Source organism: Leucopleurus acutus (assembly GCF_964270905.1).
Source record: "Leucopleurus acutus genome assembly, chromosome: X".
NCBI lineage: Eukaryota > Metazoa > Chordata > Mammalia > Artiodactyla > Delphinidae > Leucopleurus > Leucopleurus acutus.
In genome coordinates this window covers 23,346,782-23,490,960 of record NC_139148.1, presented here as the reverse complement: position 1 = coordinate 23,490,960, position 144,179 = coordinate 23,346,782, and the positions used below count along the sequence as shown (strand labels likewise).

At 36.4% G+C, this 144,179-nt stretch overlaps 1 pseudogene across 1 annotated transcript; it reads right to left on the bottom strand.

Annotated features, from left to right (window-relative positions):
- Nucleotides 1-73,691: 73,691 nt before the first annotated feature.
- LOC309978527 (dynein light chain 1, cytoplasmic-like) lies at nt 73,692-74,708 on the bottom strand (annotated as a pseudogene). Its single transcript has 2 exons — nt 74,671-74,708; nt 73,692-74,029 (listed from the first exon to the last, which is right to left on the bottom strand). The product of its transcript is annotated as a dynein light chain 1, cytoplasmic-like (transcript).
- Between the last annotated feature and the right edge of the window lie 69,471 nt (nt 74,709-144,179).

Below are 144,179 nucleotides of genomic sequence, written 5' to 3'. Positions count from 1 at the left end.
AATGACTGTCACCAAGTAGGTATATAATCGATATTAGCTAAAGACATAAAGAAAGGGACTACGTAATATTTGATCTTAAGTAGGACTGTGAATTAGTCTGGAAAAAGAAAGGGTTGTTAAGAACTGATTCAGATTAAGAGGAGAGTCAGAGGTCATGAGAACTGATAAGAGAGAAAATGATTGCTTAGCTGCCCCTGAGAAAATTTATTATGGAGAGGGGGAATGCAGAAGAATGCCCTAAGGCGAACTGAAACATGATAATAGAGGGTGGCCTCTGGTCTATGTTGTGATATATAAGTTACCAAGCTTTGGTTAGACTGAATAGGGTACACAAGCAGAGGGTAGTGCTATATTGATTTAGATAGTACAGAATCACTAAGATGGGCTGCTAACTCATTCCTCTTGTTCTTTTCAAAGATAACTACATTATTGATGGAAAGGACATTTGCATTTGCAGTATTTTATTTTTTAACAAATGTTCTGATTTATATATTTTATATATATATATATATTTACTTTGTTTATCTTATGTATTTACACTTAAAAGATTAACTTATTTCTTATTGTGAGCAATTTTATAATATACTTTAGAAGTATTCCTAGATATTTATATATTAACATTAAATTTAGTTCACTTATAATAATTTTAAATTACAAGTTACATTATTCTCTCTGTAAAACTAGCCAGGTGTATGTGTGTGTGCATGTGTGTTTATTCAGTGGCATTTAAAATGCAGTGTATGATCTTTACTTTTACAATTTCCAACCACATATTGGGCTCATCTAGACCTTTATAAAACATAAAATCTGAAAATAAAAAGTTAAAACATAAATATATTACCTTTTTAAAATGCTACATCTCTAGTTGGTGGGTCAAATTTATTATTTATAATTATTGCAAATAAATCTGTTCTTGGTTGGAGAAAAACAAAATTTTCAATCCTATCTGCTATTAACTCTTAGTGTAGTCTCCATTTGGCGATTGCTGATCTGAGCCTTTATCTTAATACTTAAGTCATTTGAAGTATTTTAGAAGGGGAATGCATCCCTTAGACAGTTTGCACATCCTTTGGAAATGAGCTTAGTATTTGATTTTGTTTTCCTGCATTTTACAAATTTAACTGTCACTAGGGATGAATCTTGAAGGGCTACTGAAAGATTCAGCTAAAGATTCGGACTTGATCTGTGAAGTTTGTCTTTTTGGATGAAGTCTTCCATCCTACAATTAGCATGTGCTACAATTTATTATCATGTCTCTTATTTTTTTTTAATATAGAATTGCAAACATGGAATCTGAATGCAATATTTGATTTGAATCCTGTAAAAACATTAATATTTTATTTCTTTTCCTTAATAGTTACTTAGTGTTAAATATGTTTAGATATGCAAGGTATTAATCCATTTTCTCAGAAACAGCGTGTATACACTTATTTATTTCCAAGACAGTTTCTTCTGGCTGAAATAATACTTGTTTCTCTCCCATTCTAAAGTGTATGTGAGATGGATTAATTTAAAATAGAAATATACCGAGAATATGCAAGCCAATCAACTGTATTTAGTTAAAAATCAGGCAACTATCTATCATGTTAATAAGCATGAATATAGTTGTGTTATTTGGAGAATCCATTGTGTAGCAGTGAAGAACTCAACATGCTTAGATTTTTTGTATTTTAAAAAGTGAATTAACAAAATGGGTTTTTATAACCTGCTTTTATGTTGCCTGATGAATTTAATATATTCCAGGAAAGTTAGTAGACAGTAACCCACTGAATTATACTGCAATTACAGCTGGAGTAAAAAAATTTTTTTCCTTGTTCTTCCTAGCAGAAAATTAAACAATTTCTGTATTCCAAACTGTTACAAATTCAGTTTCCCAGTGGTTTATCCCAGTCTTCAGTGATGTGTGAAATAAACAAGGAACATTGTTCCTCACAAAGAGGTAGAGGCAATCATTAATAGAACATTTTTGTCTTATATTTGGGAAACATGTAAATCCTGTAATACCAAATTATCTAACAAAAATTTTTCCACATGTAACTATACGATTCAAAATAAAGTAGAAAAATAAATTTAAACTATTATTTAAAGTGTACTTCAAATGTAGAGAGCAGGAAGATACTCCTATTGATCATTTTTAACATTAAAAGATTTTTGAATAGGTAAGATGTGTACATGATTCAAAAATCAAAAGAATATAAAATACATGTTCAGAAGTCTTCTTACTATCCCAACCCTCCATTCCATTCCACTCCACTTTACTGATAAATATTTTTATTAGATTTTCTTATTTTCTCAGTATTTTATGCAAATATATGCAAATATGAAGATACATTCACTAGCTTCATGTCATAGAAAATAGGTAGCATATACAGTATTTCATCTTGTTTTTTTTTTTTTGATTGTTAATTTCTGTACTTTTTTTTTTTTAACATCTTTATTGGAGTATAATTGCTTTACAATGGTATGTTAGTTTCAGCTTCACAACAAAATGAATCAGTTATATATATACATATATTCCCATATCTCTTCCCGCTTGCGTCTCCCTCCCTCCCACCCTCCCTATCCCACCCCTCCAGGCGGTCACAAAGCACCGAGCTGATCTCCCTATGCTATGCGGCTGCTTCCCACTAGCTATCTACCTTACGTTTGGTAGTGTATATATGTCCATGCCTCTTTATCGCTTTGTCACCGTTTACCCTTCTCCCTCCCCATAGCCTCAAGTCCATTCTCTAGTAAGTCTGTGTCTTTATTCCTGTTTCACCCCTAGGTTTTTCATGACATTTTTTTTTTTTTTAAATTCCATATATATGTGTTAGCATACAGTATTTGTCTCTCTCTTTCTGACTTACTTCACACTGTATGACAGACTCTAGGTCTATCCACCTCATTACAAATAGCTCAATTTCATCTCTTTTTATGGCTGAGTAATATTCCATTGTATATATGTGCCACATCTTCTTCATCCATTCATCCGATGATGGACACTTAGGTTGTTTCCATCTCTGGGCTATTGTAAATAGAGCTGCAATGAACATTTTGGTACATGACTCTTTTTGAATTATGGTTTTCTCAGGGTATATGCCCAGTAGTGGGATTGCTGGGTCATATGGTAGTTCTATTTGTAGCTTTTTAAGGAACCTCCATACTGTTCTCCTCAGTGGCTGTATCAATTTACATTCCCACCAACAGTGTAAGAGGGTTCCCTTTTCTCCACACCCTCTCCAGCATTTATTGTTTCTAGATTTTTTGATGATGGCCATTCTGACTGGTGTGAGATGATATCTCATTGTAGTTTTGATTTGCATTTCTCTCATGATTAGTGATGTTGAGCATTCTTTCATGTGTTTGTTGGCAGTCTGTATATCTTCTTTGGAGAAATGTCTATTTAGGTCTTCTGCCCATTTTTGGATTGGGTGGTTTGTTTTTTTGTTATTAAGCTGCATGAGCTGCTTATAAATTTTGGAGATCAATCCTTTGTCAGTTGCTTCATTTGCAAATATTTTCTCCCATTCTGAGGGTTGTCTTTTGGTCTTCTTTATGGTTTCCTTTGCTGCGCAAAAGCTTTTAAGTTTCATTAGGTCCCATTTGTTTACTCTTGTTTTTATTTCCATTTCTCTAGGAGGTGGGTCAAAAAGGACCTTGCTGTGATTTATGTCATAGAGTGTTCTGCCTATGTTTTCCTCTAAGAGTTTGATAGTTTCTGGCCTTACATTTAGGTCTTTAATCCATTTTGAGCTTATTTTCATCTTGTTTTTTTTTTTTACTTTAAACTTTTATTGGAGATCACTCTATCTTGCTCATAAAGACTATACTCATTCTTTTTATAGATGTATAATATTCCATTGTATAGATGTAGCCTGGGTTATTTAATCAATTTCCCATCAATATACACACAGTTTGTTTCCAGTTGTTTACTGTTACACTGCCTTGATGAGTAACCTCATTCATATATCATTTTAGAATGCATTTTTGTAGGACAAATACCCAAAAGTGGATATCATGGGTCAAAGGATAATTGTAGTCATATTTTGGTAAATAATCTCAGTTTCCCTGAATAGGAATTACACCATTTATCACTCTCACCAGCAATGTATTAGAATGTTTTCCCAAAGCCTCACCAACCACGTTTTTTAAACGATTTTGGGATATGATAAGTGAGAAAAAGCAACTCTGTAGTGTGTGTTTTCATTTCTTTTACTATAAGTGAAAAATCAGAAAACCATTTTCTTTGTTTAAAGCCCATTTATATTTGTCTTCTGAGAATTGCCATTTCATGTTCCTTGCTAATTTTTCTATTGAATTGTTTGTCTTATTATCCTTGATTTCTAGAAGATTTTTATATCTTAAGGAGGTTGGTCTTTTGTCTGTGGTATAAACTGTAAAGATGTTTCAGTATTTTTCATTTGTCTTTTGACTTTGCTTATGATTTTTAAAATAATTTAGTAAAATTTCTTATTACTCTTTTCATTTATGCCTTCTGGATTTTGACTTTTTTGTTAGAAAGTACTACCCAACTACAGACTTATAAAAAATGCACCTATATTTACTTCTGATACTTCTGGGGTTTCTTTTTCCCTGCTTAAATCTGTAATACAATTGGAGTTAATTCTGGTGTATTTTGTGAGATATAGAACTAAAGATTATCTTTTCCCCTCTAATTGGCTCCCAGTTGTCCAAACAAGATATATTTTAAAAATTCACTTTTACCAACTGATTTTTTAGATGCCACCTTTATCATATACTAATTTCCATATTTATTCCAGTCTATTTCTGAACTTTTCATCCTATTCCATTGCTTTCTTTATTTATATACAAATATAACATGGTTTTAATTATTAAAATCTTATGATATACTTTAATTTAATAAGGCTAGTATCCCTTAATTGATTTTTAACAATGTTTTACTATCCATTTTTGCCTACTTCTTTTCTCAAATAAACTTTTAACCATAGTTGCTTAATTTTAGAAAACAAAACAAACATAGCAACAAAACTGTTAGTACTAGAGATTACATTAATTTGTTATTTATAAATGTTATACAAATTCACTTTAAGAGGAATAGACATCTTTTTTTTGTTGAATCTTCCTAGCTAAAGCATGGTATATATTTTTCCATTTGTTCAACTCAATTTCAGTCCTTCAGAAAACATCTGAGTTTCATTTTAGATTTATTTCTCTATATATTCTTTTTGCTGTTGCTGTTTTATAGAGTCTTTTTATTTGATTTTTACATGGATTTTGTTTATGTAGAAGATGTATATTGATTTTTTTTGTCTTTTTTTAACATCTTTATTAGAGTATAATTGCTTTACAATGGTGTGTTAATTTCTGCTTTATAACAAAGTGAATCAGTTATACATACACATATGTCCCCATATCTCTTCCCTCTTGCATCTCCCTCCCTATCCCACCCCTCTATGTGGTCACAAAGCACCGAGGTGATTTCCCTGTGCTATACGGCCGCTTCCCACTAGCTATATCTATTTTACATTTGGTAGTGTATATATGTCCATGCCACTCTCTCACTTTGTCCCAGCTTACCCTTCCCCCTCCCCATATCCTCAAGTCCGTTCTCTAGTAGGTCTGTGTCTTTGTTCCCATATTGCCCCTAGGTTCTTCATGACCTTTTTTTTTTTTTAGATTCCATATATATGTGTTAGCATACGGTATTTGTTTTTCTCTTTCTGACTTACTTCACTCTGTATGACAGACTCTAGGTCCATCCACCTCACTACAAATAACTCAGTTTCATTCCTTTTTATGGCTGAGTAATATTCCATTGTATATATGAGCCACATCTTCTTTATCTATTCATCTGTTGATGGGCACTTAGGTTGCTTCCATGTCTGGCTATTGTAAATTGAGCTGCAATGAACATTGTGGTACATGACTCGTTTTGAATTGTGGTTTTCTCAGGGTATATGCATCTGTACTCTTAACCATTGAGTTAAAGTGCCTTGACGCTTTATTACATTTTACAAATTCTACTCCCGATATCAAGAGTAGATCTGACATTAGTTGCTTATGACTCCCATTTCCCCCCATATATGTTATTTTCTTAGGAATTACGGAGCATCATGCCTTGTGGAGGTAAAAATATATTGTTGCCACAGTAAAAGCATTTTAAGTCCCCAGTATGCAGGTGAGGAGGTATTTTCAGAAAACTGCCTCTACCCAGAAATATATGCCTTTGAAGTTTTTTTTTCTATTTTATCTTTGTTTTTCTACTTTAAACATGTTTTATAAGGTGGCTGAAGGCTTTTTATCCATGAGACTGAGGTAATATGGCCTCAAACCCAATAGAATCCAGGGCACCAACATTTGCAATTACTTCAAAATTTCGAGTAGGGAAGATGGGCCGGTTGGAAAGCACTTGTCAATATATTCCATCTCTCAGAAAACATGATTTTCTCAACTATCTGCACCCTCACTGCTATTACTTTTGCAATCTCCATAGTTTACAGCACCTTCTGTAATAATGTTGGCTGCCAAAAAAGTACTCCTTCAACAAAATAAAATGCTTTCTAAATCTTAGTGATGTTGAAATACAGTCATTTTATACAATAGAAATAAACAGTTCCCTACTAAACTGAGCATACATAGAGAAAACTTCTTTGGAATTGAAAACAAATGGCTAGGAAAGGAATTGCTAAGCATGCTCCTTTGTCTTCTTATGATATGTAAATTTAGGAGAAAGAAGTGGTAGGCTTACTTTAAAACAGTCTCAAGGGGGGGAAAAGCAATGGATTAGCATATATTTAGAATCTGCTTTGTACAATAAAGGGTTAAAAATAATTCCAACAGCTTGATTTCTTAGACCAATGTATCTTTTAAAATACTTAATGAATAAGGTTATGGGAGAACCCATTAAAAGGCATCATTTTCATTTTCCTTTCTTTCCCTTAGCATAAAATGAATTTGCTTTCCAGGAGAAAACAAACTCTGGAAAAGTATAGTTTTAACACATTTATTGCATTAAATACCATCACTGGATTACCATCGATGTTTCCCTTTGACTACTCAGGCATTTAATAGTTTTCCAGGCCAGAGATGGCCCAAATCACTGTGTCGTTTCACTGAAATACAAATAAATGTCAATATCAAAGTAGATGTAGATTCCTTTAATCAATTAAAATTAGCATATGCATCAATTAGCATGTGTGAAGCGTATGCCAAAAAAAAATCAGCTGATATCAGCTAACATTACATACAGGGGTCACAGGACCCAAGCAAGAAATATGCATGCTCCATCACCATGCCTCAGGATAAACCGCTTATCTCCAGCCTTGACTTCTTTTTGAGGTAGGAAGAAAGAGGCATTAATTTTTTAAAACACTTTCTGTAATGATGATATAAGTCAGATGTACCTGCCACTGACCATGTTTGCCACTAGTTATTCCCTGCTTAACATTGAAACTAATACAGAGGAAATTTGAGCATAGATGTGGAGAAAAGGGTAGAATGACCTGCAGGTATTCATTTATCATTTTGATAAAGCCATATTCATGATTAACAGCCTTATAGGTAGAGAAAAGACATTTTCAAGGAGAAAATAGTAGTTCTGTTAATGGTAGCAGGGGGTGTGATTGGGGTAGATAAAGGTGAAGATGTTCAATTCAGAGACATTTGATAATTAAGGTCAGGTGGATGATTTAACATTTCCTAACATGGGAAAATAGAAACAATCAGAAGAGTTCTATACATGCTTCTACAACCATGATCTTCCATTCTATCCTCATCAAAACCCATATTTCACTTTACATGCTATTAGTATGAATGAATTTTCTCTTTTTTTTAAATTAATTAATTAATTTTTATTTCTTTTTGGCTGCATTGGGTCTTTGCACACGGGCTTTTTTCTCTAGTTGCGGCGAGTGGGGGCTACTCTTTGTTGCGGTGCATGGGCTTCTCATTGCGGTGGCTTCTCTTGTTGCAGAGCACGGGCTCAAGAGCGCAGGCTCAGTAGTTGTGGCACACAGGCTTAGTTGCCCCACGGCAGGTGGAATCTTCCTGGACCAGGGCTCGAACCCATGTCCTTTGCACTGGCAGGCGGATTCTTAACCACTGTGCTACCAGGGAAGTCCTCTCTGTGTTTATCCAATGGTAGTCTATATACTTGAACACTGGATCCCGTCAAGGCTTGCCTACACAAGAACTTAATTTTTTATATTATCCTTTTTCTCCTGTATCAGGTGCCAGTAAGCTATGACCTGCAATCCAAATTCTGCCTTTCATCTGTTAGTTAATAAAGTTTTATTGGAACACAGCTATGACCACTCATATATTATCTATGACTACTTTTGTGCTATAATGACAGAACTTAGTCTCTGTGAAAGAGACCATATGGCCCAGAAATTCTAAAATATTTAGTATCTGGTTCTTTAGAGAAAATGTTTTCCAACTGATGTCTGACATCCTCAATATTTTTTTCCTCTTGGTTAAATTATTCCAATTAGCAAATAAACATTCTGTAATATATTTCTCATTAAAAGTGATAAATCTCCTGACTCTCTTTTACTCCTTTAATTACTGTCCCGTTTCTCTACTTCCCTTTACAGAAAATGTCCTCAAAAAGCTTGTACCTATCCTAATTGTTTCCACCTTTTCTTGTCCATTTTTTCTTGAATCCACTGAAGAGTTTGTTTCAACCATTTTATACAAACTGCTCTTTTTTTTTTTTTTTTTTTTTTTTTGCGGTACGTGGGCCTCTCACTGTTGTGGCCTCTCCCGTTGCGGAGCACAGGCTCCGGACACACAGGCTCAGCGGCCATGACTCATGGGCCCAGCCGCTCCGTGGCATGTGGTGTGGGATCTTCCCGGACCGGGGCACAAACCCGTGTCCCCTGCATTGGCAGGCGGACTCTCAACCACTGCGCCACCAGGGAAGCCCTACAAACTGCTCTTTTAAGGTCATCAATAATGTACATGATTCCAGTTTCACTGGCCAGTTTTTAGTCCTCATCTTATTTCATTCATTAGCAACCTTTGGCATATCTTTTAATCCAATTTTCTTGGAACATTTATTTGATTCTCCTAATACCTGACAGGCCAGTTATTCTATACTCAGTCACCTTTCCTGGTTCCTCCTTATTTTTATGACTCCTCAACTCGGAAGTGTACTCCAAGATTCAGTCCTCAGACCTTTATCTACAATTATTTCCTTCATAATTTCATCCAGGATCATGAATTTAAATACCATATATTCTATGCACTGATGATTCTAAAAATTATATTTCCAACTCAGACTTCCTCCTCCAATTTCTGACACCTATCTAACTGCCTCAGCATATCTCCTTGGATCATAAATAGGCATCTCACTGTTAATTTGTCCAAGACAGAACTCTTTATGCACATATTCTGATGGCTCCACCTTGCTGGGGCCTATATCTTCACTCAATTCCAAGTGAATGCAGTCTGCCTTTATAGAAACAGATAATTATCTATTTTAAAGCTTCCACTAGAGGTTTCTGTTTCTGGTATGGAGGCGTAAGAGACTAATATGCTGATCATTCCATAAACTCAGCTATGAATTTTAGACAAAAGGAAACAAACAAATAAATCAAAATACCTGGAGCCCTGGAAACTGCACAACTACAAACAGATTTGTAAAGGGGAATCAAAACTTGGACCAAATGACCAGCACAGAGTGAATTCCCTGTTTTCTACAGCTTTGTCTGAGAGTAATACTAGTCATGGCACATTGGAGCAGCTAAAACTCCTATAGTAAATCTGAAGATTTTCTGGTAGGAGAGTCGGCAAGGAACCCTGGAAAGGAGAGATCCAGAGAAGGGAAACCTTAAATTTTGTGTTTAAATTCAGCCCAAACCTGTAAAACATGCATGGATAGGGCAAACTAGAAACAGTTTTCACCTTAGGCTAAAAGAATAGAATTGAAACCTGAGCCACTTTTCCCTTCAGCCAGGGCACTTTTCACTTTGGGTCTAGCCAAGTAAACTACCTACTAAAAGAAAAAAAAAAACATATCACTACTCTTCAGAGTAATAGAATCCGGAGTGTCCAAAATCTGATTTTCGTAATGGCCATGATATAATCCAAAATTATTTGACATATGAAGAGCCAGGAAGTTTAGATCCAACTTTAAAGGAAAAGGCTATCGACAGATGCCAATCCTGAGATGGGCCAAATGATAGAAATATGTTAATTAGATAAATATTCCAAGTAAAAGCATATATTATTTGATTGGACAAAAAGCAAGACCCAGCTATACACTCTTTGTAAGAAATACACCTTAAATATAAATAAAAGATAGATTTTAAATAAATAAAAAGGAAAAGATATATCATGCAGAGTAAATCTAAGATGCCTGGAACTGTAATATTAATATTAGATAAAATAGGCTTTGAAACAAAGCTTGTTCCCAGAAGCAAAAAGGGATATTTCATAAAGATATAATGATCAATTTATCAGGAAGACATAACAGTTATAAATGTGTATGTGCCTAATTACAGAGCCTCAAAATAAATAAAATAAAAATTGAGAACACTAAGGAGAAAAAAAAGATACTTCCATGTAAGGAGGTTTTAACTCGTTTTCTCAAAAAAAAACCCCACAGAATAACTAGTCAAAATTTAGTTAAATTATGGATATTTGGAACAATACTATAAGCCACTGTGACTTAATTTATATTTATAGAACACTATACCAGACTACTGCAGGATATACAATTTTTTTTCAAATGCATAATGTAAATTCACAAAGATAAACCATATGCTGAGCCATAAAAAGAGCCTCAAAACTTAAATATATTGAAATCATACAGAGTATATTCTTTAACAACATAATTAAATTAGAAATCAATAAGAAGACATCTAGGTAACCCGCACCACACACACACACACGCACACGCACACACACACCCCCGAAAGAGTGCTAAGAGGAAATTTAATAGCTTGAAACACATTTTTTAGTAAAGAAGTGAGGTCTAAATTCCTTGAACTAAGATTCCATCTCAAGAAAGTAGAAAAACAAGAAAAACTCAGCCCCAAACCATTAGAAAAATGAAAATAGTAAAGGTGTGTGTAGCAATCAAAAGATTATAAAGCATTAAATAATAGAGGTAATAAAGTCAAAATCTGGTTTTGGGGAAAGATGAACGAAATTCACAACTTCTAGCTATACTGATCAAGAATTTAAAAAGATAGGATGCAAATCACCAGCATCATGAATGGAAAAATGGATATCACTGCAGATCCTACAGACATTAAAAGAATAATAAGAGAATATCATGAACAACTTTATGCAAACAAATTATAAAACTGAGATGAAATGGACAAATTTCTTGAAAGATTCAAGCTACCAAACTCAGTCAAGAATACATAGATAACCTGAATAATGCTATATCTATGTATCATTGAATTTGAATTTATAGTTAACAATCTTCTCAGTAAGAAAACTCCAGGCTCTGATGGTTTCATTGTTGAATCATAATGAACATTTAAGAAAGCAATTATACCAATCACAAAACCTTAAAGAAGATAGAGGGTGAGGGAACACTTCCATACTCATTTTATGAGGCCAGCATTACCTTCATGCCACAGCCACACAACAATATTAGAGGAAAACTATGGCTCAATATCCCTTACAAATTTAGATGCAAAATCCTCAGAATATCAGTACATCTAACCCAGCAATATATAAAAAGATAACAAATCATGGCTAAATAGGGTTTATCTCCAGAATGTAAGTTTTGTTTACTATTAAGATAATCAATTAATGTAATTCAAAAGCATATTAAGAGAACAAAGGAGAAAATTTCATTGCAAGAGAGGCAGAAAAATTATTTTACAAAGACGAATATCTATTCATGATAAAAATACTCATCAGACTATAAGTAGAAGACTACTTTCTCAATTTGATAAAGGGCATCTATAAAAACTGAAAAACCTGCAGTTAACATCATACTTTTTTATTTTTTATTTTATATTGGAGTACAGTTGATTAACAATGCTGTATTAGTTTTAGGTGTACAGCAAAGTGATTCAGCTATACATATACATATATATATTCTTTTTCAAATTATTTTTCCATTTAGGTTATTACAGAAAGTTGTAATAACCTAAATGGAAAGTTTCCTGTGCTATACAGTAGGTCCTTGTTGATTATCTATTTTAAATATAGTAGTGTGTAGATGTTAATCCCAAACTCCTAATTTATCCCTCCCCCCCACCTTTCCCCTTTGGTAACCATAAGTTTGTTTTCTAAGTCTGTGAGTCTGTTTCTGTTTTGTAAATAAGTTTATTTGTATCATTTTTTTTAGATTCCGCATATAAGCGATATCATATGATATTTGTCTTTGTCTCACTTCACTTAGTATAATAATCTCTAGGTCCAACCTAGCAATCTGTAGGTTGCTGCAAATAGCATTATTTCATTCTTTTTTATGGCTGAGTAATATTCCATTGTATGTATATACCACATCTTCTTTATCCATTCATTTGTCTATGAACATTTAGGTTGGTTCCATGTCTTCACTATTGTAAATAGTGCTGCTATGAACATAGGGGGGCATGTATTTTTTAAAATTATGGTTTTATCCGGATATATGCCCAGTAGCAGGATTGCTGGGTCATATGCTAGTTCTATTTTTAGTTTTTTAAGGAACCTCCATACTGTTCTCCATAGTGGCTGTACCAATTTACATTCCCACTAACAGTGTAGGAAGGTTCCCTTTTCTCCACACCCTCTCCAGCATTTATTGTTTGTAAACTTTTTGATGATGGCCATTCTGACTGGTGTCAGGTGATATCTCATTATAGTTTTGATATGCATTTTTGTAATAATTAGTGGCTCACATCATACTTAATGGTGAAAGGACGAGTGCTTTTCCATAATTCAGAAATAGAACAACAACATTCCCTTTCACCACTTGTCTTAAACTTTGTGTTGGAGGAAACTTTGTGTTGGAGGCCCTAGCCATAGCAAAGAAATGAGTCATAAAGATGTTAAAGGGAAAATAAACTGTGCCCATATGCAGATGACATCATTGTCTGATAGAAGAATCCTGAGCAATCTTCAAATGACTACTAGAAAACAAGTCAGAGAATTTAGCAAGGTCACAGGGTAGAAAGTTAATATACAAAGAACAATAAAATTTAAAATATTGCATTTACAATAGTGCCCCAAATCACCATATACTTAGGAATGAATTGAACAAAAGATATGTAAAACACAGCAATTAAAACTAGAGAACACTGACAAGGAAATTAGAGAATAGTTAAATGAATTAAGAAATATACTATGATTCTGGATTGGAAGACTCAAAACAGGTAATATACCAATTAGCTCAAATTTATCTATACTCTGTATTCAACAAAATGCCTGTATTCAGCAGATATTTTTTTGGTAAAAATTGACAACTTGATAGCTAACTTTTAATTGTGGTTAGTAAAGGATAAAAAAAATCAGAATAATTGATAGACTAGCTTTAAAATTTATGTTACTGGTTTGTTTCAGTTCAACTGTTTTATAGTTTCTGAAAAATATTACAATCCACCAACTCTGCATTTAGTATACAAATTTAACTGAGCACTGAGAACACTTAAAGTATATAGAATATGTGTGCATCTCTTTTTATCATACATTATTGGACATTATTGTCATTTTCTCAGCCCAAAAAGCCACCAGGAAACATAAAGATTGTACATATCCAGACCTCTGGTTTTGAGGGAGAGGATTGTGTAAATGGTGAAAAAATGCTATACAATACAAATATTGAAGTTGACATAAGTAGATTTGCTTTAGCATTTATTTAATAACTCAACCACTGCATATTTTTTATCACCTCTATTAAGTTTGTTCGGGGCCGTTTCCCTGTCAATCAGACTAGTGCAAAATTGTGACCTCAGTTTATTTTGCTGGAAATTTTTACCTCAAAAGAAGTGCCAGTCAGCTTTTAACTGGGTATTAGGGGTTAGGTCAGGTTAAGAGAATATTGTATACATTTTTTAAAAGAAAATATTTTCAAACTTTTCATACCACATGAGTTGGTGCCCTCAACCCCTTTTGACCCGATAAACTGATAATGGCAAATTAAGCATCCCAATTTAGTTGTGGAAATCTCCTTTTTTGGGATAGTATTAATACTATACTAAAAAAAAAAATGCTACTACTTCTAACAGATGAGAGGCTTTCCAACTTGACTCTAAATGTCTCCCTGCCATTGTGTTCTTTGTCAGGACTGCCCTATAGAGTCTATTTAAAGAGAGATTAAAGAATCAAACCCACAGATGGTTTCTCAGAAGGATTTGCTATTGCACTTGACAGGAAGTGGCTTATCAATCTTCTGGAGGCCTTTTGTTTAGAAAACTAGTGTTTAGGATGAAAAGTAAAGCAAATCTTGAGGGCCATTTGCTCATAACTTGTCCATGTTTATATGCCTTAAAGTATTTGTTCTTGTTAAACTATATAGATTTCGGCAAACTACACCATTCCTTAAATAGTAACTATGAGGACTAGTTATGATAGAATTGAAACAGAAAGTGGCGTGTTTAGATATCCAGCTGAAATCCTCTTTCATTGAAAAACACAGCTGAACAAAGTGAAGCATCTTGTTCAAGGCCCCACAGCTAGCTAAAGTCAGTCTTGGCTGTATTCTTTCTAGTATGCCACCCAATGCCCTACATTTTAATTTTTGATAGCAATCCTGGTCTACTTATACTGAATTGTAAAAATTTACATTAACATGCAAATTCAAATGTAAATTTTAAAATGTAATATTTGAATCATAGTTCCTGGTACTCTGAAAATAAGCTAGAGAGCTTTATAAATCTTACAAGTAGGCATTAAAATATCTGTGTTAATCAGGACATAAATGTTGATTGCTGTCTTAATTATAGAGAGTGTTATAACATTTATAACTGTTATTCACTATGATTACATTATCTGCCAGGCACTATGCTAGACTGTACATATATTTGATCTTGAAAAGTAGGTACTGTTATACACATATTTTAGGTGAGTAAATTGACACTCAAAAAGTCAAAGGGCATCTCAAGGACACCTAGTTAATTAATGACAAAGGACTGATCTCATTTCGGAGCTGTTTGATTTCAAAGCCTAAGCTCTTATGCATTTTGATAACTCCAAAATGCCATTCTCTGTAGCCCATGCCAATAGTGAATCAAACCTATTTTTCTTCTGGTTTAATTTAAAATTTGTTTATATAATTTTGTTTTTTATTGGCAGCTAAAGTTGCTCTGCATAAATTTCTATACATTACTATAAATCCAACCTGCAAAAATAAATGTAACCTTCATAAAAAGTGATCCTTAGGGCACCCCTTAGTCATCACTTAACTAAACATAGGAAGATCCTTAGAGTTTACCAGATATAAACCAACAATTTTAGAAGGGGAAACTGAGACCTACTAATGTGATCATGAAGCCAATTAAGTTTCAGAAGGGTGTGAACTCTCGGAGAGCCAGGTATGAAAAGCAAATCAAACTCTTCTCTCTGCTCTGTATGCTGTGCAAACTGGTGTGGTTGAGGTAGGAAAGGAGAAAAAAAAGAGCAATTTACAACACATTATGTAGGCAGAATTCAACTCTATGAGGTTGTCCTTCCAGAATAAAAATGTCCTACAGTGTAGTTGGAGTGTTATTATACTAGGCATGTTTACATTTCAAGTACAGTCATGTTTCTATTGTCATAATAATGAGAAACAAGGCTGGCATGGGGTGCTTAAAACCTCATAAATACATGAAAAGAAATAATGTATGTGACCATCTGTAATCTAGTTGATATCTTTGAATACCTGAAAAGTATGTATAGAATATTACTTTAAAATTTGGGTTTGTTTTCTGTTAATTATTCATAGAATTAAAAAAGGAAAAAAATATAAATCTAAGTCTTAGGTAGACAGAAAGATGATCTTTTCAAATAAACTTTCAATGTTAATTTGGCAGAAGCTATTACTTGACATGTTTTTTTTTTTTTTGCGGTACGCGGGCCTCTCACTATTGTGGCCTCTCCCGTTGCGGAGCACAGGTTCCGGACGCGCAGGCTCGGTGGCCATGGTTCACGGGCCCAGCCGCTCCGCGGCATGTGGGATCTTCCCAGACCGGGGCATGAACCCGCGTCACCTGCATCGGCAGGCGGACTCTCAACCACTGCGCCACCAGGGAAGCCCACTTGACATGTTTTAAAGAAACAACAGTGGGCTTCCCTGGTGGTGCAGTGGTTAAGAATCCACCTGCCAATGCAGGGGACATGGGTTCGAGCCCTGGTCCGGGAAGATCCCACATACCGTGGAGCACCTAAGCCAGTGCGCCACAACTACTGAGCCTGCGCTCTAGAGCCCATGAGCCACAACTACTGAGCCTGTGTGCCACAACTACTGAAGCCTGTGCGCCTAGAGCCCGTGCTCTGCAACAAGAGAAGCCACCGTAATGAGAAGCCCGCACACCACAACGAAGAGTAGCTCCCACTCACCGCAACTAGAGAAAGCCCGCGCACAGCAACAAAGACCCAATGCAGCCAAAAATAAATAAATAAAATAAATAAATTTATTTAAAAAAAAAGAAACAACAGTAACATCATCTTTCAAACATGCATTAATCTTGAATTGTGTACTTGATAAGTAACATTGCTTATCTGATTTATTTAAGAAAGATTAGTTTCATAGAAATGTTAATGTTTTAAAAGTTTTCAAATAAATTTAAGCATAGTTCAATGGAGATCTTTAAACAAAAATAAATGAAATTATTAAAAATATAGTGATAAAAGTGTAAAGCAGATTTTTATGTGAACAGGAACATAACAAAGGAAAATAATTATTTTAAAAATACATTATTTAACTAGGGCAGAATAGAAAGGAATAGAGGTTATATATCAGGTAGAAATCTAAATGATTCTAATATGAAGACTAGTAAAAGAAATGAATATGATGACTATAGTTAATACTGCTGTATAATATATAGGAAAGTTGTTAAGAAAGTTGATCCTAAGAGTTCTCATCACAAGGAGAAAGTTTTTCTTTTCTTTTTATTGTATCCGTATGAGATGATGGATGTTAACTAAACCTATTATGGTAAATCATTTTGCAATATATATAAATCAAACCACCATACTGTACACCTTAAACTTATGCAGTGATGGATGTCAATTATTTCTCAGTAAAATGGGGGAAAAAAGAAAAAAAAAAGAAATGAATAACTTATGGAGAGATGGCTTTCCTTTATTCCCAACATTTAATTTTTAGTTAATTCAGACACTCACAGACATGCGGTAGTAGCTACACTTGATAAATTTATTGATTTATAGAGCTAAGTTTCTGTAGTTCCACAGTTTTACTGACGAAACAAAGCATCCGGGGGGTTAATTTCCATATATTTTAAACAGCTTCAAAAAGATCCTGTCAAATATCTGTATTTTTTTTTTAAATGAGACAATCATCTGATGTCAGAAAATTCTAGTAAAATGATAGGCTCATAATACAAATCACACTTGAAATATATCCATCAACGATCTGGTTAAAATAGTTGTTTCCTACACTGGCACATAAGTTGCATAACAAAATATTGCAGTCTGTGTCTTTTATATTATCCTAGGACCCAACATACGTTAAGGCAAGGTGTCTCAACCTCAGCACTACTGACACTTGGGGTTGGATAACTCTTTGTTGTTGGAGTCTATCCTGTGCTCTGTAGGATGTTTACCAGCCTACTAGTGTCTACCCAATTGATGTTGATAGAACACCCTCCCCTTCTTCCCAATGTCCTAACAATTGAAAGTGCCTGCAGATACTTGGCAAATGTCCCTTGGAGGACATAATTGCTCCCAGTATAAAATATATCGCCAAAGTAAAGAAACTGTTTTCTCTAAGCCTCTGATTCTTCACCGTTTAGAGTCACGGATCCATCTGAGAATCTAACTAACACTGCTCAGAAAAATTCTGTGCAGAAACAACATTTTCCTTATTACCCTTTGCAGCCATCAATACTCTTTTGTTTAAAATAACTACTCTGGGCGATATTTCTAAATAATTATTTGAATGAAAATAAAGAACAAATTGTGAAAATGAGAGAAAATATATATTCTTTAGCCACTTCACACATTAAATCCTTTTACAACATTGGTCCCCAACCTTTTTGGCACCAGGAATCGTTTCACGGAAGACAATTTTTCCGCGGAGGGGGGAGGGGGGAGGGGGTGGGGTTGGTTCAGGCAGTAATGCGAACCATGGGGAGCAGCAGATGAAGTTTCTCTTGCTTGCCTGCCGCTCACCTCCTGCTGTGCGGCCCCGTTCTAAACAGGACGCAGCCCGGTACCAGTCCGTGGACCGGGGGTTGGGGATCCCTGTTTTACAAAACCCCTTGGTACCTCAAGGATTCATTTTAACTGCCAATCAAGTCCCATTCTGCATGTCTAGGTAAGTCAGTCCTGTCTCTCTCTCACAATACTATGGAAAGTCCAGGTCAGGCTGTTATTTCTTTCCCTTGACATTCATATTAAGTTAAGGTTCAACTTTAAGTATATATTTCTCAAAAACCAGAAATCTGAATGTAACACCTCCAGTGACAAGCAATTTTATAGGTAACCTAGGCATGTTCATACAAATAAAGCAAAGAGGAGCACTATGCTATTTGGAAGGTATTTGGAATAAGTCAGTCCTTAACCTACACCATGCCCTCCCCTTGGAATGATATTCTAAATCAATACTTCTATATTTCCAGCTACTTGCAAAATATCTTCAACTATGTCAGTTATATTAACCGTACCTTCAACAGAAGCACATTACAATCAACATGTTGATAATGGGATTAACACTTCCCCAAATGTCTCTTCTTCTGATAGTCATATTTCCAGTATTTACAGTTCCATATTTTAATCTCCTAGGTTTCATATCTAAAAAGAGTATTTCACTTACTTTCTCTCACCATCTACCCTTGTTCACTCTGCTCACATAGTAGCATGGCTTTTAGATTTTGATAATGTGAGTGTGAATTCAGTCTCTGCCATTTGTTGGCATGAAAGTTCTGGCACATTATGGACACAGCTTTCTGAGCCATTCCTTACTTGTAAAATAAACATAATAGTACCTATATTATAAGCGTGTTTCATGAAAATTCCTTGGATATTCCATTGCCCAATATCTTAATAACATTTATACTTATAATGAAAACAGGACAAAGAAACAGAAATCAAAGTCTCAGTGAAGATTAGCTATCATTATTTATTCATTTAAAAATATTTTTATTACATATATCTTTCCATTCTTACAATCGGTACTGTAGTCTTGACATATATTAATGATTTATGTATAAATTTAAAACTTTATTTTTTTCCTTAATGAATTGCAATTGTATCTATTTTTTTTTCCTTCCTGACATGGATTTAAATTCACTCTATAAGTGTTTAGGAAACCTGGAATATCATACCCTTATTTCTCTTAAAACAACTTTCTAGAAATAAAGCAAAAAAATCACATCTATTTAATATAAAAATAATTAATAGTATAAAATCAGATATTTTATGAAGAGCTATAACCTTGTTAGATTCATAAAGTTAATGAATTGCTACAATTTGATTTGGATCTTGAATGTGGTATTTTGTTAGCTGTTTTCCTTAATACATTAAATGTCATTCTCATAGAATGATAAATGTGCATAATCTAAAGAAGTTTGAGGTAAATGTGCAAAGAAATATAGAAAAATTGCTTGGCACAGGGAAATGCGTTTTTGTCCTTCATTTAAAAAACTTATTTCAGTGGTACTTGATGACACATGGGAATATTAATAGACGTGAGCCTTTATGCTCTTAATTTGTAGTTTCCGTCTAGGTCAAGAAAAACTTCAAAGTAGTTATATTTTAGGGATATTAGTTGTTCTAAATAGAATGACTTTTTTTTTTTTGCGGTACGCGGGCCTCTCACTGTTGTGGCCTCTCCCGTTGCGGAGCACAGGCTCTGGACGCGCAGGCTCAGCGGCCACGGCTCACGGGCCCAGCCGCTCCGCCACATGTGGGATCTTCCCGGACCGGGGCACGAACCCGTGTCCCCTGCATCGGCAGGCGGACTCTCAACCACTGCGCCACCAGGGAAGCCCAAAGCTACTGCTTTCTGAGCAGTTATTATTGATGGTCATCATGCTAAATGCTCTCCAAGTATTTATTTTATATTCATAGTTGTCCTTTTAAGTTATGCATTATTTCCATGGTACAAATGAAAAACAAACAAAACAAACTAATGCATAAAAGTTTTAAATAGCTTATCCAAGGCCACAGACCTAGCCTAGAACTTGAGAACTGTGAGCTCCAGTCCTAGTTTTGCCATTGACTTGTTGAGGTGATTTAAACAATTTAATTTTCTGTGTCTGTATTTCTTGGTCTGAAAAAAGAAAAAGAAAGATCAGGTGGTAATATGCTACCTTGAAGTTCTAGTATTTGTGAAAGTAATTGCTGAAAAAGCTTTTCTAAACCTCATCATAATGAGGCCATTCTGCTCTTTATCAATTAGATAATTGACCAGTTATTCTTCGTGTGTGATTGAGATCTTTCCTCTATTTCATGTAAGCCCATTTCCATTTATTTGATCCTCTGAAGACAAAACAATAGTCCACTCAAAAACAACACTTAATACATTCTTTTTATGCAATTTTCTGAGTAGGCAAAAACTTTATTTAGCATTTTAATACAACTAGATTTCTCCCTTTCAGTGTTTAAAAATATTCTTGGGCTTCCCTGGTGGTGCAGTGGTCAAGAATCTGCCTGCCAATGCAGGGGCACAGGTTCGATCCCTGGTTCAGGAATATCCCACATGCCGCGGAGCAACTAAGCCCCTGCGCCACAACTACAGAGGCTGCGCTCTAGAGCCCGTGAGCCACAACTACTGAAGCCCGCATGCCTAGAGCCTGTGCTTCACAACAAGAGAAGCCAACGCAGTGAGAAGCCCGCGCATCGCAATGAAGAGTAGCCCCCGCTCGCCACAACTAGAGAAAGCCCGCGTGCAGCAATGAAGACCCAACACAGCCAAAAATAAATAAATAAATTTTAAAAAATTCTTTGTCATACACTTCAATTTCTTCATATCCTTTATTAAAATAGAGACTCAAATCAAACGTAATACTCGAATAATAGAGTTTTAACTAGGGAACTAAAGCCAAACACCTTTATGAAGGAAGAGTGATTTCTTAACGCTTTAATATCATTGTATTTTTAACATGTTTTTGACTTACGTGAATTTCATTCTTATCATTATATTGCTGGTATAGTTTAGAGATGACTCTGTTATCTCTTTGATTTAAAAATCTTTTTATAGCTAGTGGGAAGCAGCCACATAGCACAGGGAGATCAGCTCAGTGCTTTGTGTCCACCTAGAGGGGTGGGATAGGGAGGGTGGGAGGGAGACGCAAGAGGGAGGAGTTATGGGGATATATGTATATGTAGCTGATTCACTTTGTTATACAGCAGAAACTAACACACCATCGTAAAGCAATTATACTCCAATAAAGATTTAAAAAAAAAAACAACTAATGCTGGCATAGCAGGCAACACAGTTACTCTTTTGATTTTCAGAATTGTGTGCAACTATAGTAATAAATTTTGTCACAAAATAAATAAAATAAAAATAAATAAATAAAATAAAAATTTAAAAATAAAATAAAAATATTTTAGGTATTTATATCTCGTTATTTTTCTCTTGCTATCTTACTTTGAGGTTAAGAATATCTCTGGGTTTTTTATTCATTCGATTTTATTAATTCTTGAACAAGTTTTTCCCCCAAATACATTTTATTCTAACAATGAGGATGTGGTCAAGAAGTTTGATAATTATATTTTATTTCCCTTATATATGTATTTAATATAGTCATAGAATGAAATTGTACTATTGGACAAAGTCTTGTCATACACAAATTATTTATTCCTTCACCCAAAATTATTGTCAAACTTTTGACAGATATTTTTTTGGTGTGGTCTTTCCCTAGTGTTTTGCTTACTTAGAAATGGTAGAGGCAATACCAAACTTCTTTATCTAGTCACTTTGTTTTTCCCAACTAGATTAATTTTACATATTATTTTCAGTTAGAAATTGGAAAACAAAAATTATTCTTGATTTATTCATGAGGGATCATTTGCAAAGCATGAAGTTTCTTTATAATGCCCTCAGTAGCAGAGAAAATACCACAACATATAAATTCAGTACACAGTGCTGATGATATATTTCATCCTGTTCTAAAACTGGTCAGTTACATTGATTTCAGAGAAGAGTGATCAAAAGGGTCTCATCATAAAAAGGATGTTAAAGTAAGCATGAGTTTGTAATTTAGGAAGAGAAAATTAAAGAGGAATCCAGTTGTTACCTCCCAGTACTTTAAGTAGGATTATCAGATGAAAGTTACAATGTTTGTAATTGAGCAGGCCTGCAAATGATCACTAATCTCATGAGTGAGTGAGCTTTGTTATCACTAAAACGCTGAAAGAAAGTCTGTAGAATCAAGTGTAAGAACTCTTATATTTGTGTAGATGGCTATGTTGGATTAGATGACCTATATAATTCTATATATTTAATTCATATCAAAGGTGTGCTACCAGGTAGAACATTGTATTAGGTGGAATCATATGAAATTGATTACCTTTTTCTTCTTTCTTTTTTTAACATTTTTTACTTATATTAACGATGCATAGTTTCACCTAATATAGTAGGATTTGCTATTAAATTCTGAATGTCCTGCGTGCAGCATATTTATGTCTCTGCCCTTAGAGGTATTTTATTTGCTATCAGTCTCTAGACTAGTCTTTCAACCTTTCTTTTTATTGTCCACCTGTGCACTTCACTCATTTTTGCCATTTTAACTGGGCATAAGCCAGTCTTTGCAATCTAAGTCTGCAACTATTTATTGAGTTTAAAGATATGGAAAATTCTTCTTTAGCCTCTTCTGATGTTAAAAGATGCTGGGATAGAGATAAGCCCACGCACATATGGTCACCTTATCTTTGATAAAGGAGGCAGGAATGTACCATGGAGAAAGGACAGCCTCTTCAGTAAGTGGTACTGGGAAAACTGGACAGGTACACTTAAAAGTATGAGATTAGATCATTCCCTAACACCATACACAAAAATAAGCTCAAAATGGATTAAAGACCTAAATGTAAGGCCAGAAACTATCAAACTCTTACAGGAAAACATAGGCAGAACACTCTATGACATAAATCACAGCAAGATCCTTTTTGACCCACCTCCTAGAGAAATGGAAATAAAAACATATATAAACAAATGGGACCTAATGAAACTTCAAAGCTTTTGCACAGCAAAAGAAACCATAGACAAGACCAAAAGACAACCCTCAGAATGGGAGAAAATATTTGCAAATGAAGCAACTGACAAAGGATTAATCTCCAAAATTTATAAGCAGCTCATGCAGCTCAGTAACAAAAAAACAAAGAACCCAATCCAAAAATGGGCAGAAGACCTAAATAGACATTTCTCCAAAGAAGATATACAGACTGCCAACAAACACATGAAAGAATGCTCAACATCATTAATCATTAGAGAAATGCAAATCAAAACTACAATGAGATATCATCTCACACCAGTCAGAATGGCCATCATCAAAAAAATCTAGAAACAATAAATGCTGGAGAGGGTGTGGAGAAAAGGGAACACTCTTGCACTGCTGGTGGGAATGTGAATTGGTAGAGCCACTATGGAGAACAGTATGGAGGTTCCTTAAAAAACTACAAATTGAACTACCATATGACCCAGCAATCCCACTATTGGGCATATACCCTGAGAAAACCATAATTCAAAAAGAGTCATGTACCAAAATGTTCATTGCAACTCTATTTACAGTAGCCCGGAGATGGAAACAACCTAAGTGTCCATCATCGGATGAATGGATAAAGAAGATGTGGCACATATATACAATGGAATATTACTCAGCCATAAAAAGAAGCAAAATTTAGCTATTTGTAATGAGGTGGATGGACCTAGAGTCTGTCATACAGAGTGAAGTCAGAAAGAGAAAGACAAATAACCGTATGCTAACACATATATATGGAATTTAAGAAAAAAATAATGTCATGAAGAACCTAGGTGTTAAGACAGGAATAAAGACACAGACCTACTAGAGAATGGACTTGAGGAGGAGGGAGAAGGGTAAGCTGTGACAAAGTGAGAGAGTGCTATGGACATAAATACACTACCAAATGTAAAATCAATAGCTAGTGGGAAGCAGCCACATAGCACAGGGAGATCAGCTCAGTGCTTCGTGACCACCTAGAGGGGTGGGATAGGGAGGGTGGGAGGGAAGGAGACGCAAGAGGGAAGAGATACGGGAACATATGTATATGTATAACTGATTCACTTTGTTATAAAGCAGAAACTAACACACCATTGTAAAGCAATTATACTCCAATAAAGATGTAAAAAAAAAAAGATGCTGGGATAAGACTGGAAGTATCTGATGTGTCTCAGACGATGAGATTCTGTGGTTCTGATGCTCAGAAACTGCTCTCCTTCCCATGCTGCTTCCCCTTTTTTTCCCTAATGTCAACCATGCAGATTCTACCTGTGGTCACATTTGCTCTCACTTCTCTTTTGGTTCCAGAGATCATTAGCTCTTTGAAGTAGAGATAATGCCATTGTCTTAATTTTATCTTTCTCACTACCTGTTACAGAGCAGGTATTCCATACAAAGTTCATACAAAGGCAAAGAACAACTCTGATATTCTTAGTGTTGCCACCTGGAGGAGATATTTCGGTAAGACAGTGCGATCTCTACCATAGGTGTGTCTTAAGGTACACATAGACCCTGAGAAGAGGATGTTTGTTAATATAATTTAAGGAAGTGCTCCCAGGGGTGTCCTGTAAGAGATAGTGGAAGCCAAGGAAGGGTGCAATCTAGGGTGAAAGTCCCTCAAGTGTTAGCTTTAGCCTGATTCTGCTGAGGAACTCTGGAGATTATCCCAGGCAAGGGAGCTGCACTTTCATACCACTACACTGTTCAGTCATTGGTTAAGGGCCACCTAGGGGGTGGGCACATTAACTCTCAGGTGCTTCAAAATCTTTGCACCTGTGGGCAAAAGCAGCTCCAGGAGCTTGAGCACAGAAGAGCTGTGTGTTGGCACTGGTGCTTGGTAGGAAAAAGGAAATGGATGGTGCAAAAAAAAAAAAAATGGTAAAAAGAGATTTGAGGGAATCTGGTTGGAGCAGGAACAGTAACAGCCACAGGGTACCTATAAGCTGGCTATTGGGAGGGCTCTGTTGCTACTGCATATGCTGATGTTTGTAGAAACCTAATTAGGAAAGTGAAACTAAAACTAAAGTCATAGTGAACAAATGCTATTCACGTCCCTAAACTGGTTGGCTGGAGGCTTCGAATCCCACAGTTGCCACACACCACTTCTTGCATGCTGAATGAATGATCTGGAGCACAGTGGTGGAGAGCAGGGACTGACAGTGGAAAGGTCATTTGAAGTTCTCAGCACCTGCTACTGGCAAATCAACACAGATAACGTCAATTACTTTTCCTTTTCTTGCGAGTCACAAAAAGAAAAGTTTCCAGTATAAAATCAAAATCTTGGTAAGCCATGCTTAAAGCTAGGAGGAAAAAATATTACAGAAGGACTCAATCCTCAGCTATTAATTAGTCCAATTTAAAGACCTTAGCTTCAAAGAAGTCTCATATGTGATTATAATGATCTTTGGACAAACTCTTATATGTTATGTGTGAGATGGTTCTCATTGTAATAGTTGCCAGTTCCTGGAGACTAAAGCTTTAAAGGTTTGTTCAAATAGAGCGGTGACCCAACTCAGAACATCTCATTCAATATCTTGTGGCTTTAACAGGAACTATTAAATATGTCAGGAAGACAAAGAGTCAGTATAAAGTACATAAAACTTTACAGGATTTTTTTCTTGAGAAATACAGTCTTCTACCCTTAAATAAAGCACTCTGGGAAGACTCTTGGCAGCTTAAACAACAAATAAAAATACTCATTTTGCCAACATTGTGAACTTAAGTTGACCTGAATCACAATGACCCATAATCTTTTGTCATATGGAAATTCAATCGCTATTACAAACAATATAATAACATTACATAAATTAACTTCATTGGTAAATACGAGACGTTTACTCATTAAACAAAGACAGAAAAACCTTTCAAGAAGATTTAAACCTCATATAAAATAAGTTACTGTAAAGTAGAAGGCAATAATCCATCCTTATTGGACACTCTTTAAAACAAATTTTTGTATTTTGCTTTCTCATTTATCCTTTTCAGTACTGGTCTTTCTTCCCTAATTTCATAGGAAATCCCTATATTCAGAGACAATTATTAGAATGCATTTATTAAATATACCAGAAGTTTGACCTTAATAAAATATTTTTAAGTGTCTGATAAGTCTTACTTAAATATTAAAACCAAAAAAAATGTGATGCGGTTTTGTTCTAGTATTCTATGACCAGAAATAATTTTTTTTATTTCTACAATATGTCAGTTATATAGTAAAATTAATTCTGTGGTATAAGCATAGACTCTGGGAACTTCAAATTAGAAAGTATGTAGTATCTGAGCAATCATATAGTTTAGACCACTTATTGTACAGTTAAGAAACCTAGTATCAACAAAGATTCTGAGTAAAGGCTTAAAATGTGAACTATTTCTGAAAGATATTTCAATAGCAAAGTGTTCAAAGAATTGATATACCATTTCAGCTATGACTATATAATTTTAACTATGACTATATAACTTTAATATAACTATATATTTTTATGTGATGAAAGGTTGTACAGTAAATGATTGATCTGATTGAAATTAATGTACTGAAAAAAAATTTTTTGCTTCAGTTTGCTTTAGTTAATGGGATTTAACTTTTTAAACCCAAAATATTTATTAAAGGACTTTAACAGATGAATTCCTAATTTTACTGTGGTAAGCATGACAACCTAGAGGTTCTAGAATTATGCCTATATGATGTAGCCACTAGCCACATGTGACTGTTAAGCACTTGAGATATGGCTGGACTAATGGGATTTAATTTTAGAGTGGACCTCCCAAAGAACATGATGCCATTCAGGGTGGTGCAGCTCTAATGACCTGGTTGTCTTGTCACCCATTCAGGAGAAGAGACCTAGTGTTTCACAATCTAGGGATACATTATGCAAGGACTATTCGCTGTCTCTACTCCTACTTACCGTATCTGCTTTTGCCACTACTCTACCCTCTTTCTACTCTTACCTTTATTGCAAGGTCTATAGTGACTCACTGCTTCTGCTAACTGACATGTGTATGAGTGTGTGTGCACAGGTGCGTGTACATGTGTTTATTTCTTCCTTTGCTATAAACAGCTATATCACTCCCATTCAACCTTATCCAAACAAAGGATTCTTTTATTCACTGCTGAGTACAAGAGCTCCTCCATTAGCCCAGCTCAGGGGCACTAACCAATCTATATATATTTACTTGTAAGACAGGACCCCATCTTTGGGTAATAAACATTGGTCAGAGAAGCTGTTGCTTTTCCTCCAGAAATATCTTGGGTCTAACCTTTAGCAAAGCCATCCCTTACTAACCTCACCTCCCTGTGGTGTTTCTAGATGAGCAAGGAGAATGCAGATATAATCTTCTGGTTCCAGCTATTCAAACACATAAAACTGACTAAATCAAGTTTATTTTCATAGATAAAGAGTTTTCAAATGTATTAACAACTCAGTATATTTCATCTTGCTCGGCAATGCCTAGAATTCCTTCATTATCGGACACAGATTTTCACTTTACAATTGAAAGCATTAAAGTACCAATTCTTGGCTGAGGAGGGAGGTCAATTAACCAATTGCTCAACTACTCTAAATGCTTGAATATTGATACTTCCCTGTTTCAGAGAGGAATTGGACACTAGGAATTGGTTGGGAAAAAGAAATAGAAAAGGGAGTAGATAGCTTGCGATGTGTAAGAAAAAATGTTGAAAAGAAAGACCAAGAATCAGTGAATACAAGGTCCAGTATTTAAGAGACTTTTTTCATTATTATTTACCTCTAACTTTATGCAAAAGGAGAGAAATGATTTTCTGAATGTTAGTGGTTTTCCTCATGCACATTCATACTCATGCTTACTTTAGCACTATTATTAAGACCCTGCATTACTGTTGACAGTAGTCGATGTGTTTTGTGAAGTTTATTTTTTCTAACTCAACCACATTCATTGTAGAACAGTTTTATTATTTTGGGATTTGCAGGGCAGGAGTAAACTTTCACAATCTTGCCATAGAATTATATCCACTCCTAGACTCTGTGCCACTGTTTAGTCCATAGGGACCCTGACTAACTCATGGTTGTGATGAACCTCTATAGTCATGACTTCTTGCAACAGAATCTAGGAAGAAAGAAGTAAACAGCACGTTAAATGCCTGAGTGTGGCGACAGAGATTGACAGGGATGGGTTTTGCCACGTAGGAAAAATTTTTTTTTTTTTTGCAATTGACAAGGAAATTTAGTTATTTCTGAGGTATACATTTTAAAGTAATAACTAAAATTATGACTTATAACATTATACCAGAACATATAAGATTTTTAGAAATTTCATGTAATGTCTGAAACATTTATATTAACATATTTCCATACAAATAACCCAAAGAAAGTTTAGTATTAGTTGTTTTTTTGTTTGTTTGTTTTCTTATACTGCAGGTTCTTATTAATCATCAATTTTTTTTTTTTTTTTTTTTTGTGGTACGTGGGCCTCTCACTGTTGTGGCCTTTCCCATCGCAGAGCACAGGCTCTGGACGCACAGGCTCAGCGGCCATGGCTCACGAGCCTAGCCGCTCCGCGGCATATGGGATCCCCCCGGACTGGGGCATGAACCCGTGTCCCCTGCATTGGCAGGCAGACTCTCAACCACTGCGCCACCAGGGAGGCCCAGTCATCAATTTTATACACATCAGTGTACACATGTCAATCCCAATGGCCCAATTCAGCTCACCACCATCCCCACACCACCGTGGTTTTTCCCCCTTGGTGTCCATACGTTTGTTCTCTACATCTGTGTCTCAACTTCTGCCCTGCAAACCAGTTCATCTGTACCACTTTTCTAGGTTCCACATACATGTGTTAATATACAATATTTGTTTTTCTCTTTCTGACTTACTTCACTCTGTATGACATTCTCTAGGTCCGTCCATGTCTCAACAAATGACTCAATTTTGTTCCTTTTTATGGCTGAGTAATATTCCATTGTATATATGTACCACATCTTCTTTGTCCATTCGTCTGTCAGTGGGCATTTAGGTTGCTTCCATGACCTGGCTATTGTAAATAGTGCTGCAATGAACATTGGGGTACATGTATCTTTTTGAATTATGGTTTTTTCTGGGTATATGCCCAGTAGTGGGATTACTGGATCATATGGTAATTCTATTTTTAGTCTTTTAAAGAACCTCCATATTGTTCTCCATAGTGGCTGTATCAATTTACATTCCCACCAACAGTGCAAGAGGGTTCCCTTTTCTCCACACCCTCTCCAGCATTTGTTGTTTGTAGATTTTCTGATGATGCCCACTCACTGGTGTGAGGTGATACCTCAATGTAGTTTTGATTTGCATTTCTCTAATAATTAGTGGTGTTGAGCAGCTTTTCATGTGCATCTTGGCCATCTGTATGTCTTCTTTGGAGAAATGTCTATTTAGGTCTTCTGCCCATTTTTGGATTGGGTTGTTTGTTTCTTTAATATTGAGCTGCATGAGCTGTTTATATATTTTGGAGATTAATCCTTTGTCCGTTGATTCGTTTGCAAATATTTTCTGCCATTCTGAGGGCTGTCTTTTCGTCTTGTTTATGGTTTCCTTTGCTGTGCAAAAGCTTTTAAGTTTCATTAGGTCCCATTTGTTTATTTTTGTTTTTATTTCCATTACTCTAGGAGGTGGATTAATAAAGATCTTGCTGTGATTTATGTCAAAGAGTGTTCTTCCTATGTTTTCCTCTAAGACTTTTATAGAGTCCAGTCTTACATTTAGGTCTGGAATCCATTTTGAGTTTATTTTTGTGTATGGTATTAGGGAGTGTTCTAATTTCATTCTTTTACATGTAGCTGTCCAGTTTTCCCAGCACCACTTATTGAAGAGACTGTCTTTTCTCCATTGTATATCCTTGCCTCCTTTGTCATAGATTAGTTGACCATAGGTATGTGGGTTTATCTCTGGGCTTTCTATCTTGTTCCATTGATCTATGGTTCTCTCTTTGTGCCAGTACTATATTGTCTTGATTACTGTAGCTTTGTAGTATAGTTTGAAGTCAGGGAGTCTGATTCCTCCAGCTCCGTTTTTCTCCCTCAAGACTGCTATGGCTATTCGGTGTCTCTATACGAATTTTAAGCCTTTTTGTTCTAGTTCCGTAAAAAATGCCATTGGTAATTTGATATGGATTGCGTTGAATCTGTAGATTGCTTTGGGTAGTATAGTCATTTTTGCAATATTGATTTTTCCAATCCAGGAACATGGTATATCTCTCCATCTATTTGTATCATCTTTAATTTCTTTCATCAGTGTCTTATAGTTTTCTGCATACAGGTCTTCTGTCTCCCTAGTTAGGTTTATTCCTAGGTATTTTATTCTTTTTGTTGCAATGGTAAATGGGAGTGTTTCCTTAATTTCTCTTTCAGATTTTTCATCATTAGTATATAGGAATGCAGGAGATTTCTGTGCATTAATTTTGTATCCTGCAACTTTACCAAATTCATTGATTAGCTCTAGTAGTTTTCTGGTGGCATTTTTAGGATTCTGTATGTATAGTATCATGTCATCTGCAGACAGTGACAGTTTTACTTCTTTTCCATTTGTATTCCTCTTATTTCTTTGTCTTCTCTGATTGCCGTGGCTAGGACTTCCAAAACTATGTTGAATAATAGTGGTGAGAGTGGACATCCTTGTCTCCTTCCTGATCTTAGAGGAAATGCTTTCAGTTTTTCACCATTGAGAATGATGTTTGCTGTGGGTTTGTCGTATATGGCCTTTATTATGTTGGGGTAGGTTCCCTCTATGCCCACTTTCTGGAGCATTTTTTTCATAAATGGGTGTTAAATTTTGTCAAAAGCTTTTTCTGCATCTATTGAGATGATCATATGGTTTTTATTCTTCAGTCTGTTAATATGGTATATCACATTGACTGATTTGCATATATTGAAGAATCCTTGCATCCCTGGGATAAATCCCACTTGATCGTGGTGTATGATCCTTTTAATGTGTTGTTGGATTTTGTTTGCTAGTATTTTGTTGAGAATTTTTGCATCTATATTCATCAGTGATATTGGTCTGTAATTTTCTTTTTTTGTAGTGTTTGTCTGGTTTTGGTATCAGGGTAATGATGACCTCATAGAATGAATTTGGGAGTTTTCCTTCCTCTGCAATTTTTGGAAGAGTTTGAGAAGGTTGGGTGTTAGCTCTTCTCTAAATGTTTGATACAATTCATCTGTGAAGCCATCTGGTCCTGGACTTTTGTTTGTTGGAAGATTTTTTTTTTTTTTTTTTTTTTGTGGTACACGGGCCTTTCACTGTTGTGGCCTCTCCTGTTGTGGAGCACAGGCTCTGGACGCACAGGCTCAGCAACCATGGCTCACGAGCCCAGCCGCTCCGTGGCATGTGGGATCTTCCCGGACCGGGGCACGAACCCGTGTCCCCTGCATCTGCAGGCAGACTCTCAACCACTGCGCCACCAGGAAGCCCTGTTGGAAGATTTCTAATCACAGTTTCAATTGCATTACTTGTGATTGGTCTGTTCATATTTTCTGTTTCTTCCTGGTTCAGTCTTGGGAGGTTATACCTTTCCAAGAATTTGTCCATTTCTTCCAGGTTGTCCATTTTATTGGCATAGAGTTGCTTGTAGTAGTCTCTTAGGATTCTTTTTATTTCTGCAGTGTCTGTTGTAACTTCTTTTTCATTTCTAATTTTATTGATTTGAGTCCTCTCCCTCTTTTTCTTGATGAGTCTGGCAAATTGTTTATCAATTTTGTTTATCTTCTCAAAGAACCAGCTTTTAGTTTTATTGATCTTTGCTATTGTTTCCTTCATTTCTTTTTCATTTATTTCTGATCTGATCTTTATGATTTCTTTCCTTCTGCTAACTTTGGGGGTTTTTTTTTTGTTGTTGTTCTTGTTTCTCTAATTGCTTTAGGTGTAAGGTTAGGTTTTTTATTTGAGATGTTTCTTGTTTCTTGAGGTAGGATTGTATTGCTATAAACTTCCCTCTTAGAACTGCTTTTGCTGCATCCCATAGGTTTTGGATCGTCGTGTTTTCATTGTCATTTGTCTCTAGGTATTTTTTGATTTCCTCTTTGATTTCTTCAGTGATCTCTTTGTTATTTAGTAACGTATTGTTTAGCCTCCATGTGTTTGTGTATTTTACGTTTTTTTCCCTGTGATTCATTTCTAATCTCATAGTGTTGTGGTCAGAAAAGATGCCTGATATGATTTCAGTCTTCTTAAATTTACTGAGGCTTGATTTGTGACCAAAGATGTGATCTATCCTGGAGAATATTCCGTGCGCACTTGAGAAGAAAGTGTAATCTACTGTTTTCGGATGGAATGTCCTATAAATATCAATTAAATCAATCTGGTCTATTGTGTCATTTAAAGCTTCTGTTTCCTTATTTATTTTCATTTTGAATGATCTGTCCATTGGTGTAAGTGAGGTGTTAAAGTCTCCCACTATTATTGTGTTACTGTCGATTTCCTGTTTTATAGCTGTTAGCAGTTGCCTTATGTATTGAGGTGCTCCTATGTTGGGTGCATATCTATTTATAATTGTTATATCTTCTTCTTGAATTGATCCCTTGATCATTATGTAGTGTCCTTCCTTGTCTCTTGTAACATTCTTTATTTTAAAGTCTATTTTGTCTGATATGAGTATAGCTACTCCAGCTTTCTTTTGATTTCCATTTGCATGGAATATCTTTTTCCATCCCCTCACTTTCAGTCTCTATGTGTCCCTAGGTCTGAAGTGGGTGTCTTGTAGGCAGCATATATATGGGTCTTGTTTTTGTATCCATTCAACAAGCCTGTGTCTTTTGGTTGGAGCATTTAATCCATTGACGTTTAAGGTAACTATCGATATGTATGTTCCTATGACCATTTTCTTAATTGTTTTGGGTTTGTTTTTGTAGGTCCTTTCCTTCTCTTGTGTTTCCCACTTAGAGAAGTTCCTTTAGCATTTGTTGTAGAGCTGGTTTGGTGGTGCTCAATTCTCTTAGCTTTTGCTTGTCTGTAAAGCTTTTGATTTCTCCATCGAATCTGAATGAGATCCTTGCTGGGTAGAGTAATCTTGGTTGTAGGTTCTTCCGTTTCATCACTTTAGGTATATCATGCCAATCCCTTCTGGCTTGTAGAGTTTCTGCTGAGAAATCAGCTGTTAACCTTATGGGAGTTCCCTTGTATATTATTTGTCGTTTTTCCCTTGCTGCTTTCAATAATTTTTCTTTGTCTTTAATTTTTGCCAATTTGATTACTATGTGTCTCGGCGTGTTTCTCCTTGGGTTTATCCTGTATGGGACTCGCTGCACTTCCTGGACTTGGGTGGCTATTTCCTTTCCCACGTTAGGGAAGTTTTCGACTATAATCTCTTCAAATATTTTCTCAGGTCCTTTCTCTGTCTCTTCTCCTTCTGGGACCCCTATAATGTGAATGTTGTTGCTTTTAATGTTGTCCCAGAGGTCTCTTAGGCTGTCTTCATTTCTTTTCATTCTTATTTCTTTAGTCTTTTCCACAGCAGTGAATTCTACCATTCTGTCTTCCAGGTCACTTATCCGTTCTTCTGCATCAGTTATTCTGCTATTGATTCCTTCTAGTGTAGTTTTCATTTAAGTTATTGTATTGTTCATCTCTGTTTGTTTGTTCTTTAATTCTTCTAGGTCTTTGTTAAACATTTCTTGCATCTTCTCGATTTTTGCCTCCATTCTTTTGTGAGGTCCTGGATCATCTTCACTATCATTATTCTGAATTCTTTTTCTGGAAGGTTGCCTATCTCTACTTCATTTAGTTGTTTTTCTGGGGTTTTATCTTGTTCCTTCATCTGGTACATAGCCCTTTGCCTTTTCATCTTGTCTGTCTTTCTGTGAATGTGGTTTTTGTTCCACAGGCTGCAGGATTGTAGTTCTTCTTGCTTCTGCTGTCTGCCCTCTGGTGGATGAGGCTATCTAAGAGGCTTGTGCAAGTTTCCTGATAGGAGGGACTGGTGGTGGGTAGAGCTGACTGTTTCTCTGGTGGGCAGAGCTCATTAAAACTTTAATCTGCTTGAGTGTTGATCGGTGGGGCTGGGTTCCCTCCCTGTTGATTGTTTGGCCTGAGGCAACCCAACACTGGAGCCTACCTGGGCTCTTTGGTGGGGCTAATGACAGACTATGAGAGGGCTCACGCCAAGGAGTACTTCCCAGAACTTCTGCTGCCAGTGTCCTTGTCCCCATGGTGAAACAGAGCCACCCCCTGCCTCTGCAGGAGACCTTCCAACACTAGCAGGTAGGTCTGGTTCAGTCTCCCCTGGGGTCACTGCTCCTTCCCCTGGGTCCTGAAGCACACACTACTTTGTGTGTGCCCTGCAAGAGTGGAGTCTCTGTTTCCCTCAGTCCTGTCGAAGTCCTGCAATCAATTCCCAGTAGGCTTCAAAGTCTGATTCTCTAGGAATTCCTCCTCCCGTTGCCGGACCCCCAGGTTGGGAAGCCTGACGTGGGGCTTAGAACCTTCACTGCAATGGGTGGACTTCTGAGGTGTAAGTGTTCTCCAGTCTGTGAGTCACCCACCCACCACTTATGGGATTTGATTTTACTATGATTGCACCCCTCCTACCATCTCATTGTGGCTTCTCCTTTGTCTGTGGATGTGGGGTATCTTTTTTGGTGAGTTCCAGTGTCTTCCTGTCGATGACTGTCCAGCAGCTAGTTGTGATTCTGGTGTTCTCGTAAGAGGGAGCGAGAGCACGTCCTTCTACTCTGCCATCTTGGTTCCTGGTCTGTAGGAAAATTTTTGTAATCTCAGTGATTTGGTACAAATAAATAATATGTTTACACATCTTGATGTCCCTACCACTAAACATGCTTGAGTGACCTCTAAAGATATTTGAGAAATATACCACAATACTTTGTTCTAGTTAGATCTATTTACTGGATAAAGCAAAGCCTGTCTGTTTTAGTGGGGCCCTGAGCAAAGACTTTCTAGCTGGTTCAAGGTACAGGACAAGTGACTTTGTCAGCTGGCCCTGATAAAACAGCACATGCTGTGTTGCTTGAATTGTCAAAGGCAGATGTGGATGTTCTATCAAGCCTGTTGTAAACCATGAAAGAAGAATCATGGAGGAAGATCCAAGACTTTGGGGGCAAAGTTATGCCTGCTTTACCAACTATTTTCTTCTTGAGAAGAACCTGTAGATCAATTCACAGTGACTGTATTTCTGGCCCAGGAAACCTTGGGAATACCTGACCCTAGCCACTATCATAAACTGGATACATCTGTTGCACCTAGCCATAAAGTCTGGTATACACAGAAGCTCTTAAATATCAAGTGAAAAGATACATGGACAGCAGTGAGCTTGAGCAAGTTCTAAAAGCATAAGTAATTTGCATAAGTAGCTAACTGATACTTCCAGAGTGCCTTACTCCTACCAAATTACTTCTTCAAACCACATCTGTGGCCTGATGGGGAATTCCCTATGACAAATTAAGTAGTGGGGGGGGAAAGCTCAATTTGGAATTATAGAGAGCTCTGCCTTATAGCAAAAATGAACTCCTACAACATTACAGCCCCAGGAGGAACCTTTAAGATAAGTGAGAAATGGAATCCTACCACCAAGAGGGATTCAAGTCAGGTTGAAACAGTGTTGATCACTGGCTCCTAGAAAGATTCTTTCCCCTTAACTTCTCTGATACTATTCTCTTTCTGTCTTCCTCTCAGATTTCTAGTCAGCCCTTCTCTGTCCCTTTTGAAGACCAATCTTCCTCCATATATAATTAATATTGAGTTTATCACGTTTAGTTATATACTCTCTTTTCTTTCCATGCTACATTCACACTAGGCAATTTTACATGGCTTCAGTTGTTATACGTACCTCAATGAGTCCTTCATTTCCATCTCTAGCCTAGGACTCTCAGCTTTAGATCTACATACTTTTTAAAATTGTCACACAATATACATGACATAAAATTTACTATTTTGACTATTTTAAAGTGTATAATGTAGTAGCACTAAGTACATTCACATTGTTATGCGTCCATCACCACTATCCATCTTCCAAACTTTTTCATCTTCTCAAACTGAAATTCCATACTCATTAAACAATAACTCCCATTACTCACTTCCTTCAGTGCCTGGCAAGCACCATTTTCCTTCCTGTCTCTTTGAATTCGCCTATTCTAGGTACTTCATATAAGTGGAATCATACAATATTTGTTCCTTTGCGTCTGTCTTATTTCACTTAGTATAATATTTTCAAAGTTCATCCATGTTGTAGCATGCATTAGAATTTCATTCATTTTTAAGGTTGAAAAATATTGCATACATATACCACATTTTGTTTATCCGTTTACCCATTGACAAACATTTGTGTTGTTTCTGTTTTTTAGCTGTTGTGAAAAATGCTCCTATGAACATTGGTGTTCAAATATCTGTTTGATGTCTCTGCTTTCAGTTCTTTAGTGTATATACACAGGAGTGGAATGGCTGGATCATACAGTAATTCTATGTTTAATTTTGGGGGGAACTACCATACCATATACTTTCGATACATTTCCCTTTACATTTGAATGTGACACAGACTCTTCAAAATAAATAAAATAAAATAAAATGTTTTGTCTTTTTCCCAAATATTGTCCTTCGTTAGTGTTCTGTTGGAGAATGGCACTGCCAACCAGGCAGGTATATAAACCAGAAAATAAGAAGTCACTCTTAATATAATCCTCTTCCTCACCTTTCATATCATTGTCTTGTCAGTTTTAACTCTGAAATATTTCTTGAATCCACTTATTTGTTTCTATCCTTATCAGCATTTCTGTAGAAAGAATTCTCATTATCATTTTGATTACTGCAATAGCCTTCCTACTGGTTTACTCACATCCTTTCTTACCTGACCTCCTTACAAATACTCCTCTAGAATACAGTCTGAAAGTTCATATTGTAATCATGTCACCCATCTGCTGAAAAATATTCAGTGGTTCAATATTGTTAGAATAAAGAGCATAATTCTTTTGTTTTGTTTTTTTTTTTTTGCAGTATGTGGGCCTCTCACTGCTGTGGCCTCTCCCGTTGCGGAGCACAGGCTCCGGACACGCAGGCTCAGCGGCCATGGCTCACGGGCCCAGCTGCTCCGCGGCATGTGGGATCCTCCCGAACCGGGACACGAACCCGTGCCCCCTGCATCGGCAGGCGGACTCGCAACCACTGTGCCACCGGGGAAGCCCAAGAGCATAATTCTTAATATGGCTGGCAAAGCCCTGCATGATCTGGCCTCCACTTCCTAAGCTTCATCTTTCACAAAGCCTGCCTCTTTCTCTGATCTCCCATCATTCTGAGCTTCCTTGGGTATTTAATGGATCTCCTACCTGGGTTACATGGTTAATGATACTCACTCTAACTAGGAACCTACCCTCTATTCCTCATCATCACCACATGGAAGCTTTCCTTCACCTCTAAGATCAAGTTAACCTCCCTCTCATAGGCTTTCATTAATGCATTTCTCTTTTTCCTAACATCTTACCATAGAAGTATTTCCGAATTTTATTTGTTTAGGTTTTTTATTAAAATCTATCTTACCCAATAAAATAAGTCTCAGGAGGTCATCACCATGTCTATTTTTTCAAACCTCTGTATATCTGACAGATAGAACAGTTCCTAACACAGAGTAACCCTCAGTGCTTGTGGGATAAAAATGTGAATCGATTTATGTCTCTGTGGAATCACCAGAATTCAAGCTCCTTTCTCTGATAAGGGTCTGGTATTGCCTTATTCATGTTGGTATCCCCAGCATCTAGTATGTTTAGGGATCGATCATGTTTACTGAACTGAACACCCTGATTGCAAGTTCAGCAGAGCTTTAAAAATTAGCCATAACCATACCCTTGTCCACAGTTATGTTTCTACCCCTCTCTTTAAGAAAATCCTACAAAGTATGTCCCCTTTCCTTTGCAGGGTGATTGGCTCACTCTTTTGTTTTCCCAAAGGAAAGGGACATTTTTGTTTAGGCCAGGAAATTAAGACAAGCAGGAAAAAAAAAAAGTCTGGGGAGAGTTGCAAAAGAGAGGGAGTCTAGGCAAACTTGCCCCAAGGTGAATGCAAACTATTTCTTTTTTTTTTTTTTAAAGAAGATGTTGCAGGTAGGAGTTTATTAATTAATTAATTTATTTTTGCTGTGTTGCGTCTTTGTTTCTGTGCAAGGTCTTTCTCTAGTTGTGGCAAGCGGGGGCCACTCTTCATTGCGGTGTGCGGGCCTCTCACTATGGCGGCCTCTCCTGTTGTGGAGCACAGGCTCCAGATGCGCAGGCTCAGTAGTTGTGGCTCACGGGCCTAGTTGCTCCGTGGCATGTGGGATCCTCCCAGACCAGGGCTTGAACCCGTGTCCCCTGCATTAGCAGGCAGATTCTCAACCACTGCACCACAAGGGAAGCCCCAAACTCTTTCTAATTGTCTCAATTTGTTGAAATGGAGAAAAATGCATTAACAAAATTAATAGATGAATGCTGAATGCTAAGAACTACACTGATGTCCTCTAGTTAAGAAAACACATCTGCAACAGCAGCTACAGTTGGAGTCATTTCCTCATTAAGGTTATGGTAATCTATTGTCCTTCTCCAAGTCCCATAAACATTCTGTGCTGACCAAAATGAAGTGTTGACAATTACCACTCCTGCTTCTTTTGATTCATTCATGGTGGTTCCAGTCTTTGCCATTCCCCCAGGGATGTTTTATTCACTACTTTGGCTAGGAATAGAAGATTCAAAGAATTCTCCTTGAAACTTCCTAAGGTAACAAAGCACCCCACGTTAATATCCTGTTATTTTATAAGTAGGTGTGCATTTATGCATACACACACATACACAAATATTTATATATACTTATATATCAGACCATACAGACTTAAATTGAAACTTCCTTTGAAATCTGAGCACAAAAATTCCTACTTCAGACTACAGTGACATTTGTGTCTTCAAAATTTAGTGTTAATCAGTACCTTTCACAATTGTACCTGCAATATTTAGATTTCACTTTCTCAGCACTTAGTGACTCGGGATAATCAGTATAAGTCACTTCGGGAAGCCTAAAAAGAGATACAGAGTAATTACTCACTTTTGGTGTTACAAGAGTGACCTCAGTGGTATCGCAGACTCCTCTGGGCTTGGGAACTGACTCAAGAATGGAAATGGAGTGATAAACTGTGACTCTCTTTCATGTTGCCTTAAGGCAGGGCTAAAGTTTTGTTTCATTTTGGGCTGCATTTTATTATGCAAATTAAGTCAGACTTAAGGTATCTTATGATTAATTAGGCATAGCCAGAGATCTTTGCAAGTCAGGGCATCCTTTGACAGCTAATGACCATTCTTCCTCTGTTGCTCGTTGTGTTAAGTATGTCCACTTTGTTTTTGGAGGTTAACTCCATTCTGCAACGTTTTTTTAAAAAATAAATTTATTTATTTATTTATGGCCGCATTGGGTCTTTGTTGCTGCGCACGGGCTTTCTCTAGTTGCGGCGAACAGGGGCTACTCTTCATTGAGGTGTGCAGGCTTCTCATTGCAGTGGCTTCTCTTGTTGCAGAGCATGGGCTCTAGGCACACGGACTTCAGTAGTTGTGGCATGCAGGCTCAGTAGTTGTGGCGCATGGGCTTAGTTGCTCCGTGGCATGTGGGATCTTCCCAGACCAGGGCTTGAACCCATGTCCGCTGCATTGGCAGGCAGATTCTTAACCACTGTGCCACCAGGGAAGTCCCTCTGCAACCTTTTGATCTCATCGAGATTGGGAAGCCAATTAAATTGCATTTCATCGTACCAGCGTTCCTGGCCTAAAGCCAATAAAGCACTCTAAATATTTGTGTGTTGTCATCACCTATGTCTTCCTCAGGACCTTGGTGAAGCAAGACTCTGGGTTTGAGAGTGAATTTGTGGGGCACATGGTGTGAGTACCACACAGCACTCCTATTCCTCAAAGGATTTGACTACCTTCTACACTATATCATTGTCATTTAAAGTGTTTAACATAATAACATTGAAGTTTGCATTAGCCAACCAGAAAACTTAACGCTTCAGCCATTTGCCCGGCTAGCACATTGGATGCATAACCTCTATGAATTAATACATGTAAAATAATCAGTCTGATCTAAAGATGTATTACACCTTCCTTGGTTTAGTCTTTTCACAATTTATTTGCATGATTATTTACCAGATTTGTTGATGTTTTTAATAAACACCCTAAAATATTTTTGCTTGAATGCTTCTTTTCACTATTTTTACTTTATACCTCACTGCATCCCCTTACCAGACCATGTTGAATTTGAATGTTGGTACCCAGGCAGCAACAGTAGGGGGTGAAAAGAATTTGTTAGTGTCCTCCACCAAGAGACAGGGAACTACTTCCCACGGCAAAAGTTACGTAGTGGGATTTTGGAGAGTGTTTTGGATATTTCAAGATCTTCTCTGTCTTCTAAATCTTACCATTACATTTACTAAAATATTACTGTTTTTCAGATCAAGGTCTTAGATTTTACACTTTGAAACTTTGACTTTAAATGGCTATATATATATATATATATATATATATATATATAGTACTTGGAACAAGAAAGAATCACTTGGAATATTCACAAAGGCAATTCCATATTTGTCTTCTTCAGTACCTATAAACCTGCTTGTTGCAGGTGATCCTTTTACCACTGTTTGTTTAAAAGGGCAGGCCCCTTGATTTCTCAGCTCTTAAGAAGCATAAAGCCCTATGGTTACTCCAAGTCAAAAACAAACCTTCAATTCTGTAATTGAAAGCAGCCAGTCCAGAATACTGTTCAATCTTTCCATGTCAGTTTGTAGACAAATCTTTCACCTTTCTACAGCCTAGGGTCTCAACTCCTCCCTCAGCCTCCATAAACTCTGCCCATGTCAAAGCATTGGGAGAGATGAACAGCAGGCAAATAGGGAAGTTCTTTCCTGACTGGCATTATTGCATGATGGCTACAGACTCTCTGAACCTGAACGTGAGGAAGTCACTGTGTGTACTTTTATCAGTTCTTCAGAGGAGCTACTGCTGGGTTCTCTATCTTTCCTTTGGCAGAGGTAATACATTCTATTTCTCCAGCTTCTATTCCCTACCTTAGGCCCTGCTTTTCTAGTATTCCACTCTTTCTAATTTTGTCTAAGGAGAGAAAGCCCATGTAATTAATATTTTTGACTAACATGACTTACATTCTTCCTGGAAATAGACAGAGAGGGCAAAATGAATAAAATAAATACCATCTATTGAAAATAATAAATGCTTGGGAATGGGATGTTACCTAAACACACAAACATATACACCCAAATACATATATTGTTTTCTTTCATTAATCTCTTACATAATGATACATTTGCATTAGAATTTTACAGAAAATTAAATTGTTAAACTAAGGCACAAAGAAGTTAACTTGCCAAATGTCATACAGCATATAAAGTGGGAAAGTATGTCTGACTGAATGTCCATGCTTTTAACTGTTATGTTATCCTAATTCACTAAAAAAATAAGTGAGTCGATTCTAGCAATCATCCATGTTTGGAAAAGTATGGAAATCTGTGCGTTAGGATGGGTGATTCAGCATGTGGTTTCCAGGTGTAGGCTGCCTGGTTTGATATTTAAAGTCTTCTACCTTTTAGCTTTACAATCTTGGACAAGAAATTTAAACACTGTGCCTGAGCTACCTTATCTAAGAAATAGGAATACACAAAGAGGAGTATTATACCTCTTGAAGGGTTGTTATGAAAAATAAATGAGTTAATTACATGTGAAGCATTTAGAAAAATGCTTGACATATAGTAATGATGTAACACATAAAGTGGCTCAAAAATATTTGGCATATAGAAAGGACTCATTAAAATTAATTATTATTGTTATTATTATCATTATTATGATTGCTAGTATTACTCCTACTCTCAAGTGTTATCTAAAGTTCAGGGTGATCTTTGGATTCTTTAGAACTTTCAAGAAAATAAATTATAGTCATATAAATATAACTAATATATATGAGAATAATTCCTAGCTGCTTGTTTTAGGAGTAGCATGTGTATGTATGTGACTGTGTGCCTGTGGCAGAGAAGATGTAGTTACCCAAAACTTCTCAGGAGCTTGTGGGGACTCTGATAGTCCTCAATTATATATTTAAGTCAAGATGTCCTGCGGAGAAATTTCATCTCTCTTCAATCTAAAATAGTATAGAAGCAGTTGCTAGCTTCGTAACTAATTCATATAATATGCAGAGACTTTTTTCTTATCGCTCCAACTGGAAATCCAAATTTGACACATGAAAAGGCAACGTGAGAGATTTTGAGGAAATAACCATGAATTACACTTTATCTGAAATTGAGGGATTTTATTTATCAAGTATAAAGGTTTACCCTGTAGTTGTCTTGGCCTCAAGACTTCAGACTGCATTAGTCAGAAATAACTTTTTGCTAACCACGTTTATTCCTGCTATAGGTGAAGGCCATTTTCTCAAAGTGATTAACTGGCAGTAGTACTCAATCCATTTATCCTTCCTAGGCTCCTCTATTGTAATGCATTGCAATAGTCTCCCTTCTCTGGGAAGCTACAAATAGGCAGTAGCTGTGAAAACTTGAATTTGAAGTTTCTTAAAAATGAAAGTCTTAGACCTAATGAAACTGCTCCAATATAATGTTGGGAATGTTTGAGAAAATGTAGTGTTCTTCATCTTCTTGAGTGGTTTGCTTGGCAGATGTTCTATTTTAACTGATCACAAGCCAGGAAAAATGATGTGAATGTCACTGAATAATTAATTAGGATAGGCTAGAAACCCTAGCCAATGCAGTGTTCAAAAATGATTACCCAAATAACCCAGGACCTATGCTTTGCAATACCTCAGTTCCATGACTACCTGCTGAACTGCACAAATTAGAGCTCTCAAAGAATATTTCACACCTAATAATATTAACAGATTATTTCATAGCAATTCAACGAAAAGCAAATACTCTATTTGACATGGAATCTTTATACATGTTGAACTTATTTTGATATAATGCTTCAGCCTGCTATTGTCTAGGTCATGTCATCCTAACATTGCATACATAATTTCGTTTTCCTTTAGGGAGTTACTTTCATTCTGAAGATTTTAGTCCTATATTAAGATAGACTGTTTATGAACTTAATTTAAACTTCCTTTAGTATAGTATGTAAAATTCAGTACTTCACATACTTCATTCTGGGTTCATTGTTCTAAAAATTGACATGCTGTGAGATTTCGGTGAACTCAATTCATGACTTATTTTGAAAATGATGCTCCCTAAATTTATTAATACTACTGAGTGATTGTATATTTCAGTTAGAATTATTTCAGTTGAAAGTGACAGAAAACAGCCAAAATTAGCCTTAGCAAATAGGAACGTGCAGTCTCAAGAAAATGCAAAGACCAGGTATGGCTTTTCAAGAACTCAGGAATATTTCTGGGCCTTGGAGTTCTTCTGTGTGGATATCATTGAAAGCAGGTTGTCACCCAACTGAAACTATTATCAAGGGAAGAGGGAATAGATGCTGGATAGATAAAAAGTGTTCACTGTGTTTAGAAACGGATTCTTTTTTGTGTATTCAGAAGTGTTACCCTTTTAAGGCTGCAAATTTGGAATATGGGAGAGATGAGAGGCCTAAACTCTGAAGCATCCTAGAAATTCCTCATAGACTATTCTTACTAAAGACTCATGCAGTGTTACTTAATGTTACTTAAGATTTAGTAAGTAAATGGAAAACTCATAGCAGTGTTTGAGGCAGGATGAGGATGACTTAGGTGAAAAAATAAGAGTTGTCAGTAAAAATAGAAGGTTTTTATTTTTTAACAGTTACAAGATTATAGTGAGGTACTCAGAAGTAACCAAATAATAGAGTTTGCCCTGTTATTGTGGTAGACACAAATTAGTATACCACCTGTGTTAGTTTGTCTGGTGGCCATGTCTGAGATTATGACAACATAGCAGAATCATCTGGATTTGTGACTAAGAACATGACCCTCATTGAGCCAATCTCAGAACCTCATCCACCCTCTCCCCAGTGTATTTGACCTAAAGGATGGGCACATGATCCAGGCTGGGCCATGTGGATTCCTTCCCTTGATACTCTTCAAACTGGTGCTGCAAAAGATAAACCAATCCTTTCAGTACCAATCACAGCACTAAAATACTGTAAGCTCAGAAGAGCCTGCAGCAACATACTACTTGATGTGCAGATATTGTTTTGAGAGAATAATTTGCCACATGGAGACAAGCAGAGATGAGAGATGAAAGGGAAAGCCCAGTGGCATTTCATTTACTTATTCCAGTGCTCTCAGGCCAGCTTCCAACTCTACCCTCCCCAGATATTGCAGCCAACAAAGACCACTTAAGAGTTTCAGTTGTATGCTACTTACTCGAAATCGAAGTCCTGACTAAACCAAGCAATTTAGAAACAATCTAAATGGGAAGGAAATCTAGAAAAGAGGGGATATATGTATATGTATAGCTGAATCACTTTGCTGTATAGTAGAAACTAACAACATTGTAAAGCAACTATACTCCAATAAAAATTTTTTAAAAAATAGAAACAATCTAAAATATTAGGGAAGATTTTAAGAAGCATTAGACAAACAAAAAACAAAATAAAACTCAGAAAGTATGGTAGCAACAAAAATTTAAAAACCACTATGAAACAAAGATGGAAGAGTTATGGAATGGAGACTACAGAAACTTGCTTCTGGGTTTCTTTTTAGAAATATTGGAAGCAACTCTAGGTAATTAAGCAACTCTGGGTAATTAAATAATCATTCTCCAAGAAAAAATAAACAGTAAAGTGAATGAAGCTCTTCTTTGAAAGAGAGTTCAACACAGAGGCACCGATAACTTTGGGGATAGGAAGGGCCAAGACCAGGGATAACTTGTTAACAGAAAACATCTGTAGATAAGCAAAATTACATTAAAGAGTAACTGTAGACGTTTCCTGTCATTAATTTGGCAAACACATGAATATTTTTCCATTATTGTTTGACAGTGTCACCTTTTTCTGATCGAGTGAGGCAACACAAATATTATTTTAAAAAATAAGCATTTCTTTGATGATCTTGTTTTGTATAACTGGGAAGGGAAGCCTATTCTGTTTTCTGGTCATATCCTTTGGAGCCCCCTTTACTATTTGTGTGCCCTTGGCTTCCCAGTAAGCTTTCATTCCTATCTACCAGCACTTGCGTTGTCTGAAAACTCCCCTCAGGCTGCAGAACTGATTTACCTGAACAGAGAGAGCCAGAAGTTCCTGGTAGTTTATAATCCCCAAGGTGCAGTGCTTAAGTACTGAAGGCTGGCCAGCTGGTTGCAGGAGTATAAATACTCCAGCTTCTTTGCCCTCTGGTTGAGACCAACTCTAGGTGTGATCTACGCTGTGTCCAGAGAACAGTAACTTTGACATTAATTCAAAGTTACCCTCTGTGGGACTTTACTTGATATATTCACTTTATTTTTTTTCGGCCCTTTGTTTTTCCCTATCCCACTTCTCTATATTCACCGACCTTTTTCTTTTTTCATTATTTATTTGTTTGTTTTTCAACTCAAAAGACTTCCTTATAAATCACTTTCATGCAAATCCTCGTCTTTTTGGAAAACCTGCTTTTGGAAGACCAAACTGAGAAAAGGATGTATCCTATTGGATGACAATATTTTAGCTGGCAGGACATATCCTGGATTGTCCTAGTATTTTGTTACTTATGATAGTATTTCTTGGAGGTTATTTGTTCCGAATAAGGATATTTTTTCCTCATGTCCAGTAATCCTGTGATTTTTATATTGGTAAAAATGCAATGACTGATTATATGGGTGGGGACCTTTTTTTCTGCTTGGGAAGGAGCCTTACTGACTGGAACCACTTCTTTATCTTGAAAGCTCTCAGAGCTACAGCTGACACCTTAAGAAGGAACACTCCAGGCTGATAAAATATGCCTTGCAAATCCATTATTTTTAGTGAAAGAACATCATGGTTTCTATCAATTCAGTTTATAAATTTGAGCACTGATTCATGCCATAGAAGCCTGTATCTTTTATATGTAAAATAACCAAACAGGAATATTTGAAGTGATAAATTAATAGGTTTGGAAATGATTATTTAAGAAAAGAATTCCTGGGAATTCTCTTTCATAACATAAAATGCTCACAGAATAATAAAAATGATTACTTTTTAAGTATTTGGACAAGCAAATATTCTCCTTTATAATCTCCATTGTTACTCAGTATTTTTAAAATCAAACCGTAACTCCAAATAACTACTTACTAGCAAAATATTTGAGTTTGTCAGAATTTGATTTGTTCAAGCTGAACTAGACTTTGCATTTTGTCTTTGCTCTCGTGCTGCGCATACGCTATCTAGTACTGTGTCCTTCTCTGACTGACTCTCCTTTATATTATAAAACAGACCTTTGAAACTACTGTTGGGCTTATTTTTTTTCCTAGAAATAATCTTAGTTTCTGCTTCCTTTTTGCTTAGTACATTTGTTTGTTTATTTATTTATTTTGAGGTTACAAAAACAGATGGTTTACACATTCACTCACTGAAACTTATGTACATCTTAACCTAGTTGTTGCTTACCAGATAAGGATTATTTTACTTAGTCCTAATAATCAAATCATTAAAAAACAAAATAACCAAGCAACTACTCACAGAACAAAAATCACTAGATCAATGTCTGTGCCTGTCAAATGATAGTTTTAACATTTTTTATCAGTTGCCTTGTGTCTTTCCTTTAACTCCCCTCCTCTTCCCACCACCCCTCATCATGGACCTTTTCACCATAGATGCTGGTTATTCAACGTGTAGTGCTTGGATCAGCAGTACCTGAAAGTATCATCAGGAAGCTGATTAGAAATTCAGAATGTTTGGCCCTCCCCAGACTTACTGAATCAAGATCTGCATTTTAACAGGCTTCTTCAGTAGGTTCATATGTACATTAAAGTTTGAGAAGCATTGGTGTAGAGGACCAGCTACAGTGTTAACCGTTGAAACCAATTAGCCCTTTTCATCTCCTATGTGGGTATTGTGTTACAATTAAAAGAAATAGCCTTGGACTTGTATTCTTTTTAAAATGGCATTAGTTTAAGGCATAAATATACTATAGAGATAAAAGATGGTACATGCTGAAAATCATTTTGCTACAAATTGTGTAGGATTTTTGCCTTACATCATAGAAGCATAGAAAACAAAATTATCTTTTAAACCAGAATTCAAAAAAAAATTATAATCTTTCAATTGCCTACATAGCATATTCCACAAAATAGTACTGAAAAACAACTATGCTGTGTTACCGGCAAGGTTTGTCTGTGTTAGAAAGATCTAAATTATTTAGACTATCTTGACACTTTTACACTGTAGAATATTTTCCATCCAAGCAGAAATGTGATATCTGTTAACTGGATAGATATGACCTAAAATCATGTAAGCTGTTTATTTGTAATGTTAAGTAGCTACTTCTTTTACTATTTTATAAAGTAATCATTGTCTCTTAAAGCAACCAAATGTATTCAAATACAATGCTGGTCTTTCCAGAAGAAAGAGTCGTAAAATAACTTCCAGTTTTCTCTGAGGCTTCTTATTAAATACTGTATTTGTTCTTATTGTCTAAAATATTAGCGGCTTTACATAGGTTGCATATACCTTAAGAGAAGATTAGTTCCTATTTTTACTGAATGAATAGTTTTGTAAACATTCACAATTTTAATATTTGTTTTGAAAGGACACATTGAATCAAATCACAATAAAATATAAAATTATTAATGAAAGTGAATATCACTAATTTTTACTATTTATTTAATTAGTTTGAACACACAATGCACGAGTTTTTTTTCTTAATAGTACATATTTTCAGAGAATCCCTACATTTAATGAGTTTTTGTTGTTCTTGTTGTTGCTATATTTGCTTTCATTTCACTACTTCCACCCTATGGTATACCCCTGTGATCTATTGGTAGATTGCTATTATCTGCTGTAATTTATCCTATTCTGTGTCCTGAAGCTTGAGGTGACCAGAATTATTTTCATCTGCCATTTGCTAATATTCCTTCAACAAATATTTGAAATATTTGAATGCCTTTTACATGGAGAATGTACATTTGATATTGTGATGGCAATAGTAAGTAAGACATAGTCTCTACCCACAACAACTCATACTGTAATTGGAGATGAAGGACAAGAAAAAATTTAATTGTTATTGGATACTAGACTCCTTGGATCATCACAGGAAATATGGAAGTATTACTAACCCTTTAGAGTCAGGTCCCAACAAGGGTACCCCTGCCCGGTGTCGGTCTCACCCATAGACAGAGACCGAGTTCAGTTGAGAAGCAAAGAAAAATTTTATTCTTTGATCAAAGAAAAGAGACCTGCGAGCTACATGTTCTCCTTGACAGGTGGTGGGCGGGGCTGCTTTATAGGGATCTCATCAGCGGGGAGGGGGCGGAGCTCTTGCTGGGCAGGCGAAGCCACAGGTGTGCTGCTCAGGCTCCAGATGGCAAGCGTCTCTGAACCTGGCCTGACACCGCCACCGCCATCTTGAATCGCAGTGTCTGGCGTGCTGAGCTGAGATGTCCAGGCATTGGTTCCGCCCTGGGAACTCTAACCCGACGTGTTAGATGCAAGGCCTCTGTACACAGCCCCCTACAGGCAAGTAAAACTAGACTAAAGTTACACCTTATCACCTAGATTCCATCTTATTTTTCCCAGAGACCCCAGTGGACTATTAGGGTGACACACCCCTCCTCTGCCTTTTGTCCTCATTCTCGAGGGGCGCTGGCCTGGTCCATCTTGTATAACCTTACTGCTGAGTGTGGGCATCATCCCAACCACGGGTGGAAGAGCAGAACTTCTCCCAGCTGCTCTTAGTTCTGTTAGCTTGGTCCCAGGCCTTGCCTCTACCTGTTCCTATCCCTTTGCAACCACCATTTGTCTAACGTTTTGGAGACAAAGGACAGCAGACAATTTAAGATACACGGTCCAAATATCAGCAAGAGAACAATGGTTATTAAGGGGCCCAGGAAAGGTAGAAACCGGCGGTGCTGGGGAGGGCTTGTTTTACCCCACTCCACATTTGTTCGGCCGGATGAGGCTGGCTGCCTTTGTCTGCCAAGTTGATGTTTCCAGTAGCCTGTCTGCACTTTCTTCAGTCAGGCCAGTTGCATTGAAATAAAAGCAACATGACATATTGCCCAGGGCACAGACCCCTCCCTGGTCAGCTAACAGATCCTAAAATCTCTACTGCTTGGCAAGGCATATAGGGTTATTTCTTTTTTGCCATTTTCCAGAAAAGAGGTTTTAGGTCACAGAGAGGTTCACAAGAGTAGTCGGGGACGGGGCGAGGGGGGGGGGGGTCCGTTGTCTCTGGTTGTTTCTCTGGAGGTTGGGAATTAAGGGCCTCTTCACTAGAGTGTGATGTCCCCACGGAGTGATCCCTGCAACTTCAGGGCAGAATGGGTGGTTAGGATCACCGAGTGGGGTCCATTCCCCTTAGGAGTGAGTTGGTCTTTCGGGTTTTTAGATTTATCTTTAATTTATCCCTTGGGGCTAACCGCATGCGGAGCAGGGCAATTGGAAACAACTTAATCCAATTTTCTTGAGTTTAATGCTTCTATCCACCCAGAAAACTTGTCTACTAGCACCAAGAGATATCTGAAATTGCTCGGTGCTCTCTGCATGACAGTGAAATCAATCTGCCAACCTTCTCTAGGATATGTCCCTCTGGTTTGAATGGCTGAATCTGGGAGGGCCAGGGCCAGGGCCTGAAGTAATTGCTTTTTCACTTCTTGAAAGGCACGTTCGCATTCTGAATTCCATTCCAAAGGATCATCATCCGTTTCTTTTAACTTTTCATATAGTGACCTAGCTATTAGACCATAGTTACAGATCCAGATGTGGAAAAACTCGGCCATCCCCAGGGAACCCCTAAGCTGTTTCTACGTTTAGGTGTGGTGAGGCTGCAAATGACTTCTTTACTTTCCTGGGGTGGGCTTCTCTGACATTCTGTGAGAGTGAAGCCTAGGTAGGTCATCCTGGTTTGTGATATTTGAGCCTTTTTCTTGGACACCTAATATCCTTTATCGGCTAGGTGGTTCAGAGTAGCTACAGTATTTTTGTCAGAGGATTCCTTAGTAGGGCTGGTTATTAGAATGTTGTCTACATACTGGAGGAGGGTTCCCTCCTCCAGATGTAGATCTTTTAGGTGTTTAGCTAAGTTTTCTCCAAAGATGGTGGTGGAATTTTTGAACCTTTGGGGCAGGACTGTCTAAGGGTCTTTTTGTGTGTTTGGATCCTGCCACTCAAAAGCAAAAATTTTCTTCCCTGATACTCCCATAATTTTACAACTCTTGTGACTGAGTTTGCCTAATCTGGTATTCAGAATTGAGTAAGTGGCACTGGTGTTGACTAAGAATTCAACAGGCTTTCCCCCTGTGTCCAATGTCAGTCGGGTTCCTCAGGGGTCAATTGAAGTGCCAGGTTAGGAACCCCCTGGCCCCCGTCATTCTTTGTCTATTTGGACCATCTGCCTTCGATAGTAGTGGCCGGGATCTGCCATTTCCATCCCCCTTTGGGCATTCTCTCTTCCATCGTCCCTCTTGTTTACATACGGTACACTGATTGGGCCCTAGTTTCCTTGGCTTGCTTGCCATCTCTCAGTGGGGGCCTGAGGTCACTCAGCAGAGTCAAGAGTCTCCATTGGCAGTTAGTCCAGATTCTTGTGCTGACCAGTTGACATTGGAGGGCAACAACCAGTAGGTGGGTCTCTGGGCCTTTTTATCCTCCGACTTTTTCTCCTCTATATTTCAGTTATTAAACACCCAGTAAGCAGCCTTAACCAGGCAAAAGGTAGGGGTATCTGGTTCTATTTCCAGTTTCTGAAGTTTACGCCTAATGTCGGGGGCACTTTGGGAAATGCAATAGGACCTCAGGATTGCCTTCCCTTCTACTAATTCATGGTCGGTGATAGTATAGATTTGGAGACATCCCCTTGAGGCTCTAGGAATGCAGAAGTGTTTTCTGTTGACTCCTGATTGATTTCCTTTATCCACTTGACAGGTTTCTTTCCTGCTGCCTGGATTCCCTTTAGGATCATATTTTTGTAATGGGTCAGCCTCTGTCTTACACCCCCTTCCCCTTTGTCTCAGTGGTCCCAGTTGGGTTCGTTATCTGGGACCCCTTGACTCCCCGGTCTGCAAATAGCATGACCTGTGCTGTTTCTCTTCTCTTTGTCTGCTTCGTCTCAGGCTTTTGAAAAGACGTGGCCTTTTCTTCCCGTTAGGAGTACATTGAGGAGGCTCTAGATGTTAGCCAGGTGGGGTCATGGATCTGAAAGCTTCCCCTAATTAGATTCAGGAACCCTTCCGGATCTTCCCTCAACCCCTTTACTATGAGTTTTCCAGTTATACAGATCAGAAGTGGTAAATGGGATGCGTATACCTGGATGAATCCTTCTCCACTGGGGACCTGCCTCAAAGGGAGTATTTTTCCTGGTGGGTTGTTGGACCCTGGCTGGTAATTAGTTCTGCTTTGTGTACTTGCTGAACTGGGATCTGGGGGGATGGGGCTGGTATGGAGGGGGCCCCTCGGGCCTGTGGCCCAAATCAGGACATATGAAGGAAGGGGGTAGGGAAGGAGCAGTAAAAGGGCTAGGGAGGGGATCAAGGAGGTTCTCAAGGGGAGAGTGAAGGACTGGTATTACGTCAGTGGAAGAGAGCCCACATCCCTTTTGAAGGCTTTTGTTCTGATATAAGGCCATAAAAAACTGGACGTAGGAAATTTCGTCCCATTTCTTTTGTCTCTGGCATAGCAGGTCCAGTTGTAAAATGGTGTTCTAATTAAAAGGCCCACTGATGGGCCAAATTTCCCCATCTTCCAGCCGGTATTGGAGGCAGGCTGTATTACATAGGAAGATTAAATGTTTTCGGTCAAGGGGTGACACCTGAAAAATTCCCATCTGCAGGATGCACCCTAATGGGCTATCCTTAGCTATGGTGGACGTTTGGTTCCCCATACCTTAGATGTTCTGTTTTGGATTTGTTGCCAACTACTGAGGGGGGTGGTTGGAGTGATTTGTTGGCACACAAATGCCACAAGATTTGATCCAAGTAAGATTTCTGGTTTGGGAAATTTGGAACCAGCCCCAAACTGTTGATGGATTCCTCAAGAGAAAAAAACTAGGAGGCATCCAAATAGCATGGACTCTGATATAGCTGGGGGTCCCCCTTGAATGTGTAATGGGCTGTGCTTGGGATAGTTAGTCTCTCCTCAGTCAGAATGTCCCACAGGGGGTTGGACAGGCCTGCCTCTGGGCCAGAGCAGCTTAGCCATGTTAGTTCCTGAACACCTCGGTCCCTTAGGGAATGGCACAGCTGTTTGAGGGAGGACTCTTGTCTTTCCTCCTTTCAGCCGAAAAGGAGTTTTCTGACTTCCCACTAGGTGAGATCTAAAAGCATGAGGGATTCCCACAGGGTAACCAAAACACTGGAGTAGCTGGTATTCTGTGCTGATACCGGGAGGAGAGCCTGTGGAACCTCAGTTGGTAAAGAATCACCCAAGGTTCGCCTCCCAAGCAGAGTGGGGGGGAGAGGTCGGGCAGTGGGTGTTTCCTGTTCTTGCCAGCAGCTCACAGGGCTTCCCAGTAATGGTCTTGTGAGTGGCTCACAGGGCTCCCCAGCCCAGTTCAGAGAAACTAGCACTGACCAGAAGAGGTCAAGTTCCCAGTCGCATACCTACCTTGGGACCCGTTTGCATTTGGGCATCTTCGATGCCTTTTCCTGAACTCAGATCGAGCGTCCTCATTCTGTTTTGTCAGGTGGTCCTTATTACCTGGGCCTTATTCTGGCCTCACCTCTTGGCTCACGGGGCTGCCCACTTTCCTTTACCACACTGAATGTGACTATGGAGAATGCTACTGTTGACCCCTGGAGGTGGGCGAGGAGGGTAAAAAGCCTTGGTGTAACTGCTACTGCCTTGTACAGGGGTCAGGAGGTGAGCACTGCTGGTGAGACAGCGGGCAAGACTGCCGTGGTTCCCTCTAGTCCACAGATCCTCACCATCCCCAGGCATCCGGTACCGAGGGAAGGCCAGCCAGAGGCAGGGGGCAGATAGGCCCTGAGTTTCAGGCTCTGATCCCCAAGGATGCCAGAGTATGATCCCCTCAAGGGTGTGCAGTCCAGATTACTGTGGGGGCTACGCTGTGTGTGCACCCCACCCAGGTATCAGGTTGCTGGGCAGAGTTGCTTTGATTTGGGAAAGGCTGCCAAATCAAAGCAACCCGTCAGAGTGTCCTCAAAGACCAGAGTCAGCCATCCTCACGTGAACCTCCCAAAGCCTCTGCTGTCCTCCCACGGCAGTCTAGTGGATAGATACAGGCGAAAAGGCCATGGTCTGTCGCTTCATGGTCACCGAAATTTGTTACTGACCCTTTCAAGCTGGACCCCAACAAGGGTCCTCCTGCCTGGTGTCACTCGAGCCAGTAGAACAAGACCAGGTTTGGTTCAGAAGCAAAGAAAAGTTTCATTCTTTGATCAAAGAATGGAGAGGTCTGAGCTCATGCTTTAAAGCACACCCTCTCCCTAACAGGCCTGCATTATAGGGTTTTCATCAGTGGCAGAGGGAGGAGTGGAGTCCTTGCAGGTTGGGCACAGTCGTGTTGTTCACAGTGCTCCAGATCAAGGTGCTGGATGCAGCATATCCGCACTCGGTACACTGTCGCCATCTTCAATTGAGATGTCACATGCAGCGCTTTTGCACACGCCCCACCCCCCACCCCCCAGCCCCTGATTGTGGTGTCTGCAGCGTGGTTCTCAGAACTCTAATCCGACATGTTAGGTGCAAGGCCCCACACATGACCCTCCTATAGGCAAGTAAAACTAGACTAGGCACAAAAGAAGAGGTTAGACCGTATCTTCTCATCTAGATTCCCATCTTATTTTTCCTGGGGACCCCAGTGGGCTTTGCCAGTGACAGAAGCACATGAGAAGGACACTGAATTTCTGTGCATCAGATCAATTTTTTCTTATTTTCTGTAACAGTGTTAGGAGTAATCTCTCTTAAAAACTCATATATACTTCAGACAGATTGTAAATTCATATAACCATTTAGTAAGGTATTTGGCCACAGTTTCACAAGTGTTTTGAACTGACAATTTAAATGGCTTATTTTGATCCGGTACTTCCACATCTAGGAATTTCCCTAGATAACAGTTTTGTGCACAAAGAATATTCATTTCGGTACTGCTTATGATTATGAGTCAGTGCCACAACTACATAATACTATGCTGCCTTTAAGATGATGCTGTGGAACATATTTAATGGCAATGAATGTTTTAAATAATATATTAAATGAAAACAATTACAAATTAAAATAGATAACATTATCTCACTTTTGAAAGAAAAGTGTGTGTATGTGTGTAGAAAATGTCATATATGTATATATATACATATATACTGAATATATGTATTTCTTCAGAGTGGTTACCTCTAGATGGTAATATTGAGAAAAAAATTTTAAAAATTATCCATATTTCATTTTATGTGTATATATATATATTCTTCCTGACAATAGACTAATCTTTTTATGTTTTGATATTTTATAAAAGCCATTTTACTTCATATTCATCCATAGAGTTCCTTATAAAAATATTTATACACCTGCTTCCCTACAGAGGCAAATACTGAAACATGTTAAATTAACTTTCTCTCTTTCTCTCCCCCCTCCTCTCCCTCTCTCATTTCTTCACTTTTGGCACCTCTCTTTGGCCTATCATGGTAATAGTCAAAATCCCCAGAATGGGTCATAAAATCTAGCTCCAAGTGTCTTAAGTATTTCTTGCAATTGATTTTGGAGTTACCAAAATTTAAAAATATTCATTCATTCTATTTCTGGTATAATCAAAACATTTCCATGACTGATCTTAATTGCAATTTTATTTTCTCACCTTATCTTAGCTAGAAAACACCCTTGCCAATTTTATTACAGTGTAATAAAAACTGAGTCTCATGTAAGTTTCCAGACATCTCAGGAGGTGGTTTTTTACACAAAACTTACACAGTATTTCTGTGACTCTCTTGCCACACCATAAATGAAACATTTCTCACTGATATTGTCCTCTATTATATGAGAAGTGGTTATTAACATTTCTCTAGATCTAGGACATAGATTTTTTTTCAATGTTAATTGGCTGGTCAGCGAAACTTGGTCATTCTACTTTCCCAGAAGTGAAGCATTTTAAATCTCTTTTTATTATTCTAATTTAATGTATCTAAATATTTTCCTGAATTTTAGTACTAATATGAATTTCAGTAATTATTAATCACCTACAGCAAGATAGCATAATACCAGAAACATTGGGAAAACACAGATAAATAGAAAAAAAATTGTATTAGTTGAAACTGATTATTGCTTCATTCTAGGACATAGCCTCATTAATATCTCCCTCATATGGAGAAACAATCCAACTTACTGGCTCTAAGTCAGTTATCCTTAAACTATTTCAGGGTGCTCACAGACACCTGCCATTTTACTAATGTTATAAACAAAGTCAAATGCACATTTTATCTGGTAAAATATGTTTTCAGCAGATTCTCTGAAGCAGTGGTTCTTAAACCTGAACACATTAGGAATATCTAAGGAATTTTTAGAAATTACCTATGCCAGCAACTCATCCCAGACCAAATAAATTGTGATCTCTGGACATGCTCTAATGGTTCAGATTCAGAAAAATCTTAAAGGTGCCATTCTAGATGATGGAGTCCATATTAATGGTGAGCCATGATATACTAGGTATGCAAAACCCTGTCAACACAGGGTCTTATCTCCCCAAGTACTCCATTCCAAAAGTTGTGATTGGCAGCAAAATATGAATTTCCTCTTCTTATGTATGCTAAAATCCATCCTAAAGGAGAAGACTTGAGAAGGTTGGAGGTGGGGTGTGTATTTGTGTGTGTGTGTGTGTATGAATTCACCTGACCAGGTGCTGCAGTAGCATGATTTCTGTCTCAGATATTGACCCTCCTATTTAGCAAATTGATTTGTAATTGACCTTTAGAGAGAGAGGGGCTACAGGCTGAAGGGCAAGGATGATCCTTCTACTTGTGCATTGAATACATAAGAGCTTCAACTCAATGAGGACCCCAGAGAATGCAATGTCCTTTGGGTTTTCAGAGATGCTGTGACATCAGGTACAAGAAATAGCAAGATAGGGTTCAGTATCAACATTTCCCAGAGGACTGAGTGGCAGCTTCAGCCCACTGGGGAAGAGTTGATTCTCAAGTGCTGTTGCAGGCCATGAGCATCAGTGAAAAGGTCTGAGGTTGAGAAATGGAAGAGGGCTTCTCATGAGCACATTTGAGACCCTCACTGGGGATATCCAAATGTAACATGGAAAGATCTAGCAGGAAGGGACTGAAATTCTGCCTCAGCAGGTGGGGGCCAGAATGATTAAGTTCTGAGTTAATAATAGGATTCCATTTTAATTCATTAGTTAATAAAGGTTGGGGAAATTTGGTTATAAATAAATGTTTTAATTTCCTCCTCTAAACAACTTTATGACATTGGTAGATTTTTATCCCCATTTTTATGGATTAAAAACAAAACTGACCTTTGCAGTGTTAAATAACTTTACTGAGGTCATTCAATTATTAAGAACCCAGTTTTGTTTCAAGTCCAGTGGTGTAAAAGCTCATAATACTGCATTGTTCAGAAATAATAATTGAATATTTATCATATACCATGCACTTTCCTCAGAATAAATGCTCTCAGCTTCCTAGCTTCCAGTCTGCTCTTAGTGAGATTCTGAAATGTTTTTGGTATGAAGTGAAGGAAGTAGACCAAGTGTGAGATTCAGTACAACTATTAATCTTGAATAACATAATAGTGTCTAAGACAAGGGTTCTATATATTAAATATTTCACAAGCTACACATAGACATTCATTTCAATATTTTAGTATTCCAATTTCTATGAATGCTAATCTTACTCCCATATAAAATCTGTCTCTATGTATGGCTTAATCCTTGGGAGAAATCTTGCAGCATGGAGGTTGGATTTATGTCAGAGTCCATCTTATTTAATTTTGCCCTATTTTCATGTTTATTCCAGCAAATTAAGCTCTTTTAACAATTTGTGGTATTTACTAAGCCACACCTTATGCAATGAGGAGCAGTATGAAAACAATATGGAATTATCACTAAGTCCTGTGGTATATGCTGACTTTTTTGATTCAACTAAACCTCTTCAGGTTTCTGAAAACAACTGTTCGACAACAAATGAAAATATGAAAAATCAAGAAACCAGTGTAAATATAAACATATTCTAAGACCATTGTGCTATTGATTGTCAAGAAGACAATTAGAAAATACTTCAATTATGAGTGTACTTACATTTCTACTGGCAGTGGAACAATTACTTTCCATTCAATAAAGCTCTCTGTCATTATTATAGCCATCTGTGGTTTTTGATGAATGATATTTGAATCTATAAAACTATTTGTTTGGTGCACATTTTTTATAAAATAAAATCAGTTATAATTTTTATATGTAGTGTTTGTTGTCAAAGAAGATGGTCTTTCTTGTTCTAAGGAATAGTCATTGATCACAAAAGAACCATAAATGAAAGTTTAATTTATTAATATGCCTGTGGTTCTTCCCTACTGAGGACATTATCCTTATTCTGTCTCATGTATAAATAAATTTGAAGAATGAGATGACTTAGAAATGAATAGTATTATCCCAGTAGAATATTTGTTATGCTGTATCCTTACTCATTATCATTATATTGATGACCGCACATTATGTCCCATATCTTTATAATCTCTGTATTAAATATAGAAATATTCTTTGAAACCAGGTAGGATGGAACATTTGAGAAAAACTGCATAGTGTTTAAGATTTGCTTACATGTCAATCATTGCTTTATCACTTGCTGGCAGTATGGTCCTAAACAAGTTACTTAACCTCTCTGAATCTGTTTGTAAAATAATTATGGCAATAATACACGGGACTACACTGAAGAATCAATGAAATGATATATATAGCATGCTAACAAAGGAGCCTGGGCCATAGTGTGTGTAGTAGATTGCATTATTGGTTTAAAATTTTCACCCCTCTTTTTGTCATGTGACTTTTCAGTCTTTTCCACCAAAGAGATAATGTATATTTTCCTGATGCTTGGCTTTGACTAATAGAATAAAGAGGTAGTGAGTGTTCTGGATCTTATCCTAAGCCTTGAAACCTCATATATTCTGTCTGCACCCTTGTGCCTCTGCTAACACCATGAGTAGAATATTATCTGGTTGGCCTATAGGTCTAAGGAGGAATGAAAAATGGAACAGTCACCCCAAACAACTCATAGATCTGCAGTGCGAAGTAGGGCCACCCTGGCTGCCACAGAACAGAAATTTGAAAAGAAATGTCAAACTGAGGCTACCCCCAGGCAACCCACAGGCACATACGCAGTAATAGTTTATTGCTTTAAGCCACTGATTTTAGAGGCAGTTTTGTTTATGAAGCAAAAATTGACAGATACAGTATGTGATCAATATAGATTAGCTATTGCTGTGGTTATTATTTACTATCATTTGAAATAGAAGCCCAATAAAAATAAATAAAGCAAAGCAGTATGATAATCAGTAAGGTACAGAACTCTGTTTTCTAAACCTGAGGTTGTCTTTAAAAAGATAGTATTTTATCTACTCCTGTTTATTTCTGAAACCACTGTTGGCAGACAGCACCTTCTTCAGGAAAAGGAAATGCAAATGCTCGGGAGAGTTTTGTCTAATCTGCCGCTTCTCCAAGCAAAATAGAATCCTATAATAAACAATCTTGTGATCAAAGATGTATAAATGTAATGCGGATGCTACAAATACATCACACATGCAAACCTCAAATACATATCTCCCTCCTACATACTCTTCCACAAATATTCTGCTGTACCTCATGGAAGGAATTGCATCATTTCGTCCGGAAGCCTCAAGCTGTGACTCTGCAGAAGCCAAGGCAGCAACATCCATTTGAGCTGTGACAAAGGGTGGGGTCAGGAGACAGAGGTTTATACAAGAAATTAAAGGGCAGAGCAGGGAGAAGAATCGAAGGCAAAGGCACTTAACTCTCCGAACTTTTAACTGCTCACAAATTTGAAGCTTTTAAAAGCATATAAAAATAGAATGTCCTTCAGCTGGATGCAGTGTATGACTTGGATGCCTCCTTTTTGGGGTGCATACTGCATAGATATTTAGCATGTAAGCTTGAGTAGTTTGTGGTTTATGGTGTAAAGGAAGACTGCGTGATCAAATCTGGTTTAAAATACAAAAAAAAAAAAAAAAAGTACTGTAATCCTGCACTGATCTGACTAGATATTCTAAGAAATGGGGAATAATCTTGTAGTAAGGAATGAAATAATAATAATAATAATAATAAACTGGTTTTTAAAAACTGTCCACCATTAAGTTAAATTGTGAATTCCAGAGGGAAATTGCTGTTTGTTTCTATATATTGCTTTGCCCTTCAACTCAGCTGTTGGCTCTGCATTAATATTCAGGCAGCATCAGTGCCAGTCCTGGTGATTCATTGAGGTATTATGAATATGCAAATGAGCAGGAGCTTTTTATGTCTATGGTTTGTCTCTCTTAGACGTCTGAAGGAATAATTGGAGCCAATTGGCTGCTGATAACTTGTATATAGATAACTATTGCTCTGGAACCTAAAACCATTTCTTAATTATTCTTATACCAGCCCAGAGGTTTGATTTCAATCAGTCTCTTGAAAATAGAACTCCCAGTATTCTCTTAAATTGATTAACTTAGAGTTTAAAGTGTCATATTATTTTAACTTCTTAGATTATAATGATAGCATTATAAGTGAGCAGTATACAGAGTGGAATTTGTATTAGTCACTCACTTTCTATTTTTCCTTAGGTCTTTATTAGTTTTCCCTGATGAAAAAGCAGGGGTGCAGGAGTTGGTAGAGTGTTCTGAGTAGATGAATCCTAGAGCTTCTGAAGTGTAGAGATAGAATAGACAGAAAGGAGGTTGTAGGAGAGAGAAAAAATAATTTATCATATTCAGCAGTAATTAATGTTTGGTCTTAAAATCACATTAATGTTCTCTTAATGATAAGAATTAAGGAAAAAGAATAAACCTTCACATTTCTTTATAATTCCTTTTAACGCAGACAAATAAGAATAACTTTTACCAAGAAAAATCAAAGTATATAATAAGTGAACTAAGTAAATTTTAATATACATTTTGGTGGCTCATATTACCTCTTGATTAGGGATTTTGTAATACAGTTAATAATTTTAATTTAGTTCTCAATCAGTGTGGCACAGCTAAAAGAACTGTAAGATGATATATAATATTTCTATTATTGTGCCCTACGATTGGCTCAAACATTTGTGGTCATTTTCTTTTGATGTTCTAGCACTGTCTCATTTCTATGAAGATACAACCTTTAAATTGCCACAGCTTGCTGAATGTATACAGAGAACTAGTTTATGAAATAACCAGCATTCTGCTAACATTTAGCCACTTTGATTTAATTGAGAAATTATTTCAGCTACAGAAAATAGTCTTTAAAATAATATTACATAGTTAGGTGATTCCTCTCTACCTAGAAAAAGGAGTTTTCTGTTTTTATTAAAGGGCAAGTACTGGATAGTTCATCTCAGTTATGTTCTGGTTTTCTTGTTGTTATTGCTTACGCTGCTTTTTGTGTTCATTTGTTTTTTCAACCTCAGTTTGAAACAACAAACGTTTATTTCTTGTACATGCTAATGTACCACTCAGGTTGGTAGAGGAGCTCTGTTAATTGTAGGTAGTTAGAGACCTAGGCTGATGGGGTCTCGCAATTCACACGTGCTCCCCTGCTTGTCATGTCAGAGGAGGAGCAGTCCTGGAGGGTCTTGCACTAGCGCTTAAATGCTCACCCCTGAAGTGACATGTGTCATTCTGCCTATGACTCATTGACTGAAATAGTCACATGGCCACACCTACTTTCAAAGGGTGAAGAAGGAAATAGAATGCTCTCATGTGCCTCAAAGACAAGGAGAAAAGGAATATTTATGCACATTAATAATTTCAGCACCATAACATAGCATCCCTGCATTCTAAGTAGAAAGGCCAAATCATTTAAAAAGTCATGTTTCAAATTAAAGAATAAACCCCCATAAGACTCCCACAAATATTCAATAATTGCTAAAATCTGAGGTGTATTATTTTACTTTCTGGAAGAAAAAATGTGTGTGTGTGTGTGTGTGTGTATCTGTATTTTATTATTGTATGCCCCATGACTGACTAAAAAAATACTATACATGCAAAATATATGAATGTTATACATATATATATTTGGAGCTGAATTGAGTTAGGCTAGACATAAAGGTGCTCAGCAGGAAAATCTGTTACAAAGAGAACTAAAATGTCAATGAAAATGTAAAAAATTGGAGAAAATGTATTTTCCAGAACTCCTCTTTGGAAGTATACTGAGTACAATTATAGGCCATATTTTATTTTAGCATCACTTGGGCGAGATAGCTATAAGGGGACAGCAGGCTTTTCTTTCATCTTCCTTCATTTAATATCCTTATTTTTTCCAGCTTTATTGAGGAATGATTGATAAATAAAAATTGTATATATTTAAGGGGTACAATGTAATGTTTTGATATACATTGTGAAATGATTATTACTACAGTGAAGTTAAGTAACATATCCATCACTTCATATAGTTATCATTTTTTTCTGTAGTGAGAACACTTAACATCTACTCACTTAGCAAATTTCAAGTATACAATATATTATTATTAACTGCAGTCACCATACTATACATACTATTTATTAGGTCTCTAGAACTTATTCATCTTACAACTGAGAGTTTGTGCCCTTCGATTAATATCTCCCCTTTTCCCCAGCTCCTCAGCCTCTGGTAATCACCATTCTACTCTGTTACGAGTTCAACATTTTTTTTTTAGATTCCACATGTAAGTGAGATTATGTCATACAGTATTTCTCTTTCTGTGTTTGACTTATTTCATTTAGCATAACATTCCCTGGTTCATCCATATTGTCACAAATGTCAGGATTTCCTTCTTTTTAAAGGCTACATAATATTCCACTGTATATATATGCCACATCTTCTTTACCCATTCATCTCTTGACAGACTTAGTTTGTTTCTGTATCTTGGCTATTGTGACTAATGCTGCTATGAACATGAAAGTGCACATATCACTGCAGATAGTGTTTTTCTTTCCCTTGCATGTATGCTCAGAAGTGGGATTGCTTGATCATATGGTAGTTCTATTTTTAATTTTTTGAGGAACCTTCATACAGTTTTCCATAATTGCTGTATCAATTTACATTCCCACTAATAGTATACAAGGGTTCCTTTTTCTCAACATCCTGTAAGGGACTTTTAAATGTAACAACAGAGGATCGCTGTATTGTTCATTGGTTCTAGTCTCTTAGTAAACGGTGATCTGACTGCTGTTAGTGAGCGCAGCAGGGTAATTTACAGGCAGGGGTTTGTTGTGGGTTTTTTTGGCAAGCAGATTTGCCCTTCTTCTGACCCTTAAACACAACAATAAACTTGTCCTCCAAATAAAAATTGAACAAATATTAAAAGAGTAGTGGTTTGAATAAGCCAAATTGTCAGGGCTGAGACAGAGACATATATTGCCCATTAACCTCCAGAATGTGACTTCACTGATTAGACTCTCTAAATAGCAGCTACCTCCTCCCTCACCACTCCATTCAGTGTATCCCATCAAATATCATGCAGCTGGTCCCAGACAGAGGAATATTACTGTTAAGTCAACAATATTGTGAATTAATGCATTAGGTCTACATTAAAAATATAACTATAGGGCTTCCCTGGTGGTGCAGTGGTTGAAAATCTGCCTGCCAATGCAGGGGACACGGGTTCGAGCCCTGGCCTGGGAAGATCCCACATGCCACGGAACAACTAAGCCCGTGCGCCACAACTACTGAGCCTGCACTCTAGAGCCCGCAAGCCAAAACTACTGAGCCTGGGTGCCCTAGAGTCCACACGCCGCAACTACTGAGTCTGCATGCTGCAAATACTGAAGCCTGCATGCCTAGAGCCCGTGCTCCGCAACAAGAAAAGCCACAACAATGAGAAGCCTGTGCACCGCAACGAAGAGTAGCCCCCACTGGCCACAGCTAGAGAAAGCCTGCGTGCAGCAATGCCAAAAATAAATAAATTTATTTAAAAGAAAATATAACTATATAAAAAGCAAAAAAGAGTTACTATAAAAGAGCTTACTTTTTCTGCCTTTATTCCTTCTTATTTTTCATTTCTTAGGAACTGACTTCATAAGAATAGTAAAAAAAAATTAATGATAATTGTAATTTGCTTAAAAATAATTTCGCATAGACAATTTATGCATCCTAACCAGGAATCTCCACTCCAGGGACAGTGAGATATCACTTTTTCAAAGAGAATATCCTCCCCACTCCAGAGGCAGTGATTACAAACAGATTAGCTATCTTTGTCTTTGATCATATCCAGATATTTTGCTAATCACCATATTTCATGTCAGAAATGGGTTTTCATTAGTTAAATTAGTGGCTAGCTTATTACTTGGCATGGCACCTGTTATAAATGGATGGTAATTAGTGAAACTAAAAGCTTTCATTTTATATGAATTGCCTAAAATAGTATAAAGATGCTCCCCACCCTTGAATAAACAGGACAAAAAAATCCAGCAAGGTTTGCAGCTTCTACTGTTAGGGATGTTGCCAAAGACTAGGTCTGTAAACTATCATGTATCCTGCCTTTGGTTTAGAAGGATTTTGGTTGCTTAATGATGACCATAAGAGTAACTGTGTCCTACTTCTGGGATATTGTCCAGTGTTGAGCCAATATTTCTTGTAAGGGGGGTGGGTCAAACTCCTAGAATAACAGACAGCTGAGACTTCATCAAGCTTATAGAATAAGCCGTAATATGAACCTTTTTTGCCTCTTTGCTAATAAATGTTTCTAGAGCTTGTTCTGAGACTTGATTTCATAATAACCTGGTTACACCGTTTAAGGGAAGTAGCTAGCCCTTATTCATATAAAATATTTTGTTGGCTACTGTTTATTAAAAGTAAACAAACAAAAAAATCCCTGAGTTTTGCATGTTCAATTTGCTTAGGGTCATCCCCAACAGAATTAAATATTAATTAGTGGTATCTCCATTTTTGCTACTCGACATTAGTAGACTCCTTGTAATGATCTTTAAAAAAAATATTGCTTTTGTACAATTTACATTGACTACATAACTTTCATAACTGCTAATCACCATCCTTATATCATAACCTGAGCTTCCATTAAAAAAATCAAAGTAAATCAACAAGTTATATCAGAAATAGCATTATTTTAGATATGAGATTATATACTATTTCATTTTTATTATATAAACCAAATTTATCTTCTGAAAGATCATTTTACATGCAAGAAGCCATTGATTTGGGGTTTTTAATAAATGTTATACAAATAACAAGTGAATAAAGCTTGTAAATAATAATTTAAAATGGCAAAATCTTAGTTAACTAGAGAATGTTAATAGATAACATTCTCCATCTAACGTACCGTATTTAAAAAGCAAGAGACAGACCTGAAATTTTATGTGTGTTAATTAATAGCTCCTCATCTTCCCCTCCCCCTAGCCCCAGGTAACCACCATTCCAGTCTTTGATTTTATGAATTTAAAACTTATAAATTTATTAAATAAATTTATTAAAACCATCTAAATTTATGGTTTAGATGCTTCATATAAGTGGAATCCTGCAGTTACTTGTCTTTCTGTGTTTGGCTTATTTCACTTAGCACCTATAGTCAACAATAATGTACTGTACACTTAAAATTTGTTAAGAGGAGTTTTTTAAAAAGCAAGAAACAAAAACTAGTTATTCTGCTCCATACTATCCCCAGTTAGACCAAGGATCAATTTAACAAGTTACTGTCTGAATAAGTTAATGTTTTCCCAAAGAACCCATGCATCTATTGTGTGGGTATATCTATTTAAAGCATACATACATATATAGACACAGGGGATACTGTAATGAAAAAGACTGGGTCTTGCCCTTAAAGAATTTCTAATCCAGCCAGATACTAGTAGGTAACTATTAATCATTATACAGAACAGTCAAAGCTGTGTTAGAGCCAGTACTGTCTAGAACAAGGTTCCAGTTTTAGTTTTGGTATTTATTTGGTTTTTTGATTTTTTGGGTTTTTTTGTGGTATGCGGGCCTCTCACTGCTGTGGCCTCTCCCGTTGCGGAGCACAGGCTCTGGACGCGCAGGCTCAGCGGCCATGGCTCACGGGCCCAGCCGCTCCGCGGCATGTGGGATCCTCCCAGACCGGGGCACGAACCCGTGTCCCCTGCATCGGCAGGCGGACTCTCAACCACTACGCCACCAGGGAAGCCCTAGTTTTGGTATTTATTAACTGAAAAGCTTTAGGTAAAGTATTTCACCTCACTGAGACTCAGTTTCTTCATTTGTAAAAATGAGAACATAATGCCTGTCCTACAGAGTTCTCATGTTGTCATGAGAATTAAATACACTAATGCTTTTATAATGCTTACCTGAATGCCTGGTATACTTTACAATAATCTCTTAAGCAGTTTTATGTATTGATTCAATGGATTGAGCAATTGTCCTCATTACCTCCATAAAACATACTGGCAGATACTCTCGACACCCTGAATGCTCATGGCTACAAGTCTACTGTCTACTATACCCTCAAATGTTGCCCCCATCAATTGAGTTACTTGCTTATCAAAGAGTCAGTCATACTTTATCCCCTCAAGTTTGTTGTGTCATTTTTACTTGTTTTAATTGTATAATAATTCAATATGAACAAAACAAACAAAAATTTCAAGTGCTGAAATAGATTTTTGTCCATAAAAACTGTCGAATTCTTTTGCTAACACTTGATAAATGTGATCTACTAAAATATGTGGAAGAGATACTTGTAAAAGTTTGGAAAAATCATATTCTAGAAATATTTTTTATACAAAGTGCTTCTTAAGTGTCTTTGGGTTTCGACCTTATTAATTAAAAAATTAGCTAAAACTAGAATGTGTAGATGACGCATATGACTGTGAAACTTACATTCACAAAATCAAAGTCTTGGCACTACATAAAAAAAGTGATAAATAAAATTTACCACTTAATTTTAAGTTAAAATGAAGAGTTGTAAATTAAAATATATTGATATTTATATTAAATGAACATTTTAAAGTATATATACATATATAGATACACATATACCTATAAATATACATATATTTAGTTTTATTTATTTGTTGGTTGTTATTGTTGTTATTTCTTCCGTATTGTACTTTTTTGATTAACTGACCAGTGACTCATTTCTGGCTGCTTCAGAGAAAAGTGTTTCTAGTTGTAAGCAAAAAATCAATGGTGGATATGAGTGTATAAAGGCTAGTTTTGTCTAGGATGAAGGTTAGGGAATTGTTATTCCTGAAGAATCTGACAAATGTAAGCACCGTATGTATTTGTATTATGAGCATTAACTTAAAAACATAGCTATCAAATAGCTTAACCAGAATATTAATTAGATGTTTAAATGTTAAAAATTGCTTTTTTCACTACGAAATATTTTATTAGGATTGTTTTTATAAGATGTTAAGATTATTTGTGTTTGTTAATTCTAGTTAAACTTCTTTTGTATAATATTAATTATATATTTATATATAATTATATGTACAATATAATTATATAATATGCCATACAATTTAGATAATTTCTTCATGTAGCATTTTGCACAGTTGTATTTTTTATCTATATCTGTTTTATTCAGTAAAATTTTTTTGGAGATGGGGACAATGCCTCAACATTTTTGTGCTCATCACATTGTCAGTCTGTGTTTGGGTCGAAATATGTAATCAATACATTCTTCTAGGAACAAATGAATATCTGGAAATTACTGCTTTCCAGCTACTAAAATGAAGATTGACCCTTTTAAATTTTATTTCCAGATTACTCTAAAAAATAAATCATGTTATTTATATGTAAACACAGAGGAGACATAAGTCTCTTAGAATTTGGCTGAATTCTTTGAATAATGCATGATTACTTTGCTTTGTAGACTAATGTATCAATGAATTGATCTCACTCTGCAGAAATGTTACCTAAGATTTTTAAAATATTTTTCTTCAAATTTTGAGGAATAAAAATGTATTAGGGTGAACATTTACTAGCAGATGCTGAAAAAATCCTCATTCATAAATATTTAGATCTTCATTTGATGAGAAAAATATAAGATTACAGTATATGTCACAGTCTTTCCCACCTAAGTGTGTAACTGTATTCATGAATTATTCCTATTGCAGATGGAATGTCTTTCAAAGTATTTTATTACAGCAATGTATTTCCCCTAGGAGGAGTGTTTATAAATATATGAATCAAGGTGATACATTTTGTGTTATTATTTCTTGCCTTCTTCCTGGATTTGCTTCCATGACTTACAAAATATTTTACAACAAAATGAGCCAATAGGAATTGCCATATTGAAGTAGACAAAGGATTCAGTTATCTTGGCAACTATTATATGAATGTGTTTTTTGTTATTGTTCTTAAAACTAGAGAAATGCATATTTGCAACAAAATTATTTCTAAATGATTAGCTTCTCTCCCAAATAATCTAAAATTAAAGCCTATCTGTTTAGAATTCTTCAGATTATGGTCATCTAGAAAAATTTTACACCGTAAGTTAACCATATGCTCAGTCTGCATGCCAGCTTAGTTGTGTCTCTGTTTTCTGACATTAGAGATATGTATACAATTTATATCATTGTCACTTCAGAGTAACTTCGATCAATTTAGATGAACAAAACTAAGTTCTAAAAAAAGTTGTAAGCAATTTGAAAATCTTTTGTCCCTGTGTTTTCTTTTAACCTTTAAATCGGATGAGATTTTTCTCCTTGATTTTGTTTCTTTTACCCAAGGTTTCAATGGTTCTATTTTTTGAATCACTTTACTCTGAAATAATTATAGTATGCCAGGTCCTCATTATTTCATATAACTACATATTCTGTCCTCATCCCTGCTGATGCATGACTGAGTGGTGGAATAATGCAATGCTCTCAGGTTGTTGAAATTGACAAAATGGCCTAGCAACTAATTGGTGGATCTTAGAAGCTAATACCTGTTTCTCTTTTTGATTCATTTGGACATGACTGGACACATCTAATCAAGTTTCTTTGCCTTGAAACTTCAGTTTCTACAGGTCCATGAGAGCAGGGACTTCATCTCTTTTGTTCACAACCGTATATCCAGAGCTCAATAAGTGCCTAGCATATAGTAGGCACTCAATAAATATTATTGAGAGAATTAATGAAATGAATTGTAGTAATTAGGTAATTAGTGAATCAATGAATCTATGCTTACATTACATAGCTAGATTGCAAAACCAACTTAAAAGTGTTCATATATCAAAATGGTTAGACTCAGGAGATTCAGAGTCGTGCTGTGTGATCTCATGTAAGTTATTTAGTCTGAGTCTATTTTTTCTTATTTGTAAAGGCAAATAATTATAATATCATAAAGATTAAATGGGATAATACATATTCAGTGGTTATGTCTGTCACATCATAATCAATACATAAAGTTATTTTTATTATGGACAGGAATTTAATTTGGGAATTCACTCTCAGAAACTAGTATTAGAACAGGGCATTTTATAAACTTCATCTAACTGTTAAAAAATATTAGACATTAAAGAGCAAAGCATTTGGTAAAGGATTATGAAGGGGCTTGGAAATAGGAGAAAAGAAAAAAATAGGAGCTAATAGACATTTTAATTTTTTAAAAAGTATCCAACACTACTGTCAAAATTAGGTTCTTAGAACACCATACTTCTAGAATTTCTGAAATTAAAATAACTATCTGATATTAAAATGTCTACTTTTAGTCCTAATATTCACGTTATTTGTATCAGGAAAATATTTATGGTGATTCTAGATACCTGAATATATAGGGATAAGAATCTTCCAATATTCCTAATTTTCTTACCTCAATCTAAAAGCATTCCTGCAGTTCTCAGGCAGGGGTAACAGATAGGTTTCAAACCATTTCCAGGCTAATCACAGAAGTTGACAGTGACCACTCAGAGTGCTAAATTGATCCTGAAACTGCAATTTCATTCTCAGGGTTTCAGGGAGACACACTTGCCATGTCCATGCCATTTTGCTCAAAGAAAGTGGGCCTCAATTACTGGTTGCACATTACAGTCATATGGGAAATTTTTAACAAATATCATTGCCTAGACTCTACCCTAAACCAATCCAGTCAGATTCTCTGGGGCTGAGGCCCGGGTATCAGTACGTTTTAAACTTTGCCAAATGATGTTAATGTATAGCCGTGTTTGAGAGCCTTGGTTCCCATATGAGCTGATATACTAACCCATCTGCCACCCAGTAAATCTTATTTTTATTCTATCTTCAAGTCAAATATGCATGAAATATTAAAGTAGCTCTAATAGAAACATTTTAATTTGCAGATCCTGACCAATTCTAGGTTAACATAAATCTTACCTAGGATCATTATTATACCACTCATTTGTGCTTTGTCCACATTTTTCTACCTGTATATCATTAATGATCCTAAAATGCAGGTGTGTGTGAGGATGGGGCTGTGGGAAAGGATATGGTAACTGTCTTGAATACCCAAGACCCATAACAACAGTACTGTGTCCAATCAACTGAGAAGGAATTTGTAAAAATTATAAGATAACTACAATCATTGGGCAATTCTAAACTCCTGTTTTAGAAAAGTTTGTGTATTTTTGTCCATGATCTAAATATCCTAATAACTGAATGCAATTCTAAAAGTGTATCACAGATAAGTTTTAAAATTATACCTGATTAACTGGGAAATACTACTACTGGCCTTTGAAATCGGTTCTTCTAAAATACAGTTTATGCCATGTCAAGATATTATCTGAGATTACATGACTCTGTCTTCTTCCTGACTCTATTGCTTTGCAGAGGCATCATTATCCTGAATTTAGTGCTTATAATAATGTTTTTCATTTTCTTATTCCCACATTTATATAGCCCTAAACAATATAGAATATTATTTTATATATTTTTATGTTGTTTTTCCCAAATGTGATAATCATCTTCAGAAAGTTCTCATTTTTATTTCTTTAAACATCTTACACATACTTATTATCTTTATCTGATAATTTTAATATCTCAATTTCTTGGTCATCAAAATCTGTCCTTTTCTTCCCTCCTCACTTTTGCTTATTCGGAGCTTCAATTCAACGAATTTTATGTAAGGATAGCTGGTGAGTCCTTTTTTGAGGTTAACTTCTTCCAGAAAGGCAATGCATTTTACCTGTGTGAGGTGGCCCAAATTACTACCAACTTAGAATGTCTTTAATTTTGTGGCATGAAGTTTTACAGACTATGTGGTAGCAAAAATAGGAACTCATATCATAAGCTAGAGCAGGAATGAAGTTGTGAAATCTCAGTGAAACCATTTTAAAATTTCCTTCCCAGAACCCAAACCTAGATAGGTAATTTTACTTGTCATTGGCCCTTGACAGGAGGTTGGGTTTTTTTTTTGTCTAATTCATACTTTCACTGAAGGTGAAGATCTTGGCTTGGCCTGGGGTTTTTCTTGTTCCACCTTTGCCTGTTCCCTGTTCCACTTCTTGCTACGAGCAAAGGACTTGTTTCCCTCTCCTTCAACCAGCTATGGAGGTGCAAGTGTCTTGGATACTGAGAAAGGCACAGAATTTCCCAAATACAAAGAGCGTAGTTTCAGCTTCATTATATCATTTGATTCGTAGCTTCCTCTTCATTTCTGTATGGCTCCTGATGATTTCCCTTAGCTTCCTGAAAGCTCAGCTGTATAATTAAATACCGGTTGGTCATGTTTATCCAGCGTATCTAGGTGATTTGTAACAGGCAGTTTTTCAGAGGAGTTAGCCTGCCTTATCACTGAAAGCAGATGTGTCCTGTATTACTAAAAGAATTGATGATGAAGCTTCTGGTAACGAAGTGTATCATCCACTTCTTACCTCATCTATTCATTCACTTGACAAATATTAACTGAATGTCTCCTCTGTGTCTCACTCTTCTGTACCCTGGGGATAAAGTGGTCATCAAAAACTGTTGCTACTGTCAAGGAGCTTACATTCTAGTGGGAGAAACAAATGACAAATTAAATGTGTGTGTGTATGTGTACATCTCACAAATATAAGGTATATACTATACAGACACATATATATAAAAACATATCATATTCCCAGGTAGCTCTCAAAGAAAAGCAGATTCTTGGGTCAGCATGTGATCAGTGATATTTTAGATATAGTGAAGGTTTCTCAGAGGAGGATACACTGATCAGGTATCAGGTAGAAAAGTAGTGAGGTATCTTAGCAGATGGACAGGGGTTGTATGAGTGCTCCGGACAGAGACAACGTTATTAAGTACAAAGACTTAAGAATGGGAGTTGAAATGTTTTTCTGGAATTAAAAACTCAGGAAAATATAATCCTTTTAGGGAAAGAAGAACTTTTGGAACACTAAATCGGTCAGTTGGTCATTGAGGAGCTAGAGGTTTCCTAATCAGTTTATTCATAGTCAAATCAGTCATTCAGCCAAATAAAAAAATATTGAGTGCTTCATATATTAGGTGTTGCGTGAGACACAAAAGTTAAACACCAGTAACTCAATGTGCACTCACAGTTTAATAGGGAAAGTAAGGAATAACCTCATGGAAAGTAATACAGTCATGAAAAGTATTTTAATTACTGTCATCTTATTGCTTCCAGAAAAATAACATAGAACATCATGTCATACTCTTCTCAATTTATTAATTTAGTAGCTTTAAAATTGTAGCTATATTATATGTATATGTAAGCACTAATATTATATGTATTTTTACAAAATTGCTAACATTTACCAAAAGTTACTTGGATTCTTTCCAGTTTCTCTTGGTTTCTCGTCTCTCCAGCACCAGCTCAGATTACCTTGACCTTTTCCTCAAAGCAAAAGAGAAAACAAAGAATAGCCCTTTTAAAAACACACAAACAACAACAAACTTAAAAATACCTTTAAAATAATTGTTTTGAAAAAAAGGGGAAAGAGTACAATTTCCCACAAAATTCGTGATGAGAGCTAGCAGCACAATTGTTAATAATGCCTAGATCTCTTGCCTTAATAAGGCTCTGGATCCTTATAGCCCTTTCTTCTAGTACATAATACAGATATCTCCCACTTAATATCAGTAATACATTCCTGAAATGAAAAGTTCTAAGCAGAAATGCTAAGTTGGAGCTGATTTCCCATTGTTTGAAATGGGAAATATATTTCTCATCACGTGTAGAGCAATGATCTCTGAAAGAAAGGAAACAAATGAAGTGAGTCCTATGATCACTCAGTGTAATACCTAGAGAGAGTTTTCAGACCAGAACACAGGGTGGTGAAAGTCAGGGTGAGCCCAGCAGTGTACCTGAGTTGAAGAGATGGACTTGGGAATTTGGGAACATCAGGGTAAGGAGTTCACAGGGCAGAGTAAAGGAGAAGAGAGAGTTGCAGTGAGAAAGCTCTGAAGATCTGCAGAAGCACCAACCCCCCCCTCCACTGAGTCTTCATCTGAGTATCAGAACATTCACATGAGGAAGCTACCTGAAGCCAAGGGACGAATAACCTGAAAGAAGCAGGCAGAAAAATCTCCAGGCTTAAGTGGAACAGAAATTATTGGTGTTCTCACCAGCCTGAGTCGAAAAATTATAATATGCGAGGTATCAGGTAGACTATTCAGAAGGATATTGGCTCACTTAAGGGGCAAGATGAGACCTAGACCAAAGGCTTCTCTGGTCCTGCTTAACAAAGCTCAAAAGCAAGTTTAAAAGGATCAAACCCCAAGGAAAAAAAATGAAGAAAACTTCACCAAGACTCATCATAATCAAATTGCTTAAAACCAGTGACAAAGAGGGGGGAACACATTTTGCAGAAAGAAACAAATATAAGAATTATAGCAGACTATTGTTTTGGAAACAGTATGAATCAGGAGACAGTGGAACAGTATCTTTAAAGTACTGAAAGAAAATAACATCAACCTTGAATGATATAGCCAGTAAAAATATATTTCAGTAATAAAAGTGAAATATTTATTCAGACATACAAAAAGCAAAATCATCACTAGCCAACATGCAATTTTATTTGTATTTATTTATTTTAAAACACACATTTCTCTAACAGATGTATCTATTTTTTTTTGAAAGGAATAGACTATGAGGAGGGAAAATACGTGGCAGAGAGTTAAGGAATAGAACATATATACAAATGTAAGTTGTTTTACTAATTGTTTTAGAACCACAACAAATTAGTACAGAGAATGCCTTGTATAAAACAACACAAAAAATGTTCAAAGATCGAGGTGTTGCCTTAGGCAAGGCTGAAGATTTAAGTCCGGTGTTTGGAATTTAGGCTGTAGTCCTTGTTTTCGGATGTATCACTGGGTGTGTGGGACAGTCTGTGCTTTTAACCAGATTTGAACAGAAGAATGACCACTTGGCCCAGGTACAAGTAGATGAGGTATTTGGTTTAATGTGTCATGTAATTACTGAAGTTCTTCCCCACGATTCAGTGCCAGGTGGGATTGTGCTTCTTTTCAAACTCCTTCTTAATATAGGCTGCTATATCCGTCTCTATATTTCTCCAATGCCTGAGTAGCACAGTCCACCAAGTCCTGTTGCATTTTCTCTGACATAACAGCATTTTTAATCACAGCATTTTGGTCACAGTGAAGTAGGGGCAGGCTGACTGCATCCAGTCTGCTGGGGTAGGGGCTGGCCAGACATACAATTTTAAAGGGAGATCTTTGGGTAAAAGGAAATGATACCACATAAAAATCTGCATCTGTACAAAAGACCAAATAACACCAGAATTCGGGAATATGTGAGTAAATACAAAATGGTGTTTTCTTATGTTCTAAATTACACTAAAAGATAATTGAATGCTTAAATAAAAAATAATAACAATGTATTGTGGTATTTACAACAGATGTAAAAATAAACTGTATGACAATAACACAGGGACCAGGAGAAAGTAAATAAATTGTACTATTTAAAGGTTCTTCTACTACAGGTGAAGTGATATATTACTTGAGAGTAGAGTGTTATAAGTTATCTATACTAGAAACACCAAAGCAAAATTTCACCAAAGAGAGTATATGGATTGCGAATATGCACATGAATAGATACTAACATCATTAATCATTAGGGAAGCTTAAAGCGACAACAAAATACCACCATATACTTATTTGAGTGGCTTAAATTTTAAAATAATAATAAACTGACAATATTAAATACTGGCAAACATGTGGAGAAACTGGAATTCTCATGTATCACTGTGGAAATGCAAAATGGTACAGCCATGTTGAAAAACAGTTTGGCAGTTTCTTATAAAGTTAAACATACACTTGCCACATGACATAGAAACTTCACTCTTAGATATTTACCTAAGTGAAATGATTATATTTCCAGAAGCTTTACTCATAACGCCAAAATTTGGAAATGATGAAAATGTCCTTCAGCTGATGAATGGATAGACAGTGTGGTGTGTGCATACAATGGGATACTACTCAGCAATACAAATGAATGAAATACTGATATCTGTAAGAACATGGAAAAATGTCAAATGCATGTTGGCAAGTGAAAGAAACCAGACCCCAAAATCTACACACTATATTCATCCATTTGTGTAACATTCTGGGAAAGGTAAAACTCTAGGGACAGAAACTGATGGGTGATTGCCAGTGGTTGGGGGTATGGGAGGTAATGAATCCAAAAGCACAAAAAACAATCAAGCAAAAAAATCAAAGCCCAAGAATTCCTATCTTGAACCCAGGCTTGCTCAGTTCCAAAGCTCCTGTGCTCTTGATAATAATCCAGTGATGGATAACATGTTCCAGGTTAATTAAAGGGAGAGAAGTATGAGAGTGCCTACTCATTACGCATATGAGTATTTCTCATACTCATTAACTTATATTCTAAAACACCACTATTCTTGTATTACTTGCTTGGTTCTCCAAGTGTGCTGCCCAGAGCAACAATGTCAGCAGCACCTGGGAACTTGTTAGAAATACAAATTCTCAGGCTCTATTCCCAGACCTACTGATTCAGAAACCCTGTGGGTGGGGGTAGATTCAGTAATCTGTGTTTTAACCAGCCCTCCAGATGATTCTGATGTGCACTAAAGCTTGAGAACTACAGATCTACATTAACTCATTAGTTCTTATTACTTCAAACAATAAATGCATATTAGTTGAGTTACTTTCAGTTAATCTGCTTTGGAACACTACTCATCTGTGAAGTCCCTTATGAAATACCAACTTTGTGAAACCTCCCATTCCTCCCTGCCCCTCCACAATACATTGTTTATACCTTTATTAAACATGCATTTCCTTTCACCTTGTATTATATTTCATTGCTGACATGTATATAACCTTCACTAGAATGCCAGTTCCATGGGGCATGGATTCTCATATTTCAGGACTTACAAAACTCATTGCCAGTATAATTTGAGTAAGGGCAAATCCAGCTGGTCATAAAGGTTAAAATAATTGGGAAGTATCAGTTTCCAAGGTACATAAAGTTTCAGACTTGGTTCAAGTAAATCATTTACATTTAGTGGTCATCACCTTTTCAAACTCATAGAAATGAGGGTGGGGGTATGGCAGCCATGAAAATGTTGCTCACAAATCTCCTACTGTGGGACATAATTGATCAATAGCCTCGGCCGTTGAGCTCTGAATCCATCACAGCACTTCCCACAGGTTGCTTCTAGCCAATGATTCCTGCAAGGTATAGGACTTCTCTAAGGAGCAACTTTGGCTCAAGGACTCCCCATCAACCATACTGAAACTTTCTTAAAACTGTACTGCAGTCTAAGACTTTTCCTACCCAACCTTCCTTCCATCTGTCTTCCACAGGTGTCCAAATTGCATAGTGGTCTGCTAAACTTCTTTCAGTACCCTCCCCCCTTTCCATAGCCATTTCTCCCAATAAATCTCTGCCTTATTTAATCCTGTCTTAGTGTCTGCTTCTCCCAGAATCTGAACCAACATTGGGGATATCATGTCTAGTTTGAGTTCCATGAGTAGTTTTGTTTCACATAAGCAATTGTTTTTTTTTTTTTTTTGGGATGGAAGAGTTAGAATTATTTTATTATTATTATTTTTTTTTTAACATCTTTATTGGGGTATAATTGCTTTACAATGGTGTGTTAGTTTCTGCTTTATAACAAAGTGAATCAGTCATACATAAACATATGTTCCCATATGTCTTCCCTGTTGCGTCTCCCTCCCTCCCACCCTCCCTATGCCACCCCTCCAGGCTGTCACAAAGCACCGAGCCAATATCCCTGTGCCATGCGGCTGCTTCCCACTAGCTATCTACCTTACTACGTTTGTTAGTGTGTATATGCCCATGACTCTCTCTCGCCCTGTCACAGCTCACCCTTCCCCCTCCCCATAACCTCAAGTCCGTTCTCTAGGAGGTGTGCGTCTTTATTCCTGCTTTACCCCTAGGTTCTTCATGACATTTTTTTTTCTTAAATTCCATATATATGTGTTAGCATACGGTATTTGTCTTTTTCTTTCTGACTTACTTCACTCTGTATGACAGACTCTAGGTCTATCCACCTCATTACAAATAGCTCAATTTCGTTTCTTTTTATGGCTGAGTAATATTCCATTGTATATATGTGCCACATCTTCTTTATCCATTCATCCGATGATGGGCACTTAGGTTGTTTCCATCTCCGGGCTATTGTAAATAGAGCTGCAATGAACATTTTGGTACATTACTCTTTTTGAATTTTGGTTTTCTCAGGGTATATGCCCAGTAGTGGGATTGCTGGGTCATATGGTAGTTCTATTTGTAGTTTTTTAAGGAACCTCCATACTGTTCTCCATAGTGGCTGAACCAATTCACATTCCCACCAGCAGTGCAAGAGTGTTCCCTTTTCTCCACACCCTCTCCAGCATTTATTGTTTCTAGAGTTTTTGATGATGGCCATTCTGACGGGTGTGAGATGATATCTCATTGTAGTTTTGATTTGCATTTCTCTAATGATTAATGATGTTGAGCATTCTTTCATGTGTTTGTTGGCAGTCTGTATATCTTCTTTGGAGAAATGTCTATTTAGGTCTTCTGCCCATTTTTGGATTGGGTTGTTTGTTTTCTTGTTATTGAGCTCCATGAGCTGCTTGTAAATTTTGGAGATTAATCCTTTGTCGGTTGCTTCATTTGCAAATATTTTCTCCCATTCAGAGGGTTGTCTTTTGGTCCTGTTTATGGTTTCCTTTGCTGTGCAAAAGCTTTGAAGTTTCATTAGGTCCCATTTGTTTATTTTTGTTTTTATTTCCATTACTCTAGGAGGTGGGTCAGAAAGGATCTTGCTGTGATTTATGTCATAGAGTGTTCTGCCTATGTTTTCCTGTAAGAGGTTGATAGTGTGTGGCCTTACATTTAGGTCTTTAATCCATTTTGAGCTTATTTTTGTGTATGGTGTTAGGGAGTGATCTAATCTCATACTTTTACATGTACCTGTCCAGTTTTCCCAGCACCACTTATTGAAGAGGCTGTCCTTTCTCCATTGTACATTACTGCCACCTTTATCAAAGATAAGGTGTCCATATGTGCATGGGTTTATCTCTGGGCTTTCTATCCTGTTCCATTGATCTATCTTTCTGTTTTTGTGCCAGTACCATACCGTCTTGATAACTGTAGCTTTGTAGTATAGTCTGAAGTCAGGGAGCCTGATTCCTCCAGTTCCTTCTTTTGTTCTCAAGATTGCTTTGGCTATTCGGGGTCTTTTGTGTTTCCATACAAATTGTGAAATTTTTTGTTCTAGTTCTGTGAAAAATGCCAGTGGTAGTTTGATAGGGATTGCATTGAATCTATAGATTGCTTTGGGTAGTAGAGTCATTTTCACAATGTTGATTCTTCCAATCCAAGAACATGGTATATCTCTCCATCTATTTGTATCATCTTTAATTTCTTTCATCAGTGTCTTATAATTTTCTGCATACAGGTCTTTTGTCTCCTTAGGTAGGTTTATTCCTAGATATTTTATTCTTTTTGTTGCAATGGTAAATGGGAGTGTTTTCTTGATTTCACTTTCAGATTTTTCATCATTAGTATATAGGAATGCCAGAGATTTCTGTGCATTAATTTTGTATCCTGCCACTTTACCAAATTCATTGATTAGCTCTAGTAGTTTTCTGGTAGCATCTTTAGGGTTCTCTATGTATAGGATCATGTCATCTGCAAACAGTGACAGCCTTACCTCTTCTTTTCCGATTTGGATTCCTTTTATTTCCTTTTCTTCTCTGATTGCTGTGGCTAAAACTTCCAAAACAATGTTGAATAATAGTGGTGAGAGTGGGCAACCTTGTCTTGTTCCTGATCTTAGTGGAAATGCTTTCAGTTTTTCACCATTGAGGATGATGTTTGCTGTGGGCTTGTCATATATGGCCTTTATTAAGTTGAGGAAAGTTCCCTCTATGCCTACTTTCTGCAGGGTTTTTATCATAAATGGGTGTTGAATTTTGTCAAAAGCTTCCTCTGCATCTATTGAGATGATCATATGGTTTTTCTCCTTCAGTTTGTTAATATGGTGTATCACATTGATAGATTTGCGTATATTGAAGAATCCTTGCATTCCTGGAATAAACCCCACTTGATCATGGTGTATGATCCTTTTAATGTGCTGTTGGATTCTGTTTGCTAGTATTTTGTTGAGGATTTTTGCATCTATGTTCATCAGTGATATTGGCCTGTAGTTTTCTTTCTTTGTGACATCCTTGTCTGGTTTTGGTATCAAGGTGATGGTGGCCTCGTAGAAGGAGTTTGGGAGTGGTCCTCCCTCTGCTATATTTTGGAAGAGTTTGAGAAGGATAGGTGTTAGCTCTTCTCTAAATGTTTGATAGAATTCGCCTGTAAAGCCATCTGGTCCTGGGCTTTTCTTTGTTGGAAGGTTTTTAATCACAGTTTCAATTTCAGTGCTTGTGATTGGTCTGTTCATATTTTCTATTTCTTCCTGATTCAGTCTTGGCAGGTTGTGCATTTCTAAGAATTTGTCCATTTCTTCCAGATTGTCCATTTTATTGGCATAGAGTTGCTTGTAGTAATCTCTCATGATCTCTTTTATCTCTGCAGTGTCAGTTGTTACCTCTCCTTTTTCATTTCTAATTCTATTGATTTGAGTCTTCTCCCTTTTTTTCTTGATGAGTCTGGCTAGTGGTTTATCTATTTTGTTTATCTTCTCAAAGAACCAGCTTTTAGTTTTATTGATCTTTGCTATTGTTTCCTTCATTTCTTTTTCATTTATTTCTGATCTGATTTTTATGATTTCTTTCCTTCTGCTAGCTTTGGGGTTTTTTTGTTCTTCTTTCTCTAATTGCTTGAGGTGCAAGGTTAGGTTGTTTATTCGAGATGTTTCCTGCTTCTTAAGGTGGGCTTGTATTGCTATAAACTTCCCCCTTAGAACTGCTTTTGCTGCATCCCACAGGTTTTGGGTCGTTGTGTCTCCATTGTCATTTGTTTCTAGGTATTTTTTGATTTCCTCTTTGATTTCTTCAGTGATATCTTCATTATTAAGTAGTGTATTGTTTAGCCTCCATGTGTTTGTATTATTTACAGATCTTTTCCTGTAATTGATACCTAGTCTCATGGCATTGTGGTCAGAAAAGATACTTGATACAATTTCAATTTTCTTAAATTTACCAAGGCTTGATTTGTGACCTAAGATATGATCTATCCTGGAGAATGTTCCATGAGCACTTGAGAAAAATGTGTATTCTGTTGTTTTTGGATGGAGTGTCCTATAAATATCAATTAAGTCCATCTTGTTTAATGTATCATTTAAAGCTTGTGTTTCCTTATTTATTTTCATTTTGGATGATCTGTCCATGGGTGAAAGTGGGGTGTTTAAGTCCCCTACTATGATTGTGTTACTGTCGATTTCCCCTTTTATGGCTGTTAGTATTTGCCTTATGTATTGAGGTGCTCCTATGTTGGGTGCATAAATATTTACAATTGTTATATCTTCTTCTTGGATCGATCCCTTGATCATTATGTAGTGTCCTTCTTTGTCTCTTTTAATAGTCCTTATTTTAAAGTCTATTTTGTCTGATATGAGAATTGCTACTCCAGCTTTCTTTTGGCTTCCATTTGCATGGAATATCTTTTTCCATCCCCTTACTTTCAGTCTGTATGTGTCTCTAGGTCTGAAGTGGGTCTCTTGTAGACAGCATATATAAGGGTCTTGTTTTTGTATCCATTCAGCTAATCTGTGTCTTTTGGTGGGAGCATTTAGTTCATTTACATTTAAGGTAATTATCGATATGTATGTTCCTATTCCCATTTTCTAAATTGTTTTGGGTTCGTTATTATAGGTCTTTTCCTTCTCTTGTGTTTCCTGCCTAGAAAAGATCCTTTAGCATTTGTTGTAAAGCTGGTTTGGTGGTGCTGAACTCTCTCAGCTTTTGCTTGTCTGTAAAGGTTTTAATTTCTCCATCAAATCTGAATGAGATCCTTGCTGGGTAGAGTAGTCTTGGCTGCAGGTTTTTCTCCTTCATCACTTTCAGTATGTCCTGCCACTCCCTCTGGCTTGTAGGGTTTCTGCTGAGAGATCAGCTGTTAACCTTATGGGGATTCCCTTATGTGTTATTTGTTGTTTTTCCCTTGCTGCTTTTAATATGCTTTCTTTGTATTTAATTTTTGACAGTTTGATTAATATGTGTCTTGGCGTATTTCTCCTTGTATTTATCTTGTATGGGACTCTCTGTGCTTCCTGGACTTGATTAACTATTTCCTTTCCCATGTTAGGGAAGTTTTCAACTATAATCTCTTCAAATATTTTCTCAGTCCCTTTCTTTTTCTCTTCTTCTTCTGGAACCCCTATAATTCGAATGTTGGTGCGTTTAATGTTGTCCCAGAGGTCTCTGAGACTGTCCTCAGTTCTTTTCATTCTTTTTTCTTTATTCTGCTCTGCAGTAGTTATTTCCACTATTTTATCTTCCAGGTCACTTATCCGTTCTTCTGCCTCAGTTATTCTGCTATTGATCCCATCTAGAGTACTTTTAATTTCATTTATTGTGTTGTTCATCGTTGCTTGTTTCATCTTTAGTTCTTCTAGGTCCTTGTTAACTGATTCTTGCATTTTGTCCAATCTATTGTCCATTCTATCTCCAAGATTTCGGATCAACCTTACTATCATTATTCTGAATTCTCTTTCAGGTAGACTGCCTATTTCCTCTTCATTTGTTAGGTCTGGTGCATTTTTATCTTGCTCCTTTATCTGCTGTGTGTTTTTCTGTCTTCTCATTTTGCTTATCTTACTGTGTTTGGGGTCTCCTTTTTGCAGGCTGCAGGTTCGTAGTTCCTCCTGTTTTTGATGTCTGTCTCCAGTGGCTAATGTTGGTTCAGTGGGTTGTGTAGGCTTCCTGGTGGAGGGGACTAGTGCCTGTGTTGTGGTGGATGAGGCTGGATCTTGTCTCTCTAGTGGGCAGGTTCACGTCTGGTGGTGTGTTTGGGGGTGTCTGTGGCCTTATTATGATTTTAGGCAGCCTCTCTGCTAATGGGTGAGGTTGTGTTCCTGTTTTGCTAGTTGTTTGGCATAGGTTTTCCAGCACTGTGGCTTGCTGGTCGTTGAGTGAAGCTGGGTGCTGGTGTTAAGATGGAGGTCTCTGGGAGATTTTCGCCGTTTGATATTATGTGGAGCTGGGAGGTCTCTTGTTGATCAGTGTCCTGAAGTTGGCTCTCCTACCTCAGAGGCAGAGCCCTGCCTCCTGGCTGGAGCACCAAAAGCTTTTCATCCACACGGCTCAGGATAAAAGGGAGAAAAAGTAGAGGGAATTAGTAGAAGTATGAGGAAAGAAAGAAGGAAAGGAGGGTAGGAAGGAAGGAAGGAAGAAAGAAAGAAGCAAAGAAGGAAAGAAGGCAAGAAGGAAAGAAAGGAGGGAGGGAGGGAGGGAGGAAGGAAGGAAGGAGGGAAAGAAGGAAAAAAGACAGAAAGAAAGAAGATACAGTAAAAATAAAATAAAGTATAATAAAGTTATTGAATTAAAAAATTCTTATTTAGAAAAAAAAAAAAGGGACGGAAAGAACCTTAGGACAAATGTTGGAAGCAAAGCTATACAGACAAAATCTTACACAGAAGCATACACATACACCCTCACTAAAAGAGGTAAAGGGGGAAAAATCCTAAATCTTGCTGTCAGAGACCACCTCCTCAATTTGGGATGATTCGTTGTCTAAAGGAGGGAAGGAAGGACGGAAAGAAAGAAAGAAAGAACGAAGGTAAAGTATAATATTGTTATTAAAATTAATTATTAAGAAAAAAAAATTAAAAAAAAACATGGACGGATAGAACCCTAGGACAAATGGTGGAAGCAAGACTATACAGACAAGATCTCACATAGAAGCATACACATACACATTCACAAAAAGAGGAAAGGGGAAAAAATCATAGATCTTGCTCCTAAAGTCCACTTCCTTAATTTGGGATGATCGGTTGTCTATTCAGGTATTCCATAGATGCAGGGTATATCAAGTTGATTGTGGAGCTTTAATCCGCTGCTTCTGAGGCTGCTGGGAGAGATTTCCCTTTCTCTTCTTTGTTCTCACAGCTCCCAGGGCTAAGCTTTGGATTTGGCCCTGCCACTGCGTGTAGATCGCTGGAGGGCGTCTGTTTTTTGCTCAGACAGGATGGGGTTAAAAGAGCCGCTGATTGGGGGCTCTGGCGCACTCAGGCCGGCGGGGACGGAGGGGCACAGAGTGCGGGGCGGGCCTGCGGTGGCAAAGGCCGGCGTGACTTTGCACCAGCCTGAGGCGCGCTGTGCGCTGTCCCGGGGAAGTTGTCCCTGGATCCCGGGAACCTGGCAGTGGCGGGCTGCACAGGCTCCGCGGAAGAGGGGTGTGGAGAGTGACCTGTGCTCGCACACAGGCCCCTCGGTGGCGGCAGCAGCAGCCTTAACGTCTCCCGCCCGCCTCTGGGGTCCGCGCTTTTAGCCGCGGCTTGCGCCCGTCTCTGGATTCCGCGCTTTCAGCCGCGGCTCGCGCCCGTCTCTGGATTCCGCGCTTTCAGCCGCGGCTCGCGCCCGTCTCTGGGGTCCGCGCTTTCAGCTGCGGCTCGCGCCCGTCTCTGGGGTTCGCGCTTTTAGCTGCGGCTCGCGCCCGTCTCTGGAGTTCCTTTAAGCAGCGTTCTTAAACCCCTCTCCTCACGCCCCAGGAAACAAAGAGGGAAGGAAAAGTCTCCTGCCTCTTCGGCAGGTGCAGGCTTTTTCCCCGGACTCCCTCCCGGCTAGCTGTGGTGCACTAACCCCTTCAGGCTATGTTCAAGCCGCCAACCCCAGTCCTCTCCCTGCGCTCCGGCCTCAGCTCGCAGCCCCGCCCGCCCCGGCGGGTGAGCAGACAAGCCTCTCGGGCTGGTGAGTGCCGGTCGGCACCGATCCTCTGTGCGGGAATCTCCCCGCTTTGCCCTCCGCACCCGTTGCTGTGCTCTCCTCCGCGGCTTCGAAGCTCCCCCCTCCGCCTCCCGCAGTCTCCGCCCGCGAAGGGGCTTCCTAGTGTGTGGAAACTTTTTCTCCTTCACAGCTCCCTCCCACTGGTGCAGGTGCCATCCCTATTCTTTTGTCTCTGTTTTTTCTTTTGCCCTACCCATGTACGTGGAGAGTTTCTTGCCTTTTGGGAGGTCTGAGGTCTTCTGCCAGCCTTCAGTAGGTGTTCTGTAGGAGTTGTTCCACGTGTATATGTATTTCTGGTGTATCTGTGGGGAGGAAGGTGATCTCCGCGTCTTACTCTTCCGCCATCTTCCGCCTTCTCCAGAATTATTTTATTATTATAATTCACTAAAATTACGTTTCTGAGTCAAAGAGCCACACGTGAATATAACAGGTCAGGAATGTATCCTCTTTTCTCAGAGAGGGTCACTAGCAGATGATCATGCCATTCCACTCCTAGGTATTTACAGTTCCTTGTTGAGAGCACAGCACTCCTTCATCATCTGTGGGATGCTGCAGTCAGTGGAGTTACCCTTTACCCAACGAGCATTTCCAGTTTCTTGGGCATTCATACACCTTTCCAGCCACAGAAGTAGGTGTCCTCACTCCTAGCCTCACTGCAACTCCACATCATAATGAAGATTAAAGAATGACCATGATGGGAAGTGCTCCAGGAGGAAACATATGCATGGTAAATATGGAGACACTTGAAGAAAGGAGGGAGGCTGATGGTCCGGTGGTTAAGACTCCACCCTTCCAGTGCAGGGAATGCAGGTTCTATCCCTGTTTGGGGATCTAAGATCCCACATGCTGTGCGGTGCAGGTAATCCCCCCAGCTCAAGAAGAACTTCGAGTTGTCTTACAGAAGGTGGGCAGATATCTCTTCAAGTCCTTTGCAGGGGTCAGAGAATGCTAGTTTTGATGTAAGACGGTGGGAGAGGACGCTGGCGGAGAAAGACGCAGGCCAATTGTTTTGTTTTTAATGCGTGGACAATGTTACCTGGGTAAATGGCCACTTCCCCCTTGCAGATTGGCTACTAGAAAGCTGAGAACAATAGGATGCCTCTATTTTTTGAGCTAATCATTTTTTCTTTAAAATTTGGGTACACTTGTAAATAAAAGTTTAAATTTTTAAAAATTTTGAATTTAATTGTATAGATTATTTAAGCTACATGAAATAATTTCTGAAAAAAAGCCAGGGTAAAAATAACCCAAGTAATGGTCAAATAATAAGGGGTGGGGTCGGGATTGCCATGTTCAACCAGTCCCATATGCTATGTACTTCATGGCTTGAACTGGATGCTTATTGTGAATGGTGCCACCTGTAGTTGTGTGTTGGTCCAGGGTGGTATGCTCAAAGATGGAAAGAACATGCTAATGGAAAACCCAGATAATGACATGGAGAGGTCCAGTCAAGCAGATAATTTGGGTAACAATATATAGCTGGGTAATAACAACCTTACTAGAATATAAGAAGTAGGGTTTCACTCCTCAAAGTTAAGCTATAGAGCTCTTTATATTCCTGGAATAGGGACCCCACAATGGAGAAAATTTAGAAGCCCTAAGTACTAATAAGAACTCTTCAGGGCAAAAGCAACAGATTAATTTGAAACAAACTGGCTTAAATTAAAAGGTTAATCTAATAAACCATGTAATCACACTGTACAAAAAACAACAACGACCAAAAAAAACACAGCCACAGCTTTAGGTAAGACTCTAACTTTGTCCTGTTAGGGAGGAAAAACTTTTCCTCTCCTCTTTCAGGTTCTGAACCTGTGGCCCTTCGAATTAAACTAATAAATGACAGATTAACAGGAGAAAAGGCACACAATTTTTATGAATACTTACATGCACAGGAGTTTAGAGAAAAGAAGTGAAACTCAAGCAGTTGGACTTGGGGGCTTATGTACCTTTTAACAAAGGAAAGAGGGTTAGGCTTCAAGGGGTGATAAATTACGGGAAAGTAATTAAGAAATATATGGGGGAAATAACGGAAGATAAAGGCTACTTTTGTAATGTCTGTTTATGCAAACTCATCTTGGTGTCAACCCCAGTCTTTGACGATAAGAGTTCCTCTTGTCTCCCTGGTACTGGGGCTGGAAGAGGGAGCACTATCCTCAAAGGGAAATTCATACCCAACTTTTAGGAAGATAAGGAAAGGGGAGAGAACTCTTCCTGTGTTTGTTGACTCTCAGTTGCCTTCAGCTCAAAATAATCCTTATGCCAAAGTGGCATATTTGGGGTTGAATATTCTGATTGCCTTCAGTTTCAAACATTGTGAAAGGGACCTTGTAGAATGTACATTTGTCATTTGTCAATTTTGGCTGCTCAGAAAATGAAGAGCCTCTGTTTAATTTTACAGAAGTGGTTTTAGGTGCATTCGGCCCACCCAGTATAGCTGGTTTCTCTGTTTTGGTCAGTTCCTCATCCTTAATCTTTGGACCAGTAAAGCTGCCAGCACCTCCTGGGGCTACACGCTTCCTCCTTCAGGTTCAGCAGGATACATGTCTGATTTTCCAGAGTCACATGAATGAATGAATGAATAAACACACTGTTTTTCTATTCTTATATTTTTGGATCAATTTGAGATAATTTACTAATAGCTAAATGTGAGTTATTAATTTAAAATATAATAGTAGTAGATTTTAGGTTATAATTAAAATGGGGTTAATAATGAATTATCATTATAAAATAAAATCTTTAAGGGTCAGAGGAACATGTTTGTTTCTAAACATGGAAAATGGACCATGAGCACAGATGAGTTATAAGGCCCCAGCTATCTAAAGTAATTCATTTCAGCGTTAGGGTTTTCATGCAACACAGTTCATTAGGAAAATAAAATATCTCAAACACCCTGTGTTTCTATTGACATTAGTAGAAGTTGCTTGCATACATCAGGTGTTGACTATTGTCCAGAAGTACTGAAATAATACTTTAAAAGTGTCGCTTTCAATATGAAACATTGATGATTGAAGCATTTTATTTTTCCTGTGAGGGTTAAACATGGATGTAGAACGGCCAGTGAATGAATGTTGAATTGGCAGGAAACAAAGTGTTATATTCTTGAATTCCTTTATGCTAAGGAAAAAATTACTTGAGTCTTCTGTGTCTCAGCTTTCTCATGTCTTAATAGAATCTATTTCATAGGGTTGGTTTAGAAGGAAACGTTATATTCAGTACAGTGACTGGCATAGCTCCTGACGCTGATGAAAGATGACTATCAACACAGCTTTTTAAGCGTGATACTTTAAAATTATCATGCATTCCTTGGTCAGGTATTAGGAACTAATCATTAGATGTTGACGGTTTCATTAAAAAGATAATTCAGATTGCTTGTTAAGTCATTCCAAAAATATGTATTGTGCTCTTTTGAATATTAAGCACTGTGCTAGATCCAGCAGATGACTGAGTAAAAATATCTGTCCTCAGTCAGCTCATGGTTTGGTCAGGAGGTAAAAATAATTTAAAATTAATGTTAAAAAAACAAACAGGGGCTTCCCTGGTGGCGCAGTGGTTGAGAGTCTGCCTGCCGATGCAGGGGACACGGGTTCGTGCCCCGGTCCGGGAAGATCCCACATGCCGCGGAGCGGCTGGGCCCGTGAGCCATGGCCGCTGAGCCTGCACGTCCGGAGCCTGTGCTCCGCAACGGGAGAGGCCACAGCAGTGAGAGGCCCGCATACTGCAAAAAAAAAAAAAAAAAACAACAAAAAACCCCTGAACTCCTAGATAGAGAGAACAGATTGGTGGCTGCCAGAATGGGGGTGGGAGTCTGGCAAAATGGGTAAAAGTGGTCAAAAACTACAAACTTCCAGTTATAAAATAAATATGTCTGGGTATGTAATGTACAGCATGGTGACTATAGTTAACAACACAGTATTGCATATTTGAAAGTTGCCAAGAAGGTAGATCTTAAAAGTTCTTATCACAAGAAAAATAAATAAATTTGTAACCTTGTGGTGATGGATATTAAGTAGACTTATTGTGGTGATCATTTCACAATATATACATATATCAAATCATTATGTTGTACGCTTGAAACTAATATGTTATATGTCAGTTACATGTCCACTTAAAAATCAGTGTTAAACAAAGATAATAAAATTATATACTGAACTCTGCTTAAGGGACCAGAGTGGTAACAAACTAGCAATGTCAATATATCTACTGTACTAATAATAAGAGCTAACATTCATTTACTGCTTATTATGAGACAGGTACTGTTCCAAACTCTTTTTATATATTAACTTATTTAATCTTTACAACAACCTGATGAAATTGATGCCATTATTTTCCTTTCCAGTTAAGGAAACTGAGGTACAGAAAGGTTAAATAACTTTCCTAAGGTTATTCAACTAGTACGAGGCAAGATAAACCAACCCCAGCCATCTGATTTCAGAGTCTGAGCCCTTAAGCTCAAGGTTGTAGTGCCACTCTGAGGCATCCAAGGTGCCTTTGCAGAGGAAGTAATATAATAATTGAAGCTGGAAGGATGTGCAGGATTGAGCCAGGCAGATTTGGGTGAAAAACACTTCGGTGAGAGGGAGTAGCGTGTGTATTGGCAGATAGAACAGGTTATATTCAGACTACTTACATGTAATTTACTATGTCTGTAGCCCAGGTCAGTTATGAAGAAACCAGAGGTGGGGAGACTAGTTAGGAAGTTACAGTCCAGGTGAGAGATAATGAGGGACCAGGCTATGTTGGTGCTAGGTGGAATGGAGTACCTGTTACGTGCTAAATTCTGTAGGGAATACAAAAATGAATGGGACATAACCTTGTCCTCAAAGGGTTTATACTCATGTGGGGAGAGAGATGGTTCATATTAGACTGTAAATTTTACTGGAAACACAAGTTTTGACAACAAGATGAGAGGGAAAATTGACCTTCACAAGTAGAAAGAGAGAAAAATGCTAATTTTAACATTGATAAGTATAGAATAATTTTAAGGATAAAACGTGATTTCCATGACTACACAATCAGAAATAACCAGCTTTGAAGTAGTTGCCAGAAAAATATTCCAAGGATTATTTATGGGTTTAAAGTTAAATTTGTCAGTAATATAATTCATTTAAGAAAGGAGGGATGAAAATGGGATGTGTACACTGAAGCAGAGGCTCTAAAAACAGCAAGCTTTCCTCCCACAGCTGTCAGCAGTGGTCAAGTGCTATGAGAATACTATGTCTGCTATGGGGCTTTGAAATCAATATCAGTAACTTGGAGAGGATACAGAATGTGATAAAGGGTTTAGGAAATAGGAGAACCAAGCAAAGGATAAAGGTATTCTGACTATTCTGAACACACTGACCTGTGCAAGCATGCCAAGAGCAGCCCCACATCTAGAAAAGACACAGGCTCTATTTAAAAAGACATGGACTTACATTTTAAAAGTTTCAGCTAGTTTAACTGGAAATCGCTTTGAATGTATGTACTTCTTTTATGCTCTGAAATTTCCTGGAAAATTAAATACAACATGCATTTTAATGAAGCGCCGTAAGTGTTAAAGACGGAAGGGGTTGGGCATCAAGGAAATTAGAATTTTCTTTAATATCATTATCTTAGCCCACTTGAACACATCTAGGATTTTATATCACCGTTAAAACACTTTGAAACAAATTAACATTTACTAAAGAAACTTTATGATTTCGTTTACAAAATTCTGACATGGCAAATTTCATGTTACACTAGCAATCAGATATATTTACTCATAAAAGTTTAATTCATTAAAATTATTCCATACATATACATTCATATATATAAATCATAGACATATGATCTTGATTAATAAACGTTCGGTACTATATTTAGTATATTTTTGTAAAGTGCTTATTGTGTGTTAGGCAGTTTTCAAGGTGTTTGGGATTCATCAGTGAACAAAACAGGCAAAATGTGCTGCCTTCCTAGAGTTTACATTCTACTGGAGTAAGGAAGATGGTGAAAAATAAACATAATAAATGAATAAATGTTCTAGTATGTTAAAGCTGATGAGTACTGTAGGAAAAGGAAGCCAAAGCAGAAGAAGGTTAGGGAAATCAGGAGGGCTGGAGGTGCTGAGAACAAGGTGCAGAATTAAATAGAGTGGTCAGAGTAGCATCCTTGGGGAAGTGAGAATTGAGCAAAAGCTCGAGAGGAAGAAGACAGCCATGGGAAAGATAAACAATCCTCTGGTGTAAGAATGTTCTAGGCAAAGGAAACGGCTAGTACAAAGGCCCTAAGAGAAGAGGGTGCCTTATGTGTTTGTGACAGCAAAGAAGCCAATGTGGCTGGGGCAGAGTGAACGGGGGAGAAAAATGAAGAGAAGATCAGAGAAATGGGGGATGCAGACCATGTAGGGCATCCTAGGCCATTGTAAACTTTGACTTTTGACTCTGAATAAAATGGAGTTACTAGAGGGTTTTGACTAGAGGACTGACATGGTCTAACTTCTATTTTAAAATATCACTGGTGGACTTCCCTGGTGGTGCAGTGGTTAAGAATGCTCCTGCCAATGCAGGGGACACAGGTTCTAGCCCTGGTCCGGAAGACTGCACATGCCGCAGAGCAACTAAGCCCATGCGCCACAGCTACTGAGCCTGCGCTCTAAAGCCCACGAGCCACAACTACTGAGCCCGTGTGCCACAACTACTGAAGCCCACGCACCTAGAGCCAGTGCTCTGCAACAAGAGAAGCCACTGCAATGAGAAGCCGGCACACCTCAACAGAGTAGCCCTCGCTCACTGCAACTAGAGGAAGCCCGTGCAGCAACAAAGACCCAATTCAGCCAAAAATAAGTAAATAAATTTAAAAATTTATTAAAAAAGAGACTGTGGAAAATAAAAAGGCATAAAACATCACTGACCACAGTGTTGAGAAGAGACTGTAAGGAGGAAAGGATAAAAACAGAAGACCAGGGGCTTCCCTGGTGGCCCAGTGGTTGAGAGTCCGCCTGCTGATGCAGGGGACACGGGTTCGTGCCCCAGTGCGGGAGGATCCCACATGCCGTGGAGCGGCTGGGCCCGTGAGCCATGGCCGCTGAGCCTGCGCGTCCGGAGCCTGTGCTCCACAATGGGAGAGGCCAGAACAGTGAGAGGCCTGTGTACCACAAAAAAAAAAAAAAAAAAAACAGAAGACCAGTTAGGAGATTGTACTGCAATAATCCAGGCAAGAGAGGATGGTTCCAAAGTTGTAACAGTGGAGGTGGTGAAAAGCGGCTGAAATTGAATAAATGGAAAAAGCAATTTCTATAATTTAGTTTCGTTTTGTTTTCAGTTTTCCACTATAGACCTTAATGGAGTTTTCTGAGGTCTTCAAAATGCTGTCAGAAAATATTTATTTAGTCCCCACTTTTTATCATAGTTTCATAGCAGACACTGAAAGATATGAAATAGGTAACAAATGCCTATCCTAGCCTTAGAAGTGTCTGCACTATAATTCTAAATAGTTTACTATCAATTTAGAGGATAGATGAATATGTGGGAAATTTGACTGTGACCCTACCAGGGATAATTTAGCTGTTCTGATTGGTAGAAAGGAATCACCTTTTTAGCTCAATGCTCCAAAACTGTCCTTGAAGTTATTCACTGTGGAAGGAAGACATCTTTCTATCAAGTTTGAAAAATAGCATTGGTCTGTGCTGCCTCAAAAATGTAATTGCTGGTCGCATGTGCTATTTAAATTTAAGTGAAAATTGTTTAAAATTAAATCAAAACTGAAATTTAGTTCCTCAGTCATAATAGCCACATTTCAGGTGCTTCATAGCCACATGTGGTCAATGGTTACTGTATTGGAGAGAACAGATTTATAACTATTCCATCATCCCATAAAGTTCTATTGGGTAGCACTGCCTAGGTGCTTGTAAGGAAAATTATATACCAGATGTTCCTGGTATCCCTCTTTCTAGATTCAATCAGTTTGGATAACTACAAAAAAAGGAATAGGAAAGAAAACACAAACGTTGTATCCCTTATGTATTCTAATGAAATACCACCCCTGTGTTTTTCCCGTTTCTTTTGCATTTGTCTTTCATGGCTTTTTTCCTTTTCCTTTTTCTTTTTTGTCTTGAATTTCTTGGTGCTATCTATATTTTCCACCACCTAGAATTAGAAATCAACTCTTTTGTTTCAAATGTGAATTCCCCACCCCCAATTTATAAGCTGCTACTTTATATAACAAAAGAATTGATTTCTGAAAGCACTATTCAGACATTAGCAAAACCAGCAATTGGAATTATCATTCAAATCAATGTCCCTTATGAGCATTAACAGGCAATGTTAAGACTTAGTCTTATTTTTAGACTCTTCCACATTCCTCTACTATATGATTTTTAATCAGTCCTATATGATAGCAGGCATCTTTCTTTGCTTCTTACGTTTCAGCTTGCTTTCTTATCATTTTTGTGCAGTGCTACTTATTTAGACTTCTTTCTAACTGAAGCGGCAAGTGTGGATTTATTCAACTTACACGATGATTTATTTTCTTGGGGAACAAAGAATAAATATTATATATTAAATTAATGATTCTAACATGAGCCTGCTTAGGTAATTCAGGTAATTTCTACTTACCATCTCCTCTTGGGGCCAGGTTAATTTGAAGTAGGCTACAAAGCTAGACTTGGGATTTGATAATTTTCCTCTTCACTTAGATCCACCTCCTCCCCCACTTTCCCGTGCTCTGCTCTGCTCTATGTCACAGACCAAAGAGGGATGATTCCCCAGATCCCTGCCAAATTGGTTCTTTTGGGGCTTCACCAATGGCTGGGGCTGGAGGTAAGAAGCCAAGGTATGTCTTCCTCTCTCTCTTTCCTTCCTGAGGTATCTTTATCACTGTCCATAGTAACTCTGGTTGCAGCTCCCACAAGGCAGCGCTTTCCTCTGCAGTACCAGCTCCAACCTTGCAGCTCATTTTATGAGTTCAACTCCTGCTAGGCGGGCACTCCTCCACGTTTCTAGGTTCTCCTTGGCAGCTAGCTGTGCTGCCCCTCAAACAGGCCCTCCTCCAAGTTTCTAGCACCTGTAAAAGAACTCAGACCCTGGGCTCTGGTAACATCAGCTCCTGCTATAGTCCTTCCAGCGTAGTAATTGCAGCAGTTTTTTGTATTTGATAAGCTCTGGGCTATCTACCCTCTCCCTGTTGTTTTTTCAGCTCTTCTAACAATTTGAGACTAGCTTCTCATATAAAACTCCCTTTGTTGAACTACCTGACATGCCATCTCTTTTCCTAATTGTACTATGACTGATAAACCCCAATAGCATGGTATCTAAAAGTAGCAGGTAGGCACAAAAACAAATGATCTCAGGGTCAGAACTGTGCTTGAAATCCAGACATTCCAATTTCTGAGTGTGTCACTAAAGAAGATACACACTTTGAGTTTCAATATCCTTACCTGTAAAGTTTGGAAAATAATTCCAATTCCATTTGTTGATCACAAATACTGAATGAGATTATTTAAATGAGTGCTCTTAGAAAATATCTAGCAGGAGATACACAATGAATATTCAAATGATTGTAAAATGTTTTCATCCTTCATTTAGGAAACAACTTCACTGTTGTAACTTTAGCTTTTAGATCTTTATCTAATTAGCAGACCTCAAACAAGATTGATCTGAAAGGAAATTTAATCCTTTCAGATTCATATGTGTTTAAATCTGCATTACTATTTTGCTCAGAGGTTGAGTGAGGGGTATATTCTTGCTATTTAAAAAGACTAATTCATCGAAAAATAAATCATACTCAGGCTGTTGTGCAATCTTTTACACTAAAATATATATTCTAGCGTTCTGAGTTTTTCTGTCCTTGAAGAGCAATGGGAGAAATCTGTCCACAATTTTATTAAACCCTCCTTTCCTATTGTCACCAAGTCATCCATCTCTGGTAGCCCAAAACTAAGTGGTATGAAATGTAAACAATATTATGAGCAAAATCTTCCAGCAATGAGCACAATTTGCAGACACCAGTCACTGAGGCTTACCTCTTGTCATTGGCAGATACATTTCTAACTTCCTTGTTTCAAGGCAAAAGTGTTGCCCTATAATTAGAGCAATTCCAAATATTACAGGATTATGTTTTAACCAACTACTTTACATTTTAATCACATTTTATTGTGAACTATAATATATATTGAGGAAATCGTACAAAGCAGGCATTTACAACTCAATCCTTTCTCATATAATGAACTTCTGTTCAATGATCCTCAAGATCAAGGAATAAATAAAGCCATCAACCTAAAAACCTCATTCAGACTCTGTCATAATCACTACAACTCTCTTCCAAAGAGAATCTGAATTTTATGGTAGTTATTTCCTGCTTTTCTTTATAGCTTTACCTCCTTAGAATGTGTCCTTAAACAGTATGATTTATGTGTACCTGATCTTTTACGCTACTTGGAGTAATGTAGAAGAAGTATTCTACATTTCTCTTCTCAGCATTATGTTTATGGGAAACATACATGTAGTTCTAATTCATCCATGTTTATCTTTCATAATATTTCATTGTTTGACTTATCATAATTGATCCATTTTACTTTTCAATGAGTTTGAGATTATTTTCAGTTTGAGATATTACAAATAATGATGCTAAGCATATTTTTGTATATGTTGCTTGCTATATATGTGCCTACACTTCTTTTAGGTAGAGATGTGAGAGTAGAATTGCTGAGTCATAGGGCAAGAATATCTTCAATTTTGGTAGATAATATCGAACTGTATTTCAGAGTACTTTAAACAATTTATATTTTTATCAGTACCTTAATAGAATTCCCATTGCCTACATCCTTGACAATATCGGGTATTTGTGTGTGTGTGTGTGTGTGTGTGTGTGTGTGTGTGTGCACGCTCATGTGCATGTTTCTTAAATTTTAGTGGCATCTCATAATTTTAATTCGCACTCTGTTGATTACTAATGAACTGAGCATATTTTATATGTTTATAGACTACTTGGACATCCTTTTCTGGGAAGGGAAGTTTAAAGATTTGGCTCAATTTTATTCCCTATTTTCTATTGGGTTGTCAGGCTTTTTCTTGTTGATTTTTAGTTCTTTATTTTTTCAAAGGAAGCCAGTTCTGTATCAGCTGTATGTTTTATAAGTGTCTTATACTGCTACATCTCCTTTGCCATTCTTATGATGGCATATTTTGATAAACAACAGTGAAGTAAAAGGTTGACTAAATGAACTACATTAAAATTAGGAACTTTTATTGTCTCAAGAAAATTAATCAGTCAAAAATTCTCACAAAATATTAGCAAATCAGGGGCTTCCCTGGTGGCGCAGTGGTTGGGAGTCCGCCTGCCGATGCAGGGCACACGGGTTCGTGCCCCGGTCCGGGAAGATCTCACATGCCGTGGAGTGGCTGGACCCGTGAGCCATGGCCGCTGGGCCTGCGTGTCCGGAGCCTGTGCTCTGCAACGGGAGAGGCCGCGGCGGTGAGAGGCCCACGTACCGCAAAAAAAAAAAAAAATTAGCAAATCAAATCCAACAGCATATTAAAAGCATTATTCACCATGACCAAGTAGGATTCATCCCAGGAATGCAAGGGTGGTTCAACATAAGAAAATTAATCAGTGTAATTCATCACATTAATAGAACCAGGGGAAAAACACATGATCATCTCAACTGATGTAGAAAAGTCACTTGATAAAAATCTAACAGGCTTTCATGATAAAAACTCTGAGAAAAGTAGGATAAAGTTAATGTGATAAAGTTTATTTATGAAAAACCCATAGCTAACATCCATCATACTCAATGGAGAATAACTAAAAGCTTTCCCTCTAAGACCAGGAATGAGACATGGATTCCCGCTTTCACTGCTGCTAGTTAACATTTTTCTGGAAATTCTAGTCAGAGCTATTAGACAAGAAAAAATAAGTAAAAGGCTTCCAAACTGGAAAGAGAGAGGTAAAACTAACTCTATTTGCAGATTACATGATCCTATACTTAGAAAGTCCCAAAGAATCCACAAGAAAGCTACTAGAGCTAATAAATGAATTCAGCAAAGGTGTGGGGTACAGGAACAACACATGAAAATCAGATTTGTTTCTATACACCAGCAGCGAGCAATCTGAAAAGGAAATTATGGAAGCAGTTCTATTTACAGTAGCATCTAAGAGAATTAAATACTTAGGAATAAATAATATGCTAAGGAGGTGAAAGACCTGTACACTGAAAACTACAAAACATTGCTGAAACAAAATAAAGATCTAAATAAATGGAAAGATATCCCGTGGTTACAGCTAGGAGGACCAGCATTATAAGATAATAATACTACCTAAAACCATCTACAGATTACATGCATTTCTGTCAAATTTCTAACAGCCTTTTTCACAGAAATGGAAAAGCTGAACCTCAAATTCACATGGAATTGCAAAGGGCACTGAATACCCAAAACAATCGTGAAAAAGAATGAATTTGGAGCACTCACACTTCTCGACTTTGAAACTTACTACAAACCTACAGTAATTAAAACAATATGGTACTGGCCTAAGGGAAGATATATAGACCAATGGAAAAGAATAGATAGCCCAGAAGTAAGCCCTCATATGGTCAATTGATTTTTGACAAGGGTGCCAAAACCATACAACAGAGAAAGGACAGTCATTACAAGAATTGGTGCTGGGAAAACTAGATATTCACATTCAAAAGAATGAAGTTGCACCTTTACCTTACACCATATACAAAAATTAACTGAAAATGAATCAAAAACTAAACAAGAGCTAAAACTACAGAAGGTCCCTGACTTAGAATTTTTTGACTTTACGATGTTATAAAAATGATTCTCATTCAGTAGAAACTATACTTCCGATTTTGAATTTTCATCTTTTTCTGGGCTAGTAATATGTGGTGCCATACATGTTGCTGGGTAGAAGCAACAAGCTGCAGCTACCAGTCAGCCACAGCATCCTGAGGGTAAACAACCAGTATACTTACAACCATTCTGTACCCATACAACCATTCTATTTTTTACTTTCAGTACAATATTCAATAAATTACATGAGATATTCAGTACTTTATTATAAAATAGCTTTTGTGTTAGATGATTTTGCCCAGGGTAGGCTAATGTAAGTGTTCTGGGCACGTTTAAGTTAGGCCAGGCTAAGCTATGATGTTCAGTAGGTTTAGGTGTATTAAATGCATTTTCAACTTACAGTATTTTAAATTTACAATGGTTTTATTGGGATATAACCCCATCATAAGTCGAGAAAGATCTGTATAAGATTCTTTTAAGAAAACATCAAGGAAAATCATGACATAGGGTCTGTCTGTGATTCCACGAATTTGACACCAAAAGCACAGGCAACAAAAGAAAAAAATATATAGGACTTCATCAAAATTAAGAACTTTGTGCATCAAAGGACACTATCAAGAAAGTAAAAAGACAATCTACAGAATGGAAGAAATTGTAAGTCATTCATTTCATAAGGGACTAATATCCAGAATATATAAAGAATTCCTACAACTCAAGAACAACAAAAATAAATAACCCAATTAAAAAATGGGGAAAAGACTTAAATAGACAGTTCGCTAAAGAAGAGATACACATGCCCAATAAGTACACGAAAATATGCTCAACATCCTTATTCATTAGTGAAATATAAATCAAAACCCCAATGAGATAACATGTCACGCATACTAGAATGGCTATAATTTTTTTAATGGAAAATAACATCTGTTGGTGAGGATCTTGAGAAATTGAAACCCTAGTGCATTGCTGGTGGGAAAGTAAAATGGTGAAGCTGCTGTGGAAAAAGGTTTGGCACTTCCTCAAAATATTAATCATAGAACTACCATATAACCCAGCAATTCCACTCCTAGGTATGCATCCAAATACTTTAAAGCACAGACACAAACAGACATTTGTACACCAATGTTCATAGCAGCATTTTTCACAATAGTCAAAAGGAGCAAACAACCCAAGTGTCCATCAACAGATGAGTGCATAAACAAAATGTTGTATATGAAATGGAATATTATTCAGCCATTAAAAAGAATGAAATTTCTCTACAAATAAAAAATGCTGGAGAGGGTATGGAGAAAAGGAAACCCTCCTACACTGTTGGTGGGAATGTAAATTGGTGCAGCCACTGTGGAAAACAGTATGGAGGTTGCTCAAACAACTAAAAACAGAGTTGCCATATGGTCCAGCAATCCCACTTTTGGATGTATATCTGGACAAAACTATAAATCAAAGGTACATGCACTCTTATGTTCATAGCAGCACTATTTACAATAGCCAAGACATGGTCGCAACCTAAATGTCCATTGACAGATGAATGGATAAAGAAGATGTGGTGTATATATATATATATATATATATATATATATATATATATACATATATATATATATATATATATATATATATATATACAATGGAATATTACTCAGCCATAAAAAAGAATGAAATAATGTCATTTACAGCAACATGGATGGACCTAGAGATTGTCATACTAAGTGAAGTAAGAAAGAGAAAGACAAATACCATATGACATCACTTATATGTGGAACCTAAAATATGACACAAATGGACGTATATACGAAACAGAAACAGACTCACAGACATAGAGAACAGAGTTGTGGTTGCCAGGGGGGAGGGGTGGGGGGGGAGAAATGCATTGGGAGTTTGGGATTAGCAGAGGCAAGCTATTATATATAGGATGGATACACAACAAGGTGTTACTGTATAGCACAGGGAAGTATATTCAGTATCCTGTGATAAACTATAATGGAAAAGAATATGAAAAAGTATATATATATAATTGAATCACTTTGCTGTACACCAGAAAGTAACACATTTTAAATCAACTATACTTCAATGAAAAATAAATTTTAAAAAATGAATGAAATTTTGATATATGCTACAACATGGATGTACCTTGGAAACATTATGGTGAGTGCAAGACTATTCACTTAGACCTATGTGTAGAGGTCCGCACCTCTGGCACTATCATTATTCTTATTATGGCACCATTGTACAAAGAATGAGGAGGCTTAGGGCAGAGGCTGGCTGAACTCCACTGGTTGGGTCAACTTAACCACCTGGTTTTTCACTGTCTTTCTAGTGCTGGATGCTCCCTTATGGGCATGAAAATGAGAAAAAGATCTGCCTACTTCATGACCACCCCAATAGATCCATTCATATGCTTATTTCTCAGACCTCCTTGACCATGATCTTCCATTTGTGCTCCTTCCAGGCAGCTGTCCAACCAGCCAACATATTCAACACTGCACAGGATTCTACGCATATTCTAACCTCAGGCTGCCTATTCCTTCACATCAAGTTGACCAAATACACTGTTTAAAGCTATGTCCATTGGGAGGGTTTCCCCTCACCAATGTCTTTAAGGCCCACCCTGGAGTGAGGCTATAATGTAATCTAGTAGTAGTAGCTAACTTTCAGCTTGCACCAACATATTGAACCAACTCATCTGTGAACCAGGCCTATAGGGAATCCCCCATAATGCCATTGGAGAAGTCCTCAGAGCAGCAGCAGTAGGTATAAAATAGGTCTGTGCTACCTCTTAGAGTTCCTTTCTTGACTGTCCCAGGCCCATTTTGAATATACAACTTTTATCATTTGATGAATTCCTGCTATGCCTTCTTCTGCAATTTTATGACTTGGTGGATCAGAAAGTACCCAGTTTATGATAAGCAATTCTGGTCACATGGTCCCTTGATGCCCCATGGTTAGATATTCCCCTTCTACCAGGGCCCAGCAACATGCCAAGCATTGCTTTTTGAATGGTGAATAGTTCTCTGCTGCAAATGGCATGTCCTTATTCCAGAATCCTAGGGGCCTGAACTGTGAATATATGTGGCATCTTTATATACGGGTGCCTCTAGCACCTTGGTATCTGCCATGTATGCCATGTATCATAGCCTGAACCTGTTCCAGAGCAGTCTCTTGCTTTGGGCCCTACTCAGAGCTCGCAGTCTTCTAAGTCAGTAGATTAATGGATCAGAGTAGCATTCTCACATGTGTTATATTCCCCCTGTAGAGTCTGCAAAGACTTTTTTCTTAATGGTAAGATGTTCAAGGTGCAATAACATGTCTTAACCTTTAAGAGAATGTACTGGAATATACCAGATCCCTGGACTCCTAAAAAATTAATAAAGTGGCAGTCTCCTGAATCTTTGTAGAGTTTATTTTCTATCCTGTTGTACATGTGTCTTACCATAATATCCAGATTATTTGCCATTTCTTGCATCAACTTCTATTAACTTGATGTTATCTCCCACAATTTTATGACTTGGTGGATCAGACAGTACCTGGTAATGAAGAATCACCGTTGCCTCTATGATGAAAGGGGTTTGTAGTATTATCACCTTGGACCTGCATTATGTTCTGCAGAATAGCCACATGATTGGAGTCTCTTGGAATTATGTCGTGACAGAGAGCAGATGAATATATACTGCTCCATGTGAAAGCGAATCAATTCTCCTCCTTCTTGATGGAGTTAAAATGAATGTATCTGCTGTATCAGTAGTCACATGCAAAGTCCAGGGGCCATGTTGATCTGTACTGGTAAATATAGCATATTAGACAATATAACCAATAAAACTTCGATTAGGATTACTATTTCTTGAAGTTTACAGTAGTCCGATATCTGTCATATTATTGATACATCCATTTTTTTGCATGGAACAGGCTGATGAACCTGCTTCCTTTAATTATCTGAGCACGACTCTAATCTCTTCTTGTCCACTTGGGATGTGGTATTACTTTTGAATTGCAATTTTTTCTGGATGAGACCATTTCAGGCACTTAGACTTGACCTTTACTACCATCATGACTCTTAAAGTGAGTGTTCTGATAAGTACTGTGTTCACCTAATTTATTCACTCAGGGACTGGTGAAATAACCACAAAGCTGTTACATAGACCCACTGGATCCGCTGTGAAATGGTCTTGGGCCAGAATGCCATCTATGATCTGGCCTCTGTAGCCTCCACTCTAACAAGGGGGTCATAATGTTGTTTTTGAACTGTGTTATTGGTATAAGCTCATACCCTGTATCCGACAGCCTTTGTTAGTTCTGAGCATTCTCCTTTCCTCAGTGTACGTAAGGGTAAATGGCCATAGATGTCTCCTTATGCAGTGCCTAGGAAAATAGCTACTGTATATACTTACTGTGATACGTCCTCCCCTTCAAACACTGGGCTCTGGGTCTAAAATATGTCTCAGTTTTGGTAACTGGGCAATGGATTAGGATTTTGCATTGCAGCAGCTGACCGGCCTTTTGCTCTCCTGATTTTGCCTTTTTGGGGGCAATCGTTTAAGTGTTACTTTAGACGTTATACATTTTTCTAACCTTAAATGCTTCACAGTGTCTTTCCTAAGAACAGGTGTCTTATTTTACCCAACTGTAGTACATTTATCAAACCACAAAATTTAATATTGATTCATTACTATTACCTAATCCAGAGTTCATATTCAAATTTCATCAACCTCCCTAATAATGTCCTTTATAGCTCATTTTTTTTTCTTTCCTAGTTCAAGATTCAAGATTTAAATCAGGGATCACATATTACATTTCATTTTCATGTCTCAGTTCCTCAGTGTTTTGTTTTTGTTTCTTTCATGGCCTTGAAATTTTTGAAGAGTACAGGCCAGTTATTTTGTAGCACGATCCTCATTTTAGATTTGCCAAACTTTTCTTATGATTAGATTGATATTATTCATCAGTGTGACGGCAGAAACATCACAGAAGTGCTTTTGTGTCCTTCTCAGTACTTCATATCAAGAAGTACATGATTTCTGCTCATCCTGTCATTGGTGGTGATGTGAACATTGCTCATTTGGTTAAAGTGGTATCTGCAAGGTTTCCCGCTGCTAAGATAACATTTTCCCCTTTGCAATTAGTAAATAATGTACGCAGATTCTTTGAGACTATGTGAATATACTTTTCCTCATCAAACTTTTACCCACTATTATTAATATCTGTGTTTGATTCTTGCTTGAATCAATTATTACTAAAATAATGATTTCTAATTTGGTCATTCCTTCTACATTTACTAGTTGGCATTCTACTGTGAGGAAGAGCTTTCCCTCTCCTGTATTTTTTTCAATTATTATTCATATCATTAAGGACTCAGATTATTGTTTCATTCAGTGGTTTATATTCAGCTATTATTATTATTTTATTATTAATTTTGCTGCTTTAAAATTGTCCCAGATTTGGCCACAGCAAGCCCTTTTGAACTCATTCATGTGTTCTTCAGACATATCTTTGTCATTCATTGTGGACTTCCTCCTTTCTATTACAACAAAATGTTCCTGGCTCATCTTGAACATTCCCTGACCCAGAGCTAGACTTGCCATTTTCCCAAGAAGTCCAAATTCTTCTAGTAGATAATGCTATTTAAAAACCAATATTTGGTCTCTAAATGTGCTCATTGTTACTTTGAGTGTCATTGCTTTTAGTTCCTCTCAGCTATCTATGTCTATATATATATCTATACATATATATTTATATATATAGGTATATCTACATTTGTATCCACATCTATATTCACATCAGTTTTCACATACCTATACCTATACCAACATCTATATCATTATCTATATCTTTATCCATGTATTTAAACCATCAGTTCAAACTGTAATTCCATTTTCAGTTCAGTACTACATGGTTCACCCTAGTCCTCTCCTTTACATATTTGTAACTCCCTTTTCCAGCAGTGATAAACATGGCTCTTATTATCTACAATATATTTACTGATTTGCTCGATTCTGGAACGTGCAGGATATAGTTTCAGAATTATACCATTGCAAAAATCAAGCCTACTAACTAGAATTCAATTATTGTTTGAAATTTAATAGTCAAAATACTATACTAAAAAGTTATGTAATTAATCTGAAACATGGGTTCATTTACTTCTATTTTGATTCTATTTTAGAGATTTCTCCACATCCTTGTTTATTTTGATTAATTCATTTCTTTTCATTTTATATTTCCAGTACCTAAAATCTTGACATGATTCTGAGAGTTAAAACTATACAAAAGGCATACTCAGATAAATTTTACTCACCTTCCACTTCTCCAACTCTTCCATCACTTTCTCATCCCCTGCAGGTAATCAAATCTCAGTAGTTTCTGCTTTACTTTTTTCTTTTTCTTTTTCCAAAAATAAGGAGATACCTGTATACATGTCTATATTCCTATTTTCTCTTCCTAGTGCACAAAAGGGAGCATGCGGTACATATTCTTTTGTATTTGTTTTTTCCCCCGACAATGTATCCTGGAAATCACTATATCAGTTTAAATATACCTTCCAATAAAGAACTCCACTGTGTGTATGTACCATAAATTATTTACTTAATCTTCTCTATATAGACACATCATTTCCAATGTTGTTGAATAAGAAACAAATGCGATAATGAAAAGACTTGTGTTTTTTTCTTTTTCCTTTGCTTTTCTCTATCTCCTCCTTCTCCTCCTCCTGGCATTTTTGCAGTGTACCCTCTGGATAAATTTAGGAAAGTGGTACTTCTGAGTCAAAGGGTAAATACATAAGTACATTTGTTAAATTTCACCACATTCCCTTCCATAAAGGTTGTACTATTCTGCATTCCTACTAGCAGTATATGAGAGTGCCTGTTTTCCACAGTCTTGCCAACAGAGGGTGCGGTCGAGCTCTCAAATTTTTGACAATGTGATATGCAAGAAATTGCCAGTGTGTGGTTTTAAATTACATTTTCCTCATTATACGCAAAATTTAGCATATTTTTAGAAGTTTAAGAACTTTTATGTCTCTTTAAAGTTGTTTTGAAATATAAAATTGTTCATGTTTTCTTTCCTGTTTTGTCTATAATTTTTGCTTTGGTGGTTGTTGTTAGACTTCATCATTTAGATTTCTTTATTATAATATTAATAATTTATCTCTAACATATGCTGCAAATATTTTCTTTCAAATAGTAATTTTCCATTAACTTTGCCCATATTTCTTTCTTTCTTGCTATGAAATTTTTATTTAATTTTAAGCAATAGAATTTATCCTATCTTTTATTTAGTCTGGACTTTAAGTCATAGCTGAGAAAGTTGGTTTTTCAGGAGTTTGGACAGGCTACTAGTGAATCCTTTTCTCAAAGAGTCTTTGTTGGAGAATGGAAGGGAAACAACCATTTGGTAGATGACATATGTTGTTGCTGATCTGCTGACTCACTTCATTGGCAGGAAGCAGCATATAGAGCTGCAATCGCTCTACCTTCCTTGAATTTTCCACATTTCCCCTAGAGGGGTGGGATAGGGAGGGTGGGAGGGAGAAGCAAGAGGGAGGGGATTTGGAGATATATGTGTACGTATAGCTGATTCACTTTGTTATACAGCAGACACTAGCACAACAATGTAAAGCAATTATACTCCAATAAAGATGTTAAAAAAAAAGAATGCATTTTGCATATTTTATTGAGTTTTCTCCAAGATACTGTGTTTTTCTAGCAGCTTTATAACTATCTGCAACCAATCATGGAATAGAACAATGTACCTAAGCATCCTCTACGAAGTTTCTAAGCCATATGATATTACAACGTAGAATACTGCAATATGTTAGAACTGTAAGTAACAGAAGTTGCACATAAAAATTGTTTTATTTTTGAAATAGTGTCTATATATTTTCACATTATTTAGTTAGCATTATACTTTTTAATAAACATCTCGATGTAATTATTTAGTTCTCTTATGCCATAAAAAGTGACGATCCTTTTTTCTTCTAAGTCATGAAAAGGCAATGCTTTTAAAAAAGACTCTTAAGTATAAAATATTTAATAAATGAGCAGTTAATAACCGTGTGGACTAGTCACGAGATGGCAGACAACTGGATATTTGGGGGATATGAAAATATCAGTAGATGGTTTGCAATAGAAACAAATAGAAACTTGTAAAAAGGCATAATACTAATAAGAGGGGTAAAATAATGGAAGGTTCTTTTCCAACATGCTTTTATTTTCCCAAGTGTATCATGATCCTGAGTAAGCAAATTAGTGAATCATGTCAATTGCTATATAAAAATGTTAAATCATGTGACTCAATTCACAGCTTTCAGAACTCCATGAAAGAAAATGTTTAACCTATGTTAGGCAAAGCATCATGTGGTGCAGATGTAAAACAGGATTTATTGGGAGAAAACTGAAAAGCAGAGAAATGTAGAACACACACGTTTCCCTGAACTCTCCCTATCCCACAGTGTAGGCTGGGCAAGGTCTGCACACATCATGTTGTACTAGACAGGAGGAACCTTCCTCCCAAATCTCTAAATAGTTATGTATTTATAATGCAGAGCAGGAAGTCTATGTATCTAAGACACAGAGGAGCTCTCTGGTCAGGGAAGTGGTCTTGTTAGAAATGGGAATTTTCTGAAGCCCTGTAACTGGTATTAGCCTGTCATTCTGATGAGCTAACTCAGACTACTGAGCCACTCTTCTAAGCTATTAAAGGAAGGAAAGAGATTAGCCACCAGAACCCTCCATATTTGTTGCTCCTTATGTATTTAATCAGTGTAGCTTGAAATTTCCATAAGATAGTTCCATGGATTACAAATAAAATGATGTACCCATAATTGTAGTGTATAACTTTTTTTTTTTTTGCTTTTTTTTCCCACATCTGTCAAGGATTTTTGTCTTCCTTCTAGAAGGAGAATGTATTTTTCCCCTTTGGGAAATACATTTTATGTAGTTTCCATAAGACTAATTCTGCCCCAACTTTTTCCTTCCGGGCAACAATGACTGGGCCAGTGCCGCAACATCAGGCATGTCCAATCAGTCTCCCCCTAGACAATTTCTCCCACAGCTATCATGGATAAAGATCCTCTTTTTGATGGCGATGTTAAGCTGTAGATTATGAATCCAGGGCTTCCAGCAGCAATTCCTTCCTTCTAACAGAAAGAATCAACATAACAAGATAGCAGTGGCAAGAGTGGAGGGAAAGAGGAGAAATAAGTGATGACGTTGTTTAAGCTTTGTATTCAGTTATGACCAAACCCAAGTCCATTTTCCTTTTGTATAGATAAATAAATTTCCATATTGAATTTAATTAATTTCAGTTGAATTACCCTCATACCTGAATGAGCCATAACTGGAATAATAGTGAAAAAATATCTGCTACTTCCATTTTTGCCAGCAGAATTAATTATTCCAGTTCTCATAGAGAGTATGAGACCTATGTTTCCAACTTAGAGGTAATTCATGTACTTTTAGTATACTAATATTATGACTGACAATTGATATTGTGGAAGACAAAAAATGTACTTTCTAAGAGAGGGTGATTCACTACATTGCAACAGTTGAGGAGAATATTTTTTAAAAAACTGGAAGAATTCTAATGCAATAATACCAGAAATAGAAGCAATAGTATCAACCACAGTATCTTCTACAGAAATTTCATATATCTTTTCATTTAAAAAATACTGTATAAAGTAAGAATTCAATCTTTTATGTCCCTAGAAAGGGAAAAGAATACTAGTAATGTATTCTGTTTACTTTTACAATATAGTCTAGCTGAAAATTCAAAACAATTTTCTTAGACAATTATGTTGCTCCTCTTTACTCCATAAATCTAAGATATATGTTGAGATATATATTGTCCATCTGTATTATAATTCCTCTAGTTTTTTTAACATCTTTATTGGAGTATAATTGCCTTACAATGGTGTGTTAGTTTCTGCTTTATAACAAAGTGAATCAGTTATACATATGCATTTGTTCCCATATCTCTTCCCTCTTGCATCTCCCTCCCTCCCACCCTCCCTATCCCACCCCTCTAGGTGGTCACAAAGCACCGAGCTGATCTTCCTGTGCTATGCGGCTGCTTCCCACTAGCTGTCTATTTTACGTTTGGTAGTGTATATATGTCCATGCCTCTCTCTCACTTTGTCACAGCTTACGCTTCCCCCTCCCCATATCCTCAAGTCCATTCACTAGTAGGTCTGTGTCTTTATTCCCCTAGGTTCTTCATGACATTTTTTTTTCTTAGATTCCATATATATGTGTTAGCAAACGGTATTTGTCTTTCTCTTTCTGATTTACTTCACTCTGTATGACAGACTCTAGGTCCATCCACCTCACTACAAATAACTCAATTTCATTTCTTTTTATGGCTGAATAATATTCCATTGTATATATGTGCCACATCTTCTTTATCCATTCATCCGATGATGGACACTTAGGTTGCTTTCATGTCCTGGCTATTGTAAATAGAGCTGCAATGAACATTTTGGTACATGACTCTTTTTGAATTATAGTTTTCTCAGGGTATATGCCCAGGAGTGGGATTGCTCAGTTATATGGTAGTTCAATTTGTAGTTTTTTAAGGAACTTCCATACTGTTCTCCATAGTGGCTGTACCAATTCATATTCCCACCAGCAGTGCAAGAGTGTTCCCTTTTTCCACACCATCTTCAGCATTTATTGTTTCTAAATTTTTTTTTTTCTAAATTTTTTGATGATGGCCATTCTGACGGGTGTGAGATGATATCTCATTGTAGTTTTGATTTGCATTTCTCTAATGATTAATGATGTTGAGCATTCTTTCATGGCTTTGTTGGCAATCTGTATATCTTCTTTGGAGAAATGTCTATTTAGGTCTTCTGCCCATTTTTGGATTGCGTTGTTTGTTTTTTTGATATTGAGCTGCATGAGCTGCTTGTAAATTTTGGAGATTAATCCTTTGTCAGTTGCTTCATTTGCAAATATTTTCTCCCATTCTGAGGGTTGTCTTTTGGTCTTGTTTATGGTTTCCTTTGCTGTGCAAAAGCTTTTAAGTTTCATTAGGTCCCATTTGTTTATTTTTGTATTTAATATGTCCCATTTTTCCATTTCTCTAGGAGGTGGGTCAAAAAGGATCTTGCTGTGATTTATGTCATAGAGTGTTCTGCTTATGTTTTCCTCTAAGAATTTGATAAGAGTTTGATAGTTTCTGGCCTTACGTTTAGGTCTTTAATCCATTTTGAGCTTATTTTTGTGTATGGTATTAGGGAGTTATCTAATCTCATATTTTTACATGTACCTCTCAAGTTTTCCCAGCACCACTTATTGAAGAGGCTGTCCTTTCTCCACTGTACATTCCTGCCTCCTTTATCAAAGATAAGGTGACCATATGTGCGTGGGTTTAAAAATATAAAAAGAATACTGTTAGACATGTGGGATATGAAGAAAAATGAAAGTTTCTAGTGCCATTTATTTTATTATTTATTTCTAAGTTCGTAAACTCTAAGAGGTTTTAATAACATTGTAGATCTTTGAATATTGCAGACTTATGCGAATTAGGATCTTAGATTTTAATATTCTATTCTGATCTATTTTTTTCAGTGATTCTATTCAGAGTTAATTAGAAAAAGCTTAAAAGTGGTAATGAACAAAAGTTTTATTTTTATTAGAATTACACTGAAGAGTTAGCATTTAGTGCAGATTTCTTTCATTGCAAAGTCAGGGATTAGTGAATCTATTTCTTAGTCACTTTTTCAAATTAAAATTATATATTAATTGGATTGTGATCTACTATGAAATATTTTATTTCTGGGTTTAATCACAAGGAAGAGAAAAATTTCAAAAATAGGTATCTTTTTGATAAATATTTCGATTTTGATTATATCTTTGGTAAAATATATTGGCACATCAAAAGTTCGAAAATGTTCACATGACACAGCCATTTTTTAACATTTAATATCATGTGATAAACAATGTTTTTAAAATTATGTTGATTCATTATGTTCAACTGTGTTCTAGAGTTTTAAAAGTGTTCATTGGGGGAAAAAATTGGTCTTTTAGAGGTAAACCAACTGAGAATAATAAATCTTCAAAAAAAAAAAAACTGCAATGACTACAATAGAGATAAGTTGGATATCTGTTTGTTCTTTCATGTCCAGCATCTTTTCCCTTTTTAGGATAACAGTACTTCAGTTTCCTTTTTGGGGACACTGTCTTTCTTCTCTCACACAGCAACTTTCCCCACCATTGATACCTCCAACATCATGGGGTCCAGCAGACCACATAGCCCAGAAAGCACAGATGCTTGCCCTATAGCTTAGACTTGCTGCAGAAAACTTCTTTTGCTCTGGGCCCCACTCAAAGCTGGCAGATTTTTGTGTCACCTAGTATATGGGCTGAAGCAGTGCTAGGTATGGAATATGTTTCCTACAGAGCCTGAAGAAGGGAAGCACTGCACTTCTCTTCTACTTTGGGGGATATGTCTTGGCACTGGATCTATAAAAATCATTTAGCTATTATGGTCCTCTGAATCTTCCTCAGATTTATATCCCATCCCCTGGATTGTACATATCTTACCAAGGTGCCCACTGTGATAGTCACTTCTTTGTTATCCTGCCTGATCAACATATCATTGATGTAATGAATCAATGTGATATTCTGTGGGATATCCAGACAGTGTAGAGCTCTTTAGACTTTATTATAATAGAAAGAACACTAGAGTTAACATAGCCCTAAGGCAAAACTGCTAATGAATTCATTTGTCTGTTCCACATGAGTTCAAACAGTTACTGATCTTCTTTTCTGATTAAAATAGAAAGAACACATTTTCCAAATCAACGGTCACATACCATGTACCTGAGGCCATATTAATCTACTCTATACCATGTCCAACACAGAAGTTGCAATCAAGGCTTCTACTTGTCAAAATCTGCAATAGTCTACAGTGGTCCTCTTGGATCCATTCAGTTTCTGCAGGGTCCAGACTGGTGAATTAAACAGAAATAAAATGGGGGCCACCATCCTTGTAGCCTTTAGATCTTTAAAGGTAGCACTACTTTTCAGCATCCCCTCCAGATACACTGGTGTTTTTGATGTACTCTCTTGGCCAGAAAGGAGAGGCATTTTCAGAAGCTTCTATCTGGTTTTTCCTACTATGATAGCACTTTCCTCAAAAATGTGCTAAACTCAAACCATCAAAGGATGGAAAAATCCCATAAAAAGAAAGATCTCATTACAAATAAATAATTGCAGCACTGTACACTGATTTTCCCATTAACTCTAAGCATCAAGGTGTATACCTTATTAAAATAAACATTATATATAATGTTTATGTGTATACATATACATATATACGTGTGTTTATATATAATTTCGTTTGCAGAACCTGAACTGGAGACTAAACCCATTATAACATTTGCTATGACACCAACTTTACACAAACAATATTGAGCACTCATTCAAGTAATTTCACATCCCACATTCAGGCATGTAAGTGTAGGTTCTTACGTATATTTTTCAAATATTTCATCTTAAGAGTGAATATTTATTGTGCATGTGTTTTTTCTCTTATCTGATAATTACAGAACACTTGGAGTAGTCTTATGAAACCTAGAGTCATTCAATGGAGAGTTTTGGATGGTGTGGTATGTGTGACTTGAGACAGTTTTGGAATGCCTGGTCTATGTTGTCCACCCAAACACTTTAATATATATGGCTTAACAATATTGCAAGCCTGATTTCATTTTAATGCTGCATTAGCTGGGTGAGCATGATTTATTGTGGCAGAGTGTAAATGCAACTATTGAATCTTTAACAGTAAATAATGAACAGCGTTTGTAATCGAGAACAATAAAGCACTGTGTTGATAGAGGCAGAATTGAAATGATGACAAAATATAGCAATCTACTATCAGACAACATAATTAAAGTTTAGCTGTGGGGTGCCTGAATTCTATTATTTTAAGGTGATTTGGGTGTGTGAGTGTGTAAGCTAGAAATGATTATTCTCTACTGGGAAGCAGTGATTTGGCTTCTTATTATAAAAGAGTAGCTATACAAATTTTGTTTAAAAGCATTAGACATATGTATTAAGCTTTAGCACTAAAACCAAGAGTCATTTGGCAAGGAATCCAGTGACCTGAGAATGGAAATGTTGATGATGGACCATAAGCATTTGAGGGGCCTGCCAGGAGACATGCGGGGAAGACTGTGTTTTGCTTCACCTAAGCTTGCCCTGGACACATAGGAATTCATTTGGGTTATTTTATACCAGCTGTTTTCTAGCTGGCAAATGGGTTGTCATATAGCTAGAATCTGCAGAATAGTCCATTGTCACCAGGGGACCTGAAGGATATAAAACTGCTATGAGAATGACAATGCTAATTCCAGTGGTATTTCCCACAGCTATGCCTGCCTATCAGGAACATTGGGAGATCTGTAAAATCCTCCCTGGGGTCAGGTACTATCCTGTTTTTCGTAAGCATTTGTCTCTTCTCCATTAAATAAATTTACATTCTATAATTTGTGGCATTTTTTCACACCATTCTGAGAGTTTCAGCACAATATTTAGCCACTATTAATCTTTAGTTTCTTCATGGATAAAATAGAGATAAGAACCATGTGAAGAAAACAGGAAGTAATGGATGAGAGGCTTGACCATAGTTCTTCTGGCACATGGTAGAAGCACAATACCTGTTGAATATTCAGTGTCATTACTTCTTCTGATTAACAACTGTAACAATATAGGTATAGTAGTAACTTTTGGGATGTCAGCTCAGTTTAAGAGAATCCCCTTCCTCAACAGAGCATTGCCTCAACCCCTATATCTAGTTGTATGGGCAGCTGAAACATTGGTAACAGTGCATGATATCTTTCTGTGTACTATTGATTAGACCAGTATTGGACACGGGGCCTGACCTGAGTTAATCAGATTCTCCTAGGAATGTGAAATTCCCATGCAGTTAGGTTCTGTAAGCGCCGGAACTGAGAGACTCATAAATCTTAGAGGAGGAGACTTCTTCAGTCTTATTTGCAAAAAGTCACAAAGAAAATGATGTTCAGGATAATATGAATGAATCAGATGGAGAAGCAGAAAGAATGGAATGGAAGAGGGTCACCCATATGCCTATAACTTTTTAAATTCCCTGTTCTGATTTTCCCTTAGGGGCTGTCTCCCTCTGATTTGGGGATAAACCCCAGTATCCATCCTGTAAAGATACATTGTTGCATTTTTTTTTTTAATTTATTTTTGGCTGCGTTGGGTCTTCGTTGCTGTGCATGGGCTTTCTTTTTAGTTGCAGTGAGCGGAGGCTACTCTTCATTGCCGTGCGTGGGCCTCTCATTGTGGTGGCCTCTCTCGTCTTGGAACACCGGCTCTAGGTGCGTGGGCTCTAGAGCGCAGGCTCAGTAGTTGTGGCGCACGGGCCTAGCTGCTCTGCAGCATATGGGATCTTCCTGAACCAGGGCTCGAACCCATGTCCCCTGCATTGGGGGGCAGATTCCTAACCACTGCGCCACCAGGGAAGCCCCTGTTGCATAATTTAACTGGAGTTATTCCCCATTATGTGCGTTCAAAAGAAATTTAACGACAGAGAAAGACAAATACTGTATCTTTTCACTTATATGTGGAATCTAAAAAACAAAGCAAACAAATATAACAAAACAGAAACAGACTCACGGATTCAGAGAACAAACTAGTGGTTGCCAGAGGAGATGGGAATTGGGGGATGGGAAAAATAGGGGAAGGTGATTAAGAGGTACAAATTTCCAGTTATAAAACAAATGTCACAAGGATGTAAAGTACAGCACAGGGAATATAGTCAATAATATTAAAATAACTTTGTATAGTGCGTAATCTATAAACATATCAAATCACTATGTTGTACACCTGAAACTCAGTCAATTATACTTCAATAAAAAATAAATTAATGAATAATTTAAAATTCTAAAAATAAAGCAAAAAGTGAAACAATGTCTACCAGATTGTATCATTTACAGCATTAATATTTTAAATTACTTCTATTTTACTTTATTACAATATGATATTAAGATCTACATGATCAGTATGTAAAAGGCTTAAAACATTTTAGTAACATTACCTGTTTAATTGGTTATATTTTATATCTAAGAAATTAGCAACTGCAGAAAAAATTGATTGTTTAACTCTGAGACCAAAATAAAGTCTTTCACTTGAAATATAAGTACAAAGTAAAATAGAATTGCTTCAAAATTATGTTAGCACTCTTGTTAAGAGACATATAGTTTTTCATATATTTACTAATGGTAAAATATATAAGGTTTAAATTAAATCATTTTCTGTAACATACAACATATAAGCTATTTTTTCCTTAAAACAAAGAACTTCTTAGCCATATTAATTTGAGATAAATTATTTCTTCAATTCTAACACATTTGTCTGAATTGTATCCATATTCTATCCATTATCTTGGTAAAGTTACTGAAGTATTTAAATGGTGATTAACACAAGTCAAAGAGGAAACAAAAACTAAAAATAATTCAGTTAAAGCAATAAAGAAATAGGGCTCGAAAAAAAATACCAAAAATAATACAGTGAAAGAAATACCGGAATGGCTCTTCAAAAGAAAATTAAATTCAGTATAGCAAAGAAAATCATGATTATTTGTGAAAATACCTGCAGAAGACGACTTCCACTGAGTTAACACCATGGTTCGCATGCAGCAAGAGTGCTGGATCTTGCCTTGCCTCTGTCATGGTAGGTTAGTATTCAAAGTGAAAACACTGTGAAGCCCAGTTGGAGATTAAATAATTCTCTGTTAAGTAATCATAGATCTTGTTGAAGAGACTCAGCCTATCTTAGAAGACTCTATGAAAAATAATGACAACCACTGAGACCACTGAAGCTCTTTTCTAGAAAATAACAGAACAAATCTCAGAGGAAATTGTGTATTCCATATAGGAAAGGATTCATGAAAAAAATTACTTCGCAGTAAGTCATTCTTCATTAATTCTTGTATCACTCAGGTCTCACAACACTGTATTTTCAGAATTATTGAAGTTTACTTTTATCCAGTACATAAAAACCAAATCCACATTATTTGTTTGCTATTCTGATGTAAGCTGTTCTGAACTGTTTAATTCTTCCTTTCTGCCTTTATAAACAGCATAGTAAGCAGGAGTATTTTGTCATAATTTAAAATACTTTCAGTTGTATTGATTTTACATTGCTCTGTATTTCAAGTTCCTAATGTCTTTTTTCCAGTTTTATTGAGGTATAATTGACCTATAACATTGTATAAGTTTAAGGTGTACCACATAATGATTTGATATATGTATATATTGCAAATTTATTACCACAGTAACTTTAGTTAACATTTGTCATCTTCCATAATTACAAATTTTCTTTCTTGTAATGATAGCTTTTAAGATCTACTCTCTCGAAACTTTCCAATATACAATACATATTGTTAACTATAGTCATCATACTGCGCATCATTTCCCCAGAACTTATTTAGCTTATAACTGGAAGTTTGTACCTTTTGACCACCTTCACCCAATTCCCCCACCCTCCACTCTCCCATCTGGCAATCACTAGTTGTTCTCTAGTTATATGAATTTCTTTTTTTTTTTTTTTAGATTCCATATATAGCTGATATCATACAGTATTTCTCTTTCTCTATCTGACTTATTTCACTAAGCATAATGCCCTCAAGGCCCATCCATGTTGTCGCAAGCGGCAGGATTTCCTTCTTTTTCTGTGGCTGAATAACATTCCATTTTATATTTACCACATTTTCTTTATGCATTTATCAATGGACACTTAGGTTGTTTCCATGTTTTGGTTACTGTAAGTAATGCTGCAGTGAACAACTTAATAGCAAAAAACAAACAAACAAAAAAACCAAATAATCCAATTAAAAATTGGTAAAGGACCTGAATAGACATTTTGCCAAAGAAGATATTCAGATGGCCAATAGGGACATGAGAAGGTACTCAATATCACTAATCATCAGAGAAATGCAAATCAAAACTACAGTAAGGTATCACACCTCCCACCTGTTAGAATGGCTATTATTATAAGATAAGGGATAACAAGTGCTGGTGAGGATGTGGAGAAAAGGGAACTCTTGTGCACTGTTGGTGGGAATGTAAATAGGTACAGCCACTATGGAAAACAGTATGGAGGTTCCTCAAAAAATTAAAAATAGAATTACCAAATGATCCAGCCACTCTACTTCTGGGTATACATCCTAATCTCTTTTGTAATATATTTCGGGTCTCCATCCTAGATTTAATATTGCCAAATGACATCATTTTTTATACCTGTGTTCTTGCTGCTCAAAGTCCCTTCATTTTCTAATTTGATGTTTCTAATATACTATAGTTTGGGGAATCAGAAAACCAAATTACTGTAATTAGAATGTTGGGTATGATATGAGTAAGTGGACCCTCTTTCAGCATCCAAGAGGTTTTCTAGGGTTAAAGTGCATGAAAGCAGGTAAAAGGGCTATATCTTGACTTCTCAGAAAATTTTTAAATTTAATATTCTTATTGTTGCTTAATTAGGAGTAGTTTTCAAAGAAAAAAATCACTAGAGAAATGATGTGCTGGTGGAGAAAATAATTTACCAAAATCTAGAGAAAAAATTCACACAACAACATTTGAACTTGGAAAAATATGTTACTGGGAATTGGAAATAGTGTATAGTTATTTGTCAACATCTTAAAAGAGTATCTTCTATACCATAATAATGCATGTAATAAATATGACCTCATTAAAGTTTTAGCACAACTAATGCTTTTGTATCTCTTCAAAAATAAGAGCATACTATCTCTTTGTCACTTTGTTTATATCAAGCGCATGCCTGCTTTTCTTCATCTGTTGCACAGAGAATTTTCCTCAAGGAACTCAGAAGGTAGTGCCAAATTAAGTCAGTGTCCTTCAATCTTAATTCTACCAAATCTAAAGAGATTAGAAAAGGTTTGGAAAGTGCACCTTTGGAAAAGGTTTGGAGGCCCCTGGGACTTCATCCAGTTTCAAGAGTTTGAGATAGATGTGTAACATTCTTTGAACTTGAGTCTCCCCTATCATCTCACTGTTTGCTTGTTTTCCTCAGAGCACTACTCCTCTAGTCTCTCATTCTTCAGTCTTGTTTGGCTCCATCAATGGTGAGAATTCAGGTTATGTCTCTCTTATTTAAAATGAGGTACAAGATTATTCAGTAAATATTCATTGTGAAACGTGCCTGCAAGAGCCTAGTCCATTAACCCCTTGCTAATGCCCCATAGCAAGTGTCTTACTGTCCTAGTTATCTTGATCCGAATATACAAGGGCAGTGCTTTTGCCATTTTGGTAGATGTACAAGGGTGAACTTAACCCACATATTCCAGCTCCAGTGAAGATCTTCCCATAAAGAAGGATATGCTTCAGTGTTTCCAAAATCTACAGGACTCCAAATCCCCAAATTTCAAAATACTAGTATAATATATAACATAACAAAATACTAGTACGTTATATAAAATTACATATATATGACTTTAAGAAGAAAAATAAATAATTTTCTATCTCATGAAGCATTCACAAAGACTTCTTTAATTTAGTGGCCTCCATACAGCTAAAATTTTTCATCTAGGGCCAAATGGTCTCCTCTTTCAGTTACAAAGTATCTTTTACATATTGGATGTATCCTATGAAACATAATATTCCAAGTCTGATGAACTCCAGTCATAATAATTTCCTTGCAAGAGGGGATGGTAAGAGTGAATAATGTGGTTTTAGCTCATTTCAATGATTATGATACACTTATGTGCAGTGAGATTTTGCAAAGTATGTACCAAATCCCAGACGAGAGCACCCCCAGATAGAACTCAGATAGAATCAGGTCCAGCGTCACAGCCATCTGACTCTAGACACCTTGACCCAATATGTATGTCTAATCTAAATTTTCTTAATGGAAGCTGTGTATGAGTTTCCCATAATGCTTCACAAAAAAATTCTCCTAAAACTACTGGTTAAGCATTCTTTCTTCTTCCTAAATTTCCACACTCATCGAAGTTGCTAAGACAAACAACACAACCTCTTTACCTTAGAATCTACTCTTCAGTGCTCTCCACTGAATTTGTTCACCATCAGACTGCTTTTTATTTATTCCTCCATTATCCGCTATCTCGCAGAGGCATGTCCAGAATTTATGCCTCTGCTCATCAAGCATGTAATACCATGTGGAATGAATATTTGTGGAGGGACGCAAGGGAAGGTTCCTACACTCACTTTATCAGTTTCTCTTATAATTAATATCATGAAAAAATTGGTGAATAGAATTCTCCACTTTGTTGTACAAGTTAGAGACAAAGATTTTTGTTAAACGATTTTTCTTGTGTTTCTCAAATTATATCACATAGCATTTTTATTTCATTCATTCACAGTATTTTTACAGAGCTTCTGCAATGTGCATATCTTAATGCTAGTCACTGAAGAAGATAGATATAATAAAGTGAAAGATGTGATTGTGGTCTGCATCTTTCAGGCACATATTGCTGAGGTGAAGAAATAATGCTGTCTTGAGTAAGGGCAACTTGAAACTGGTAGTTCAGAGTATGAACGTGACATAAAATCAAGAAACAGCTTGCTATTATAGTGTACACTTAGGAAGTTTTCTATTTGGCTGGCACCATAATGCCCTAAACTGTGCAAATTATTATTATGCACTGAATTTTATTTCCACATATAGAATGGAGGAACAGTCTACTATGCATGGAAGTTAAAGACACAAGGTTATGTTTTTTCTACCTTAAGAAAGAGCAGCCCCCAAAACCAGTATCTTCATAGTTGATGTTATTGTGAGAGTGTGAAAAGTTGAGGGTAGAAAAAACTTCTTGGCTCTATGTGAATGTGAAGAGCAGTATGTTGTTTGAATCTCTGCTGGAAGGGTTCAGTGAAAGTGCTGTCAAATAGAAGATATCAGAGAATATCATAAAATATCACTGTGTATAGTTATTAAAAATTTAGCCAATTAATGAGAAATTGGAAAATATCAACTTTCCGTAGCTTTGTGGAAAGGTGTAAATGCCAATCAACACCTGCTTAGTTGTTTTTGTGTTATTGTGTGAAAAAAATTTGAGATAAATCTCCCAACATGCAAGAAATATAACAAATAAATTCCAAATGGTCGCAGAGTGCCTTTAAACTCTTACAACCTTTAAAGCTATCTAACCCTCTAAGCCCTCAGCTGATAACAGCACACATTTCATATCCACTCATGACAAAATAAAAATGTGTACCTATGGCTATCAATGTTGATTGATATATAGTTGAAATGGTTGTTTTCCAGCGCACTGTACTTCAGAAATACGCTTTATACATGTTGTAAGTCTGTGATATCACTTCTTGTTTTATGATTTCTGCTTCTGGCTCTATGAAAACTTCTTGGTTAAATCTCCACTAAATGATGTACGACTGGTGTCTTTTTGCTTGAATTAAAGCCTCCAAATATATTTTGTGTGATTTTATATCATGTTGAACTTCATAATGCAGGCTGTGAATAATTCACTTTGATTGCATAAAAAGCATCTAAAGGTGAATAAGTGAATAACTAGAATGATGCATTTTAAATATGGTCCCTGGGCACTTTAAATTCCTAGGCTGTCTTTTAGGCCAAAAATAAAGTGTAAAATCGTACACTAAGGTTTGAAAGGTTATCATCCAGATCTCAAAAATAAGGACAAAAGTGTGAAAGCAAAGCAGTTAAACAGGGGGTAACCACTCGAAAAAAAATGTACAGAATAATAAATGTAAGGTAATAAAAAATGCTAAAATTCACTAATGAGAACATAAAAATTAAAACAAAAAGGCTGTATTTCCCTTAAACCAAGAAGAAGGACTGCTGCCCTGGTCCCTACAGAGTCTCAAGTATCACAAGACAAAACATTTCTTAGAGGACACCTAAGTGTCACTGTCACTTGTAATTTGGTTAGTACAAAAAAATACATTAAAGTGTAATTACATTTTCAAAAGTATATCTAAAAGTTTACCTGTTTTAAATAATTTTGAGTTTCATTAAATATAAAGTGTGGGTTGTCTTTTACCTTGATAGATAATTTTGAATATATTAGGAGAAAAAATATTTTAAATCATAAGAAAATAATTTTAATTGTTTTATTCTTACATTTCCTAGCATTCATATTTTCAGTGTAAATATTTCAAATTATTTACACTTTGAATGCAATTACATCTTTTCATTTGGTCATTTAATATAACACAGATTATGTAAAAATTCAGTTATAACACAACTAGTAATTTTGTGATATAAAGGCAAGACTATCTATTTTATAGAATAGATGTAAGAATAACTGATGAATTATTATGTTTTTATTACTCATCTAAACATCGCTAAACTTTCTACATGTAGCAGTAATAATAACATTTTTATTATCTTTGTTATTTTGTGATTCTTAGTCATACGAAGCCCAGAGCTTAACACAAATTTTTTTGTATTTATATTTCTTAGATTTATTGAGGTAACACTGGTTTATAACATTATATAAGTTTCATGTGTACAACATATATTTCTACTTCTGTGTATACTACAGCGTGCTCACCACCGAAAATTTAGTTTCCATCCATCACCATACGGTTGATATTGTGCCATGTGTGACAACGTGGGTGGACCTTGAGGATATTATGCTAAGTGAAATAAGTCAGACACATACTGTATGATTTCCCTCATATGTTTTGTATCTTTTTGAAGTTAAGAGAACAGCATAGGTTAGCAGTTCTTTTAGCTTGAATATTTAAAAATATTAGGACATATGGCATTGGTCCTCTATTTATACTCTTGCTCAGGGCTTCACAAATGATAGGGGTGGGGCTGCAAAATGACAATATTTGTTTCCAGGAAAATGGCAAGATTATGGCATGCTTTACAAAGAAACTGACAATATCTTCCTGTTTGGCACTTTGGAAATACATAATTTGTATTTAAATATAATTAATCTGCAGAAAACTTTTCAAAACAGTTAAAGAACCTGAAAGGACATATGACAAATATTCACAATTATACTGTCAATTTTTACTTATGAAATTACTATCATCTTTTATTTTCTGTATATTCCTTTATTATTTTCTGTATTTTCTGGATATTCTACAATAATCATTAAGGGTTTTATTAATATAATTAGAACATGATTCAAATATGCTTCTGTTGTATTACCAATATTTACATAAATCCAAGTATTTCAGTTTCTGTGACCCTAATGGTCTTTACTTATTTGAATAGTGCATTTCCTTAAGCAAGAGAGTTAAAACAAAAACAATACTTTAAACAGTGGTTATATAAAATGTTTTGTTCTCCTTCCATTCATATTAACTGATAATAAAGAGTATTTGAGCAAATTGAATGGAAAAACAACTTTAACTTTATGTTTTCCTTTTCTTCTTTCCACCCCTCTCCTCTCTCTCCTTCTTCAATGTGTACTAGGATGTCTTCAACAAATTGGTCACAAACCCTTTCTTGACTTTCTTAGAATAAAGTAAATACATATATATATATATATATATATATATATATATATATACGTACATATATGTGTGTGTAGATATATATATGTGTATATATATATATCACATCTTTTTGTGTTAATAGGAGTCTGATAAAGTAAAAGTACATGGAGAAATAAGGTGATTGATTTTATAAATTTCTATGACACTTTGGAATCATGTTAGATGCTACAGATATATTTTCAAAGATGTTTCTTTAGCTTTAAGATTAGAAAATGTAAAGTTCACATTTCTTAGAAGCTTTCATTCTTAACCAAAAAGCTTTCAACGTCACTCAAAACAAAATATCAACATATGTAACCAACAGTGCAGAATTTAACTGAACATTTGTCATGCCTATGTAACCACAGGGCTTTTGTGATCAAATGTTTTGGTATTTTTATCCATGCCTTTCTTGGGTTATTTCTGCACATGATTAAAAATAAATTGTTAAAACTAAGAAATAATAAAACTGGTTTTCTAATGATGGTGGTGATGATGATGCTTTTACTGATATTTAGCATGGTAGTATGGAGGAGGAAATTGGAGGTGGTGTGATAAAAGTAGTGTACGTTTTTGGGTGGAATGATCGACTGTTAGTAACCAGAAGCCCAGTCAAGGCAGATAAGCACAGAATATATGAGTAAGGAGTTGGTGTTTATTTGGCATAGCTTCATGGATTATTAGAACTGGAAAGAAAAGTAGTCACCCATCCTAACCATCTCATTTTATTTATACTGCTGTGTTTTTTTTTTACCATAACATAAAAGAAATGTATCCGTAATACAGAAAATAAAGAAAATGATGGGGCTCTAAAAAGGAAAGGAAAATTACACATAATTATATAATCTAAACTTATTATTGTTAATATTTCAATCTAGATTTTTTTTCTCTGTATGTTATGAGTGTTTTTTTAAAAGTAGGGCCAAAATGTATATATTTATATCTACATCTATCTATCTATATGTATATAATTGTGTATGTGTTTTTTGGAAACCTGAGCTTTAATTAAATTCTTGTTGTGGACATTCTTATAATGGAGATTTTTACTATTCAACATTTCAGTTGTATGGGTACACTTGGCCTAATATAAATGCTTGCAGCCAAAGGTGATGATTACTGAATAAAGAGCTCTACACAGTTTATTATATGAAGTTAATAGGTCCTTGATACTGAAACCAGAAAAGAACAACATAAAAAATAATAAAAAATTATTGGTGAAACTCCCTTTTATGATGTGTATGCATACAAAAACATTAGTAACTAAAATTGATAACACTGTAAAAATCATGACCTAATAGGATTTATCTCAGAAAGGCAAAGAGAGTTCCATATTTAAAAACCTATCACTGTGATTCACTATATTAATGCATGAAGCAGAAAGACCAAATAATCGTTTTTATTCTTTTTCTTTTTTTTTTTTAGAGGTACCAAAGCCTTGGGTCAAGACCAAATAATCTTTTAATAGAAGAAAAGGAAACTTTTGATAACATTTCACATGTATGTTAATGCACTTAGTAAACTAGAAACAAAGAAATTTCCTTAGACTGACAAAAAGGCATTCAAAAGATTAGAAAGGCAGTTAAGAGATTAGAGGCATTCTCACTAAACACATGGATAAGTTCAGATTGGTTCCATTACTGCTGGAATCCATCATTATTCTGGATGTCATATGTTAGATAATAACAGGACAAATAAAAATCATTGTCTCCGTGTGTCAGATATTTGCCTATAAAAATTAAAGAAAACCAATGGAGACATTATTAGAACGAACCAATTGCTTCAGCAGGTATGCTGTATTCAAGATCAACTTTAAAAAATCAATACCATTACTTTATATCAAAAGTAACCAAGTAGCATTTGTGGTAGGAAAATAAAACCCTTTACAAAAGTAATACATTTAAAAAATCCCCAGGAATTTTAACCTAAAATCTGTAACACTTTTTATATAGAAAATATGTAACATGTTTGAAGTGCATAAAAGAAGGTCTCAATAAATGGAAAACTAGGTTTCCTGGATACAAAGGCACACTCTTTTTAAAATGTCAATTCTCTCTTAATTTCTTCAAAATTCTATGTATGCCCAATGATAAACCCAGCAGAGTACTTGACGAACAGAGTAAGTTTATATGGGGGAGTAAAATTATGTGTTTAGCTATTTTTTTAGTAAAATAAGAACAAATAGAGGAATTCAACCTACAGATAGAAAGTATTTATAAAGTGATACAAATTAAAATAATGTTTTGTTTCATAGGCCATTTAAGGAGAATTATGGGTCAGGAAACATACCTATGCATATGTGGACACTTGGTATATGAGAGAGGTGGCATCATAAACATTGTAGAAAGCAAACACTATTCGATAAAGATGTTGGAAAATCTGGCTTTCCATTTGGGAATAAAAAGACATACATTCCAGGTGGATTAAAAAGATGGACATTCTAGGTAGAAAAAAGTTTTAAATAAGTATTTAAAACAGATAAAAAAATTAAAAATAAAACATGAAAAAATACAAGAACTCTTTTATAACCTCATATTAGGAAGGACTTTTCTTTATAGACCAACACATACAACCAAATATATTTGAAAAATTAGACAAAATGTAGGTTATTATTGTAAAGATAAAAACTCGGACCTCTCTTCCAAACAGCAAATTCATATATGAGTTCCCCTATCACACCTCTGCTCAAAACTCTCCAGTATTTCCTGTCTCTCACACAATAAAAGCTAGAGTAAAATGACCTTCTGGCCCTTTATTATATGGCTCCCTGGTACCTCTCTCACTTCATCTCCTACTGTCATTCCCTTCACAGTATCCATTCCAGCCACACTGGCATTAGATACATTCTCATCAGTGTCATTGCATTTCATGTCCTCTCTCTCCTCCTCTCACTGCCCTCTGCCCAGATACAATTCATTATATATATAATTATATATATAATTCATTTTTCCTCATTCTTTCAGATATTTAACTTTTGTTACATTTGTCCTTCATTAGTTGCCTTTCTTGGCAACTCTATTTAAAATCCCTCTAGGTTATTGTGGATAATGCTGCAATGAACATGGGTATGCCAGTGTCTCTTCAAGATACTGATTCCTTTGGATAGATACCCAAGAGTGAGATTGCTGGATCATATGTTAATTCCATTTTAGATTTTTTGAGGAACCACTAAACTGTTCTCTATAATGACTGTATCATTTTACATTCCCACCACCAGTGTTTAAGGGATCCCTTTTCTCCACATCCTCGCCAACATTTGTTAGCTCTTGTCTTTTTGATTATAGCTATACTAACACATTTTTGACTGGAGACGTATTATGGCCACAGGTGTTAGTTTCTGCAAAAATCCCCCAGTCAATAATGTGCTAACAGGGCTGGGAGGAGGGGGAAATGGGGTGATGTAGATCAAACGGTACAAATTATCAGTTATAGGAAGTACAAGCTCTGAAGATTAATGCACAGGATGGTGACTATAGTTTAAAATACCGTATTAGACACTTAGAAGTCACTCACAGTAGATCTTAAGCATTCCCATGGCACAGAAATAGTTAACTGTGTTAATTATGCGAGGTGATGGATGTGTTAATTATCTTGATCTTTGTAATCATTCTACAGTGTATATGCATATCAAATCATCACATTTTATACCTTAAATATATACAATTATATTTGTCAGTTATTCCTCAATAAAGTTACAAAGTAAATAATTAAATCCCTCCAAATCTCCTTATCACTTGCTGTATCCTTTCTATAGCAATTATCGCAATGACTTTTTATATCTTTTATTTTTTTGTATTTTTATTTTCTCTATCCAAACCTCCCCCAGACTGCTGCTAGAGTGTAAGCTTCATGAGAGCAGATGTTTTATGATGTTTATTTCCATGTCTCTAGCATCAAAGACAGAGCCTGACAGTGACTCAGTAAATTTTAAAAAATGAATGAATAAACTAGTATCACTGGGGGTATCAGGAGAGAAGTGGGCAGGACATGATGGATAGAACGATTTCTGTAAATTGATTGTCTTATTACATTCAAAAATAGACAAAGTGAATATAAGAAATTGTAATTAGTGGTTAATTTTGTATGGTAAGAAAACAGACTTTTTGTACTTTCTTATACTTTTACAATTTATAAAAATGAAAAATGACTCAAAAAATGAGATAAAAATCATTAGTGGATACCAAGGATATGCACACACTTGAGATTCTTAATCCATATTGACACTCAGCAAATGCAGCAACCTTTACTTCCATCTGGTGCCAGCATTTCTTGCAGACCTATCTTTAAACCAGACCTACATATTTTTCCTCTTCTGTTGTCTAGTCATAAGGAATTTTCCATGACACCATTCTCCATATTGGTTAAGAGAGTAAGGTAGCAGGATGCTAACGCCCATATATGGAATCTAAAAAGACGGTACTATGCGGCTGCTTCCCACTAGCTATCTACCTTACGTTTGATAGTGTATATATGTCCATAGCACAGGGATATCAGCTCAGTGCTTTGTGACCGCCCGGAGGGGTGGGATAGGGAGGGTGGTAGGGAGGGAGACGCAAGAGGGAAGAGATATGGGAACATATGTATATGTATAACTGATTCACTTTGTTATAAAGCAGAAACTAACACACCATTGTAAAGCAATTATACCCCAATAAAGATGTTAAAAAAATAAAAATAAAAAGACAGTACTGATGAACTTAGTGGCAGGGCAGGAATAAAGACGCAGACGTAGAGAACGGACTTGAGGACATGGAGGGCGGGGAGGGGAAGCTGGGACGAAGTGAGAGAGTAGCATTAACATATATACACTACCAAATGTAAAATGGTTGGCTAGTGGGAAGCTGCTGCATAGCACAGGGAGATCAGCTAGGTGCTTTGTGACAACCTAGAGGGGTGGGATAGGGAGGGTGGGAGGGAGGCTCAAGAAGGAGGGGATAGGGGGATATATGTATACATATAGCTGATTCACTTTGTTGTACAGCAGAAACTAACACAGCATTGTAAAGCAATTATACTCCAATAAAGATATTTAAAAAAAAAAAAGAGTAAGGTAGCAAAAAGGCAGGAGTGAGCAGTAGAAAAAAAATAAACCTCTCCTCTTGCACTGCAATTTCTTCCTGGTGGCTTCTATTAGCCAAACTCCACCAGGGTGCAGGTAGCCCAGGTGATGAAGTCTGCAGGCATCAGCTTGACAGAGAGGGATGGAAATTTGTTGTGGCTGGGGGGGAGGGGGAGGGATGAGTGTGAATAACCATCACAAATTGAATCTGTTGAAATTTGGTGTTATATTGACTCAACTCTTAAAACTCTATCAATACAAAGTTAGAGAGTACATATCTTAAATAGATAATATTATAATAATATATACATAATAATAATATATATTATATTATATATAATATATATATTATAATAATATTATATATTATATATATAATATATACATAATAATAATATATACATAATATATAATAATGTCATTTCTATATCTGTAGTTTGCATAAATTTTCCTTTATTCAAAAATGACTGGCATGTGTGAGGAAGGGTGTGAATTTGAGAGTAAGGGGAGTGGAGAAAGAAAGGTTGTTTCACTGATTTCAATCAACTGCTGTCAAAGATACTTAGAAAATAATAAACAAATACCATGTTAAGTTTCCAGAGCACTCTAACCTGGATAGTTATCAGGTTAGAATCAGTGACTCATTAGGTTTCCCAAAGAGCAATGAACTTTCCATGATTGATGTTTCTCCCATGAGACAACATACTTCTTCATCATTTAGTTAAGTACCTGGTCGAAAATACTTAGAACTTTTGGATTTCCATACACTTTAGAAGTGATTTTTAGAGCCCTGTAGTTTTTTCTGATGACAAATTATTTCCTGTAATTCTCACAATGCTAAATAAAATTAAATTAATTTTCCTGCAGGATAGTCTGAACAAATAAAACTCTGCACTCTTTCCTTTTGTGAACATTTATCTTGATTTATACTTTCTAGAAAGATTCTTTATGTTGTAAACTCTTCCTTTTGAAGATAGTGTCAGAACATGTTCCAGAGATACTTGCTTTAAATCTACTCATTGTCTTGATCTGATATCTATAGCGTGACATTTTTGTTTCATGCAAATTAATCTCTCATGCTATAGTTTATGAAATGCTGAGATGATCATATTTATTTTATAAAACTCAAACAAATTTTCAAGCAACTTTCATTTGGTAACTATTGCCTTGACCTAACAGGAAAAGCCAGTTTCTAAAAAGAAGGAACTATAGATTATTTTATCTAATATTGCACATTAGAAAATAAATAACTTATTTTTATCAAGCACATTCTTCAGTATTCACACAATGTCTTCTTATCCATTTATTTTACCGTATTTGAAACTTTATTCTGAAATATATATGTGTGTATATATATATATATATAGAGAGAGAGAGAGAGAGAGAATGAAGTAGAAATCAGTGATTCATCATAAAGTCGATACTTTGTAAATACTGACATAGATCAAAAATACAACATTGCAGCGGTATAGAAGTCTTTTTTTTTTTTTTTTTTTTTTTTTTTTTTTTTGCGGTACGCGGGCCTCTCACTGTTGTGGCCTCTCCTGTTGCCGAGTACAGGCTCCAGACGCACACAGGCTCAGCGGCCATGGCTCACGGGCCCAGCCGCTCTGCGGCATGTGGGATCTTCCCGGACCGGGGCACGAACCCGTGTCCCCTGCATTTGGCAGGCGGACTCTCAACCACTGCGCCACCAGGGAAGCCCTAGAAGTCTCTCTTTTGCCACCTTCTTGTTACAACCATCCTGTGTCACAAAACCAACTATGCTCATGTCATTTATAGCAGTCATCTGCTTACTTTCCTGCATAGTTTTACCACATAAGTAACCATTCTTAAATAGTTAAGTTTAATTTTGTTTTCTTTTTATAGAGATATTATTGTAAGGGATCTTTGGTTTTACATTATATTTTTGAGATGTGTCTATGTTACTGCATGCAACTCTATCCATTTTCATTGCTGTATAGTTTTCTTTATAATAGTATATAAAAACTTTTTTCCCGTGACTCGATTTGAAATTTGGGTTAGCTATAGTTTGCGTTTTATAAATAATGTTGTTAAGACTCTTCTTTTGCATGTCTCAGTGCACAGGAGGAACAAATTTAAGCACTGAGCAGTCCAAACCTCTAATTTAACAGATCTAGACACTAATTACTTATGTAGTTAAATAAAGTCAAGGTTATTTTTTGAAATTTGCTATGTTTTAGAAGGAAATATTTTAACATCCAAGGTATACTGTTGTTTTTAGCCATTTTTGCCTTCCCTATTTCCCACATCTGCCAAATTTTCCTACTCCTTTAGTCCTCTGCAGGGAGAATATTTTTTTTTACTTTCCTTTGATTATATTTTGCAGAATTACTACAGTCATTGATAATATAATTGATAATTTGCATTAAATAATGTTCATATTTTGAAGAAAATTAAGTACTTTTAATTTTCTTTACATGCAGGTAGATATCCTTCATTCCCAGCTTTGAGAAAGAGCCACATAAACATCCCATAATGCATGAGTGATATGCAATAATGTCAGAGGAGAGAACATTACTTTCTGACCTTCACACAAATTCTCCTATGCCCCACTGCTAGAGGGCTGAGAGCCCTTTAAACTTTGTGACCTACTAAGCATGGCTCTAAATGTCATTCTTATTCATAGCAACAGTTAATGCTTTCCTGGATTTTGCTAAACTATTTACCACAATGATATATTGCAGAATTGAATTCCACAGCTTGATTGTGTGCTGCATAAAGAATTGTGCTGTTCATCAGTCTAAAGTGGAATGTGATTCCTTCTCATTGAGAGTCAGCTTGTTTCTATGGTATGAGAATGGGAAGAGAAAACACCTTGTGTTTTCAGTAAAACATTCATTACTTTTATAGCTGTTTTTCCTTTTCATAGTTTACTTCTATTAGTAAGTAAATCACACTATAATGCCTTCCAGACATAATTTTTATATTTATTTTGGCCTTTTTACCCAGCATTAACATTTGGCCTGATTTTAATTGGTCACATTTTACATAATCTTTGATATAAATTGACTACTGAGTGAAACTGTTGCTCAAAAGAAATCTAGAAGCACTGCAAGGAAAAGACATCAGCATTATACAGTTAAGAATAAATCAGAATTGAAAATTCAGAATTTTTAAGTTCTGTTTATATGAATGTTTCATATTATCTTTTCTCTTCCTATATCTGATAGAAAATTAGAACATATTTTCTTCTACCTGTTTAATTACATTAACCATTTTATCTCATTTAAAACAAATATATATTCATCAACATTGAAATACATTCTTAGATAATATTTATCTTTTACATATGTGAAAATCAATGCAAATATGTTTATGTTAACTCTAAGTCCAAGTGGCCTCACCTTGAGTATTCTTTGCAAAGACATTTAGAGGTAGCACCTCTGCCCATGAAACTGTTTCAGGAGCACTTTTCTAATACCAACAGAAAAGGAATATAATTATTTTAGCTACCCACCAAAATTGTTTGCAACACTGTTATTCTTTGAATACTGAATTTAGGACCAGTGGCTTATACACATCCTAAAATACTTCTTATATATAAAGCCAAAAGAAAACAATTTTTTAAAGTATTGAAAATAGGAGACAAAATATAATTGATGAATAGTGTCCACAGTAATATTGATACTCAAAAGAACAAAATGGCTGTAAGAATTTTATGAAAATAAATAAACTTAAATAATTAACTTTTGCACATAAGTTTAGATGATATTAAGAGCTTATTACTTTGTACATGTGTTTCTTGTGGGATTCTTTTCATATATTAATTTAGACATGCTTGCCTTAATCTTTCTTATCATAGACTATTCTATGACAGTTAAATCTAGAAGGCTGCTAGGTGAACTTTTTATAGCAAACATTGCTTTTCATCCATTAAACAATGTAATTGCTTAAACAAATCAAATGTGTGTATATTAATAATCATATCAAATCTTTAACCCCTCCAGACTACAATGATATAGTAATTTAACAAGAATTGTTTTGTTCCTCTACAAGCCTGTCAGATCTAGTTTTAATTATCTTCTTACCACCTCTAGGCCTTTTCATATTCACACAGTATGTAAATTAATGTAGTCTCTCATTTTGAAAGAGTTAAGGGATAATACTATCCTAGAATATTTCTGTCTTACCTTTATTAACCAGATATCTGCCTTCCTGTAGAATGTAATTCAAAAAGAAAATATAGAAACTTATTAATAATTCAAGAGTAAGATGAGTAGGAAAAAAATCCTTGCTCTCAACAAAACGAACACTAACAATCCTTAGAGTCATCAAAGTATAACTGAGGGAAAATTAGTTTAAAAAAAGTTTTTTTACAAACTTCCAAAGTGAAAGTAATTCTGCCTTCATTTAAATAGATTTCTTTGTTCAACTAACATTTTTTAAGGACCTACTGTATGTTAGGCACTGAACTAAAAAGACAAAGCTCCTATCTTTGTCTGATTACATCTTACATGCTAAGGGAGAGACAAAGAAAATAAATAAACATATATAATATATCAGGTAGTAGTAAGTGTTGTATAGAAAATGAAATGAGGTAATGGATGTAGTGAATGAGGGAGAAATTCTAGGGAAACAGTAAAAGCCTTCTCTTCCTACATGAAAGTTGAGCAGCAATATGTAGCAAGGGAGTGAAACATGGATATCTGTGGGAAGAACATCAGAGGTTGTTAAAGCTGATTCCAAGGTTTAGAGTCTGATCAATTAAAATGATGGAATTACCACTAACTGATTTAAGAAAGAGTGAACAAGAAGAGCATTGGCAAAAATCAGGAGTTTGGATTTAGACACATTAACTTTTAAAGTGCCTATTAGACATCCCAAGGGAAATATCACTTAGACAGCTTGATATGAGACTAGAATTCTAGTGAGACATCTATATTAGATTATAAATTTGGTAGCTGTCAACATATAGATGGTATTTGAAGCCATAAGTCTTGATGTGATCATGAGGGACTGGGTAAAGGAGCAGAGAGGAGGTCCGAAGGCCGAGCCCTGGAGCTTTCTAGTTGGTGGAATCTAGAAGAGGAGGAGGACATAGCAAGAGAAACTGAAAAAGAGCACTTATGTGATCAGAAGAAAACCAAGAAAACGTGTTGTCCTGGAAGCCAAGTGAAGAAAATGTTTGAACTAAGAGAGAGTGACCAGTTGTGTCAGATGCTCTTAACTAGTCAGTACAATAAAGATTGTGAATTGACCATTGGAACTGGCAAAGTAGAAGCCATGACAGAATGTCACTAAAGCTATTTTGTTTTGTTAGTCGTTCGGGTAAAAGATTGATTAGAGTGGATTCGAGAAAGGACAAGAGGAAATGAGACAGGGTATAAATAGCTTTTTTTGAGTATCTTAATGTAGAGAGGGGCAGAGAAATGGAGAAGAAGCTGTAGAAGGATATGAAGTTGGAGTTTTGTTTGGAGTAGGAGATAGTACAGCCTATTCATGTGCTGATGAGAAGTATCCATGAGAGAGGGAAACTCAAGAAGGAGGAAAGAGAGTTATGTCTTTGAGTAGGCAAGAGAGAATGGGATCTGGTTCACAAGTGTAAGGGTTAGCCTTGGATAGCATCAGTAACCATTCTTTGAGAGCAGTAGGAGGGAAGGGAAAGGATATAGATCCAGATGAAAGTAGAGTGGTTAGATCGGTAAATGTGGAATCTTTTATCAGTTATATTTTATTTCATCAGGAAATAAGAAAGGTCATGATCTGAAAGTAAAAAAGAGAAGGAAATATTCATACCTTGTGAAGAGAGAAGAAATAGTTATCTAAGAAAGAAGAACAAATGTATTAGGGAAATAGGGTATAATTCCCTTTGGACTCATGCATTTATAATGAGATCCTGTTAGCACCTTTACGTGTTTTTGTATTCAGGTTTAGCTACTTAGGTGCAGATGTGAAATAGGCAGAGAATTATATTTAGCTATGGTTGGGGTTTTGTCAGGCAAGGAAACTGAAAGTGTATGTGAGGGCAGCTAGGCTGACGGTCATGATTGAAGGGTTAAGAAATAGGGAAAACACGAAGGTCATTTGATTGATGGTCTCATGGAGTTGTATAATTCCGGAGGTCAGGTTATAAGATGGAGGGAATGGGAAAGAAAAGAGGCAGTGATCAAAATGGATACATGGAAATGAGATTATTCAGTGAGTACAGATATGTTATATCAACTATGAGAGAGAGAGAGAGAGAGCACAAGAGTGCAGATTGACTTCTTTTTTTAAACATCTTTATTGGAGTATAATTGCTTTACTATGGTGTGTTAGTTTCTGCTTTATAACAAAGTGAATCAGCTATACATATACATATATCCCCATATTCTTGACTTAGTATTTGAGCCAGGAGACGGTTGGGTCATGGTTCAGCATTGGATTCACTGGTACAAAGACCTCTGGTTTCAGGTACCACAAAACTCCATAAGACTGTGCAAATTCTTTCTGCTTTTCAGTCAAGCCTTTTTTGTCATTTTCTAAGAAAATGTGTAGGGAAGAATTGTTAGGCTGAGTGAATTATCATTGTATTTGTGAGTCTTTTAGAATTCATTTTGTTTTGTCTGCTAACACCTTGATCAATAGCTTGTTAGCCAAACCCAGCATCTGCCCTCAAGTAGCATCCTTGGCTCATTGTTACCTGAAGAGGGGCTCCTTTCTCTGGAAATGACCTCGTTTAAGCTTTGGTGCCTCTACTCTGATAGTCCTTTAGAAATGTACGGGTTCTATTTTATCTAGATTTATGTTGATGAACTATGGGAGCAAAGATAATTCTTCATCATTTTACATCCTATACAGAATGGAATTCACTATCCATGTTTTCAACTTCTTGATGCATGTTCCACTATAATCAGAATATTTTAAGATGAGCTTAATCAATGCCTGGTTGAAGAAAACCAAAGAAATCTTTTCCTTAATCTTCTAAATGACCATGATCACATTTCCCCTGGACCTCCATCCATAGTGTTCAGTATATTTGGAGGTACATACCACATTCTGCCTTACTGTTACCACTCTTGTATTATTCCATGTAGAGAATCCTCACAATTTGGTCTTCAATGATCCACTTTTTGTATCTAGAACTGCTCATCACCTCATCTCTTAGTGTACCTGATACAATGTTTTGGCCATGATAATCAGATTTCATCATCATGTTTTTCATCTGAATGTGTTCATGTTTATTGATAGTTCTGCAATCTGGCATCTACAGCTGGAAAAATCCTTCCATATTCAAGAACCATGCAGTCATATTTCATCTCTTTACCTTGTCACTCCACTTTATGATGTCTAACTTTCATAAGTTTAAACTGTAATGAGAAATTTTGGTTTGGTTTCATATTGAGCTTCTAGTCAAATAAAACACTTGGGTCATCTTCATGTGGAAAAGAAAGCAGTTTACTCTAGCCATCCCCCTTTCTGTTCTGGGGTGATAAGCAAGATGAACAAAAAGTCAAGATTTTATCGTCATTGTAATTTACTTTGTTTTACAAATCATAATTACAGTCTATGGTGCCCTATTAATTATTATGAATTTTCATCTAATATATTACATATTTACCCACAGTTTTAAAAATGGAAAAATTTTAAAGCGTATTTTATACACTTTATTTTGAGACTTCAATCTTTCTCCCTCACTTGTCTATCCCTTTAGCACAAGTAAACAAAGAAAATGTTTTAAAATACTATCTTTGTTCATCATGTTTGTACATCTCATAAAAGTGTGATTGATTAGAAAGTTTATAGGTCTGCTCTGGTCCTTTTAAAAATTGAAGACTATTAATATCCCTTCATAAAATATTGTATAAGCAAGCACAATCATTAAGCACATGTGTTCTACACTCACAGACCAGGAACTAAGTGGACGTAACTGCTTGCCGTGTAATCATTGTCATAGAAGTCAGAAGTCAGTTATACAATAAGAAGTAAACACATAGTCTAGTTTATCATTGTAATCTGGTATGGCATATCATTTTAGTCATAATTGTGAGTGCTTTGCATCTGACTTTGAAATAGGCCTAAATATTTAAATTAAAAATGCCTGCTCACTTACAACTTTGGATCAAGTGACCAAATGGAAATACAAATTAAATTTTAGGTTTGGTGAGCAAAGCAAATAAACTTGACTATTTAGAAATTGTTAGCAACTACTAATAGTAACTGGTAATTAGACTTTCTCATTTTCTTTACAGAGAGATTTTGAATATCTCATAAAGTTGCAAGATACATTTCAAAATTTTCCACATATATACATAACTCAATTGTGTAAATATACCATGATTTATTTATCTTCTCTCATGTTGATGAACTTACAGGTTATTTTGAATTTTTTCGTTATTATAAACAATGCTGAAATAAGACATTCTTGGATATGATGGTTTGTGGTTCATAGCCTTTGAATTACCTCTTCATAACTTCTCCCTCTTTTCTATTGGAAATTTGATCTTTTACTTATTGATTAATAGAAGTCAGCAATTTATAGGTTCTAATTTTTATTCAGTGATATATTTTGAAGAATTTTTTTTCTAGTCTGAGCCTTGTCCTATAATGTTGTTAATGTCATCATCATTTCTTCATATTAAAAATTTTTAATGTGGTTAAATTAATGTCTCTCATTGTATGTTCTTAGAATTTTGTGTCACTTTTTTAAGAAATCATTTTCTACCTTAAGATAAGCCATTCTCCTGAGGTTCAGAAGTTTTAAGATTTTGCTGCTTCTTGTACTTAAGCCTTTAATCTACGTGAAATTAAGTTTTATGTGTAGCATGAAATGCATCTCACATGCTGTAAGACAGTGATATAATTTTCATTGTCCCATGTGAATAACCAATTGCCTTGGCAACACTTATTCAATAATTTTTCCATTTATGATCTGCATGTCCATATATGTCTACCCCTGTGTCAATTATATAGTGTTATAAATGCTTTGGGTTTCTTAATTTTCTTGCTATCTTATATGGGTATTCACATACTCATAGTTTTTAATCCATAAATTTATACTGACTACTCTTGATCTTTGCACTTCCATAAGGATTTTGCAGTTAGCTTGATAACTGAAAAAGGATGTTAGAATTTTTTTTGGAATTGCATTGAATTTAACAAATATTTTGAAGAGAAATGTAATCTTTCATATACTCAATATTCTCATCAATGAACATGGTATATCTCTCCATTTATTCTTATGTAACTTTTGTCTTTCAATAGTCCTTTGTAAATTTTTTAAAAGTTCTCATATATCTTTACTTTTGAGATTTATTCCTAGGCACCTTATTTTTTGTTGTTGCCATTTAAATAATGTTTTCTATTACATTTTCAGCCTGCTTATTTTTGGCCTATATTGAGTTTTAGTATATTGATTTGCATGTAGCAAAATTGCTGAACATTCTTACTAGGTATACTAGTTTGTTTTAAATTGTATATATAATCAGTAATATCACTTTAAAATAAGAACAATTTTGTGTCTTCATTTCTCTTTTTTAATACTTCCCACTTATTTCTTCTACTATTGAATTCTCTAGGAGGTCCAGCACAATGTGTAAAAGTAATGATATAATCCTGTAACTATAATCCATGTGTATTTGACCAAGTTTAATAGGAATATTTCTTAAATTTTATAATTAATTTTGATCATTATGTAGGCTTTTGGTGCATAATTTTTCTTGATTTATGGATATTTTATTCTATTCCTGGATTATATGAATTTTTATCTTTAATGAATATGGAATCATTTCTTCTGGATTTATTTTGATAATCATATTTTTCTTATTTAATTTGCTAATATAGAGAATTACATTATTAGATTTTCTGATATTACTATTTCTCCCTAACACTATAATGGCAATTTTATGAATTCAGAGGGGCACAAGGAAGAGAAGAAACTCATTAAAGACTTCATTATCAGGCAGGTCATTGCTGTGGGCAAACTACACCCGACCCCACTGAGGAATTCAGAGAGACCAGCATAGAACAAGCCTCAAAGTTATCCCAACCAAGGAGCAAGGGAGTTATCCCAACCAAGGGTCAAGGGCCTTGTAGTATTTAGCCTCAATTTCCATCTGTCATTGGCTGAGGGTAGCTCCCATTGCGATTAAGTCCCTGGCATATGATCCACATGACCCACACACAGACCTCAAGTGGATAGTTGTAGGTGTTTTCTCTGAGCAGGATCATTGCTTTTCAGCTGCAGGGAATGATGGTCACTTTAAATCAGGGTTTCTCAACCTTAGAAGTATTGACACTTTGTGCTGGATAATTCTTTGTTGTAGAGTGCTATCCTGTGCCCTGTAGGATGTGTAGCAGCATCCCTAACTTTTCTTACTTCAGTGCATTGAAGGCAGTTAACAGCAATCAACCAATTTCATGAGATGTATGATTACCACTGTCTTCATAGCTTTCAAATGCAAGTACTAGAGCTGCTACATAATCAAATATATACTCTTTGCCCTATACCTTCTCAAATCTCCACATATAAGATTTTTTGCATTATGAGACTAAAGCACTCCAAGGATTATCACTACTCCACTTACTACTAGCAGTATGGTCCTTGTTACTATCTAACCAGTAATTGATCCAATTTCAGAATTCATTCTTAGAATCTGCTTCTTAAAACCACTGTCATGTCCAACTATCTTAGTTTGGGTTTCCCCAGCTTTAGATTCTGAGATAAGAATTTGAGTGAAAGTAGTTTCTGTGGAAGGTGATCCCAGAACCTGGAAACCCTGGTAGAGGAATGAAAAAGTGAGACAGGGAAGACAATGAACCAGTAAATTATTTATTATGGAGCAGCTAACTCATGAATTACCTTGTGCTCAATCCATCTGGGTAACTAGGCCCCACAGTTAACTGCTCAGGGTTAAAGGAGGCTGTGGTATTTATCCTCTAGCTACCGCTGTCCTAGGCTAATGGGAGACATTAACTCTCTGGCACTCCAGGCCTGCTCCATTCACAGGCTGAGAGAAAGCCCTCAATGGAGAGCTGCTGATGCTTCATTCAGGAATGTACTGAAATGGTGAGTGCAAAATGGACATGGGCAAGGCACTGACAGCACCAGGCTTAATGAGTGGGGTAATGAGTAGACCTCATATTGTCAAGATTCATTCACTGCCTTGTTTTGTGGGGCTGAGTTTCAAACTACTTCTTACTTTCATCTGTGGTTTTGACCACTGTGAAAAATCAACACACTTAAGTCCCTTTGGGGAAGTTACTTTGTCAACCGACTAATGAGCTTCTTGTTATATATTCTTTTGCATATTACTTCAGTTTTGGATTTCTGAATGGAAGTTTTCCAATAATATTGTACACTCGAATAACGTGAAAATATTCCAAATCATTTATATTTTCTTTCATGTCTACATTTTAAAAACTACAGCATTTCAATTTATATTGGGTAGGGTACAAATGAATTGAATTGAAAGTATAGGAGAGAAATATACCAAAAGTGATACTAAATGTTTAGGATGGAGAATGTATTGGAAACCACCCCATGGGCCTCCTAATTCTTTTCTTCAAAAGCCAACCCAAACATTCACTTTTATGATTTTCTCTTTATTGTTGCTCTATTACAAACCACAGCACCTTGCATTTTACCTCTTATATTTGCTCTAAAATAAAATCAATATACACAGTAAAAAGGAACTTCTTGTATGGTTCTTTTATTGACAATTTTCTAAGGATTTTACAAGTGTATACCATCTGTTTCTTTAAATATAACTATATATCTCAGTATAAGAAAGCATGTGGAAGATAAGTTATTATTAAAAATCCTTCATAAATATTTTGGTAATAGTATATTGAAAAATGCTTTTGTTTTTTCTTTTGGAAAGACATTGTTAAAGACTTAATTCAGGGTTTTATGGTGTGGAAATAAATACATGTTTGTGTCTACGTAATCTAATTATATTTTGGAAAGAAATTTGAAAATAAAAAAATACTTGAGATATAACACTTTAAAAACATGAGGATATAAATGATCTTTTTAAAAGTGCAAAGAATATGTAATGGCATGTTTGAATGTTATGGCCTGGAAAGAGCAATTAAAAGATGGACAGACCATCATTGTGTTAAGGTTAAATTGTTTGAAAACAAACTCCCCATGGTCTACAGAAATCTATTTTGTTCCTGATTATTAAAATTCTCTCAGTCAGCAACCAAACGTTTAAAACTTGATTTTTTTCAGCCCTCTCTCTTTAGCAGCAAGAGAAGAGCTAGAGTGTGGGAATAAAACTGCAAATAATACTAATACCCCCATCCTCATGGGACAGTGTGGAGGTGAACAGAGTGTTCCAGGCTGAGGGACAGCATATGCAAAGGCCTAAGGAGAAGGGAAGACATGGCTTATTTGAGCAACTGAAGCTATCATGACGATGTATGTTTGTGGATGAGCACTGAAAGAAAATGAGACTAAATAGTAAGCATACATGAGATCATGAGAGGCTTTGCATTCTGTATGAAGAGGTTTAAATTTTATCTTAAAGGTAACAGGAAACCAATAAATATGTACAGCTTTTATATATTAATTAAACTTCAATAAAGTAGTTTAAAAAAGAAGAATGGGGAATGTTGAAAGAACACAGTAGCCAACCTTAAAGAGCTCCTAATAGTTAAAGTTGGAATATTTTGTGCAAAAAAAAGAAAAAGAAGGGCTTCCCTGGTGGCGCAGTGGTTGAGAGTCCGCCTGCCGATGCAGGGGACACGGGTTCGTGCCCCGGTCCGGGAAGATCCCACATGCCGCGGAGCGGCTGGGCCTGTGAGCCATGGCTGCTGAGCCTGCGCGTCCGGAGCCTGTGCTCCCCAACGGGAGAGGCCACAACAGTGAGAGGCCTGCGTACCGCAAAAAAAAAAAAAAAAGAAAAAGAAAAAGAAAAAAAGATAGTATTGGATTTAAACCCATAGAATAAAATGAATATCCATAAGTCCATCCATATAGGTATAAATAAATCACCAAATAAATAGAGAAAAAGGAATTGTTCTTTATGAGAGCAGAATTCCAGCTGATACATGTAGAAAGAAAGAGGGAAATAGAAAATTCACTATTAAGCACACACTGTGGTAACAATTAATGTAGATCAGATCCACTGATGGATACTAAAAATAGTGAAAGTTTGACGAGAAACACAATTTGTGTAGTCTCAGATTATCTCCTCAAAAACTATTAATTAACCACACAGAGAGATAGTAACTTTACAGTGGAAATACCTGAAAATAACTACCTTAACCAAATAACCACAAGTAACATAACCAATAATAAGGCATGGTGACATAATGAAGCCCTTGAGATGACACACAAAGAAGGGCACAAGGTTATATCTGTGGTATTCTTGCCAAAAATGTATGACCTCATTCAAATCATAAGAAAACATCAGGCAAACCCAAACTGAGGGCCATCTGCAAAGTAACCAGTACATATCAATAGTACCAAGATCATAAAAGACAAAGAAAGACTCAGAAACTATCAGAGATTGGAGGAGACTAAGGACACACAACAACTAAATACAATGTGGAATAGGACATTGGATCCTGGAAGAGAAAAATGGGAATTAGTGGAAAAATTGGTGAAATTTGAATAAGATTTATAGTTCAATGAATGGTATTGCACCAATATTAATGTATTGATTTTAATTATTGTTACTTAAAATGTTAACTTTAGGAGAAGCTGGATGAGGGATATGTGGGAATTCTCTTTACTGTTTTTACAAATTTTTTGTAAGTATATAATTAGCTCAACATTAACAATTTAAAAAATATAATTGACTCTTCATGGTAGGAAAGGAAGCAGAGATGACCATTGCCTGAAACATAGTGACCTCAATAAATAATTGTGAAATGTATGAATAAATAAAATAATGAAAGACAATTTCCCTAAATCCCAAAGTTCTACCTCAGGTGAGCAGTGACCCAAAATTCTGTAATAAAAGGGATCTGGGGCTTCCCTGGTGGCGCAGTGGTTGAGAGTCCGCCTGCCATTGCAGGGGACACGGGTTCGTGCCCCGGTCCGGGAAGATCCCACATGCCGCGGAGTGGCTGGGCCCGTGAGCCATGGCCGCTGAGCCTGAGCGTCCAGAGCCTGTGCTCTGCAACGGGAGAGGCCACAACAGTGAGAGGCCTGCGTACCACAAAAAAAAAAAAAAGGGATCTGTTTCCTAATCATTTATTTCAGAACAGAAAATCTTAAGTCAAACATCAAATTTAAAAATGTATTAAATCTGAAGTTGTTAGTTCTCTTAGAACAAGCAAAGTACACAGAACAAATGGAACAGCAGCTTTTATGTTGGAGAAAGACAATACCATTTTATCAAGTAGGCCTCAAACAGAAAAACAACAACAACAAAAACCAGAATGAACAAATGGAACAGTGATATGTTTAATCCCTGAGATAAGATACATTAGAAAAAGTAATTTTAATACCTGTACTTAAATAGTTCATGGAAACACAGATATTGAGATACAAAAATAAGTGCAAGTGCCAACCTAAAACACCCAGTAGAAAGAAAAGAAACTGAGAATTTTGACATCTATTGTGTTTTATTAGCACAGTGAGAAGAAGGAAAATGAGAACAATAAAAAAAAACCCGAAAAGGACATTTAAGACCTCAAGTTAAGGCTGCTTATGGAGGTCTGAAATTATGACTATATAGAACTGAACTTCCCAGTGTGTCTGCCACAAGCCTTATGTGGTTATTTTGCACTTGAAATCTAGCTAGTCCAAACTCAGTCATGTTGTAAGTGTAAAATGTATACTATATGTTGAAGATCTACTATGAAGGAAAGAATGCGAATTATCTTATGAAATTTTTATATTGATTACATGTGGAATGATAATATTCTAGAGATATTGGGTTAATAAAATTAGTAATTAATTTTACATAATTTTTTACTTTTTGAAATGTGACTAGGAAATTTTAAATTACTTTTGTGGTACACATTTTATTTATGCTTGCATTATATTTCTATTGGATAGCACTTATGCAGAAGATGAAAGAAGCTGAGTAGGGAAGCAGTATTTTCAGCAGCATTGAGCCTTATCAGTAAAACTCTAGCATTTCTTTCTAATATTTATTTAATATTTATTCTTACATTCATACTTGCTTTTCAATTTCCACTGGTACCACCTTTTCACTTCAAAACTGAAGTATTCATCAGCTATCTATTAAGCCCTTAATTTCAAGAGATGATGTTCTGGAGGAATATGATGAAGCTATTGCTAAAATGTCTGATTCTGTAGCCTGCCAATCCTTCAGGCATGAGGAGACTTGACTTCTAGAGACAGATCTCATGTGGCGTATTTAAATTCATCCCTTTCAGTGTCCAGCATAGAATTATGTTTCAGTGTCTCTTAAAAGATTCTGTCACTTTTGCTAGGCTAGCCCAGTTTCTGGGGGGTTACAGGACAACAGGAACTCAAGGGAAAAAATAACTTTATTCCTTTTTATCTTTATACCCTATCTACCTTTCTGTTCTCAAATCCTAATGAGACAGAGAACATACCCATCTCAAAGGCTCTCTTTTATTTTTCTCCATTAAAATCCAGACCACAGGCAGTCCTGATTAATCAACTCTCTTTTGTTGCTTTTCACTTGACACTGCCTGGTCCTTCCATGACAAGGGCCTTATAAGCAAAATAAATTTAAACTTAACAGTTCATACTTAACACATCTCATTTGAGTCCTATATTAGTTATTATTAAATTCTGTGGGCTCATTACTCTTGTACTCTGATCTAAATCATTGAGGATCCAAAAGAGCTTTTATTAATATGGATTATAACTGTCTATAGTTACCATTTAGAAATTAAAATGGAGAAATTTTAAAAACACTTATCAATTGATATAAGATGACAATAATAAACCCCTTAAATTTTTACAACCCTTTCATGAAAAATGATATCTATATTTTTAAAACAAAAATTAGTGAGAAGAGTGTTTTTCAAAATCTCCGAGTCTGGCTTAATAGAAGACAATGGGCCTATCATATCTGCTGCATTTAAGCTGCTGCAACGTTTAGTTTGGGCTGATGCATATGAATAAAATCTGGCTTCATACAAGTATAAAGTTTGAAAAGGGAGGAGTATTTTAATAGTCTTTTCAAATAATTATATGTATACTTCTTCAACACTACACCCAAATAGGCAAGTGGCAGTTTCTTAAAGGTTAGATGTGATGTGAAATTTGAAACCATTATCAATGCTCTTTTTGTTCTTTGCTACATTATAATCTTGCATGCTAGATCTTTTGACTTCACAGTCTCCCTTTAAAGAGTATCGTGGATTCCACAGACCATACTTAGAGAACTGCTTTCCTGGACATCCTCAGTTCCTTTCTCCCTGAATGACACCCCTTTTATGCCTAGGTTTTCAATGTAAAGGACATTTCCCTAAGTATAGACATAGCACAGAAAGATCTTGGTCAAAAGCAGACATTTTTTTTATCTTATCACTTCTCCCATAAAAATCTTCCTTCTCAAAGCAGTAGGTCTCCTGGTGACCCTTTTGAAAATTTATTTATGTTAGAGAATCATTTCTATGACATAGATCAAGGAGTGGAATGAGTAAGTGGTCAAGATTATAAATATTAGTGTAAGTGGTCAATGAATAATTACTAAATATGCAAATTTGATTTCACACATTTGTAGTTTTCACTAACTAATTCCCTTTTTTTTTTTTTTTTTGCGATACGCGGGCCTCTCACTGTTGTGGCCTCTCCCGCTGGGGAGCACAGGCCCCGGACGCGCAGGCTTAGCGGCCATGGCTCACGGGCCCAGCTGCTCCGCGGCATGTGGGATCTTCCCGGACCGGGGCACAAACCCGTGTCCCCTACATCGGCAGGTGGACTCTCAACCACTGCGCCACTAGGGAAACCCCCCTAATTCCCTATCTCTTGATTATAGATGTTAGCAAGTGAAAATATTGACTTAATTAGGTTTCCTGGTATGAAAATTAATGAGTTAAAAATTCAGGCATTCACAAGAAATTCAAGTACAAGAGGATTTTACTTACTGATGAATTTTAATAAAGTTAGATGACCATAACTTATTTATACATAAGTCCCTTCCCATACCTAGAATTGATTTATAGGTAGACTTCTATCAAAATGAGTTCATTCATAAATGAACTCCTTTAATGACATCATGAATCTCTAATTTATGAATTTACTCTTATCTATTGTGTATCTTTAATATTGACATACAAATCTTGCTTTTAATTATTTTACTGTTTTATAATTATGCAGTAATCCTAACATTTACAATTTAACGTTCTTTAGCCACATTTTCTAGGGGATGGAGGAGTACAGATCCAACACTTTCTTCTATCTGGCCGTGGTGCCAGGCATGACTCTTGTGAATTTTTTCTTTGATTTGGCAAAGATTTATGCATGGTCCACTCTGACCCTGCTATGGGCTGGCCATACCAAGAGATACATCTCCTTTGGGCTATCATATTTGAGCCATTCTGTTAACTCCCTCACCAGGCTTTTCTAATTGTAGTTGGCTTCCTTTGGCTTTTTTCCACAGGGAGAGAATGTGCTGGTCTGGCTGACCTGACTCTCCAATCAAGTTGACAGTTGTGTTTCTTATTGTAAATTAATAGATTAGCATTCAGGTTTACTCTGAAATATCCTGGGAGTTGCTAAGCGTGGGCCAACATCCCTAAGTCTGATCAACACTAAAGCACTGAAAACACTGAGTTTCTAGACCTGAATCACAATAAATGCATTAAGGAATTTCCACTGGGTGAGAGCCCTTAGCAGCCAGTTCTCTCTGTTAATACACTTACATGTCAGAATGTCGTTTATTACTTTTCACATATGTTTGAGATGATCTCCATAAGTGAGTTATAATAGATGGCTTGAGTTCACTCTTATGTAGAAAAAAATCACTATTTCCTTATAATGGATAGTGTTTTTCTTTAGATAAAGCTGCTTTGAATAGGCTTAATGTATCTTCAATATAACAAGGAAGCAGACTTAATTGCTATTCCCCAGGAAGGATTTCAAAAAACTCATACTCAATGCATTATGATTTTTTAAAAGTTTTTTTCTTTCTGTATTATTGCACTAGCTGACTTGAGATAAATTTTAAAATTTTGTCTTGAGAAACCTGCAGTAATTATTTGTGCTGAGACAAAATATAATCAGGTTTTCTAGAAGTGGGGATAATCCAAGAAGTAAATAGGCGATATTTCCTTTTTCAAACCATCACCACTAAAGACTTAGTATTACTACTAGATAGCATTTTGCAGTGCACAAATGCTTGTAACAAATATAGCGCCAGATTTCTCTTAATACAGCCTGACAGACGAAGAGAGCAGATATTATTTCCATTCTAGAGGTAAGGAAACAGAGGCCCAGAGTAGTTCCGTGACTTTTCCAAGTTCACATAGCTAGTAAGATCCAGGTGGAACTGTGTCTATGTTTATGAAGAAGCCACAGAACAACAATTCAAATACGTTATAAACTGCTGCTACGTAGTAATGAGTTAAAATAATGTATAATCAAATTACTCTTACCGTACATACTTTGATTTATTAATGGAGAAGTATTAGGTGAATTGTCACTAGAATCTTGTTTTGCTGAATGTGTGGCAATTTTGTGTACTGTTTCATCTAGATCTCCCAGAATTCTTTCCAACAAAGTGGGATGCTTTGTTGCTTCATTAGAATGGATACATTAAGGCACAATCAAATGCTTTGGATGCATAGAGCATGCAACTTTCTGAACATTACTAGGAGATGGTAATAATACTACATAATATTACAGGTTCTTCCCCTCTCCCCCTACACACACCAATAGGAATTCAGATTAATTCCTTTTCACATGACCCCTATCAAACAGGGGAGAAAGTATGGTACATTTATAATGGCTTACACTGTGTTATCAAATAAGTTTCTGACTGGAAAGAATTTCTGCTTTGACAAGCATCAGTGGAAACCAGATCCTTCCCTTACAACATTGTGTGACTGATGAGTGGAAGAATTTCCCACAGCCCAGCTCCTGGTTTAAGACATTTCAAACCTTCCTTCTCCTCCCCTATCCACAAACTTTCAATCCTAAGCTCCTTAGAGCATGTTAATGTCAAAGTACTACTTCTGGTCCTGCATATCCCTGTCACAGCTGCACTGGGTCAGACAGAATGGGGAACTAGAGGAGTTTTCCTGGAAGCCATTGCTATATGCATGGCTAGAAATAACTTTTCTTGAACATGGCTAAAAATCACATAAATATATCCCA